At 55.5% G+C, this 141,409-nt stretch overlaps 1 protein-coding gene across 1 annotated transcript; it reads right to left on the bottom strand.

The window, feature by feature from the left end:
• Positions 1-39,775: 39,775 nt before the first annotated feature.
• Positions 39,776-89,567, bottom strand: TMEM132E (transmembrane protein 132E; the record flags this gene model as incomplete). The annotated part of the gene is made up of 9 exons (XM_081108859.1): positions 39,776-41,847; positions 42,772-42,963; positions 43,844-44,132; positions 45,857-46,062; positions 48,462-48,605; positions 49,490-49,682; positions 49,944-50,090; positions 51,546-52,476; positions 89,501-89,567. The coding sequence occupies 9 exons, from the start codon at positions 89,565-89,567 to the stop codon at positions 40,810-40,812; spliced, it is 3,207 nt and encodes a 1,068-aa protein (XP_080964985.1). The 3' UTR covers positions 39,776-40,809.
• Positions 89,568-141,409: the final 51,842 nt, after the last annotated feature.

Below are 141,409 nucleotides of genomic sequence, written 5' to 3' on the forward strand. Positions count from 1 at the left end.
CACACATCTCGCTCCAGACTCGTGGATCCAGTTGCCTGCTCAGCACCTCTTCTTAGACATCTAATAGGCAAATAAAACTTAACATGACCCCAAACAGACTTTTGATAGTCTCCCTTCCTGCCCCTCCCAGAGTCTCCCCATCTCTGTAAATGTCAACTCCATCAGTCCTTTGCTCAGGCTAAAATCCTGGGTGTCATTCTTCACTTTGCTTCTTTTCCCCACACGAATTCCATTTTGTCTGAAAACACTATTGACATTATTTACAAAATGTCTTCAGAGTCTGCCTACTTCGTACACCTCCACTGCCACACCCTGAGTCAGGCCACCATCACCTCTCACCTCCTGGTGTCAATAGCCTCCTAACTATTGATTTACACACTTCCTTCCTTATCTCCAAAATGGTTCTTTAAACACGTGAGCTGGGTCACACCTTGCCTCTTTAAAGCCTTCCAATGCTTTCCGTGTTGCTTAGAGGAAAAACCAAGGATCTACACAGTCTGCTCCCCTCCCCCAAGGTGGCTATGATTGTCATTCATTTGGATAATTATTTGCCTTCCTTTAATGGTCACCTTTTCTTATTACAGAATAATATAGTGTGTGTGTGTGTGTATGTGTGTGTGTGTGTGTGTGTCCTGGGGAGGGAGGTTGAGATGGGATAGGAAGGAATGACACTAAGAACATATGAGCTCACTTGGAAGTGAGATTCCCCACCAATTCTTCAATATTTCCTGTGGTGACAGATGTGAACCCCACGCCTTCTCTCAAGGACGGATGTCATCTCTCAATGTCTCTTCTCCACTCTGAAGGGTACCCTCTCCTTTATAACCCTATGGCTGCGGGTGTTAGCAGTTAGCCTGGGAGAATCATTGAAGGAGCTTGCTTAAAAGGCAGATTCCATTCCCAGAGATCCTGATTGTCAGGAATACAGCAGTGTATTCAACAAGTGGCCAAGGGGAGTCTGATGTAGATGGTCATAGCATGTATATAATATCATAAATTATAATGAACATGAGATTTATTAATTGTTTTTAAAGTGTTTTAAGAGGTTAAAATTTTGTTCATCTTCAAAAGGGAAGATTTGGAAGCAAAATACGCATATATCAATAAAAGTTCAATGCAAAAGTGGTTAGTATACAGGGTCAGGATACACACTTAGATTATTATTAAACATGTGCCAGGTCAGGAATTATGAGATTTTTGAAGGGGACTTCATCATAATCTAATGCACAAACTTGAACAAGCTGTTCATTATGAGCTCACTCACAGAGAAACGGGTTCAGAGTTAATCTCTTAAACTGATGTTTTCCTCAACTTTCAAAGTTTCATTATGGACCTAAAAGTATTGTTGATGTTCTCTTCTGATGGTCTAAAGGATAGTTCTATATACTATTGTTGTCCAGTCCTTTCGTTCAATCTTTTGTTTTAATCTTTTAATCCTCACCTTGGACATTAAAGTAGTTAGTATTCCCCAAAGACAATGTTTTTATTTACTTACATATTCACCAATTTCTTTGCTAAACAATTCCACTATGCACCAGATTTTCCTTCTGGAATCATTTTCCTTTTTCCTGAAGTAGATCTTTGAGAAGTTAAGTTCATGTAGTCAAGTTCTGCCATTGGTAAATTCTCTTAGATTTCAATTTTCTGCAAATATCGTTATTTTGCTCTTGCTCTTGAAAGACAGTTTTGCAGGGTTCACATTTCTAGATTGATGATTATTTTTCTTAGCACTCTGTTCTGGTGTCTGTTTTTATTTATGAAAAGTCTACTGTCAGTCTAACTCTACCTCTCCTGTATATAATCTGCCCCTTTTCTCTCAGTCTCTTTTAAGATCTACTTAGTTTGGGTATCCTGTAAGTTGGTGTCTATAAATGTAAATAGAAAGTCCAGCATGCTATCTATTTTTGCTTCTTGTATATTTGGATGCAATTCTTTACCACTTATGGAAACATTTTAGTCATTGTTATTCATATATTTCTTTAATTTGGTTCTCTATATTCTCTCCATCTGGATCTCTGATTAAAAGCATGTAAGATCTTTTGATTTGGTCTTCCATATCTCTTAACCTCTCATTATTTTCTAATATCTTCTGTCTGAATAATTTCTTCAGATTGATCTTTCAGTCTACTAAATTCTCTCTTTAAAAGTGTTTAATTTTCTGTATCCACTTCGTTTCTAGTTCTACTTGATTCTTTTGAAAAATATTTTTGATAATTTTATGATCTAATATTGCTTGCTCGTTTTTGTGATTTTTAAGTTTCTTTAAGCATTTATACATGTTTATTTATTTTTAAAATATAATAATTTGATTATAAAACATTTACTTAGTGCTTTATTGTTGTTCCAGTTGCTGTTATGGGAGTTGGGGATTCATCAGTAAACAAAACATATAAAAGTCTCTGCCTTCATGGAGCTTACACACTCCAGAGGGTAATTCCAGTATCTGAGAGTCTAAGGTTGTCGTTGGTTGCTTTTGCTGACTTTCACTCATAATGGTTTATTACCCTGTATGTTTTTAACCTTTAATTATGAGTTCATGTTTGGTTGCACATAATCTCTGGGGACTCAAGGGGCCTAGATGAGAGGTACTTTCCTCTTAAGAAGACTTGTATTTGCTCCTTTCAGGAACCAGAGAATGTCACTGTTCTAGAAGCAGTGAATCCAGATTAAAGTAGACAGCTTTAATTTCTCCAATTACCACTGTTCCAAGGTTTAACATTCCACCCAGAGAAGCACTAATATCAGCACCTGCCTTAAATGTTTTTTTGTGCATGTGGCAAAATACAGTGATTGTAGTAAAAAACAAATGCCATTTTAACTACTTTAATTACATTGACAATATTGTATTTTTACAATGTACATTTACAATGTATATTTACAAGTTACATTTATTAAATTACACTTATAATTTTGTTTCCAACATTTTTTCATGACCACAAACAGAAACTCTGTAACCACGAAGCAATAACTCACCATTCTCTCCTTTCTCCAGCCCTTGTTCAGTTCTCATCAATGTTCTATCCCTTTGATTTTGCCTTTCTGGATATTTCGTTTGAGTGGAATTATATAATATTTGTCCTTTTGTGTCTGGCTTGTTTCACTTAACATAACATTTTCAAAGTTCATACGTGTTGTAGCATGTATCAGAACTTCATTTCTTTTTATGGCTGAATAGTATCCCATTGTACATATACACCACCACATTTTGCTTATCTATTCATCTATTGATGGACATTTTGGGCTGTTTTCACATTTTGGCTATTGTGAATGTTACTGTAATTAACAATGGCATACAAGTATATGTTTGAATCCTTGTTTTCAATTCTTTTGGAGCACACTTTGGCTCTCTCCCTTTCTTCTTCCTGGGACTTCGGCACCATCCTCATTCTTTGGGTCTCTGGGAAGACCCCACCCTCAGTTCCCGTGGGCCCAGGTGTGTGAGGCAGCTGTGCCCAGTGAGCTGTTGAGCAAGGTGACCTCCTGCCAACGCCTGGGGGTAATGTTGCCCAGCTACAGTTGCTGGGGAAACCTCAAGTTAGAATTTCTTCACTTCAGGGCGTGTAAAGTCGCCATCACCGCAGTGAATTAATGTTGCTTTTCCTTGGCTAAATGTGAAGCCCATATACGTGCGTGTCAGCCTCTGGGATGATGGAAGTTGGAGAGTTCCTATTTGGAGACTGTCAATCACGGCTCCCTCACTCTCTGCCTCCCTGCTCAGCTTGCGCAGCTCAAGTGGGAGTCGTGGGGAAACGCCGAGCAGCTATTGGCCGCCTCTGAGAAGCCCCTGTCAGAGGCGGGCACACCCAGAGAGGCCTCTGGCCGATGGTGTCAGTCCCTATCCTGAGAGAGCTTCCACGCTGACCGAAGAGACGTAACCTCCAGCTTAAGGGGAATCCTGGTGTGCCGGGCAAGACCTAGGGCAGTGATGGCGAACCTATGACACGCGTGTCAGAGGTGACACGCGAACTCATTTTTTTGGTTGATTTTTCTTTGTTAAATGGCATTTAAATATATAAAATAAATATCAAAAATATAAGTCTTTGTTTTACTATGGTTGCAAATATCAAAAAATGTCTATATGTGACACGGCACCAGAGTTAAGTTAGGGTTTTTCAAAATGCTGACACGCCGAGCTCAAGAGGTTCGCATCACTGCCCTAGGTGCTGCTGAAAGCAAGCCCGCAGTCTGACGGGGAGACCGTGTCCCTGCCCTGGGGATCCTCTGGTCCGACGCGAAGACACTCCCCTGGGAGATGGAAAATGGAACGTGGCCATCCTGTCCCCCAGATGTCCTATCGGATGGGGGGGATCTGGCTGTCTGGGGGCAACTAATGACAAGAGAACCTCTGGGACACATGCGAACTGGCGTTTTTTTTAAATCTTTATTGATTTCATAGAGAAAGCGAGAGGAGAGAGAGAGAGATAGAAACATCAATGATGAGAATCATTGACCGGCTGCCTCCTGCACGCCCCTGCAGGGGATCGAGCCCGCGACCCAGGCATGTGGCCCGACCAGGAATCCAACCGTGACGTCATGGTTCACAGGTTGATGCTCAGCCACGGAGCCACGCCAGCCGGGCCCTGACGGGCTTTTTACATCCAGGGCTATAGAACCCTACTGACCCCTTCATCTCCCTTGGGAATCCTGACCGCTCCCTCCCGCCCTCACCTCAAGGCTAGTCTGAGTTTCTTCCCATTTGTGACCTGCCCAGATACAGGTACCAGATACCAGATGAAATTTTGAGCATACAGAGAATTGGAAAGAACTTTGAGTACTCAGTCTTGTCCTCAGCATTTAGGCTCTACAATTGTCAACACGCTGCTGCATCTCCATTAAATACTTGCCCATATAGCTATCCTTTAATACATCTTATTTGGGGGATATTTCAAAGTGAGATACAGGCCATCAGCATACTTCACCCCACACACTTTAGCATGCCTATCATTGAGTAGAATTCAATATTTGCTTGTGGTTCTCTCTCTCTCTCTTTGTTAAATTTATGTCAGTGAAATGGTGAAATGCACCCATTGTGAGTGTATTCTTCAAGGAGATTTGACAAATGCTTACACCTGTGTAAACCAAATCCCTATCAAGATATGGAACGACTATCACTCAGGAAGTCTGTCCAGACCCGGTCCCAGTCAATCACTGCTCATCTTTGCAGAAGCAATCCGTTTTCATTTGTGAGAAAACCTTTCTAGAATTTCACATAAATGGAATCAGATAGTATGTACTCATCATGTTTTTGAGATTCATCTATTTTGTTGCATGTGTCAGTACTTCACGCCCCCTCCCCCCCATCACCAAGTCGTGGTTGTAATTTGTGTATCCGTTCTTCTGTTCATGAACAGTTTATTTGGGGTTGTTTCCAGTTAGGGGCATCTGTGAATAAAGCTGCTCTGACTATTCTTGTACAAGTCTTTTTTTATAGGTATGTTTCCTTTTCTTTGGGGTAAACACCTAGAAGTGATCCTGCTGGCTCACAGGTGAGGCATGCATTCAGCACACCTGCCTCATTGCAAAATGTCCGTTCAAATCCTTTGCCCTCTCTTCACGGGCTTGCTTGTGTTTTTATTATTGTGTTGGAGTTCTTTATACCTGCTTGATACAAGACAGGAAGTAGGACTTTTTGGTGGGCGTGAGCAAGGCCGGGACAGTGATGAGCCCCTTAGGAGAGCTTGCTCAGCATTTGTCCAGGGCCACGATTAGGGATGTACTTGACCCCATAGCCATCCGCGATGAGCCACTTTTCAGCTGCCATATCTTCAGATGTATCCCCATGAAGCTGGATAAAACTCTGCTTCTTGGAGATGTGTATCTCCTGACAGCCAGGGAACTTGAACTTGGCCCCGGGTAGGGCCTACAGCACACGCTCCTTGTTCTGCGGCTTAGTGTGGATGGATGTGATGAATCAGCCGACCTGGGCTCTGGCCACTGGGCCCTGAGGCTTTCCAAAGGCACCCTGAGGAGAGCAGGCCCTTGGATAATGTTTTCCTTTCATCCTCTCCCCCCAAATCCTATGGAGCGGTATTATACCTCACGTTTCACGGGTGAAAAAATAGACTTTCGGAGAAGGTTAACTTGCTCAAGGTCACACAGCAAGAGAGATGCAGGGCTGGGACCTGCACGGGTCTGGCCGATGCCAAAGCGCGAGCTCAGAGCCACCACGTTCTGCTGCTCCTGCTCCCACAGGGCCTCAGAGCTGGCGGAGCCACCTTAGGAGCCACCAGGTTCAACCTTCTACCTGATGGGGAGTCACCCGAGAATCTCCGCCAGAGGATCTTCCCAGCGCAGTTCCAATGCTCCCAGGGGGGGCTCTCACTGCCTCCTGGGGCAGGCCCTCGGTGGTGGCACAGTACTCATTGCCACAGAACTCTTTTATCTATTTTAATCCTCCCCTGAGGATAAGTTTTCATTGATTTTTAGAGAGCGTGGAAGGGAGGGGGAGAGACAGAAACATCAATTGGTTGCCTCCCACACTCACCCAGACCAGGGCCAGGGATCAAGCCTGCAACCTAGGTATATGCCCTTGACCAGAATCAAACCCAAGACCCTTCAGTCCGTGGGCTGATGCTCTATCCACTGAGCAGAACTGGCTAGGGTGAGAACTCTTTTTCTAATGAGCCCAAGAGGTCAGCCTCCCTCAGTGCCCAGCAAGTCCCCCCAGAACTGCCTGTATCCACTCCTTCAGGACAGACCGTGTGCTCCTCCAGCTTTGCCTGAGGGAGGGTTGAGTCAAATCCCAGGGGTCAGGGAGGGGGCTGGCCTGCCCCAGGCTGTGCAGTGGGCGTGGGGAGTTGAAGACTTGCAGGCATCCCTGGGAAGAGATGTACACATGCTCTGGGTCGTTCATCCTAAGTAGTTTCTGATCTGCCCCGCTGAGTGGTTGCCTAGAGCCACCCTGTGTAACATTCATGCAGACCCCGGGCTGGGCTATTGCAGGAGGAAATCACCCGTGCCCGCGTTTGCCTCCCCCACCCACTGCCCAGCCTCCCATGGCAACAGGGCCGTTGTTTCACACGGCATCCCAGGCCAAGAGGAGTCCATGCTGTCCCCCCAACTCTGCTCAGTTATGGGTCGTGTGGGATGCAGCAGGAGGGAGGTGAGGGGGAGGGGGGTGGGCCTCTGTAGTATCTTCTGGTCCCAGTTAGAGCGAGGCAGCCTGTCGCAGCTGGAGGAGCCCTCAGAGGTCCCCTAGCCTAACACCCTCGTTCTATGGATGGGAAGCTGGCTTCGGCGCGGAGAAGTGGGAGTCGCACAGCCCGTTAGCCACAGAGCTGGGTCTGGCGGGCGACCGATAAACATCTGTTAAATGAGTGAATCCTTGAGCCATAAAGAGTTAGCGGCAGTCAGTGATTATGCCAAAGTTCCCGTCCAGCGCATGGCAGTGTCCAGAAACGTTTAAACTCTACAACAGATGGTCCTCGAAACAGGGCTTGAGAGCTTGCGCTGTGCCGGTCACTCTCTGAACCACTTTCACTGCTGGGCGCTTTGAATGTAGGAGTTAGTCTCTGAGTGGCCTCCTTTGCCCGCCTCCTTCCAGCCCTTCCGCCCTGAAAGGCAAGAAAGCAGTTCCCCTGCCCAACATCAGGCCCAGACCTTAAGGGTGGACGGATATGGCACCAGATCTCATCTCCCCAACCCACCTATTGCTCCCCACTTCCTCCATCCCTGCTAGAACAGCCCCCGTGATCCTAAATGTTGGGCAGGCTGGGGAAATGAGGTAGGGCCAGGGTAGCTCTCATATAGACTCTGCTCTATAATGTGTGAGGCGCTACCAAGCTCCAAACATTTCTTCCTCCCCAAGGCCCCATAGTGCCTGTATTTCCTGGAAGAAGCCTCAAAGGGGCGGGGGGGGGGGGGGGTGAGGGTGGGCACAGTGCCAAAAGGGTGGTCGCCTTGGGGGGCAGAACCAGAGGGGATAAGAAGTGGTTGGGCAGGAGGTAGAATTAGGGCTGGGCCAGGGGCAGCAGAAGGTGACCTTTGGGAGACCGTCCTGCTGTCTTCCTTCCCGCCCATCTTAATTCTGCCCTCACTCCTGTTCTTCCAACGAGGTGGTGAAGCCCAGAACAGTAACAGACCGTTCTTCCTAGTCCTCAAAATGAGCCACTGCCATCGGATGAATGGTTACCTGGATTCCCTGCCTTAACTGGGAATTTGCTTTCTACCACAGGGGGCAGTGGTTTAGCCCATCAGCGCAGGTATGCAAATTAGAGAATTCCGGGTAGCCTGTTCCCTGGCCAGTCATCAGCAGAGTTATAACCTCGGCTCTCTGATTGGTCTATCGAAATTTTTCATCATGTTGGACTTCAAAGAATATAACAAGTAGTTGGCTTTTGCTAGTCAGATGGCATGGGGCATGGGAGATTGAGACAGGCATGAGAAGGGCAGTCAGGGACAAACATGGGGTGGATATGGTAGCCACCACCCCTCCACCCCAAGCCCCCCCTCCAGTTACACTTTTTCACGTTTTATCTCATCTCCTTTTGGGTTGGTGTCAGACCCCTCTTCCTTGCTCCCTCCCTCGGATGGGTTCGCTGAGGCCTCACCAACATTTAGCACTAAAGGCCTCTGGGTTCTGTGTGCACAGATCAGACATAAAGATGGATTGTTCCCTGCAATAAATATCGACTGATTCATAAATCTGGTTGCCAGATTCGATCAAAGTTGCTGCCTGCATAATCCAGGAGCGGGAAGACACTGGCTAACTCTGTGCTGGGCCGGCTGCTTCCCAGCGGAAGATGTGTAAACGTCAGTGTCTCTTAGCTTCCCTCAGGGGCCCTGGGAGGGGGTTGGGGAGACCAAACCCTCTCAACCGAGGGGGCAGGTCTGTGAATGGAGGTGAAGACAAGGGTGAGCCAAGGGACAGAAGGTTCCACGGGGCAGGATTGCCTCCCTTTCTTCCTCACCATCTCTGGCCTCCGCTTGACCCTGTCTCTACAGCAACCATAGTCAGGCTGGACATAGGGACTGCTGAACATCTGGATAAAAAGCTGACTCAGCCCGCTCCTCACCCAGATGTTTCTAAAGAACTAGAGTTTTGTGTGGAGGAAAACAACCCAAACCACGGACAATGGCGAGCTTTCACTTTTCATCCAGACGGTGGCTGTCAGGGAAGCACAGCGTCGGCGGCCTTTGATTGTTCTTTCCTGGACCCCCTCTTATTGACTGGGGTCCCATAGGCCCCGTGAGGAACTGAATAGAAGGGAGGAGGCAGTTGTTCTTGCTGGCACGTTCCCTTTGGGTGCGCTGGGGAGGTGTCTTCTTACACTGTGGTCAGCTGCATGGCTGGTGCAATTGGCACTTGATGGAGGGGGTGGACAGAGGGTACCTGACCCTCACTCCACCCCATCTCACCTCCTAATCCCCTTGCACTTGGACTCAATCCCCCATTCACCTTGGCTCTCACTCAGTCATCCTTTCATTTTCCTAACAAATACTTGTGGAGGCTCTGGCTCGTGCAAGCCTTGTGCCTGGATTAACCATCCAAACTCCCCCTCTGCCCAGGGGACCCCACTCTGGATGGGGAGTGGGGTCCCCTGTGCCTCCTGACCGAGGAGAGACAGGGTTGGGAGGGCACAGGAGCTGAGCTTGGTCAGGCCAGGGGCGTGGGACGGGCTGTAGCAGATGCAGCAGCTAAGAATGCGTCGTCTATTGTGGACCATCCGGGCTCCAATCCCAGCTTTGCTACCAGCGGTGTGGCCTCGGGCAGGTCTCTGAGCCTCGGAATCCTCATCTGTAAATAAGGGTCGTAATACTCCCTGACTCACGGGGCTGTCGTGGGATGAAATCAGTTACTGCACACAGAGCTAGAACATGCCTGGAGGGAGCATGCGCCTCAAGGCTGGGTTTTTGGTGGCCCATCTACCAAGTGTTTAGGGCAACTCATGTGTGTAGGTCACGGGCTGGCATATGAAGACGGCAAAGGTCAGTCAGAGATGGCCCCTGACATGCCCCTCCATGATGTCCACAACAAATACAGACCAGGGGCAGCGGGTGGGGCGGGCCACATGTTCCACCTGTCTGACGAGGCAGGGAAGGTCGAATGGGGAGGGGGTGTGGTCCGAGACCGGGTCACTGGAGGATGGGTAGTCATTACTGGGACAGGGAGGGCATTTAAAGATGGGGCGCTAGCATGAGCAAAGCGTGGAGGTAGGACAGCACGGGGCCTGGAGAAGAGACGACAGAAAGAGAGCTGAAGCTGGGAAGGGAGGTTGGTGCCATATTGTGAAGGGCCTTGAATGCTGTGTGAGAGACTGTGCCTACTCCTGTCGGCAATGGGGAGCCCCTGAGGCAGCGGTTCTCAACCTGTGGGCCGCGACCCCTTTGGCGGTCGAACGACCCTTTCACAGGGGTCGCCTAAGACCATCCTGCATATCAGATATTTACATGACGATTCATAATAGTAGCAACATTACAGTTATGAAGTAGCAATGAAAATAATTTTGTGGTTGGGTCACAACATGAGGAACTGTAGTTAAAGCGCCAGAAGGTTGAGAACCACTGCGCTGAGGGCTCCGTGGGAGGAGGAATCAGAGCTGAGGTTTTCTGTGATGGCCCTGGCAGTGGTGTGACAATGGGATTGAAGAGGGACGAGACTGCAGAAGAGGCCCGGGGTGGTCCTGGGCCTGGGCGAAGCTATGCCAATGAACGATGAGCCCACAGGAGGCCAAGAGAGCTGGTGTACGCCACCAGGAAAAAGAGAGGCCGGCAATAAGGCCAGACACACTGTGTCTCTTCTGGGGGTGGGGGTGGGGGGGTGGGGTGGGTGGGGTCCCTTTTGTTTCCCTTTTCATAAGAGACGTAGCTGCCTCTGCTCGGAAGTAGACAGAGGCATTTGGAATAAAACCCTCATAAATCCACAGAATGTTAGAGGTGGAGGCACTCGGAGAGGTGATGCAGGGCAACCCTTCATTTCCTGAAGCCAACGTGAGGTCTAGAGGCCGCAAGAAATGTGCCCTCACCTTGCAGGTGAGGGCAGAGCTGGGCCGAGCTCACCCGTGCTCCCTGGGAGCTCCCAGCACACCTCCCGGGCCGAGTCAATTCATCAACGATGGACTGGGCGGGCGCCTACGCACGCCAGGCAGCAGGGAGGCACACGGGAGGCCCAAGGGGGTGTGATGCCGCTGCCCGCAAAGAGGAGGAGGAAAGACAGACAAACGCACCCAAACCACACGCGGTGTGATACGTGCATCAAAAATGCCAACAGCATGAGGTTCGTGTTCAAGCGGCTGCAAGATATTCCGGCAGCTCTGGCTCTGCCCCTCTCCCCTTTCCTTCTCTGTCGGTCTGGCTGGCTATCTGTTGACTCTGAATATCGTTTTCTAAAATCTCTCTCTCTCTCTCTCTCTCTCTCTCTCTCTCTCTCTCTCTCACACACACACACACACACACCCCTCAGTGTTAGTCTAGACTAGAACCTCTTGATAGAAGGAAGCATATGCTGTGATAGGGAGACAGTGTGTCTGTAATTATAATGATGGGACCCCCCAGTGGAAAGTCCTCCTTGGCCTGGCCTGGCCCCGCTGCCCTCACTCACACACGCGTGCACAGCTGGGGGGGGAGGGGGTACAGGTGTCTGGATGTGACATCTTCTTGCCGCTTCCAAACACCAACCGGACTGTGGCCCAGGTGGTGCGGGCTCCTGCCTCCAGGAAGCTGAAGGCCTCGCTCACGGATGACGCACACGCGCGCCAGGCGCTGCTAGGAGCTCCGGGCAGAGCAGCACAGACAGAACCGCTGCCCTCACAGGCCTCCTGTGGGACAGACAGACACACACATGCACACACGCATCAGGACAAAATGCATTGCTCGGCCCCGCGTAAGGACTGCCCCTCACTGCGCCCGTCGGCGATGGAGCTGGTTTGCCTGCTGCTTCTCGCAGGTGATGCTTGTGGGTCCAGGTGCCTCCTGTTTTCCTCGTCAAGGGCAGGGTTTCCATCATAAACATGACCATCCAGCCTGTGCCGTGTCACCATGGGCGGGCCACCTCTCCTCTAAGCAGTCATTTCTGTAAAAGCTCGAGCTCAGTCTAGATCAGTGGTTCTCAACCTTGGCTGCACATGAGAATCACCTGGGAATCTTTTTTTAAAATCCTGATTTCTGGGCCTCATCCTCCGGAAATTCTGTTTCTTTGTGATGGGGTGGGGCCACAACATCAGTAACAAAGAAACAGACTTTCCGGAGGATGAGGCCCAGAAATCAGGATTTTAAAGATTCCCAGGTGATTCTAATGTGCAGCCCAGGTTGAGAACCACTGGCTTAGAGGCTCAGGGTGGCGGGTGGGCTCTGGCTTGGAAAAGTCTAATTTGAGGATCAAAAAAATAAACCCAAGTTCTGGTGCCAAAGTTGAAAGGCTCTCATCTGTGCAGAGAGGGTTGAAATGAGCCCGTGTTTAACAGAAGAGAGAGGGGAGGGTAATGGGGCTGCGAATGGAGAGCCCAGGTAAGCGCCGAGTTCTGCAGGCAAAGCGGGTGCAGATGGTGGGTTATTAGCTCTGGCGTCTGAGTCTCAGATTTAAAAGGCTTTGCAGGTGTGGGGAGGGGAAACCCCGCCCCAAGAGTTTCAGGTTAGGTGTTAGCCAGGGAAGGAGGTAGGTCCCAGAGTGGGAAACAGGGGAGAAGGGGGACTGCTCAGGAAACATGGCCAAATAGGTCTGTTCTGAAGGTGGGGTTACCTGGGAGGCTGGGCTGGGGGGAGAAATTTTCTCCACCCGGAGAAGGAGTCAGTTTTGCTGCGGAAAAGACGGTCAAATGGCCTTTCCCACTGAGGTCGCCACCCCGGCCTGGTGAGTCTTCAGAATTTGTATTTGCTTTTCCCATTCAGTGTGTTTGAACATCAGTCCTGGGGACTGGGGTGAAGGTGGGGAGACAGAGTCCTAGAGGCTGGGCTCACCCACGGGAAAGGGGAAGGGTCTGCCTTTTGCACCTGACAGACCTAGCTTCCTGCCCCGCCCTCAACTGGCTCTGTGGCCCCAGGCAAGTTCCCCGGGAGCCACTGTGGCCTCCGATGGGGTGTTAACCGGCTGCTGAGAGTGAGGGACCGAGCGTGTTCAAGGCCTGGCCCAGCCACTCAGGAGACAGGCCGCACAGACAAGGGGCTGAGCTGGATCCGCAGCTCCAGACCCCGGCTGCACACACAGAGGGTGGGCCTGCCCTCCCCTCACACCCGGCCAGGGGCTTAGATCTGCGGCAACCTCCTACCTCTGCCCCCTGTGGGGTGACAGGTGGGAAGGGACCCTGAAGGTGCAGGCAGGAGAGGAAGCTTGCCCCAGAGGAGACCAGACAGCCTTGTGCAGCCAGCCTGGCCCGTCTCCAGCATCTGCCCCTCTTCTGGGAAGGAAAAGAACAAAACTAAAACTTGCTGTCATCAAGCAATTAAGTGGAAATCAAATAATCCCAAGGACAGAAAAACCAATTAATAAAGGAGCAACGAAAACTAACAGAACGGCGGGGGCTGCGAGGAAGTGCTAAGCAAACAAACAGGGCAGCAAGGATGCTGGAGGCTGTGTGGAGAGAGCTGGGCTCTGGCTGCAGCGTCTGAGCACGGAGGAGGGCCCTGCAGGCCCGGGGGCCCTGGTCTGGAGATGCTCTGCCATCGGGGACCCTAGTCTGATGAGGAGACACAGCCCAGCCCTAGGGAGCCCCCAGGCTCACCGAGGAGACGTGGTCTCTGCCCAGGAGGTTCGGGATTTCAGTTTATCGAGCTGCTGTTCTATGTCAGACCCTGCACCAAGTGTTTTCACATGACATTAATTTCTGAAAAGTGATTGCTCTTAACTTGACCATCTTGTTTGGGATAAAACCCCAGTGTGCTCACCAGGCCCCATCGCCTCTCCAAAGTCCTTGCCTACAACTTGCTTCCTTCCACCACCCTGGTCTCCCTGCTGCTCCTCAGATACTTCCGGCATACTCCTGCCCCAGGACCTTTGCACAGACTGCTCCTGCCTGCCTTTAAATATATATTTATTGATGTCAGAGAGAAAGAGAGAGGGAGAGCATGTTAGAATCATCAATGATGAGAGAGAATTATTGATTGGCTACCTCATCCACACCCCTTACTGGGGATCCAGCCCACAAACCCAGTCATGTGCCCTGGCCGGGAATCGAACTTTGACTTCCTAGTTCATAGGTCGACGCCCCACCACCGAGCTACACTGTAGACCTTTGACTCTGGCTGAGTGAGGCCTGTGGTGTGAACATTGTCCAAGGAAAGATCCCAGGCTGGAAAGAGAGGCCGACCAGGAAGGGAAGTGGGGGGCACCGGGAAAACCCCTGTGTCCCTGCAGAAGTCGCTGCCAGCCTGGGACTTAATGCCTCACTCATAGACGCTGGATCTTCCCCGTGTGCCCCTCAGGGGAAGGGAGAGCCGGCATGAAGGCACCGGGTAGGGGGCGACAGGCAGAGCCATGCACTGATGCCTCGAAGGCAAGGCGGTCGAGTCGGGGCTCAGGCCCTGGGCGCAGACTGATGTCAGCCCCACCCCGGGCCCGGACCCCACTCACTGAGCGTCTGGGGGCAGGCCAGCTGAGCCCCCCGCTCCCGTTGCTGCAGCCCTAAGCTGGGGACAGTAACTCAGGACGCGCTTCTTACCTGCCATGCAGGACGCCAACGATCCCTGAAATCAAACTACTTTTCAGATGCGTTTGGTGACACGACTTGACCTGACACGAGGCTGCAGACAGACCTGACTCACTGCCTGTGTGAATAGCCACAGGGTTCACTGAGGACACACTGGTGTGTGTGTGTGTGTGTGTGTGTGTGTGGTTACCAACACGCCCCGGGGGGCTTGAGGAAATGAGCATTTCACGCGCTGAGTGACTTCTCAAAAGCCTGGTTCCAAGAGGTTTGGGAAATGGATTGGGACCAAGAGCGTCTACCCTATGGGGCTGAAGTGGAGCCATCCTCCCGGGGCTCCTTGACCGTGGTGGGCGCTCGATAAATGCCCGGGCAGCCTCTGTAGGAGGAGGCGTGTTTTCACTTTATGCCTCTGGAAACAGAGGCTCAGAAAGGCTAAGCAGCTCCCCCAGGTCACCCAGCAGGGAAGTGGCAGAGGTGCATTCAAAGGCGACATTCACCTCGGAGTCACTCACAAGTCCCCACAATCGGCTGTCCACGGTCAGGGGGTTTGTCCTCGCCAGTCAGTCCGAGATGAATTCCATGCAGTGACTTGCGACGCGGGCATCCCCCGCTGGCCCTCACCCTGGGACCCGGGGCGCAGGGAAAGGCTGGCTGGCGGGCTGGGCTCCTCCTCCTCTCGGCGTGGATGCGGGTGGAGTTGGGGAAGCCACCACGTCCCTGGACCACCCGGGCCTTGTGCCAAGAGCTGGGGATACCGACACCACGAAGCCGATCTGTCGTTCCTTACCCTCCTCCCCTCAGTTGTTCTTGCCCAGGCTTCTGGGCGGGGGGGGGGGGGGGGGGCAGACTCTGGCTCAGTCACAGCTGGAGTGGGGGGGCCCTCTTTGCTATCTGGAGCCAGTGCGGGTTCTAAATTCATAGAGTCAGGAAACTGCGGTTCTTGGGGGTCAGGGAGGGCTGGCTGGTGGTGCCTCAGCACCACTGGCCCACTCTCGGCCACGCGGGGGCATGTCCCGTGAAGCCAGCGTCTTCAGGGGGGCTCTTTGGCATGGCGAGGTGACTGCATGCAGCATGAACGGCAGTGGGCAGTGCAGGGGGCCGAGCATCCCACACATGGATCAACGCTGAAAGGTGAAGGGAGACACCACCCGGACTGTGCCCAGCTCCCAGAGGTGGGGTAGAGGCCAAAGGGATTGTGGGTGATAGAATCGGTATCTCAGGATGTCGGTTGGTTGGAGTGAAGACCAGAATCTGACTGGAAGCTTAACAAGGACAGAGGAGACACCTGCTTTGGGGGTCCCATGAGCCAAGGCCGGGCCCAGCAGGAGTGACGACAACTTGGGGGCTTTAGCCAGTGGTCAGACAGCCGACACCAGGCAGCAGGGAGGCTCCGTGGGGAGGCCTGGATACCCCAGCCGCCAATGCGCTCCGGCTGTTAGCACCAGAACAGCAGCCAAAATAAGGGGCGAGGTGGTTCCTTTCTGGGCACGCCCAGTTCCCAGTGTAAGATTTAGGAAGGATATTGACAGAGTGGGATACCAAGCCCTGGCTGGGTGGGCGGCTCAGTTGGTTGGAACGTCATCCGTACACCACAAGGCTGCTGGTTCAATTCCCAGTCGTCGAGTATGTGAAGCAACCAGTCAATGTTGCGCTCTCTCTCTCTCTCTCCCTCCCTCCCTCCCTCTCCTCTCTCTCTTTCTCTCTCTCTCTCTCCCTTCCTCTCTGTCTAAAAATCAATAAAAAAATAAATCCTCAGGTGAAGACTAAAAACAAAACAGTGGGATGCCAATATCCAGGGCTGGTCCAGAGAAGCCCTGAGAACTTTGGAAGGAGGGCCCGTGGCCCACACACCACACTGGGGTTTAGAGTCGGGGATAGAAGTTCTCTCTCTGAGAGGCCACCCCGTCTGTTTTCAGCTGTGATGGAGAAAACCCCAGCTCTAAAGGCCGGAGGGCATGGAGAAGCATGAGGGACCCGGGCTACAGACAAGAAGGACTTCCAGAGCCCTTAGGAATACCTGTGCTTCCCGTAGGCTTCTGTGGAGAATAAGATGCCTCCGTGTGTGGGCGCTGACTCAGGGCGGGGCAGTCTCAAGTGCCCACAGGGTGTCCCTCCCAGCCCCAGGGTGTGGCTGCAAGCGCTGAGCCAGGGAGAGAGGACACAGTGGGGAGTGGGGGGAAGAGCTGGGGACCCGCACCCCACCGTTGAGCTGGATGGGCAGTGTGAGCTGGCTCCCGGCCGGGAGGGAGGCAGGCAGGCAGGGGGCTGGTCAGCACACGCTCCTTTTAATTACCCCCTCGGCCTAATTGGTCTGCCCGCCTCCCCTCCCACTGTGAGGACAGGCCTTTGTTCGCTGCCTGCCTGTTTACCAAGCCGATGGTTTTTAAAAGCTTTCACAGACACAGAGCCCATTTAGGAGGCTCGGTGGACAAAATTATTTATAGAGATTAATGGTTACTGTTCTCGTGCCTTTAGAAATCAAGAGCCGTATGTGGAGGGTGGGGGCGGCGGGCTGGGGGGCCCACCTCGGCTGCTCCCTGCTGGCCCACCTTCTCCCTCCCTCTCTCTCTTCCAGACAGTCCTCTGGCTTCTGTCTTTCCTGTCTCTTCGTCTCTCCTGTTTTCCTTTTGGAATTTCCCTTTAGCTTCCCTGTCTCTCCCCTCTCCCTTCCTCCCCTTCCTCCTCTCCTTCTATATCTGTTTCCCCGCGTTCTTGCTGCCTGTCTTCCTCAAGGTCTATATTTGGATTTGTAGGTGCATCTCGGTCTCTCCCTGAGTTCTGTCTCAGTGAATCTCAGCCTCTCTCTCTCTCTCTCTCTCCCCCCCCATCTTCACAAGCCTCCATCTGTCTCTCTCTCTCTCCCCCATGTTGCTCTGTCCCTCTGTCAGTGATCTCTCCCCATCGCTGGGTCTCTGACCCTCTCTGCCTCCTCCGCTCTCCCTCCCTCTCTCCTGCTCTGCGCCGTGTGCTCCGTGCGCTTTGTCTCATCACCTTCGGGCACAGGTAGCCCCTCTCCGCAGGGCCCTTCACACATTCTCCAATCCAGGGCGAGGCCACACGAGGGCCACTGGGTGGGCTCTGCGTGTCCTGGGCCCGGCTGCCTCCAATGAGGCGGGTGCTCTGACGGCTGATGTGTGTGGGGCCTGGAGGGTGCGGCCCTCTGCTTCCCCTGCAGGAAGAGGGCCGGAGTGGAAGGAGCCACCCAGGCCACCAGGAAGGAGCAGGGGAGTCGGGACACGAGAGCCTGGGAGCCCGGGCAGCCGCAAGCTCCTGCTTGTCCTCAGGCCGAGACTCTCAGGGTCGGAGGGCAGGTCCTAAGGGGGGTGTGGGGGCCTCCCAAAGGTCAAGGAGCCCAGCCCTGGCCGGTTTTTCTCAGGTTAGAGCATCGGCCCCAGGACTGGAGAGTCCCAGGTTTAATGCTCCATCAAGGGCCTGTACCTTTGTTGCAGGCTCGATCCCCGGCCTCCTGTGGGGGCACACGTCGGGGCCAACTAATCGATGTGTCTCTCTCCGTGTCTCTTCCCCTCCCTTCCACTCTCTCTAAAAATCAATGGAAAAATATCCTGGGGTGAGAACTAACAGCAAAACGGTCAAGGAGTCCAAGGGAACCTCTTGGGAACTGGGTAGAACATTGACGTTTCTCTGAAACCTGGCCCCCTCAGACCCTCCCCCACAGGCCCCCTCCCATCCAGTAAGCCCACACCTACAGCCCCTCTCTCACCTCCTCTCTGGTGCAGACCTTCAGGGACTGGAAACTCCGCACTGTGATGCCAGGCAGTCTGTCTGTAGAGCCTGGGCCTAAGGAAACTTCATCTCCACACAGCTACTCCAGCTGGGGACCCAGTGAAGGGGGGCTGGAGGTGGCGGGGTGTCAAGCCCCTGATCCGGCAGTGCCGGTTGGATGGGGAGGAGGTGGCCACATGGGCGGGAGTGTGGGGTCTCCTGGAGAACCGGAGACTGGTAGGCTGGCCTCGAGTCCGGATAGACGTGTCACTCACCCTGTACCCTGGGCTAGTCCCTTTGCCCCTGGAGCCGGTTCCTTCCTCTGGAAAATGGGATCAGTGATGATGCACCGACATCTCAGGGCTGATGGCCATGGGATGGACGTGGTGATCAGGAGTCCAGACGTGGAGTAGGGAGTGGCTAAAACCCAGGCTTTCTAACTCATATTCCCCTACTCCTTCACCGGATGGCCTTATGCAAGTTTCTCAGTAAGATGGTGATAAAAACGATCCCTTTTACCGTCGAGTTGTTGTGAGAACAATCCAGTGAGGTCTTGCTTAGCTTGGACAAGTTACTTAACAGCTCGGTGCCTCAGTTTCCTCATCTGTGAAATGGGGATAATAACAGTGCTCACCTTTGGTCGTGGTTGTGAGGACGAAACGAAGTAGCACAGGCAGCGCATCTGACCCCCTCCCCTACACCCACCCTCTGGAAGTTCTTCACCTGGGTCACTGCCATGTCCACGGTGACTGAAAGGAGAGAGAGAGTGTGGGCAGGGGGAGGTGGGGCTGTGGTCTCCGGGAAGAGCTCTCCCGCCTCCTGTTCGTCCATCCCTCCACCTGTGGGCTCGCCGTGGGAGCCTCCAGACGCTCTTCAGTGAGCCTCCATGGGGCCTGCAGGATCACCCGCTTCCCAGGAGCCTGCCTGCTGCCCCCCACAGGGTGGTGTGGTCCAGAGGGGGTGGGGGTGGGGGTGGAGCATCCTGAGTGGGAGCCCCAGGTGGAGGGGTGTCTGGGGCTCCAAGCTGCAGAGCCAGGAGCAGTGTGCTACCTACATGGCCCCCGAACTACACCAGGTGGACCCAGCAAACGGCACAGACGCCTGGGATGTGGTGGCCAGGCCTTGCAGCCATTCTCATCTTTCTGTCCTATCTGCTCACGACATAGTCCGTCCTTTTTCCTTCCCAGGGCATTGATGAGGGGAATTTAAATCAGGGCTGGGGGTTCCCGGTTCTTGTTTCTGGGCTTTGTACTTGAACTTACATTTTGAATCTCCTTATCCTCTGGACCTCAATTTGCCAGTTTATTGGATGGCATTAGCAACCCTGACCCCACTTAGCCTTTCATGGGAGAGATTAATAATTAATAACCACGGAATACCAGCAGCATTTATTCAGAGTTTAGCGTGTGGGGCACGGCGGCAAGACCTCTTAGCATGGCCCTGTTCAGTGCTCACAACCTCATGAGGTGGGGCTGTTGTGGTCCCCATTGTCCATGTGGGAGAACAGACCGGTGAGGCCCCGGCACAAGGACACACAGCAAGTCATTAGCGGAAGGGCCAGGACCCCACCTTCACTCTGACTGACGCTCTGCCCTGTGTTCTCAGCGCTGGATTATCGGGGGGCGGGGGGGGGGGGCGTCTAGAGACCCAGGAGCTCAGGTGAAGACAGGGCCTGCTTCCTCCCTGGGGAAGGAGGTCCCAGGGCAGCAGAGGGAGTGACCATCAGGGCTGGTCAACTGCCCTGGGGTCTGGAGAGTCCTGCTCCCATAGGGGGATCTTAGGGCCAAGCTTGCTGGGTGGGGCAGGGTTGGGAGCACAGGGCTTCTCTGATTCCGTAGGCTCCACCTGAAGCCTGGGCCAGTTGGGACGAGAGTAACAGCAGGGCTGAGGCCTGAGGAAGGTGAGAGAGACCAGAAGAGGGAGCCGTGGTTGGCTGTCCTCTCAGAGCACTTGGCACATAGTAAGTGCTCAGTTAATGACAGTCTGGCTGAGGAGTCAGCAAACGATCCAGAGCCCTCTGCTGTGAGACCATGGACTGGGTGTGACTGGGGAGAGGAAGACCCCTCTCTGCTCAGAATGGGGGGCTGGGTCCTTGCTTCAGAAGGGAACGCTGAAGTCCTCCCCGGCTCTGTTCGCAAAAAGGTAGGACAGCCCCATCCCCTTGGCCACAGCCCCTGGTAAGGGAACACGGAGCCAGGAGCAGGAACAAGTAGCCAGGCCAGTCTGACATCTGGAGTGCACACTCCTGCCCCTGGGGTGCCCTACCCTGAACCGCACCCCAACCTAGTTTTCAGATGAGAAACTGGTAGTCATTTGAGCGTATTAAAGGTCAATTTATGTTGAAAAAGGCCCAGCATGACTCTCATCCTGAAATAAAATGAACATGAGTCAAAGATTGTATTGAGCTCAGTAATTAGCGAGAGACCTCATGAGATGTTATACCCTTTTAAAGGAGAATTTAGATTCAGAGTATATAGTCAAATAAGGTATGCTGACATGAATTGACAAATACAGGGTGTCCCAAAAAAGGTATACACACTTTGAATAATTATTCATTCCAGTGGGTTAACTCTGAAAAGAAAGAAACAGCAATTGAGCTATCAGCTGTTAAGCGTGTATACATTTTTGGGGGACACCCAGTAAAAGCCCAAACTGGCAAATTGAGTCCATAGCCACAGACCAGCAATCAGTTGCATTTCTCTGGCTATGATTTTTTGCATGATTGCCTTGGGATGTGAATGACAGCAGGACCAGGGTCTAGGGAAGAGATCAGAAGGCCCCGCCTCTTCATGTTTGCACTGGGCTGGCTACTCCCAGTGCGGGGGCTTCTCCTGCTGGTGCTGTGCCCGGCCCACCTGTGCCCGGCCCACCTGCACGCAGCCTGGAAGCGGGCTGAGTCCCGCTGCCGCTCTGAGACCCGCATTCTGCCTGTTGGGAAGCAGTTTGAGGCCTGAGCCAGCTCTCTGCACGGAACAGTAGAAGGATTCCCACGACCTCACGCCGGGCAGTTGAAGGGGCCCTCTGCCTTGAAGGTGCCCTCTGCCTTGGGTACAAAGCACACTGGAGGTGATGATCCGGAGAAGGGGGCGGGGGGGGGGGGAGCCCTGTGGTGGCAGGGGGCCTGGGAGAGGTTTGCAGGGAGTGAGGGGGAGATAAAGGGAGGAAAGATAAACAAAACGAAAGGGTGGTTGGATATGGAAGCAGAAGTCCAGGGTGGAAATGTGGGGCTGGAACTCCACGCTCAGGTCCGGCTGCCTGGCTGTGTGTGTGTGTGTGTGTGTGTGTGTGTGTGTGTCGGGGGCGGGGGCGGGGCGGGGGCGGCTGGAAGTGTGGAGCCCTTCTGGGGCCTCAGCCTCTTATTGGTTAGAAGGGGGGTTACCCGCGTGGTCCCATGAATTCTGTGGGTCTGGTCGTACTTAAGAGCTTGGAGTTCCTAAACCTGTCGTGCACCCCAGGCCTCTGCACCTTTGCCCGCGCTGTTCCCTTTCCTTCCTCGTCTGCCTGGTAGAGTCTTATCTCATCCATCAGGCCCACCTCGTAGCAAAGTCACCTCCCTTCAGAGAGCTCAGCTCCTCTCACTCAGCTGCGGCTGTGCTCCGTGTCGGAGGTGCCGAGCGAGGGACTGAGAGCCGGATGGACTGCGCCTAAGCTCCGGCTCTGTACTTCCGAGGCAGGCCGCCTGGAGCGTGCACAGCCCTCTGAGCCAGTGGCCATCTCTCTAAAAGGGGCCCGTTTCATCTTGCCAGGGCCCCCCCCGCACAGCGCTGGGAGGTTTGCAGGAGGCAGTGCTCATCAGCCCTCGGCCCCGTTCCTGGAGCCTGGCGCGCACTCACCACACGGAGCCGTTACCAGACGCCCGCAGAGACAGCACTGGGCTCGGAGCGCTCGGCTCGGTTCTGTCCATAGGCTCCACGGAGCAGGGCTGTGTCTCATGTACTTGGGTGCCCCAGGCCTAGTCCAGGGCCAGGACTTCTGCACTCCCAGGGTGAACCCCTATTGGCTGTGATGATTTGGGGGCGGCCGGGGGGGAGGGAGGACAGACGTGGAGGGACATGGAAGGACTGATAGGAAAAGGAGAGACCTGCTGGGTTAGGTGTGGGTACTGAGCTTCTAAGCAGAGCTGCCAGGGACGGCGATAATGGGCGCGGAGGGAGCAAGGGGCCGGCAGCTCAGGCTGGCGGCCGGTAGCAGAGCTGGCATCTGGTTGTGGACTTATCTCCCAGGACACTAGCCCTGTGGACTTTGTCCAGGACACACGCACTCCCCCTGGTCATCTCTGAGGATGGGTGGCAATATGGGGGAGGGGGAGGAGGGAGAAGCAAGCCATGGCTTTCTGGAAGGGACACCTGACATTCACCCCAGGCAGCTCCCGCTACGAGATGCTCTCCCCTCCTTTCCGGGGGGAGGCAGCACTATGTCAGCTCCTGCCCTCGTGCTGCCTCATATGAATGGAGGCACAGAGATGGGCAGCACTCGGTTAAGGTCACACAGCAAGTGGACCCACATGTAAAGTGCATTCCCAGGCACGGTCTCACTGTATGACCACCGAGTTGTGGGAGGCAGGGAGGCAGGGAGGACAGCTTATTCTCCCATCTTATAGATAAGAAAATGGACACTCGGAGAAGAAAAGGACGAGCCCAGGTCAAAGACGGAGCCAGCAATGGAGCAGTGAGTTCGAGATCCGGGCTCAGCCTTCTCTGCGGGGAGTGGGCTGGGCCTGGTCCTGGTCCTGGTCCTGGGCCTGGATGGGGGCCGGGGACTTTGTTCCAGGACCATTGGCACCAAGTTTCGGAGCCCAGAGCTTGGAGGTGGGGTGGACATGGGTTTTATGCTTGGGGCTCAGGCAGGGCACCTCAGCTCGACGGTGGCTGGCTTGGCAAAGGCCCTGGCTCCCAGGCTGCTCTGGAAAGGGAGGTGCCAGGGGCTGCCAGGCTTGTTGGTGGCGTGGCAGCCTCACTGTGGGAATGGGGAGAAGATGGGGTTTGGGAAGTGGCGTTGGGCAGTGCGTCAGCATCCTCTGCCTGCTCCTGGCCGTGCCCACCTGGATCCCAGCTGCTCTGGGACTGTCCTGCCACCCCTCAGGGCCTGCCCTGGCAGCTGACCAAGGCCTGGATGCTGCCTGGAGAAGCATCTCTCCCATACCCGCAGCCACATTCCCGGGAGCCAATCCGCCCAGGCACACTACTGGACAGGGGACTCAGGAGCCCCGAGCCTGCAGTCCGGTTCTGTCAGTCTCACGCACCATTGCAGCTGCCTATCTGCTCTGCCAGGCCTGGATGCGGGGGGCAGGTGACAGTAGTCAACTCCCCTTTTGGGGGTCCCAGGCCTCCCAAACAAAGGTATGTGGAATGGGCGTGTGTGAGAAGACTAACGTTTACTCCATGCCTTACTGTAGACATAATTAATTCTCACGCAAAAAGATACAAAGTAACTATCATTGTTCCCATTATACAGACAAGAACAGTGAGACTCAGAGACACTAGTTCATCAGGGCAACGTCATGGAACGGCTACGCGGTGGAACCAGGACTCAAATGCAGGCCTCAGCACATCACTTCTTCCACCCCCACCCCCACCAGAGAGCTCTGCCCGGAGGGAGGAACAGATGCAGTGACGAATGCCCCCAGCACACAGGATGCACGCGGTGACAGAAGTGAGAGGAAGGTGCCCTGGGCTCTCAGGGGAAGGGGCCGAAAATTCAGATGGAAGACGCCAGGGGAGGTTTCTCAGAGGGGAGCCATTTGGTGTCAGGTAATAAAGACCTGCCAAAGGAGGCAGATGCAAAGTGTAGATAACCATGCTTCTGTGCATGGGAGGCGGGTTCAGCGCCAAAGGAACTCGAGGGGCCTGTCTGGGTGATGGGGTTGTCATGTGTCCAGGTTGGGGTGTAGGTAGAAAGGGTGTATATTACTGACCCAAATGCATCCAGCTGTATTCTTAAAATGACATTTTACCACAGGCACATCCCCCCTCAAATACAACAATAGCAGTAAAGTAATAACATCAGACTCATGAGACATTCAGAACAAACCAGTGTTAAAAATCACACAAACGACACATTTGTAATACCTTAACTAATAATAAAAAACAAAACAAAACAAAAAAAAATCACACAAACGTAGATGGGTATAATACTTAGTCACAAATTAGCTCCATGAAGAGCACCAATTTCGTTCTTATAAACAGGATTTTCACATCCTGTGTGTTCTATTTCATAAGTGTGTGTTCACAGTAACGAGGGAAAGCAGCCCTGTCACAGGGAGCCACGGATGCGAGTTACAGGTACAATTTTCTAGGAGCCACATTGTAAGAAGTGAAAATAAACAGGTGAAGTTCATTTTAATCATATATTTTATTCAGTCCAAGATGTCCAAATGTTATTTCAACAGCTAGTGAATATAAAAAATGGCTGATGACCTAGTCTGCGGTCCTTTCGTCATGCCAGGTCTCGGAATTCGCTGTGTTTCACACGGACAGCACATCTCACTCAAACCGGCCACATTCCCAGTGGCAATTGTCATTCGTAGAGAGCGGCTCCTTGATTAACAGCTCATCCAAGAGATAAAAAAATAAAATAAAATGCAACTGTACTCAAAGTCCAACATTTGAGTATATTTTCAAGAGCATTTAAGTTCAAGTGCTAGTAAAACACTTAAAAGTTACCTTTTTTATGTATGTTTTCAAAAAAGCATTCAAAATGGCCTATTAAAATCAAAAGGTATGATTCACAGGAGAATGACTGACTATCAAACATTTCAATCAAAATTATTTAAATAAAGCTGAGCCTTCAAGATTTTAAAATGCTATTGACGTAGCATTTAATATTTTCATTTAAAAAAATACAACAGCTCACAACTCCAGCGTGAACTGTCCAATGTGTTTATTAATGGCATGGCCCAGCCTCCCGCTTTTTACACCCAGACCTACGCATGCACCGTACGATTGCGAAGAGCTCTTTAATGAAGTCAAACGTTCCTTGGCTGCCGGCGTCGGCTGCAGCACGTGCTGCCACTGATAACCTGGTGATGGTGAGTGCCTCCAGACGCACTCATTGGAACAGCAAGGCTGCTAGAAAATGGGCACTTGACATTACTTGCAAATGACGCTTTGCTCTTCAAGAATCTATCCCTGCTATCTAAGAGCAAAGATTTGCAAAGCTAATTAATTCATCTTCTTTCTCACCTAAGGGCTCCTGCTGCCTGGATGCTCTCCATGGTCTCGCCTGACGTCAGCAGCAGATTCCAGAAACCTTCCCGACGTTCTGACTCTGCTGTCTGTTATTTTGCAAACCTAGAGCATAAGACGAGGAGACGCATACCCCTGGGGCCCAAACAGTGTTAATCAGGAGAGCAGATGTTTAGGATTATGCCATGCCAGTGCTGAGCGTAATAATCCTGAGTGGCAAGAGGTGCCCACGTGTTCTTCAGGGTGTGCGTGTGCGTGTGTGCGTGTGTGTGATATCGGAGTTCAGCGGGCGGCTGCCTGGTTGTGTAAATAGAGCTGTACTGCAGCATTTACTCAGACATTGTCTATGGCAGCTTTGGAGCTATACGAGCAGAACAGTTCTAACGGAGCCTGGACCGCGGCCCCTGCAAGCCTGAAATGTTTGCTATCTGGAGCTTTAAGAAAAGTCACTGACCAAGGGCAGGGCCCCCTCTTGCCTCAGCCTGAGTGCTTTTGGGGCCCCTTGAGTTGAGACCTCATATGCAACGGCAATTTGGTCTAGACTTCTGCTCCAGTTGCAAGCCCCTTAAAGAAGGAGCGATAGGGGGGCTAGGAAAGTCCCCCAAAGCAGGTTCTCCAAGTTCAATTCTGAGGGCTTCCAGTTGTTTTCTGCAAAGAGTTTTCTGCTCCCATGGCATTTGGGATAATATTCTCTCACCAGTGAGGCCAAAGTCAGAAAGCGGTTGGGGCAGATCAAGAGAATGGTCTTCCTTCCTTCCTCCATTTGGCCAGCTCCTGACCATCCTTTACAAGAGTAGCCATCAGGGAATTTCCCATAATCCTCTTCTCTCCTCTCAAGGAGCAGAGCTGGCACTCAGCTGTCCTGGCCCCACTGTCTTGGGAATGATCAAGGGATCTTGGCCAACTGGGCATCTTGTCAACCTGGGAGACACCGATTCAGCTCCAGAAGGTGTGCAGTGTGGCCAGAGATGGGGGGTAAGTGGATGAAGGGTGTAGGGCTGCAGTGGGGCCCGCTCACGCCTACTGCTCACTGGTCACGGCGCATTCTGTTACATTCGGCACCTGCCTCCTCTACGAGATGCCTGGTTCTTGGTCGGACCCAGGGTATCTACATAGTGCTGGGCACGTGGTGGGCCCACAGTCAGTAGAAGCAGCCAGCCCTTGTGGATGTGCCCTGTACCAGCACAGGTAGGGCTTACAAAGATGGACCCGAAGGGTCCTGCCCTCAGGTAGCTCCCCTCCCCAGCAGGAGGGATGGAGGGCTGGCAGCTGGAGCCCTTACCCTGAGGACAGGAGCCTCCAGGAGGCCCTGACTCTGAGGACGGGACACCATCATCCAGCTTGAAGGGTCAGGAAGGCTTCAGCAAAAAGGTGACCAATGAACCACCTGTTGAACACAGCTTGAACAAATGGGAGGTGAGGGTATAAGCCCTGGACTGTGGATTTTAAAATTGTGGGAAGGGATTGCTTCGGAAGTTTTAAATGGAATCCGTTCAAGATGTTCCTTGGTGGAAAGTGGGACAGGAGGGGTCTGGAGGGGGTGGGGAGGGTCCGAGCGGGGAAGGGGCTGGGAAAGCAGGAGGACCCAGGCCACGGACAGGCGCTTTCGGGCCTCCCGCCCAGGTTCCCTGGGCAATCCCCGCCTGGAGCGCAGCCGCGGGCCCAGGGAACGTGTTGCTGCTGGTGTGAGAGAGATGGACTGTCGCAGCTTGAGGACAAATCTCTTTTAATTTTGTTCTTTGGAGGAGGGGTGGGGCTGGGCCAGCGCTAGAGTGAGAGATTGGCTCAGTGAGTAATGGCCGTGCCGGTTCCACTAACACCCCAGGTGAGGGATGAGGGGAGAAACGTTCCCCCCTCCCCTTCCAGGGCCGGCTGCCAGGGACAGCCGGGGCTGCTCTCTCTCAGCCGGCTTCTTCCTGGGCACGCAGACGGCGGAGAGCGCTAATGCTGAGAGGTCCTTAGGGACCATGTTACAGGGCCTTCTGAAGTGGCCTCCAGAGATTTAAGGGGGGACCCCTGGGAAGTCCTCAGGGGGCCACCCCCACTGAGTGTGAAATGTTGTACAAGGAGGACGTTTTTTGGAAAGGTGGTGGTGGGAGGGCTCATGGTTTCCATCAGCCTCTCTAAAGGGTCCATACTCCCCCACCCCAAGTTAAGATCTGGATTCTGCCCTCTTGATTGGCAGATGGGGAGGCGAGGGGGCTCGTCCAGTGTCACGGGGCAGGCATGTGGGTCCTGGTGGTGACTGTCCTCACCTCCCCCGTGGTCTCTGCAGTCCAATGTCTGGCTAAAGAGGGGCACAGGATGAGAGAACCCAGGTCTCCTGACCCTCCCCCCATCCTCTTTCTCCTCGTGAGCCACGGGGTGGAAGGCCTGGGGGGTGAGACAAGGGGGTTCAAAGTCTGGTGTGTGTAGCCGTGTGGATGAGTGGGACCACCTGCTTCCCCAGAGGGTTCTGGGGGGGGCGGGGGGGGGGCTCTGGTACTCAAGGAGGCAGAATGAAAGCACCTGCAAGGACCCTCACCTGGGCAGCATGCACCTGATCTCTGCCCTTCCCAGAGGACACCTGCAGGGGACCAGGGGCGCAGGGCAGCCTCGGGAGGGGTGAATGAGGTGATAGAGATTAGAAAGGTGATTCTGAGGCCACGGGGTGCAGTGGGGACGGCTGGGCAGGGGGGGGGGGCAGGTAGGAGGGGCTGTGGTGTCCTGGTGAGAAGGAGGGGATGGGAGGACAGAGACGGAGCACTGGGGTGAGCCCTGTCGCTGCTGGTGACCAAGGAGCAAGAAGGGCCTCACGCTGGCGCTGGGAACTTAAACAAATGTGGAGGGAGATTGCTTCTGAGGGGTCAGGATGAACCTGGCCCCAGCCCCTGCTTTGACTTCGCGTCTCGCAGGACAAGACGTGTCTCTGTGTTGGTCCCGTATTCCTGCTCTGTTAGATGGGACAGAATCATAGTAGCAACCCTTGGTTAGCACATGAGGCCGGAAGACAGGGGAGCGGGCATGGAGGAGCTTTGATGCCTGTAGAGAACAGACGTAGGGATTGTCCACAGGAGCTGAGGAAAATTGTGTACGAGGAAATGATGGAGGGGCGGAGGGAGGAGTCGGGAGAAGCGTCAAACCTCACCCAAGGCGTGCAGTTGTTCTCCAAGCACAATGTGCATGCCAAGAGCAGTTGACAGAGCCCGCCAGGAGGTGGCCTCTGACCTGGGCGGGAAGAGGCGAACATGGTTTTCTGCACGTGTTTGAGCCCAGGCCTTGATTGCCCTGCAACGCGTGCAACTCACTCGAGGGGCAGCTGAGAGGAATGAGGTTCAGAAATGTTCTGACTTTGGGGGACGGAGGTGGGATAAAACGCATTCAACTACCTACAGCCAAATGCGATGATAAGATACCTACTGAGAGCATTGGGAGATCAAGCTGGGAGGATCTCGGAAGGCTCCTTGGAGGAGGTGACTTGTGTGCTGACTATGGGTGGGATCGGGAGAGTGACAGGGAGAGAGAAGCAGCTCAATGCGGGGGGTGGCATGAAAGGCACAACTTCAGGGCCCTGGGGGGCGGTGTGTGTGGGGGGGCAGCCATTCTTCTCTTGGATTCATCCTGAGGTGAGAATGGTGCTGAAGTCCAACCATGGTCCATCTCACTTCCTAACTTTTGGTTCTTGAAGGTGTGTGTCTTTCCACTGAGGGTCTCACCCGATGGGTCCCCATCCAGGAGTGGTCCAGCCATGGGCACCCATGGAAACAGATCCCAGGGCTGCCCCCCGCCCTAGTCCCCCAGCCCCTGCGGGGAGTCTGATGAGCCGGGCTCCGCTCCAGGCTGCTCCGCTCCAGGCTGTGCCCCGGCTGCTCGCCTGTTTACCACGTCGCTGCAGAGCAGATGGATGGCGTGGAGGCCACATTTTTCTCCCCGAGCAGCCGTGGGAGAATGAATCTCACCAAGTGTTGCCGACACCATCCTACCAGGTTCCACATCCATCGCGGACGGCCCGCTGACAGAGCACCGCGCATCCCTCAGCCCGGCGCTGGGCCCGGGGGGGAGAGAGAGGAGACAAGATGAACATTTTGCATCTTTTGCTTCCTCGGCTCTTTCTCTCTCCCGAGATCCATCTGCTCCACTGGGTGGCCCGTCCTGCGCCTCGCGGCCAGGGCCTTGATGAAGGAGATGCTCCAAGACAAGAGAGAAGGTGCGGCTGAGACCAGGGAGAGGTGAAGAGAATATATTGATTCGAGTCAGCCGGGGTGGCTCAGTGGTTCAGCTTCAACCAGGAGGTCAGGGTTCGATTTCAGTCAAGGGCACATGCCCGGGTTGTGGGCTTGATCCCCAGTCGGGGATGTGCAGGAGGCACCCGATCAATGATTCTCTCTCATCATTGATGTTTATCTCTCCTCTCCCTTCCTCTCTGAAATCATTAAAAGTATATTTTAAAGAATATATATTGATTCGCATTTGGTAACCTTACTCCGTCTTAGAACTGACACGAAGGGCAGGCAGTTCACTGAATGCCCCAAGGCCACGCTGGCCTGGCGTGAGGCAGCTGGGAAGGTGCCTGGAGACCTGGATCTGAATACCAGCTTCTTTATCAGTGAAACGCCAGGAGTTGGACAAACCATTTCACTGCTTTTGGTCTTGTGTTCTTCCAAAATGGGAATGGATTCCTTCCAGTGCTGGTGATTGGTGATGTGCCAGGAATTTCAAGACGTGATGCCAATGTCCCACCATTTTTTTTTTAAATATATTTTATTGACTTTTTACAGAGAGGAAGAGAGAGAGATAGAGAGTCAGAAACATCGATGAGAGAGAAACATCGACCAGCCGCCTCCTGCACATCCCCCACCGGGGATGTGCCCGCAACCCAGGTATATGCCCTTGACCAGAATCGAACCTGGGACCTTTCAGTCCGCAGGCCGACGCTCTATCCACTGAGCCAAACCGGTTTCGGCTAATGTCCCACCATTTATTGAGCACTTACCACGTGACTGAGACCCGATGCAAAAGAACATCTGTCCTCACAAGAACCTTGGGAAGAGGCCACCTTCAGCCCCATTGGGCATACTGGGTCACGGAGTCAGGCAGTCACTGGCAGAACCAAGAGTCCAATCCAGCCCTGTCCCTCCAACATCCTCTCTGGTCGCTAGGCGGCCTGAGTCCCAGGGCACAGAGCCTCTCGGGCCTGGACTTAGAGACTCTTCCAGAGGAGTAAACGATCGAAGGGAGGGGGGTGGGACCTTTGAGAGGCATTTGGGAAGGCATGCCCATTCCTGGACTCAGGGACGCCCGTAGCTCCCTTTCTCACCAGTCCCAGTCCTGCCTTGGCCCTCTGCCTTGTAGCCATCTTTCTGAGACCTAATCTCGGGCCCCTCTGTGTCTCCACTGGTGCTCTCTGGCCTTGGGGTCCACGCCAAGCTCCCGCTGCTGCCTCCTGTGCCTTCCTAGCTTGCTCACGGAGCTGGGAGTGTCCAACACCCAGTCCCTCTCTCTCAGCTCTGAGTCTTTGCCAGCATGAGGTCTCCTTATCGTGTTTCCAGAAGAAACTTTTGACTTTCCTACTGCCCTTTCTATCTATTTAGCCATTAGGGTTCCTTCCCTGACCCTCACCCCTGCGAAAGCTGTCAGGTGAGGAGGCTGAGATGTGGGGGATACAGTGTTGCGTACAAGGTCCCTCATGGAGACTTCCCTCCAGTTGGGGGACAGACAGAACCCTAACTGCACGCGGGGCCAGTGGTAGCAGTGCTGGGAAGGACTCTGAGCCAGCAGCAGGGGTAGGGAGAGCCTGGGCATTGCTATTTTGGGTAGAGGGGTCAGAGAAGGCCCCTTTGAGGAGGGGACAGCTGAGCAGAGGTCGATCCCTGCTAAGGTCGTGGAGCAATTCTTTGAGGTGAGTTTTCACAAAGCTGACTTCAGGGGCAATGGTGTCGTCTGGCTTGGGGAGGGGAGCGGCAGAAGACAGCTTTCTGGTGGCCTGGCCCAGTCTGAGCATCTCCTGGAACATATGGGACGCCGTCAAGACCACAGCCCAGCCAGGAGGCTCCTACCAAGGAAAGAGCATTTGTGGGTGAGGCAGGTCCTGCTGGGCCATCTCCTGCCCTGGAAGGGGTGCTTCTGACCTCGGAGACACGGGAGGATCCTGGAGGGTCCCAGCTCTCACCGTGGGCACCTCGCTCCTCTCTCACCCTGGTGGCCCCGACTGTTGAAAGTCATCCGTCCAGAGGGGCCCAGGCTGGTGTGCCTGGAGCACCCCTATCCTGGTGCACAGCCCAGTCAGGGGACTGAGGCGAAGATCTTGGAAGAGGCGAGGAATGGGAGGATGGAGCAGGAGCTGGGGGCAGTTGGCCAGCCAGCTCTGACCTCACCAGCCTGAGAAAGGAGCCCAGAGAAAGGCCAGTGGGAGATCTGCTGTGAAGCTGGCCTTTATCTGCCCCCTGCAGAGATGCATATGGATGCTGATGGCCCACAGCAAGCCTTTGAGCTCTGTGCCAGGTTGAGGAGGGGCACGGTGTTCCCTGTGGCCTGCAGACTGCTCCCTGGCCTGCCTTGGCCCAGGGCCTGCTTTTGGGAGCTGAGTGCCCCTGGCCTTCTAGGAGCTGCCCTCAAAGCATGCCTATCCGCTATGAGGTCACCTGAACCAAGAATATTGATTTCCTGCACCTCTCCTCACCCAGCACACACGAGATTCTGTGGAGGCCTTCCAAGTTTGGGGAAATGCCAAAGACTATCAGTAAAGGGCCTGTCTTGGAGAATGCCTTAAAGGCAGGTGTCATGCTACCAGCGTGGGGTCAGATCTTCATGGGGTTGTCACATAGGCTGCTTGGACCGCTCCTGCTCCAAATGAGGAAAACATCGAAATCTTTCTTTTGGGGACTGCCAGCCTCCCCTCAAAATTGTTGAAGGACTCCAGAGAGGTGACTCCATCTAAGGGGAAGGCTGCATCGAAACATCAAGCTGAAAAAAAGAAAAAGATTCGGAGAATCAAATGGAGAAGCAGACCAGCTCTCCATGTCATATCACTTTAGAAAACTCATCCTTCCTTGGAGAACAATAAAATAATAGCTAGCATTTACTAGGGTGAGTCTTGGGCCAGACATTTTCAGTTATTCACAGGCAAGAACTCATTAAGTCCTCAGAAGAGCCCTGTGTGGTAGGTGTTATTTATCCCCATTTCGTAGGCAGGGAACTGAGTTTAGGGAGAAATCAGTTCTGCTGCCTGCCGTGGCGCCCTCTCCTTCCAATCAGCCTCAGCCGGCTCCTCTTCCGGGAGAGAGGTGTTAATCTCTCCAGGATCTCTGTCCCTTTCCTCCCAGAAGTCTTCTTGGTTTCCATGCAAAGACTATCAGCCCAAGCGGCCAGCAGGGCTCAGTGGTTGAGCGTTGACCTATGAACCAGGAGGTCACGGTTCCATTCCCGGTCAGGGCACATGCCCAGGTTATGGGCTTATTCCCCAGTAGGGGGGTGCAGGAGACAGCTGGTCAATGATTCTCATCATTGATGTTTCTATCGTTCACTCCCTCTTCCTTCCTCTCTGAAATCAATAAAAATATATGTTTTGTTTTGTTTTTTAAGAATGTCAACTCAAGAACCAGGGCCCACCTCTGGGCTGAGGACTTCCGGCCCCAGGTTCTGCCTCACCAGGCACAGGGCCCAAAATAAATCATTTCATTAGAGTTAATGACATAGCCCTTTTCACTGCAGAGTGTTTCCAAACAGAGGATCCTCTAGTCAGCTCTAATGAGCAGATAGGAATCTTTGTAATTAACTTGGCCATGGCTTGCATGTAAATGGGTAGGTATTCTTCTGAGTGACTGTTTATCTATTGTTTGAAGTAGGGACTAACTGTGCCCCTGACCACCCCTCTCTCCAGCAAGCTCCCACCCAGTCAGCCACTCTGCAGGTGACTCACGCAGATGGGCAGCCGGTGCCCTCTGCAGAGCCCCTGGGTACACCAGAGCCAGAGTGCCACCTGCCTTTCCTCCAGCCCCTCTCCGGTAGGCCCACCCGTCCTTCACTCACAGCTCTGGACCCGCCTGCTCATCCCCTGTGACCTCCGCCTTCCCTCCTGGTGGGTGGAGGGGCTGAGGGCTCTGCCCCACACTGTGGTCAGGCAGTAGCTGCCTCAGGTATTACTGCATTGGAGGAGGAGGGCTCCAACTGCTGGTGTGCATGTGTGTGTGTGCCCCTGTGTGTACATGTGTGCCTGTAGGGAGTGTATGTGTGTGTGCATGGTGTGCATGCATGCACATGCATATGTGTGTAGGGGGGCCGTCTGTAGCTGCCTGCAGTGTGAATGAGAGGGGTGCTCAGAGAGCGGGCATTGAGGATGCGTGCTCTGTGTGTGTCGGGAATGTGTGCAGGTGCGCTCTGCTTGCCCTGCTGCCCACAGAGCCCTGTCCCTCATCAAAGGCGGCACTTTCATCACCGGGCGCTTTGGGTGCCTTGTTGCGTGTGCTCCTGGAGGAGGGTTTGCTGGGGTGGAGGTGACCCTGTGGCCGTGGCATCTCCGGAGAGTTCCTGGAAATGCTGCAGCAGCTGGCGTTCCCTGCTTCCCCTCCTCCTCTCTCCCCTCCCCGGGGGCTGCGGTCCCTGCCCAGTGGGTAACCACAGACCAGCCGTCCCCTGGGCCTGCCCCTTCCTGGATCTAGCCATCCCACGGGGGGTCTGGAGTCTGGAACGGAGCCTGGAGAGGGAGGGGAACAGGCTGCGGAAGGAGGTCCCCTGGGCAGGAGTGTGGGAGGAAGGAGTCCCTGAACGGAATCCCAGCTCCTGTCGGCGCTGATGAACCGCATCCCACCAGGGAAGGTGGGCTCTGCTCGCTGCCTCGTGGAGGGCGGGGTGTATGGGTCTGTGGAGGCAGAGAGTAAGTAAGAGGCCCGGGCAGAGAGAAGGGAGGCAAGGGGGACCCTCCACCTACCACTTCCCACCATCTGCAACCCTCTAGCCACCCTCTTCTTTTGATAGGTCAGGAGGGGTCTGCAGGCGGAGTCCACTTTCAGCGCAAGGCGGGGGCTGCAGAACTTGCTACAGGCCCTGCCCGCTCTCCCTGTGGGACAAGCTACAGGGACCAGCCCCAGCGCCCCTGCCTGCGAGTCTCAGGATGGCCTATGGGAACTTCCATCACGGGAGAGGGAGGCAGGGCAGGGGAGGGTGGTGCCCCCTGAAGGAAGGCCGGGGCGGTCTGAGCTCACACTGGCAGGCAGCGGCAGAATGGGCTCAAGGCGGTGGGGCTCGCTCCTCGGGGGTCCTGCAGCTGCAGGTGCACAGGGCTGGGAGCGCCACGAGGGGCTGAGGCCCACTCTGCGTCCCAGCCCCGCTCAGGAAAGGGGTTGCCAGGCAGCAGGACGCCTTTGCTTGGATCCGCATGCGGGAGGTCACCACTGGGCTGCCGGCCAGGACACAAGCCAGTCTGGGTGTGCACTAGGGCCAAATCCTCCAGACCCCTGGTCTCGCAGAGGAGGGCTAGAGACTCATGCCAGGCCACAATGTGAGTGGCAGTGCCCAGGGGACTGGAAGCCAAGCCCCTGTGCCCAGTCCAGGATGCCCTGCTGTGCACCAGGCTCCTCTATATTCCTGAGAAGTGAAAAGGGTTGGGACCCCTCTCGGGCCCCTCCCAAACCTGGACAATAGCAGCGGTCTCCCCAGCAGCCCAGGGCTTCTCTAGGGTCACCTGAGGGAGGGTCGCCTCCTCCCCTCCCCCCACCCTCCCTCCTCTCAGCCAGGCCCCCACAGGGCTCCCTCCCCTCAGCCAGGATCCGTCCATCCCACCTCCTAATCCTCAAGTAGTTATTTCTGACTTCCCAGCCGTCTGCAGACCCCTCGCTGCCTCCCACAACCTTCCTCCAGGCTGCCTTCCTGGATTAACTGCCCGGCTTCCACGTCTCCTTTATTTCCGCTGCTCTGTGGGCTAAGTGCGTACGTAGGTCACTGTGCCCTCCTGGGCACCTGTTTGCACGTGTCTCTGACGGATGATTCGTTCCTTCAGGGTGTGATCAGCTCCCTCATCAAACCGAGTGGTGGTTTCCCCCTCGGACTGGGAGCTGCTGTAGGGCAGGGCCGGTTCCTCTTCCATCAGACGGGGTCTCCCCATGGGCAGGGCGCTGGCAACTTGAACCTTAAGCTCCGTCTTAGCCCTGAGACTCACGGCCGCTCTGGCACACCTGGGGAGTTATCATTCCCAGCCCCCCTTCACACCTTCACTGTGCTCCCCCCACCCCCCAACTCCTGGGAACGGCTGCCCAGGGTGGCATGAAGTAGAGGATGGCAGAGCTGGCAAAGCTTGGAGGACTCTGACCCGCGCCTCTCACCCCACAGCGCCGATCTCTCTAGGAGGTGGAGGGTGGAGGGCAGGAGGTGTGAACTGGCAGGGCTGGGTGGTGCCCAGGGCTTCACACCTTGAGACCTGAGAACCATCACGTCTGAAGGCACTAAAGGGACCATCTGGCCCCTGGAATCTAGTGGAGGGTCTTGACTTGTTCCAGACATAGGCCTCATGGCCGGGTGACCAGGCAAGGACAGAGTGAGACCTCCCACCAAGCCCCTGGACTCCGGCTTGGTACTCCTGTCATGGCATCAGAATAATTCTCTGAACTCCAGATCCCCAGCAGGAAGGCAGTGTGAAGATGAGGAAATTGGAGCCAAGGTAACCTGGGTTCGAACCCTGGCTCTGCTATTTAAATGTGCTGTGTGGCATGAGATAATTCATATAACTGCTCTGAGCCCCAGTTTTGCCATCTGTGAAATGGGTATAATAATAGCACCCACCTTACTTGGTTACCCTGAAGAATCGATGACGTGATGGATCTAAAGTGATTATTAGAGTGTCATGGGCTCTCAGAAAAGGTTAGTGATTGTTATTTCATACCCCTACTTCCTTGGTCAGATTAATGGCAAGGATCTGATCGACACTGGGCAGGCTACTGTGGCAGGAGTGTGTGCATAGGGATGGCCTCCGCTTCCCAGTGTCTCTTGCGACTGAAGGGGCAACCAGTGTCCCAAAGGAGAGCACAGGTGCTGGTTCATACCCACCCCCCCTTCAGTGGGCATCTCTGCTTGTGCTACCAGCTCTCCTTACAAGCCTAGCTCAGCGCCTTGTTCAGGAAAGCCCTGTGGTCCTCTGCTTGAAGGTGTGACTAAGAGAGGGTTGGGTGACTGGCTTTGGAGTCACTTAGCTGGGGATGGAGCTCCCAGGAGGGGAGGGAACACAGTCCATCTAACAATGGCAGAGAGCCTTAGGGCGTGTGGTATTCCACCTGCCCCCAAACACTGACCATGAATTAAATCTTAAGTGGGGGTCCCCATCACTGAGGGCATCAAGTCTTTAGAGACCCCCTCCCATCTCCGAATCTCTCCAACCTCATCCCCTTTCAATCAATCGTCAATGGGGCTTCAGGATGCAGCAGAGAGAGAGTAGGCTGGTAGCTGCCTCCCAGGTCACGGCTAAGCTGGAGACCACGGGCACGCTACTTGCCCTTTCTGTGCTCCCAACTTCTCATCTGTAAGATGGGAGTAGTGATGCCTCTCTCTCTCTCTCTCTTTCTCTCTCTCTCTCTCTCTCTCTCTCTCTCTCTCTCTCTGCGCTCATTAGCGATACAGGTGCTGAAACAGCGGGGCCTCTCCGTTGTCCCAGTGGACACACCTCGTCCTGGTGACTTGCATGTTTGTAAGAAGCGGCAACGAGTGTCCAGAGCTGGGGATGCACTGGCGGAAGGTCCGCAGCAAAGGCACAGTCAGATCCCGGGAGCCCCTGCTCCCAGCTTAGGAACTGTCGTCACTGCCCATGAGTTTCCTTCTCTGGCCCATTCAGTGTATTTTCTCCACTCGGCTCCCTGAGCAGAAGCCTTCTCTCCAGGGGGCACATCGGAAGTTCTTGTCCATTATCTGTTGAAGACGGGCATGGGGTTGCGTCTGGGGCTGGCGTGGGGAGGCTGGTGCAGGGGGCTGGTGCAGGCTCACGGCCGATTGTCCGCATCTCTGGCTCTGCCTTCGCTGGCCCTGGCTGTCTGAGGAGGCTCGTTTTACCAGCAAGCTGATTCATGGGCCTGGTTCCCGGTGCTCCCAGAGCAGCTCTCTGTCAATAACTATTCTTTATAAGGTCCCTCGATTCGTTTTCGGGGTTGAAGACAAATTTTTAAAGAGAAGTTCAGTGCCAGGGCCATTCCAGAGGGGCTGTTAACCTAATGTCCCGCCACGTGCCTCCACACCGGCTCCCTCCTGAACTGCGTGGGGGTCAGGCCTTGCCGTTTCCAGCAATTGCCTCTGAGCCCTGGCATCTGGGCAGGGAGTGAGGAATGATGAGAAGGGGACACAAATCACAGGCCGGGCAGCAGGCCCCGTCGCTAGGTTGGCTGTGGAACTTCCGGCCAGTGGTACCCTCTCTGGGTCCTCACGTCCCTGTGTGTGAACGCCTGCATGCGGACAGATACCATCATGACGGCGTCCACTGTCTCCCCTGGAGGGGCCAGGTCCCCCAGGTTCATTGGGAAGGTCTCTGCCAGGCAGCAGCTCAAGTCTCCTCTCCGTCATCCCCCTGGGGAATCAGCAGTTGGCAAAGTCTGCAGCTGAAAACCAGCCACGCACCAGGTCTCCATTCCCGCGCTCTGGCCCTCCTCCTTCCTGCTGCAGCGTCTTCCTCACGGCGCCCCTCGCCCTTTCCATCCTTCCTTCCTTCCCCCAGGGAGAGGATAATCTGAACCTCGGGTCTGAGCCTGACTCCCAAATCTTTGCTAACCACCCCCTCCTCCCCTGCACACATACACTCCCTCTGGCCTCCATGCCTTTGCACGGATGTGCTCATATTTCCCTATCCCCAGGGTCTCCTGCTCCAGGCAGGGGGCAAGCACATGCGGAGACAGGGAAGCGAGAGAAAGCACGCCCTCTGGGCCTCCTCCCTTCCTGGAATGTCCTTGGCCCCGTCCTCAGCAAATCCGGTTCGAAAATGTTTCCTCCTCTCCGCTGTCCCCCACCAACCCAGGGCAATGCCACCACGGAGAGCATTCCTCGTCCCAGTTGGCGATGGTCGGCTGACTTGCCCATCTTCCCTGCAGAGCTGGGGCTCCTTCCATACTCCCCCGCAGGGCCTAGCACATAGTGGGAGCTTTCTGTGTTGCATAAACAAATGGAACCGTGTTCCAACTTTAGCACCAGCACCCCCTCCCATGCGCACACACCCTGGCTAGAATATTCCCTCTTCCTTGACTCACACCTATGCCCCATCTCTCTCTGTAATTGTGACCTTCCGCACTGATCACGTGGTGAGATGGCAGGGTATAGAAAATCCCCAAGTGCAGAACAGTGAGGAGGCCATCTATGGTTTTTGTTTGGACTTTAGTCGGCAAACATTTGTTGAACACTTGCCGATTCTAGGCACCGAGGGTTAAGGGGGCCCCTTTAGGAGGTCACTGTCGGGGTTATTTGAGTAGCAGGTGTCTGGCGCTCTGGGAACCCGAGGACAGTACTTCTGCCCCGGGTTCTGCCCTGGCCATGGCTTCCCTGGAGCTTCCTCATGCCACTGAGCTATACCCATTCCCTGTTGCCAGTCCATCTTGGGCAGAGCTGACCTTCCCTGAAAAGTCAGCCTGAAGGTGGCAACTCCATGTGCTGTCTGTGCCAGGAGCTTTGCTGCCGCTGGGCGCCGTGCAGGGAGCTTAGGTACCCATTCCTCACAGTGCCCCCAGGGCTGCCCCTGCCGAGGAGCAGAGGCCTGTGGGAGGCAGGTGTGTTTCCCAGGGGTTGGACCAGGTGCCAGTGCAGCCTGTCCTGCCCCTGGTCCGTTCTGCCAGATGCTGGTTGCTGTGCCTCCTCCCCTCTCCAAGGTGGTTGCTGAGCCACCTCTCCAGGCTGTTGGAGGCTGGCCAGGCTCCCCCTCAGGTCAGGCGCCCCTGTGCCCCCAGGGGCTGCTGCCTGTGCCCGAGAGCGGTCTCCCAGGGCCAGCCAAGGGCCCTGTGGGAAGGGCATACCCTGAACAGCCTTGGCTCTCTCCGGCCTGGCTCCTGCCGTGGAGACCACCAAGCTTTCCCCATCAACCCATGGAGAAGGGAGGCCTCCCTGAGAGGCGGGGATGGGGGTGGGGATGGGAGCGCCTCCTCGGAAGGGAGGGCTGAAGGCTGTGGAAGAAACCGGCCAGCACTGAGATCCATGAGCCCTGGATGCGGGAGGGGGAAGAGCAGGAGAGCAGCAGGGCTCAGCCGTGTTTCTCTCTCACGTCATTTACTGGGCCCACGTGTGCATGTGTGTACACAGGTGTGTGGGGTGAGTGTGCATGCGTGCACATAAAGCAGAGACACGGAGCCAGCCACCATGCACTGTCTGTTCTCTGGGAGCTGCTGCCCCCACCTCCAATCTGGTCGCCTCCATTTATTTAAGAAAAAACCCGACACAGTGGTGGTAGAACCCGAGAGAAAAGTGGCTGTGAGATGGGGTAGGGAGACGCCCGCTCCCTCGGCCTTGCCCATCCCCAGGTCCTTCACAGCTTCCTCGGTGGGTGCCCCCCTCCATTCCCACCGGATTCCATTTCCTGGGGGGATGGGTGGTGGCCCCTGCAGAGCAGGGAGGAGAGGCCAGCCGAGCTGGAGGGGCTAAGGCGGAGTGCTGGCCTTGCTATGGGGCAGGCCTCCCTGGGCCCACCCAGACCATGGTGCTCTGGGCTGTGGCTTGGCCAGGGGTGGGCTGAAGACTCCTCCCCCTTTCGGCCACTTCTATAGCCCTTGGGGGCAGAGGAGGGAGCCCTGGGCTCTTAGGAAGGTGCCTGGCTTGGCCACAGACCCCTCTGGGGTCTGCTCCCAGGTCCTAGGAAGGGGCTGGGAGGTCCCAGAAAGCCAGAAGATGCTACACGTGTCCCCCAACCTCCCCAAAAGTTTTGTCCACAGCAAGATCCTTGGCAGGGCAGGCAGCTGCTGCCTCCCCACCCTGCAGGACAGAAATCCCTGAATAGTGGTTTGAGAAAAGTCTTTGTGCAGCTTGTGACACAAGACCCCACAGATCCCCCCAGCACAGGGGGGACCCCGGGGACGTGGGAGGCAGGGGCGGCTCACAGAGCGGGCCCACCTCGCCTCGCTCCTGGGGCAGGCTGTCTTGGATGGGAGGAGGTTTGGAAAAGGTAGGAGGGCGGGGCTTGCCTCCTCCTAGCGAGCTCCCAAAGGGGCCCCCCACCTGCGGCAGCAGAGAGGGAACCGTGTGAGGCAGCTGGGGTGGGGGGCGGTGAGGGAGGCGGCGCCTGCAGAGAGCAAAGCTGCAGGGGCAGGGCCTTCAACATCCACATCCGCCGCCAGCAGCCCGGGCGAGCAGGGGTCCTGGCCCTGTCCCACACGGAGCCCACCCCCCGGGGGACGGCGCCTCTACGCCATCTCTTTGTTTCTGCGCATGTAGTTTGGGGGTGCAGCAGGCCGCGTGGTGCTCGCCACATCCGGGCAGCCCCAACCCAGGTCCTCTTCGTCGTCCTCCTCCTCTTCGCCGGCGGGCACCGAGTCATAGGCCAGCTCCTCCGTGGGCAGCGTGGTGAAGGTGGTGAACTTGACCCGCTTGCGCTTGGACGTGGGCGAGCTGGCGGGGTCCTCGGCCTGGTCCCGGGCCGAGCCGCCCGAGGAGCCGTCGCCCCGCCCGTGCACCTGACTCTGGACACTGGTCTGCGAGCTGCCGCTGCTGTGGTGGTCGCCGTGGCAGCAGGCGGGCACGGTCTCCAGCGGGTTGCCGGCCGGTGGCGACAGCTCCCCCTGCGCCCGCAGCGGCTGCCCGTTGCCCAGGAACACCCAGTGGTGGGAGTGGTCCGTGCTGGTCTGGCCCTCGGGCGGGATGCGCTTGTGCCGGTAGCGCAGCACGAAGACCACGCAGTTAATGAGGAAGACGAGGATGGCGAGGCAGAAGACGCCCAGCAGCGCGTACATGCCGATCTCCAGGTCCGTCAGCCCCCGCTGGGGGCCCGTGGGCAGCGGCAGGAAATCTTCTGTGGGTGGTACTGCTGGGCTGGCGGTGACCGGCCCCGGAGCCTCGGGTGGGGACATCCCCGTGCCCGGAGGGCCGGCTCCCCGGGCTTCGTCCTCGCCCCCACCCGGCCCCGGTTGGCTGGGGCCTGGGTAGTCATAGGTGGGGTCCTCCTCCTCCCGCCCAAAGTGCACCCGCAGGCCCACGGGGGTCGTAGCCAGGACGCTCTTGCGCTTGGTCTTCTGGCAGCTCTCAGCGATGGTGAGCTCCGCGCGGAGTAGCTGCCCCGCCCCCTCCGCCTCAGCCACCACCAGCGGGAAGGCCCGGTCCTGGGTCACCGTAGCCACCCGCTCGTCCAGGCTGCTCACCAGCAGCCCGTAGTCCCTGGGGCTGTAGAGGGAGAGTGGAGCTGTGGTGCCGTCACTGTAGGAGAGCCAGAGGCTCAGGAGGGCTTCCTGGAGGAGGAGGAGAAGGGGAGAGGAGTCAGAGGCTGGTCCGGGCTGGCTTCCCTGTTGGATGAGCTTTGTGAGGGCAGGGACCCAGGTGTCTGGCTCCCGGCAGGACTCCCAGGGCTGGATGTGCCTGGCAGGTGGCAGGCGCTCAGAAATGACTGCCTGGGAGGTGGTGAAGAGGGTCCAGGGCACATGGTGGCCTCCTGCTGCCTTGAGAATTCCTCTGCCCACCTCACCTTTCTCCCCTGGATGCGCTAAAGGTAAGTTCTGCCTTGGGTCTCACTCAAGTCCCTTTTGCTGCAGCAGTTTCTCCACTTCTCCATGCCTGCCCCTGGGATCACCCCCATCCGACACTTGGAGATTGAGGACACACGCCAAACCCATTTCCCTGTTGGTTACACTGGCCTCCCTGCAGGTGAGAAAGTAGGGCCCAGAGAGAAGGGATTGGCCTGGGGTCAGGGAGCGAGTGGCGGCAGCTGGCTTCTGGCTCCTGACTCCTGGCTTGGTGCTCAACACCCGCCTTCTCATTCCCTGGGCTTCTGCCTGTCACCTTTCCTCCTTTGCCTGCAGCCAGTGTCCTGGCATTTCAGGGGGTGAGGTGAGCTGTAGCTGAGGCTCCAGAAATAGGTTAAGTGTAATTCCTGGGGTACAGGCAGAGCTGATGGGCCCGCTGAGAATCTGGGAGGGGGAACCCTTAGCAGGAAGATCTCAGGGTGGCAGGTGTAGAAAGCGAGACCTTGGCCAGACTCCCCGTGCAGACCGCAGTGGGGTGGGGTGGAGCAGGCACACAGGGCATGGAGGGTAGAGAGATCTTCCATTGCCTAACGCCCTAATTTTGGGGTGCTCGTGGCACACGGGCAAGCCAGAGCCTGCAAGCCCTCCTTCTACACTCCAAGCCCCAGGCTGGTAGGCGGGGCACCCAGTTACCTGCTTGAGGAAGCTGAGGGTTTGCTGGGCGGCGGCGGTGGCCAGGATGGTGTGGCTGCTCCCGGGGCTTGGCCGTAGGGAGAGGGTGAGGCTGGCCACCACCTGGGCCTGCAGCTGTGTAATGCTGACCTTCTCCTCTGTCACGGTCAGCAGTGTCTCCCCGAGCACAGACTCCGTCAGTGGGGACACCACCTGAGGCAGAGAGGGGCAGGGTGGGCGAAGGCCAGGAAAGCAGGACCCCAGGATCACCCATCGGGGGGAGTCCCGGTGACACCAGAAGAGAGGTCTAGGGGGTGGGGCAGGCTGGGAGGCTTTGCCTTAGGTTTGCACCTGGGAACCAGGGTCCAGGGGTCTCTTGTGGGGGAGGGGGGGGAGGCCGGGGGCATGCGGGGCTTGCAGGAGCACAGATGAGAAAGATGGGCAGATGTAAAGGAAAACAGTAGGCCCGCACAGTGAGAAATAGCAACTGATATTCCAACCTCAATGTGAGGGAGACGAAAGGGAGTGGTGGGGACTGTGGCCAGCGGGAGAACTCATGCTCATGGGAAGGGGGCACCAGTATTGACTAGCAGCGTATTCCCAGGTGTGAAGGCAGGCCCGGTGTCGCCAGATTTATATTTTGTAAAACCAGAAATCTGGTTTTCTAAACAATGAGAAGCTTTCTAATTTTCAAATGGAGGATCGATGGTTTGTACAAGCAGATTCCAGCCCACGGGTCACTGTTCACCATCTCCCAGGTGGAGGATTTCCACTCGGGCAAATGTCAAGGAGGTCAGAGTTGAGTTCCTAGCTCCTGAGCTCCCTCTCCAGGCCTCTAGCTGCCTGAGCCCGCACCTGCTCTCAGGGACCACGCGGTGATGCAAAGCTGATAGTACTGGTCAGGCGTGGAGGGAGACCCTTCACCACGGTGAAGCTAAAGGGCCTTGGCCTCTGATGGTGGAACATCAGGCAGAGGCGCAGGCAGGGAAGAAAGTGTGTTTTGGGGGCCGAGACCCTAGAGTTCCTTTCCTAAGAACGTCTGCATCCTCTGCCCACAGGTGAACAGGGCTCCTGGCACTGCCCTTGTGCCTACCTTGAAGGGGGTGGTGCCCGGCTCCAGGCCTGCCAGCGTGCTGCTGTCTACCAGGCGTGCCACGCGGGGGTCACCCACCCGCATGAAGTCGCTGACCAGGTCGGTGACCTCCACCAGCCAGTCCGGGCCCAGCATGGTGACCACCTGGTCGGTGCCCTCGGACGAGGTCGTGTGGAACTGGGTGAAGACCTGCAGCGTGGCGTGCTGGTACTGCAGGGTGCAGCCGCGGCTGCTGCTCTGCCGCCGCTCCTCCTCCTCCTCATCCTCGTCCTCGCTCTCCCGGGCTGACCTGGGTGGGGGCACCGGATCAGTGACCTGCACCAGCCCCCCCGCCCCTGGCCCTGCTAGCCGCTCCCGGGCTCCCGTGGCTGGCCGTGTGCAAACAGCGAGCCTTGTCCCTGGCTCACTCCTGTTCCTGACCAGTGTGGAGCTGGGAGGCCCAGGCTCTTCCCTCCTAGAAAGGCACCTTCTTGGCCCTCCCTGGTCTCTCTGCCTCCACTTGGCTTCCCCCACGCCTGCGAAAAGCTGGCATCAAACCCTAAGGAGTGCGACCTCTTTTCAGCGCTGAGCGTGAGCCTGGCCCTGCTCTCAGCTCTGCGCTGGAGCAAAGGCGATCCCTTTACGGAGTGCCAGGAGCTGGCTGGCTCGTCCTACGCTGTGTGGCAAACAGAACTTGTAAGTGATCAACCTGGATGTTCAGCCGAGATTCACAAGCCAAGTGTTGAAGGGGCGGCTTGGGTTTCTCTTGCTGCTCATAGTGAAATGCAAAAAGGAGAGAGAAAAACTGAGGGAAGAGCTGGTGAGCAAAAGGGACCCAGGACGTGATGGTCTGGGGAATGCTCAGCCTACTCAAAATTACCCACAATGCAAAAAGCAAGAGTCACCGTGTGGCTACTGCTTTGCTAGTGCTTAGAAGAACCAAGCACTAGAATATTCATCCACACAGAGGGTGCTTTTACCTGTTAACAAATCCAATCCTCACCACAGTCCTGTGAGGTAAGTGTTAATGTGCCCATTTTACAGATGAGGAAACGGAGGCATGGAGAGGTTATGTGCATAGCCCGCGGTTGCCCAGCTGGTAAAGAGCAGAGGTCAGTTCTCAAACTGGTTGTCTGGCTTCAGAGTTTACTGCGTCCTCACTACTCAAAGCGGCATCAGCATCACCCAGGAGCTGGTCCGAAATACATGTGCAACGGACAGGATCTGCAGGTGAGCCGTGTGCTCGTTCAAGTTCAAGAGGCTCTGGTCCACCCGGCCTTGCTTTCCCAAATCCTGCAGAACTGACCTGAGCCCAAGTCTCACTCGGCCGCCTGCTCCTCTCCCTAGCCCCGCCCCTCCTCCTTTTTCCTGCTGGCTTTTCTCTCTAGCAACCATGGTGGGTGAGTGGGGTGCGCTGAGTACAGATGGCCATGCCCCGCAGTTGGGTACTCAGGTGTGTGAGCCTGCCCCCCAGAGAGCGGACCCAATGTGAGTTAGTGTGTGCCCAGCTGATGTGCCTATAAATGTGCCTCCCGTGCCCAGGCTGCGGCACGTGTGTGTAGCCGTGTGTGCGCCTGTGTTTCTGTGTCTGCTCCATTTTGTCTGCTGTTGGACTGGTCTCTCACTCTGTTCCCCAGACAACTCCTTTCCACTCATCCTTTTAGACTTAGCTCAAGAGTCACCTCTTCCAGGAAGCCTGCCTTGACTTTTCCCAGAGAGAGAGGTGGTTCTCTCCTTTGTGCCACTCAATTCCCTGCTTCCTGCATCCGCCGTGCTCTGTGGCATATACATGATGGCTTCCCTGGTGGACCCAGAACTTGGCTGAGTAAGGCACTGGCCACATTCGTCTCGCATCTCAAGCACCCGCCAGTGCCTGGCACATAGGAGGTGCTCAGTGAAAGTTTGTTGAGCGCATAACCAGCCCGCAGACCGTGTACATCGCGGCCCTTAGGCACACATGCAGGTCAGACCGTGTGCCAGGGCTGTGTCACCCGCGAGTGTCCCGAGTATCTGCCGTGTGTGGAGGGGCTGTACCTCCGGTCGGGGAGGATGGGTACCCTCCAGCCCTTCACTTGGCTGAGGCGGGCGTCCGAGAGCTCGATGTGCAGGGGCAGCTTGGGGACCCAGACTGTCATTTCCAGGGGGGCACTGAGGACGTCGTAGCGGAAGGTGACCCTGGCATTCATGGACCCGCGAGACTCCTTTCCGCTAACAAACACGTAGTCACAGCTGCTGGATACCTGGGGAGGGGAGGGAGGTTGGTTGGCATGTCTTGCCCTACAGGGCATCCTGCGGGACAGTGCAAGGAACTGCAGTCTGACAAGCAGGGCCAGAGGCTGTTGGAGAGAGAAAGTACCAGTCACGTGAGGCTGAAGGGGAGGGGGCAGGGGGGAGAAGGCACCTCCTCATTTAATTCCTCGGGGAGGTGTCCGCTTCTGTGTCCCTGCCTCCATCCTGTGTTTCCAGAGATCAGCTCTCAGGGGCTACTGCGGGAGGTGGATGCAAATGCCTTCACAAGGGGCAGCCTCTGGGGCCACGGATCACACCTCAGAGGAGGCTTCAGGCTGAGCGTCCTCGGGACTGGCTCGCCTCCCCCCATGACTACCTGGGCAGGTGCCGGCAGGTAGAGCCCTTCACTGCACCGAAGCGCAGCCTGTCCTGAGCAGGACACAGGTGCTGCACTGAGCCAGGCGGAGGTCAAGTGGGGGGGGGGGGTGAAGGGCAGGACTTGGCTTCTCCTGGGCCCCTCTGGAGCAGCAGTCCCAGGAAACCGGCTCTGGTTAATTTCAGGCAAGGGGGCTGCTCCAGCCTGGGGAGGGAGTGAGGGAAGGAGAGAGGGAAAATCAGGACCAGAGGACCTCAAGCCCAGACCGGCGGATGACTGCCACCACGGGCTGCAGCTTTTGCAAGTGCATGCCCCTCTGGATACCAACTTGCATCTTAGAGCTTCCCCGGATGGGCATAGGCCTGCTGAACACCTCTGGGGAGCGGAGACCTGTGCCCACTCACAAAGGTGTCGCCGCCAGTCCTTCAGGACAGATGCAGATGGGTGTACGTGTTACATGCGCCCACACACACCTGGACGGAACACTGTGCAGTGTATTTAGGTGCTCCAGCTGGTGCACGCCCGTGGGTGCACATGCTCACGTTTGGATGCAGCCTGTGGGCTGATCACACCCTGAAGGCCCTGGGCGGGGGAGTGGGGGGAGGGGGCGCGGGCTGGGAGGTGCTGGGCTGGAGCTCATTTGTGGAGATGAGCCCAGGGCGTCCCAAACTCCTGCTCGCTCTCTTAACCGTTTCGGAGGGGCGGGAGGGGGGAGTGAGACCGCAGCCCTGCCAGCGATGCTCATTTCCCACTTCGGGAGGCAGAGCATCCCATCTGAAGGCTGGCAAATTCCACTTAGAATGTTGGCAGACTCCAACCCGAGTGTATTTCATTGAGAACGGAAACAAGTTCCATTTAGCATCTTCGCTAATTCCCTTTGGTATCTCAGCCATCACGACTTTGTTCTGGTCCCTCTGGGGCTGGGGTGGGGGTGTCTGGGCAGCAGAGAAAGGTGCAGGGCTCTTGGGAGCAGGCCCATTCTTCCTGCGCCAGCTGCCAGCCATGGAGGGCCCGTGGGCCTGGCCAAGGCTTCTACTCCCAGGAGGTGATGGGGGTGGGGGACCACGCCATCTGCTCTAGCGCACTTGGAAGGACTTCTTCTTGGATGGGGGATAGCCAAGGTGAGCTCCAGCCTCCCAGACCTGGAAGGACCCAGGGCAGAGTTTGGAGAGAGAGCGTGCACGCTAGGTTAGCCCCAGGGAGCCAGAGGGAGCCCACCCCCATCCCTCTCCTCCCGCTCTCCTTCAAGCTGGAAGATTGACGAGAACAGGGAACAGATTCCGGAGTCGAACTGCTGGCTGGACACCCTCCTGCATTACTGCCCGCTCTACTGCCTCTGACCACTGTCCAAGGCCAGGGGAAGGGGCAAATCTGGAGGCCCTCCTGGGGAGGTGGCAACTGGGCCATTTGAGTCAGATCAATACCCTTTTTGCTAGGCCATGGAGGACCCAGGGCTGGGGGGGTGGGGGGGGGGAGGGAGTCTCTGGGGAGGAGCTCAGGGAGGGGCCTTTGGGAGTTGGAGGAGGTTGGGGCGTGTGCCCAGAGGGGTCCTTCCTTGTACAACCCTCACTCCTGGCCTAACTCACATGCTTCTGGAAGCTCCCTCCCTGTGCTGGGTCTTTTCCATTCGGAGCCAGCATCCAGGTTCAGAGCATGTCTCTGAGGCCCCCCCCCCTCCCCCTCGTTGCCTTGCCCAGTGTCTGCCACACACCAGGGGCTCCAGAACCTCTTGCCAGATTGGACTGATTTCAAGTTGTCAATGTTGCCTTCTCCCCATGGTCTGCAGGCAGTCTCTTCCCCATTCCTACAGGCAGCCCTCCAGGGCTGGCAGGGCAGTGCCCAGGGCTTTCCCTCACCCCACTCAGGCTGAACGAGGGATGCCCACAGCTCTTTCCCACTCCTGCTCCCAATCCCAAGTCTTCTTTCCTGCTGAGGGAACCTACACGGGACGTGAACGCCCCTCTGGCTTGGGGCTCCCCTCCCCTCGAAGGTCTAAGGCCTTCTTCCCAGGGGCCCCACCTCCAGGAAGCTCACCTTGATGATGTCCTCATTGTCAGACTCACATTCCACCAGGGCAGAGACATCTAGGACGAGGCCAGTCACTTCGATGGCAATGACCTTGACAGGGATGGCCACCGTCCGGCCAGTCAGAATGGCCGTGTTGATGATCTCTGTGTCCTGTGGGGAGGAGAGGGGGTGGGGCTCTGCTGAGCCAGGTGCTTGCAGATCCCTCCTCTACCAGGACACGCCAGCCAAGGCTCCGGCTCCTGACTGCCCCCACTTGTCAGGTGTGCACCCTTCCATGGGGACACGTGCGCACATGTGCAAGGAGAGGCGTCCACCCAGCCTCGCACCTTCTCAGATGCTCAGCTCACTTGGTCTTCTGCAGTAGCGCCCGTGGTCTACCTCCCTCTGCTGCCAAAAAACAACCATTCCCAGGGCCCTCCCATCTTCTCTCCACGCCTTCCATGCTCCCCAGGACTCGCCGAGGAAAGTCCAACGCATTTGCCTGGCCATTCACGGTGCTCCTGGCTGGCCCCAGCCCATCATCCCAGCCTTATCACCCCAATGCCCTCTACCTAAACCCATTGCTCCCTTGGACCAACCACTCACATTCCCATCACTGCACCTGTCTGCATGGTCCCCTGACTAAAGCACCCTCCTCATCTTCTCTGATTGTATGAGCCCTTCCCCAACACGGCCTTCAAGGTTCAACTGCATGGCCACCTCCTCCAGGAAACATCCCCCGAGTGGTCCCTCCATGGGTGACTTCTCCCTGCTCAGTCCCCCTCAGCATCTGCTGTCCTGCTCCAGCACCAGGTGGAGTGCTGCCTGCCTCCCGTGAGTGCGTGCGTACATACACACACACACACACACACACACACACACGTTTACATGGTCCAGGAGACAATCATACACGCAGACACTGGCTCACAGGCACATGTGCACTGACCTATACGCACACTGAGCCGTGCACATTCCCATCACACACGCATCCACGATGGACACACGCATCCACGATGGACACACGCACCCACTGGCCCGGCCCCCGCCCTGCTCACCATGGCCAGGGGCAGGATGGCTTGCACATCCCGTTGGATGACCGTCAGCTCGGTGACCGCCCGCTCCAGGTCGGGCAGAGCGCCGTGGCCGCGGTAGTCGATGTGCCACATGATCCTCCGCTTGACCGACTGGCTGGTGAAGTTCTCCATCTCAAAGTCCAGCTGCAGGATCTCCAGGGGCCCCTGGCCCTCCCTGCCAGGGCAGGAAGGAAGGAGAGCCGGAGAGGAAGGGCTGGGAGCGGCTCCGGAGCTCTGGAACCCCAGCCCCTCTCGGCAGCCTGGCCCTGGAGCCCTCCGAACCTCTTCCAGGCACCCGAGGAGCCCCGCCTGGACTCAGAGCCCCCACAGACTAAGCCCAGCCCTCCCACAAGCCTGGCCTCCGCCACCAAGGACTCCCCCACCCCCCAGGGGCCTGTCCTGCAGAAAGGTGGGCAGAGGCGCCACCTCGGCTCACCACGGGGGCAGGGGTGAGCCCTGGGCCCAGGCCACATCCACGGTGGCCGTTGAGTGCTTTGCCCCAGTCAGCAGCTCCGAGGTCACGTGCCACTGGCCGCTCCGTGACTTGGTGCCTAAAAGGGTCACGCCCTTCTTGGCCTTCACCCTGGGACAAAGAGGGAGGAAGGAGGAGGAGAGAGTCAGCCTGGGGCCCAACAGCTGCCCGCCTGGTCACGGCCCCTAGGCTGGGGCTGGTCGCAGGGGGAGCAGGTGAGTCAGTCACCCTGGGCCCCAGCCTCAAAGCCGAGACTAATCTGGGGAGTATGGTATCACGTAGCTACAACCCCTGACCCTCAGTGGAAGCTGCAGTCAGCTCCGCCCTGTCTCTGCTAAGCCTTGCCCTACCGCTCCTTACACGCCTCGCTGCTTCCGCACACCCCCATTCCATTTTCAGGGAGCCCCTAAAGACTGGAACCCCTTCCCTATGTTTAGCGGGAATATGACAACTATGGGTTCTGCCGGGGCAAAAGAGAACATCTCTGCTCTTGGTTGTAGCCGCTCTTCAGAAAGCTGGGAAGGTGAGCAGGTTTCTGAGCTCTCTTTTCTCTGGGCCTGACATCTCTAGTTCTCTACTCGCTGCTTTTCCCAAAGTTTCAAGTCACTTGTATCCCAGCCACCCCCTCGAGACACTGAACATATATGGTGTAGGGTCCTATACTACGTACAATACTTCAGCTGTGCCCTAATGAATGCCGACTGAAGCAGAATGGTCATCACCTCCCTAATTCTACATGCGTTATTCCTATTAATGCAGCCCAAGATCTCTGGTGACTGACTTAACTCCTATTCACATTCAGTTATCAATCGCTGAGTCAGGTATGATCCTTTCCTGAAATATTTGAGCTTTAAGTTCACTCAGAAGAGGGGGCGAGACTTAAAGAAGTCAGAAGCTAACGGTCATGTTTCAGGTCCTCTTGCTTGGGGTAGCAGGGGGCGTTTTGGTGGGGCCTTTCCTATGAATCCTCCAACGTGGCTCAAATCATGGATGCCTACTGTGAGCCATCTTCATGTTTTGTGGGGGCGTGATTCTATTTAAGGCATTTCTGAATGGTGAGCCGTATCCTCCTCAGGCTAAGAGCTGGATCTCCTGAAGCTTTCTCCCGACTCTAGGACTGGACAAATGTCCCAACACACACACACACACACACACACACACACACACACACACACACACACTCCTGCTCATCCTTTGGCTCCCAGCAAGGAGCTGCTCTCTGATCTCCATTTCTCCGCTTTGGCCTCAGTCTCCTCATCTGTGAAATGGGAGTTTTGCACCAGCTAACGTCTAAGGGCCCTTCCAGCCCCGGTTCTCTCCTTTTGGACATCCGTGCTGGGGAAAACGGACATTTCTCCTTTACCGGGATGTCATTTCTGTGAGATACGGAGGCAGGGCGGGGATTTCTGTCGCCACTAGACAGATGAGACCACTGGGGCTCAAATAAGTGACATGTCTTCCTGAGGTCGATCGAGTGATAGTGGAAGAGCTGGGATTAGGAGGCTGGACAGGCAGGCTGGGGAGGCCCTACAGAGGGAAGCCAGACCCTGACCCATGAGCGCCTACCTGAGTGTGAAATGCTCCACGCTGGGGCGGGAGGGGGAGGAGGAGTTGGGGGCCAGGTAGAGGAGGATGCTGAGCACTTCCCCCGGCTTGAGAGGCCGGTCGGGCAGGCGGATCATCAGGTTGCTGTCCAGCCTGTGCTCCTGCAGGGTCCTCCTGGGGGGCGGGCGGAACAGGCTGATGCTCCCTATGCGCAGCAGCGGGTGCTGGGTAGGGCTCTCCGCCCGGGCCCCCACTCCGGCCCCAGCCCCCCGCCAGGTGCCCCCACAGCCCCCCGAGGCATCTGGCGCGTGGAGAGTGTAGTACAGCTCAGCCTGCTGGCTCTCCCCTGCCGACTCGGGCTCCAGCCCCTCCGGAGACTTGCGTCGGGCGGTGGGCGGTGCGGCCGGGGCAGGGGGCCCGAACCAGGCCAGGGGCAGCTCAGCCCGCACAAGACAGGCGGCCAGGGCCCCGCTGAGGCGGCAGGAGCTCTTGACCTCCCGGGCGTCTCGGAAGGCATGCAGGCGGACACAGGGCAGCCGCTCGGTGACGCCGAAGTCGTCCCAGTCCCGGCCGGCTACGTAGAACAGCACCTGGGCCACGGGCTGCGAGGCGGGCACACGGGCGCGGACGATGAAGGCTCGCACCTTCCAGTTGACCGTGAGGCGCTCGGGGATGTCCAGGGTGCTGGACGGCTGCAGGAGCTCGCGGGCCACCACCTGGCTGGTGCTGAAGGGCCCCAGGGAGACGTTGAGGACGGGCAGCTCCTTGGTCTGGAACACCACGAAGGGCTCGGAGCGCTGCAGGGAGCCGTTGGCCAGCGCGGGCGGCAGGGGCCGCGCCTCCCGCAGGAAGAAGGCCAGCCGCGTGTGGGACAGCCGGTAGCTGATCGGCAGCACCGGGCCGGCCGGGGGCCCCGGCGGGCTGGGGCTGGCTGGGTGGGAGCGGCCGGAGGCTGGGGACAGACAGAAGAAAGACCCCACGGTGGTCAGGAGAGGCTGTGCTCGGACCCCAGGACACCCCCGTTGGCCACTCTCACGCGGGGCCATCCATTCCACAGGGGGGCAGCGCCCAGCCTGGCTCTAGGTTCTGGGGGGGCCAGGGCCAGGTTGCCCAGGCGCTGAACCTGGCCCCACCTTTCCAGGTATGTTCACGCCCTCACTGAGCTGCCCCCCTGGCCTGGTGCGGCCTTCATTTCTTTATCTGCCATGTGGGGGTAAAGTTAATTCCGGCGCAAAGCGTCTCGGAGCTTTAAAGAGGTTTCATCCCCCTGCATCCTCATCTGTGAAAGGCGGATAACAGTTTCTTGGTTTTCTTGCCTCGAGGTGCCACTAGGAGGTCTTACTAAGTCGTGTGCACGAGGGCGGAGTGTGGGGCTGAGGAAGTGGGAGCTCGCACCATTATCGCCTCGCCCAGGGCTCAACAGCGTTAGCTTATTTCATCCTCAGATCAATCCTCTGAGCAAATCTGATTACAATCTCCATTGACTGAACCCGTTTTCCATCAATAACTTCTCTTTTTCGAAAGCCTATTTTCACATCTCACAGATAAAGGTGCAAGATGCTTAAGTAACTTGTCCCCAAGCCTGGGGCCACCTGACCCTCCAACCCAAGCCCCTTACTGGCCCAGCTGCCTCAGATGGTGCGGGTTCCCAGGGACCTCATACACCTCCACACCCTAGAGATACAGGGAATTCGAGCCTCAGTCTCCAAACCCAAATGTTGGCCTCAGGTTTGACCTCTCAGTCCCCTCCCCTCATCCTCGCAGGAGCCGCCAGGTTCCAGCAATTCCACCTCTTAACTCGCTGGTATGTCCCAGGCTGCCCCCTGTCTTCCATGCCCAGGCCCCAGTCTGGTTTCATTCCTGTTGTTATGACAACATGACACCGCCTGAGTCTCCCCTTTCTCCAGCTCACCCCCTCCCTGGCACCCCTTCCCTGGCACCCCCTCCCGTACACAGCAGCCAGAGTGATCGGTTCCCCTCAACCACAGATCGGACCCTGTCGGTGCCTCACTCCCAGCTCACCCGCTGGACACGGTCACGGAGCAGGAAGGACCACGATGGGGAGGTTCGAGGTTTGAGAACCAGTTCTGGGTCTTCCCAAGGGCCCCTGAGTCACATTCCTCCCCTGTGAAACCGGGTAATAATAGCAATGCTGTCTCACAGGGTGTTGTGTTGTCATTTGTTTGCATTTTTGAGAATCAAATAAGAAAGTGCTCTATAAATTTGTACAACACAATGCAACTGCGTGTACGTATCATTAAATGGTCTCTCCTTCTGCTTCCCAAATAAAATCCAGACTGTGATGGTGGCAATCAGGACCCTCTAGAACGGGGTTCCAGGGTCCCCTTCCCCCAGGAATCCTCCACCCAAGCCCCACTACCAACATAACTAGACAACTCCTGGCGTTAGCATTGCTGATGCTGCCTTCTCTCCCCTCCTTTGCTCATGCTGTGCCCTCTGGGTCGATTTCTTTCCTTTCCTATCTGCACACATCCACATCTGAATCTTCCTCCAAAGTCACCTCCTCCACAAAGCCCTCCAAGATGCATGCTCAATTTCTGCAAAAGCCCAGGACAGTTGTTCTAAGAGGAGCAGCGCCTGGTCTCAGCGTGCCTTCTGAGCAGCGCCCTTAGGACCAGCTGGGGGGCACTGCTGGGCTCTGGGCAGCCCATGCTTTTACACCAGATTGCTCCCTCCATTCCCAGAACTCTGTTCCCAGGCCACCCTTCCCTCTTCTGCAGCCTGCAGGATATGCCACTGCTGATGGTGGGATGGAGGTGGGCAGCTGAGTCCCAGATGAGGACAGGAAGATGTTTGGCAAGGCAGGTCCCTGGAATCTTGTCCCGCAGTTACCCCTAGAGGCTCTGAGACGGTACCCCAGCCACCTGGGACGAGGCTGGCCCCAAGGCGCGAGGGTGGGAGTCCAGGATGATGGTCTGAGCCAGGGAACAGCAGCCAACCAGATGCTTTGGAAGCAGCAGGAAGCAGACAAGCAGACAGAGGCCTGGGGAGGACGCAAGTTCAAGGCTCCTCCTTGCCACACTCGGTGAGCAAGTTGCTTCCATTTGGAGCCTCGGTTTCCACCTCTAAAACTGAGGTGGTGACATCAGCCCGCTCACAGGGACGTTGAGAGTAGCCACAGGAAACCAAGGAGGGAGGAGGGACACTGTTCGATGCGGAGGGATGTGCAGGCAGAGATGGGGCGATGCCGCCGTGCTTGTCCTGCTGCAGGTGGAGAAGGGCAGCTGTGGTCAGGGAGCTGCAGCTGCCCATTCTCAGGCCAGGTGGACGGGGGTGGGGGGATGCGGAAGTCAGACCACTGGCCCTGCCTCACTTAGCATCCTCCGGAGACCCCAGGGCCTGCTAAGTAGCACTTAGTCCCCTTTGACCCTCTTATCGTCCCAACCTACGGCTGGCCATCTGGACCCCTTGGCGACACAGCGGGGGCAGGGGCCACCAGCTGGGCAGCAGACGCAGAGGGGCATGGAGGGAGGGATTGGAGAAACGTGTCTGCAAGCACACCTTGGCCTGAGTAGATTTTGGTTGCATCGATGGAATTCTCTGGATGAGCTGCCCAGCACTGACTAGGAGGCTGTGGGCTAGCGAGTCCCTCCTCCCTGAGGCACCCAAGAGGAGCCTGGATGGCCACCGAGGGGAAGAGTTGCTGACACGGGGCTCTAGACCCCTCCCAGCAACCTTGAACATAAGGAGACTGAGATTCTGGAAGGGGCAGCAACGTGCATTAAGAAAACAGCTAGCTTTCAGAAAGGGGAGCGGACAAGATGGTATTGGGGTACAACAGTTTTAGTGCTTATGTAGTGGGGTGTGGGGTCCCTTCCTTTTCCATGACCTGCCCAGGCATCACCTCCTCCCTGAAGCCTTCCCTGATGCCTCTTACTGCCACCACCTGGGTGGTGTATTGCTGCTGCTGTGCTCTGTCCAGCTCTGGTTCTGACTGACCAGGAGCTACGTCCTGGTATGAGTGCGAGGTGCAGATGATCTCATTAGTTACTTCTGTGAGTGCTCCCTGGGGCAGGGTGCTGGCCTATGTGCCCCTTTGCCAGTGTAGATAGAAGTCTCTCCAGCCACTTCCAATACCAGAAGGCATGTAGGTTCATGCGTTTGCCTTTCCAGCTGGATTGGAGTAGGGGCAGACACTGGGTCTAGACCAGCCTTGCATAGTACGCGGGGTGACACACAGTAGATAACTTAGCAAATGTCAATTCTACCCTCTTGCAGGGCCAGTGGCTGGACAGAGGCCCTCCCTGTTCATCTCAGGCTGGCCCCAGGTCTCTGGGAGCACAGCATGGTCTCTGGCCACCCCCGACAACCTTCGCACCCTCTGCCCAGGCACACACGCCAGTGTCGCCCCAACATTGAATATATAAATTCATCTGCGTGGAGGCGAGGGCCAGGGCCAGGCGGGCGAGAGGTGGGGTGCCTCTGGCCATCTCCCTGGTTCTAATCAAGATCAGATGCCTCCTACTTCTACCTCTAATTGTCCCCAAATTAAAACTAATCGCTTGCAAATCAGAGGGGAAAAAAAAGATTGTCATTAGCTTTGATGAATTTGAGGCTAAGGGCACAGCAGGGCAGCCAGCAGGGCCGGAGGGGGCAGAGCTGTGCGTGTGTGTGTGTGTGTGTGTGTGTGTGTGTGTGTGTGAGCGCGCACTACACCAGATGTCAGTGCTTGGGGATCCTTCCCCACTGGCTCCTGAACTTGCCTGAATGTAAGAATCAGAAGGAACAAACAAAACAACAATAGCAAATGGATTCTAGGGCCAGAACCAGGCTTACAGTCACTTTGCAGATGGAAGACCTGGTGATTTGTATGCTTATCAAGCATCCCAGGCCTGTGATCATCACAGAAGTTTGGAAAACACAGGGCTAAGCAGGAAGGGTTGGGAGATACTGAAGGGGCTGTGACTCGCGTGGCCGACAGCGAAGGATCAATTGCCCGGAGCCTAGACCAGTGCCCTTGCCAAATCTATAAACGAATGGAAGAGAGGGAGCAAAAACCATGGCTGTGCAGGTGGAGAGGATCTTAGGGGCCACGTGGTCCCTGATCAAGAGGCCAGGGATGGGCTATGCCCAGTGACCCCTCCCAACCCAGACCTCCAGGCCTGCAGGAGGGGTGTGACCTGGTGGGCAGACCAGCCCTGGCCCAGGAGATCTGCAGTGCGGGGAGCGCTCCATGAGGGTTCAGGAAAGAGGCTCTAAGAGGCAGGATGCCTGTGTTCTGGGCCTGCCTTTCCTTGGCTAATCCGTGCATCTGACCTAGGCCAAGTATGTCTACGTCTGCTCTCTGGGGCCCTGTCCTCCCATCAGCAAAATGGGGAATTATCAACCAATATACCAGTTTCTGCAGAGCAGGGTGTTGAAGTGGGGAAACCTATGGCTTGAGAGAGGTTCTTGTTTTGTGGGGTTTTTTTCATTGGTAATACCCAGTGTTAGCAACAGTTTTAAGAAATGGTGTGTTCATGCTTCCTACTTCCTCGTTGGAGGGTGAGCTGGGCACGCTTTCTAGAGCACACTTTCAAAATATGTTTTAAAGGCCTTGAAACTGTTTCTCCCCCCCCCCAAAAAAAAACCTCCCCTTTGGGAATCTAATAAGCAGAAATCAGCCCAAAGATTTACCCAGGAAGATATTCACCGCAATGATATGTTTATTAGTAAAAAATTAGAAACGAATGTCCAGAAGCAGAGAATGGCCCAATAAAAGCAAACACCTACAAATGGGTGTATGTAGCCATTACAGACTGAGGTTAGTTTTTTTAGAAAAAAACAATTTACTCGGAACAGCAAATAAATAGTTTGAACTAAAAGCAGGGTGCAGAACTGGCAATACTGCATGCTACCCATTTTATATAAAAAAATGCAGACTCTGGGGGAAATACATCAAAATGCTAATGGGCTTGTCCCTGGGGGGTGAGGATTATGGGTGATTGTTATTTTTTTACTTTACGTTTTTATGTATTTTCCAGTCGTCTGCAGTGAACATGGATTGCTTATAAAATTAGAAGGAAAACAATAAATGTCATTAAAAATGAAGGGAAATGTTTGAAGTTGTTCCAAGAAATAGAAAAACACACACAAGAGAATAAATTTTTTAAAAAAGAGAGAGAGAGAAGAAGAAGAGAAGCAAGAACCTGTGTGGTTTGGGAGCAAAAAAAAACATTCAAATGCCACTTTCTTGCTGTGTAACCTTGGGCAAGTTACTTAACCACTCTGAGCCTGGACAGAGCCCGTCACACAGAGTGGTCCTGACTCCACAGGCAAATTGCTGGGTGTCGTTGCTGGCACAGAGTCGGCCCTGGTGCTCATTCATTCATTCACTTCACTCTCCCTGGTCATTTCGTTCTGAGAGGAGAAACGCTGGGCCGTTTTTCTCCAGCACTTGCCTGTGGAGCTTCCAGCAGGTCCGCTGTCCATGTCGGTTAAGCTAAATGGGACAAAGGCAGGGATGGCAGGCACACGGAGCAGACTCTCCCCAAGGACCGCGACAGTGGCACCAAAGCTGGAAAGAGTGCTCGTTGTGGGGGCCCCTGGAATCCAGCCCAGGAAGCCACTGCCCTGCTGTGTGGCCTCGGGCAGTTTCCTCCCCTCTCTGGGCCCCTCTTTCCTCATCTGGGAGACATAAGTAGTCCCTTTCCCTGCCTGCTACATGGGCAACCGAGGGGTGAGCAGGGCCCGCGTGTGCAGGGAGTCCTGGTGAGTCCTGGACCACGCAGGGGTCAGCAGGATAAAGGGGAGGGCGTGTGACAGCTGGGCTTGGCGTTCCCCAAACACTGCCCTCCCCCGCCCTGCAGGACAGGGCCTGCCCAGTGCCCCAGGCACTGTAGTATCATCACAGAACCACTGAGCATTTGGGTCTTGCACTAAGATGCTGGCCAGGGAGCCAGCAGGGACTGAAACCCAGCCCCAGCTCTGTGCACCAAGCCTGGCGCCTCACACCTAGCATGGACCGCTTCTGTCTTTTTCTACGTTGACAAATTGGCCATGTACATTGGGTGTCCCCACCCAAGGCTAGAGCCTTGCTAAGCCACCTCTTGGAGGAGGAGCCCAGCAGAAGAATGGGTGCCTCCCTGAGGTCTGGGGCCGGAAAGGGACGCCCACACCCACCTGAGCCCCTCTATACTCCCTTCTCCACCTCGCTACGCCCTTTCCAGAGCTGGGCAGTGTCTCTTCCACCACCCCGGCGGCTCCCTTTTCCTCTGTGTCCCAACACTGCGTGCCTGCAGCCTGGGCTGGGCAGGAGCTCCCAGGCGGGACTTGCAGCCAGTGTGCTATGTAATAACTATTCCTGCAGTGGGCATTGGGGGTTGGAGGCGGGGGGGGGGGGGGGGCGGGCTGTGGAGGGGGAGAGGGCAACTGAAGCCTCCGGCAACCCATAACCCCTCCTCCCCCCAGAGACTATAAATCCTGGAGAAGCAGCTTCCCATACTGTAGCCCCCTCCCCCCTCCTGTGCAGGAACACAATGTTGGAATAAGTAAGCTGCGGGGAGGGGCCTGCAGAAGAGGCACCCTCCCCCACTTTGCCCTAAATCCCCTCCCAAGAGACCCCCTGCCTGCTTCCTCCCAGGAGCACTGGTGACTGGCCAGGTCATCTCCTGCCACCCGCCTGGGAACTAACTCCCTGCGATCAGGTCCCTTCCCCACATTTTATAGATGAAGACACTGAGGGTCAGGAAGGCTCCCAGCAGATGGGCTCTGCCATTTACTAGCTGCATCATCTTGGGCAAATACCTTGGCAGCCCTCACCTCGGCTTCCTAAACTGTAAACTGGGTGACAGCAGTTCCTCTCTCACTGGGTTTCTGTGAGAATGAGACGTGCGTGCTATGAGACGTGCGTGCTATAAGATCACCTGCAAAGAGCTTCAACCATGCCTGGCCCACAGTGAGCCCTCTTTAGATGTGAGCTATTGTTTGCATGCTATTAGCCTCATTAAGTAAATTAAATTAAATTGTTATCATCACAGGGCCCAGAGATCCTCCGAGACCCAGTGAATGGCTCCCCGCCCCTACGCGTATGAACCCCAACCCTGATTCTCTTGCGGTCGATTTGCCTGCTGTAAGGGCGGGGAACCTGTAGCTTTCTGGATCCCTGGCATCCAGCACAGAACCCCATGAGTGAGTGATTGTGATGACCCTGGGAGGTTGTGTCCACTAACACACACACACACACACACACACACACACACACACTCTGTGCTGGTCTTCCTCTTGCAGACACCCCTGCCCTCCCCTCTCCTGGAACATCTACCCTAATCTGACCACTCCTTTTGCTCCCTCTGCCTAAAATCCTTCTCCCCACCTGCTGCCGGCCGCTGAGCTGCAACCTCTCACCTGTGGGGAAAAGGGAGGAACTCAGAGAGATGCAGGAGGAGGCCGGGAGGAGGGGAGGCTCAGCTAACCTGGGGCTAGGAAGGCCTCCTGGAGCCCAATGGAGGACTGGGCATCAGAGGGTCAGGTGGCCATGGAACCCCAAGAGGCTGCTGCTACGACTGCCCTGCCCCTGCTCCTGGGCCGCTCAAAGCCCAGGGAGGGACGCCCTGCCGGGTGCACAGCAAGGCAGACCTGAGACCCACAGGAACCAAGTTTCTAGCTTCCTGGCTCCCTGCTAGTCCCAGGGGCACTTCCTTGCTGGCCCTGTCACCTCGACACCTGAGGGAAGCAATCCCAAGGGGAGATGAGTAAAGGTTTCCTGATCCCCAGAGACTGGCCAGGCAAAGGCCATCCCTTCCCCCACAGCTTCCGTTCTTGGGGGAACCTGTACGCTCACCTGGCACTGGGGTTCAGAGCTTCGTGGACCATGACAGAGAGGGAGGCTGAGAAGGGGAAGGAACCCCGGGAGGAAGTGATGAAGGCCGTGGGGGCAACGACCTCAGATGTGCAATTCCAGATGGAACGGTGTCTCTGGGCCCAGGGGTTGCTGGGCCGGGGGAGCCTGGGCACAGAGGCGGGGGAGGGGAAGAAGTCCCGGAGCGGAGCCCTGCCCCCTCCCCTCCAAGGGCGCAGTGAGCCTGGCCCCTGACGCCGCTGTGCCCTGAGCCTGCCCTTGTGAGTTGTGAGCGTGTGTCTGTCTGTGGGTCTGTCTGCATCTGTGATCTCAGGATCAGAACCAGAAGCTCCGACAGGCTCGTGGAGACAAGGAGGCCTTGTATCGCCAGGCGAGCATCCCTCACCCCTGGGAACAGCTCTTGCATTTATTTCTGAAAATCGGAAAGGGGCCCCATCCTCACCCCTGCCTCCCCCCAACAACCCCTTGGCCCCAGACCGCAGTCTGCCCAGCTGTAATGGGCCTGATGTGAGGTCCCTTTTGTGATGGGAAGGGTTGGGTGGGGTGGAGGCGCAGGGGTGGAGGAAGAGGGGTCAGGCGCTTCGTTTGTGGACAGGTCTGGAGTCTGCCAGTGGCTAGGGGGCTGGGGACAAAAGGATGCTGTTGGAACAGCCCTTGTTCTGTGGACTGAGAACAACCTCCACCCTGCCTGGTCCAGCTCAGGCCAGGTGAGGCCGAGGGCCGGCTGCTCCCACCAGCCCTCTGGGAGCCCCCACCGTGACCCCCCAAACACACTAGCTTCCTGTGGGGCCAGGGTTGGGGGAAGACTATAAGGGAATGGGGGATGGGGCAATGGGGCCACACCGATGTGCTCAGGGGAAGGGCCATTTGATGACAAAGGCCTGCCTTTGCCAGTCCAGTCCTCTGGGAACAAATGCTGGGCTCAGGGCAGGGCAGAGGGGAGGTCAGCAGGCAGGAGGGCACCCTCCAGGGTGCAGGCCTGAGGGGGAGGCCTGGACAGTACCACCTGGTCACATCACACCCCTGGGGCCTGGAAACCCAGACCATCCCTACCCTTAACCTACCTAACCAGACCTCTGCTGCAGGCCACCCAGGAGGGTTTGGGGGGGAGGGGAGGTTAGAGAGAGGGGGGGTAAATAAGGCAAGGATGAGAAAGCTGGGGTGGGGGTGCTGAGAAAAGGAAAGAAACCTCAAGTCAGGAAAAGAGGGGCGGGGTAGAGAAAGAGGAGACCAGGAGAAGGGAAACAGGAGGCGAGATTTGGGGGGCGAGGGGGGAGGGAGGGGGATGGCCATTAGGATGGAAGAGGGAGGTGAAGAAGGTGTGCATAGGGCAGGGGGTGGGGAGAGGGAGGCTGGGGGCAGTGGCCTGAGCCCAGGCCTCCTGAGCAAACCTGTATGGCCAGGCCTAGGAGCTGAGTGAGCTGCAGCAGTAGCAGCGGGGGAGGGGAGCGTGGGGGAGGGGGCTGCTCTCGGAGTTACACTAAATGACTAATGTGCATTATCCTAATTATAGCGGAGCAAGCTGAGCCTTCCCACTGGCGCAGCCGCCCGCATCTCCTAATAAACAATTAGCCGCAAACAAAGAAAAAAGTGTGTGTGAGAGAGAGCAGCGTGTGCGCTGGAGTGTGTGCCCATGGTGGGTAGGGGTGGGCTGGGAGCTGGGCCTCGAAAGGGTGGGGCCTGGGGAGAGCAAGGGAATCACATCACCCCCCCAGCCCCGCTGCCCCAGTCCAGGGTCAGGGCTGCAGGGAGCCGCAGGGCCCCCGAGATGCGGGGTAGGCCAACAGGGCCCAGCTCGCGTGTAGAGGCTGCGTATGGAGTGCTGGGCCGGGCTGCACGGGTCACACATCCTCACCATAACCCAGCATCCCTGCGTTCGCCAATGAAGGACCGGAAGCAGACGCTGAGGCCTGGCCAAGGACACACAGCTGGGTTAAGCCTCATTGGCCCTCCTGAGTTCCCTGGCTCGGGGCTCATTTCCTGGGCGCACTGGAGCCTGGACGTGGGGGACCAGGTGTACGGTCCACGGAACTGCGTTTCCCAACCTGCGCCCGGGTGGGCATGGTCACGACGGTAGGACCTCCTCGCCAGCCCCGGTGCATTTCCCTGACCACCTCTGCTGTCTTCACTGCAATCCCGGGGGACGAGCCTTCGCCCCAGCCCCATCTTCAGGGAGGCCTGGGGTGGGAAGATGTTTGTTGGAGGTCCCGCAGCTTCAGTGGCAGAATGGGGTTTGGAACTCAGACTCCTGATCCCTGAGGTGGGGATGGGGGTCTGCAGAGCTGGGTCACAGGAGCCAAGGCCCAGTTCAGGGAGCTTCCCGTGGGGGAGGAGCGAGCAACAACCCAGGAAAGGAGGAGCAGGGCATTTCCAAGCTGTCATGTCAGCGCTGGAGGAGGAGCCCCCACTGGCCGTTGTGGTGCTTTGAGCCCCGGGAGGTTTCCCTGACTCAGTTACCAGCTCTCCAGTGTCTTCCCCAGGGAGCCTGGTGCAGGCGCGGCTCTGGCCCGGCCAGGGGAAGCCTGGAGAATTGGGTGGCTGGGAAGGGAGGCCCCCTCCTGAGCTGACCCCCAGGACAGAAAGTGTGCGTGCATTGAGAGTGGAGCCAGCCCAGCCCAGGGAGTCAGGCCTTGCCACCTGCAAGGAGTGAGTGGGCCTCAGCTCATGGCCAGCAGGAGGGGGTGGGGGATGGGAGCCCGGAAGATGAGAGCCACCTGCCAGCTGGGGAGAGGCTCAGAGGATCAAAACCTCAGCCTGGGATTCAGGCACTTAATCTTTAAGCCTCAACATCCTCATCTGCAGAATGGGGCTGACAGAATCCGCCTACATGTGGGTGTTGTGAGGATAAATAGAGGACCTGGCCCACAGCCCCGCCCCCTCACCACCTCCTCCCTGAGGCCCTCCATGATCAGCTTTGCCCTGCCTGGTTTTTTCTCGGCACCACATTGATTGACTGGCAGTCGTCCAGCTGCTGCTCCATTGGCATTTCTAACTCAGTGCTGGACAGGGGTCTTCAAGACTCTCTGGTGCAAGCCACCCCCTTTACAGATGGGAAGATAGGTTCCGAGAGGAGGAAACCCCTGCCTAGGGTCCCACAGGCGCCTCCTGCCCCCGGCCCCACTCTAACTGCAGCCCAGGAGGCCACTGGAAGCTTCCTGCTTTCCAGTCCCACGTTCCCATGAGTGTTTCCCTTTCCCCTCAGGGCTCTGAGTTAGATGCCCTCTCCCACTCCCCGGCGGACACACCTGAGCCTGCGCAGCTCCAGCCATGCTCTCTTTGCCTTTGCACATGCTGTTCCATCTGCCTGATGTGCTGTTCCCCACACCTCCCCCTGACTTCTTGTCCTCTGACTTCTCCCAGGTGTCACCTCCTCCAGGAAGCCCTCCCTGGACCACCCCTTGCCTGGGTGAGGCACTGGCTTCTGAGCTGCTCCCAGTCATCATTCTGCACTTTGTTTTCTGTCTGTACTGCAAATGTGGGCTTGTAGCTTTGCTTCCTGTTAGACGGAGCCTTGCTGAGGGCAGGGACTGGGCCTCTCACCATGCAGCCCGAGGGCCTGGTACAATGCTAGGGCTTGCCGCGAACACAATAAAGATATTCCACAAATAAATATTTATCCAGCCCCTTCTCTGCTCAAGAACCTTCTGGGAACTGCCAGGGAGACAGAGATAAAGAAGATAGTTTCTGCCCTTAAGGAATTTGCCGGCTAACAGGGAGCCCAGACAAGTCCATAAATAACCACGCTAAAAGGTAGGAAGTGCTTCGGGCCTTTGAAGAAGTGCAGCGCTCCTGGTGTTCTGAGAAGAGCCAGATGCCGACACAGAACCGCTGGAAGGAGGAGTGATCTGAGTGGTTGAGTAGTCGGGTGGAAATTCAACAACTGACTGGGTGAGATGGGGCCTAGTGGGGGGTGGCGGGGGGGAGGGTCAGGGACCTTTTAGGTGGAGAAAACAGGGTGGCGACTGTGATTAAAGGCAACTTTCGACTGAGTGGCATGGAACAGGGAGACCTGAGACTGGGTGGGCAGGGTGGCACCAGAGGGCAAAGGGCTTCGAATGCCAGGCAGAGGAGTGTGTGGATTTTGTCGCAGGGGTTTTCAAACTGTGTTCCTTGGAGCCCTGGGGCTCTATGGAAGGGTCCCAGGTGCTGCAAGGGATCTGGAACACCTTCTGATGTCACTGATTTTCATAGACTTTTACATGGAGAATAGCGCCTATGCCTTTAAATGTTCGCCCATCATGCCACGGCGATGGGAGCCACTCCATGGGGAGTGAGGCCATGAGGTGGCGCCTGGCCTTGTCTCCCTGCTCCCCTCCCAGACACACACACACACACACACACACACACTATCGGACAGGAGGGCAAAAGCAGCGAAGATGGATGAAGCCACCGCTCTGAGGGGCTGATACGGAGCACGAGAAGCAAGTGCTATAATTAATTCCTGAGCTGATGTTATCTCAGCACCCTGGCGGGTGGCTGGCCCAGCCGGGAAGGAACGGGCGCCCTGCACACCCGCTCAGCTCCCAGCACCCTGCAGTGAAGGGGCAGAGACCACCGGCAGGTGCCTCCTGATGGCTCTTGCTGCTTGCCGTGGCCTTCCTCTTCCTGTTTCCCATCGCCATTCCCGTCCCTCCAATCCTTCTCGCTCTCTTTCTCACGTTCCCTCCCCGGGCACCTCCGAAGAGGGTGCTGACAGGGGAGCCGGTCAGGAGACTTCTCCTCCAGCCCCGTGCAGAACTGTGCACAGGCCCCTCCCAGACACCCCCGCACTCCACACCTACAACAGGCCTTCCCCACTTCTGCTCCCTGTGATCCGCCCACCATTTAAGGATCCTGAAAGCCCGCCTCCTCCAGGAAGCCTGCCTGGGCTGCTGTAAGGTATGGTCTAGAGATTCTTCTCTCTCCGCTAAGGAGTCTGAGAGGGGAATGACTCTGACTCAGTCCTCACGTGAGGGAAGGAGAGCCGTAACTGCGGAGTCATGTCAGCTGTGAGTGTGGGGGGGAACCAGTGGCACCCATGTCACCACAGTCCCGACCCTTCAGACTCCAAGCATCAGATGGGGTCTTCAATCAGACATTTTTGAGGTCCCCTGCAGCCCTCAGATCCTGGAAGAGGCTGCCCAAGAGCACATGACACCCTCTTCAGTGCTAAGGCCACCCGCTCCCCCGTCTCCGCTGGAAAGATCTGCCCTAACCCTCCCGCAGGCTGAACGCCCACTGCTGGGTCTCGCTGCTGACCGAGTGCCCTGGTCCTCACTTCCGAGAGGAAGCCACAAGAAGGCTGATCACAGAGTCACATTCCCAACAGTTCTTGGCTCACTCCAACTCGGGGACAAACAGAGGCGTTTCGGAAGGTCGGAGGTTTAACTTTGTGAGCGCAGATGTGCTTAATGCTACATCCATCGTGGGGCGAACAATTTACAACAATAACAACGACAACACCTTTCCTTGAGCTCGTCCAGGTGCCAAGTGTTTTATGCCTCTAGCCTCCCTTCTCCCAGGAGAGCATGTGTCCATTATCCTAATTTTATACAGAAGGATGCTGCAGCCTGGCCACGTCCAAGGTCACAGCGAACCGATGATGGATCTGGAATTCAAATCCAGGTCTGACTAGCACCAAAGCATTTGCAAGGCATCCTGGGGAAGAGATCTCTGCTGCCCCACGAAGGTTAGGCGTCCTCCCCGGATAACCACGGTCCCCGCACCTAGGCACCTGTCGCCTCGCACACTTGTCTGTCTCCCTTGTTGTCTGTGGCCCCTGGAACATGTGCACAGTGACTCTCAGCTCTATATCCCCAGGCCCCAGTAGACATAGAGTAAGTTCTCCTTAAATATTGAACTAAGATCAGTGAATGAAATTTTGGGGGAGGCAGACTTGGAACTAAAAATGAGATGATGATTTCTTGGGGTCAGAGCAGCCTAGCAATAGAAGAGCTGCCTCACGGAGGTAGTGAGCTCCCCATCCCTAGAAGGATCCCAGCCACCGGAGGCTGATGATTTCTATTGGGGATGCTGCACAGGGGCTTCTACACAGGCCGAGGTTTGGCCTGAGTGACCTTCCAACCGTGATTCTGTGAGTCAGCCACACCCCTGCCATGGCCTTGTGGTGGGTGGGGTGTACTTTCCCACATCCTGATTTGGGGCCTGCCCATGGGACTTGCTTTAGCTAATTTAGTAGATGGGACACACATAGAGGCTTGAAATGTGCTTGCACAATTGGGACTTTTTAAAAAATACATGTTTTTTATTGATTTTAGAGAAAGGAATGGAGAGGGAGAGAGAGATAGAAACATCAATGATGAGAGAGAATCATTGATAGGCTGCCTCCTGTATGCCCCCTACTGGGGATGGAGCCCACAACCCGGGCATGTGCCCTGACCGGGAATCAAACTGTGACCTCCTGCTGCATAGGTCGATGCTCAACCACGGAGTCACACTGGCTGGGCTCAGTTCGCCTTTTTACCACGAGAAGAATAAGCTTTAAGAGGCATCTGGTCCAAAGAGGAGGCAAGAAACATGGACAGACCCGGACCCACCCAGCAGCTTGGAGTCCAGCCAACCAAGCCCAGTTTAGAACAGCCAAACCCAGGCACCCAGCAGACCCACAAGAAGTCAAGCGTGCATTGTTTTTACACCACGGAATCTGGGGGCAGTTGTTATGCGGCGTTATCACGGCGATAACTGGCTAATCAACTTTCCCCAGATGCGTGGAACCCTGGTGCTCATGAGGGGTGGTGGAGGGCCGTCCAGCCCTCCTGCTATACACAAGGCCACAGCTTGTCGGAGGCCCAGGGCAGTTCCCTGTCCGAGGGCCAAGTGGGACAGCAGGACAGGGTCAGGCTGTTCTGATGCGAGGGGTGTGGGGGTGGAGGGGCTGGCTCCATGGGGCCTGCTCTGGATGTCCAGGGAAGGACCCCCAGAGGAACTGGCCTAGAAGGCCAACCCCTCCTCCTGCTCAACCCCACCACTGAGGTGCTGAGTACACCTGACCCCCTTATTCCAAAAGGGGACACCTTTGCTGGGCCCAGCTTTGAAGAGCCATGTGGTTCTGGAGCTGGACTGAGCCTCACTCATCATTTGGCTCCTGCTCCGAGGGCCCCAATTGCCCGTGTGGCAGTCAGGGAAGAGGGACCTGAGTCTGCTCTCTTAGGACTTCACGGCTGACCGCAGTAGGAAATGCAAGCAGCTGTTTAGGCAGCGGAGGACAGGCACACCCCTCTGGGTGCTGCCTACACGTCCGCTGGCCCCCGCAGGCTCCCCTGATACCCTGGGCAGCTCTGGGCAGCTGGGTGGCAGCTGTAGAGGTCTGCAGCTTAGGTTCTGGGCTCGGGTACACCTGGCTTTGAATCTCAGCCCTGCTCCTGTGAGCTGTGTGACCTTGAGCAAGCTGCTCACCCTCTCTGAGCCTCAGCTGCCTCTCCTGTAAAGTGCTAACAACAGTAACAGGCACCTGATGGGGTTGCCACGAGGCTAAAAGGCGAGTGTTACACATGGTGCCTGGCACAGAAGTGCTGAGTAATAAATGGTATTAATAACAAATCATTCTCGTTAGACTTAGGACTTTATCTTCCTCAAAATGCACTCATTCCTTTATTTGGGCCTTCAAAGGCTTTCCATGTGCCGGGTGGGCACAGGGAGGTCACAGTTGGTCTCTGAGGGGGACAGTTGGTCTCTGAGGGGACAGACACACAGGCCGCTAACTAAGATGCTGAGGGCACATGGATTGGGGAGCATGGATTAGGAAGTTCAGGAGACCCCTCCGCTGGGAGCGCGAGTCAGAGTTTGCCAGGAAGAGCAAGGGGTGGGGCGGGTCAGCGTGACAATCTGGGGACCTTCTGTGCTCAGTGAGTCCAGGCACCGATGGTCATCTGGGTGGTGAGTGCACTGAATGTGTGTTTGGGGAGAGAGAGGGCAGGAGAGGAGGTCCCCTGGATGCCTGTGCAGGGGCAGGCATGGCACACATCCCCAATCCCCACGGGACCGGGCACGGCATGGAGGTGTATTAAATACGACCAGGACAGCAACGCTCGGCTGAGCCTCCGTGGGGCACATCTGCACAGTGTGCTGGTGGGGAGCCATCTCCTTCCTGTGGGACCTCGCTGGGCCTCAGTCTCCCCACCGGGCCCTCCCTGGGTCGCTCCCAACCCTGCCAGCCTCTGCCCCAGGACTCCAGGTGGTCTGGGAGCCTGTCACCCTCTAGCTTCCTGCACCCGCCCACAGGCTGGGGAATCTGAGGTCACACCCTGAGATGCAACATGGCTCATCCTCGAAGGAAAGGCCCCAGGAGAAGATGACTGGGAGGTCAGGCTCTCCTCCATCTGTCACTGCCCTGCACCCTGACCCTCGCCCAGCCCACTTCCTGTCAGCCGAGATGCAGCCACAAGGATGACAGTGCAAGAGCCTAACCCCCGGAAACGGACGCAGGCCATTGGGGGTCACCCCGGCAGGCACAGCCCACGGGGAAGCCTCGCTGGAGCCACGCTGGGGTTTTGCACCAGCACTTCTGGGAAGGTCTCCTAAGAGGTGACTCACATCTCTGCGACAGGCCCTGCTTCCATCGGCTCAGACCTGCCTCCCCGCCGTCTGCCCTTGGGGTAAATGACTCTGGTCACAAGGATGGGTGAAGGAAGCCGTCGGTGGGGTCTGAAAGGGGAGCCGGACCAATTCCATGGTGGACGCCACCTCTGCCAGTGCACGGCTCCCCCATTCTCTTCTCCCCGTGACCTGCCCCAGAAACCACTGCCCCGCCATGCCCTCCCTCTGCTCTGAGCGTTAGGCCCAGGTGGGCTCATGGGGACAAAATCTGAGCAGCCACCTCCTTCAGTGGACGCTGGGAGCTCTGGGTCTTCCTTGTCCCTGCCCGTCTCCCATGTGGCCAAGCGGCCCACCTGCTCTCACTGTTCAGCACAGAGACAGAGACAGAAGGGAGAGCCCCTCCCCCTGCACCCCCGCCACCTCAGGGCAATCCATCACATGGGAGACCTGTAGGGTCCTGGCCCAACTTCCTCTGCAGACCCTGCAGTGCTAGCGATGGGGAACCCGAGGCCCAGAGGAATCAAGGGGCCTCTCTGAGCTCACACAACTCAGGGTTCAGTCTGGGGATTGGCCTCTGACTCCATCCTCACTTTTGTGGATAAGGCAGGCCCCGCCTCCCTACCCTGCTCTAGAGACAGACAGGCCCCTGAGTCACACTGACTGGGAGCCATCCCCTCCCCGGAGGGCCCCTGATTGCTAATCTGTGGACGGGGATTAACCCTGCCCGACCTACCTTACAGGTCAGCCGTGGGGCTGACAGCTGTGGGGGCCCCCGGGCAGTGCAGTGGGAGGGGTCACAAGGTTAAGAATGTCCCTGCGCAGGGGCAGAGGCAGCCCGGTAGCCAGGGACCGCCTTCCTCGGAGGCCCCGAGGGGCCAGAGCCATTACAGGAAAAGGACTTCAAGTGGGACAAAGACAAATTGGCTTAATTGACCCAAATTAGCAGCAGGGAGGGCCCCATGGCCCAGCTGCCCGTCCATTTAATCACTGTCACCCTGTGTGGTCAGGGACGGCGCCTCCCCCAAGGCCAGCGGGGTCATCTCCCCTGTGAATGGCTGCCTCTCTGGAGTCCTCCCTCAGCAGGAAGTAGGGCTGGGCTTTTGGGGACAAGGACAGCCTCCGGGCAGAGGGCAGAGCTCCCTGCAGAGCTGAGCCTGGCTTCAGCAGGCAGCCTGGTCTGGTGAGGGCAGCCCGGGAGCCGGGGCCTCCCAAGCACCTCATTCTGAGCTCAATGGCCGCCCCTCGGAGGCTGACCATCAAAACCCCTCCCAGGTGCTGCCCAACTCCTGCCCTTTCCTGGGCTCACGGAAGGGGGTGCCTCGCTGCCCAGGCATCAGGACCACTTCTGCTTCTCTCAGCTCTCCACGGTGTTCCCTGAGGACTGTGATGGTCCAACGGGGGTCTCCTGAAACCTTTAGAACAGCGGTTCTCAACCTGTGGGTCGCGACCCCTTTGGGGTCGCCTAAGACCATCGGAAAACACATATATCATTACATATTGTTTTTGTGATTAATCACTATGCTTTAATTATGTTCAATTTGTAACAATGAAATTGGGGGTCACCACAACATGAGGAACTCTATTAAAGGGTCGCGGCATGAGGAAGGTTGAGAACCACTGCTCTAGAAGGTGCAAGCCAGAGTTGTCCTTGGTCTCCGACGGCTCCGGCCCAAATCCCACACTGTGAGGAGGCAGGAGGAACACTCTTCCCCACCCCAGACCCCTCTTGGTTTCTGCCTGCTCCCCGGTGGGGCCCGTCCCTGCCCCTTCCCACAGCAGACACTGACAGAGCGCCCCCTGTGGGCTGGGCTGGGCCCAGGAGCTCCGGCTCAGGCGGTCCCGTGGCCTCATGGCCTCCCCGTCACAGCGCCCAGTCTCCAGGGGCATCTGTCCTTTTCCCACCTGGAATCTCAGCTCTGCCCGAGCTGAGGCCCTGGGAGAAGTGCCCTGACCCGCTGTGTGGCTCACAGCTCCAGCCAGGGCCCCCAGCTCTGCCCGGCCACACTCTGCCGGCCCTCGGACCCAGGGCTCCACCTGCCCTAGACGCTGAACACACCAGGCTTTCTCTGCCTTTCCCCTGCTGCTTCTCCTCTCAACGCCACCACCACGCTCCTCCCTGCATCTGCATAAATGCTCCTTGAGGTTCGACCTGGGGTTGATGTTACACCTCTGTGCAGACCTGCGAGGCTGGAGTCCACGCCGGGTCACAGAGGGCAGAACCTCCTCGTTCCCTCCCTCTCCCCCTCCCCTCCCTCTCCCCCTCTCTCTCCCTCTCCCTCTCCCTCTCCTTCTCCCTGACTTATAGACGGGCTGCTTATCAAACGCTCAGTGGAAACGGACTATCAAAGCTTGGAAACGCATTTCAACACCTTCCTCTATAGAGACAATATTATCAGTAGTAGTTACATCCCCATCTAGCCCCCCGACCAGACTCGCCCTGTCATTCGTTCACTCAATATTTCCCGAGTGCCTGTTCTGTGTATAATGAGACTAGGCCAGGGGTGGGCAAACTTTTTGACTCGAGGGCCACAATGGGTTCTTAAACTGGACCAGAGGGCCGGAACAAAAGCATGGATGGAGTGTTTGTGTGAACTAATATAAATTCAAAGTAAACATCATTACGTAGAAGGGTACGGTCTTTTTTTTTTTTAGTTTTATTCCTTTCAAACGGGCCGGATCCGGCCCGCGGGCTGTAGTTTGCCCACGACTGGACTAGGCAGTGGTTCTAAGAGCGTTGCTTTGAGTTCTGGATCCCGAAACGAGGTCTAAGTGAGAGCGAGGACGATGAGGAGATAGAACACGAAAAATAGTTTCTCTTCGAATCATGTGAAAATAGGCCAGGCCCATCACCAACACCATGTCTACCCTCCTCCTCCTTCCCAGGCGCCTTCCCTCTGACCCCCAGTGCCTCCAGGTCTCCCCTTCGCAGCGGGGCCCCAGCAGTGGGATCCCCTCTAGGCCTGTCCCAGCTCGAGGAAGCTTTTGAAAATGTAGGCTTTCCAGGCCCGCCCAGCCTTCCTAATTCAGCCCGTCTGGGGGGGCGGGGGGTCTGAGAAGGTAGTTCTTGCCCTCCCCCTTACCCCTTCCCACTATGTTTAAATCTTGCTCTAGTTGTGTCTCTGCCACAGTTTCCCTTTAGAATCACCTGGGAGCCTAGGCCATACCCCGGACTAGTGAACTCAGAATCTCTAGGGCTGGGGCCCAAAGCATCGGCATGTGAAAAAGAACTCTCGCGTGTGCAGCCGAGAGCGAGAACCACTGCCTGAAGTTGTTCTAGTCTCACCTTTTGTGAGAAAGGGAATTGACAGGTTCCCCAAACTCATACCTGTTCTCTCCCTGCTCTCCCTTCCCCTCCGCATTGCACAGTGAAAGCGGCAGCCTCAGCCATTCCTTCTGTTTTGCTTTGTAATCCTCACCTGAGGATATTTTTCCATTGATTTTTAGAAAGAGTGGAAGGCAGAGACAGAGACAGAGAAACATGGATGTGAGAGAGAGACATCGATTGGTTGCCTCCTGCACGTGCCGCAACCAGGGCCGGGGATCGAGCCTGCAACCGAGGTGCATGCCCTTGACCGGAATCAAACCTGAGACCCTTCAGTCCCAAAGCCAACACTCTTTCCGCTGAGCCAAACCGGCTAGGGCAGCCTCAGCCATTCTCTGAGGATGTCAATAAAAACATATTTTTAAAAAATAAAGAAAGAGACCCACCCTGGGCAGCCCAGGGAAACCCACTCCCCCATTCCTTGAAAGGTTTTGCTTAACGCTTGCAATTTCCTTTTCTGTTTTTTTAAAATAATTTTTATTATTGCTTTCAGAGAGGAAGGGAGAGGGAGAGAGAGATAGAAGCATCAGTGAAGAGACAGAATCATTGACCGGCTGCCTCCTGCATGCCCCCCACTGGGGAGCGAGCCTGCAACTCAGGCATGTGACCTGACCAGGAATCGAACCGTGACCTCCTGGTTCATAGATTGACACCCAACCACTGAGCCACGCCAGTGGGACAAGGCTTGCAGTTTTCCACTGGGCTCCCTCCCTCCCTTTTTCTCTTTGGGACCCTTGTCCATGCCTCAACAGTGACACTTACTTCCCTGCACTGGGACCTGGACAGAGCAAGTGCCTGAGGTCTGGAACGGTGGGTCATCTTGGATCAATGCAGTTGGCTGGCTGTGACCACTGAGACTCAGGCTCCAGCAACAGGGGCTGCACTAGCCCCCTGCATCTCTTCTAGCTGCAGGGTCAGCAGTTCTGCGGGTCCCCACTCACTTCCCTGCCCTGGGAAAGTCCCGACCTGCTGGGCCAGGCGGGGGCCAGCCTGCATCCTACAGGCTCAGGCTGATTCCCGCAGGCTCACATCTCCAACTTGGTGGAAGGTGGCTTCACATTTGTAACAATTATTCACCTAATTGGGTTCCAATTAAATCAGAGAGCAAGCGGAGGGCTGTGTCTGTGTTTGCTCTCTTCCTTCCTCCTCCGGCACATCAAAGGGAGTGCAGGCAGGATGCACGCGGGCGTCTGGAACAATCCACCCTCCGCCCTCCGTCAGGGGTGGGCAGGGCTGACCTGAGATGGCCCACCTGCGGTCTCCTGAGCATGTCTCAGGCTTGCATTCTGTCAGGGCCTGGACTCATTCAAGGCTCCTCGGGGGAGCTGGGTGCCCAGGCAAGAGCCAGTTCTTCTCATGGGCTTCACCTTCACTGGAAAACTCAGTGGGGACCCAGGGAAGCGGGAACAGAGAGGTGAAGGGATGGCCCCCATCGGGGGCAGCATTACCCAGACTCCCCGTTTGCACACTGGAAGGGGCCTCAGGGATGGATTAAGTGGACCAAGGGTTTGCCAGCTGGGCTCATTAGGGGTGTCTCCAGGGCTGCTAGGGGGTGACAGGAGAAGGTGAGACAGATGGGGCCTCAGGAAAATACCTCCACTCCATTCAACCAGCAACTCTGCTTTGATCTGCATCTTATATAATCTGTATTATATGTAATTTTTGTATTATACACAACTTATGTATTAACCCTTATATATTATAATATATACTAGAGGCCCGGTGCATGAAAATTCATGCAGTGGGGGGGAGGGGTCCCTCAGCCTGGCCTGCCCCCTCTCACAGTCCGGGAGCCCTCAGGGGATGTCTTAGTGATGGCTTAGGCCTGCTCCCCTGCTCCCCTGCCGGGAATGGGCCTAAGCCACAGTCTGGCCTCCCTCTGCAGGAGGTGACCTGGCTGATCAGGAGAAGGCACCATCCCCATCACCCCGTTGTTGCTGCTGCCACTGCCAGCCATGGGGGCTGCAAGGCCTGAGCCCCAGGCCTCGCAGCTGCCGGGGCTCACGGCTGCCTGAGCCCCAGACCTTGCAGCTGCCTGAGCCCACATCTGCATGAGCCCATGGCTGCCATGAGCCACGGGCCTTGCAGTCTCTGTGGCTTTGTCTGGATGGACATCTGGAAGATGTCCACCCTAATTAGCATATTACCCTTTTATTAGTATAGATATAGTGTATTTTCCTGCCCCCCCCCCCCGAAAAAAAGCAAACACAAAACAAAATGTGCATTGAATCCAATTCTGTCATATCTCAAAAAAGGAAACAGAGGCCCCGAAAGGGAAGAGGCTTGCTCACTGAGGGGTTAGGTTGCCAGGACCAAGGTCTCCTGGCCATGACATGTGAGCGCCACGGCTGGCAGTGAGGAGGAGGCTATGGGTAGAGACTATGGATGGAAGGATGAGCCAGGCCAGGGTCTCACAGAGGCACCTGCCTGGAGTTGGTGGGGTCCTCCCTCCTCTGGCCTCTGCTCCCTTGGAAGGGCCCTTCTCTGGCCCACACTGGAGAGAGCCCAAGAGGTCATGAAGATGGTCAGGTCAGGGGCTGAGGCTGGGTTCATGTCCCTGGGGTCCCAGCTGGCCCTTTGGCTGGATGCCGTACCCCAAGGAGAACCAGATCCACGTCTGGGGGGCCCGGTCACAGGATTGCCTCAAAAGAGCCTAAATATGAAGAAGGACACATATCCAGTCAGGGTCTGGCACACAGTAGGTATTTGGAAAGCTTTAGTGGGGAACCTTTTTTTCTGCCAAGGGCCAGCCATTTGGATATTTATAAGTCATTCATGGGCCATAGAAAACTATGAACTTAAAAATTAGCCTGCTGTATTTGCTCAAACACTTGATTAACTCATCCCTAATGCTTTGGCAGGGCAGACCAAATGATTTCGCGGGCCTTATATGGCCCATGGGCTGGACGTGCCCCACCCCTGCTTTAGTAGATGAATGAATGAATGAACGATTGTTTGATTGAATCGGTGAAACAGCTCAGTCTAGGAATTAGGATCCAGATTTCTAATCTGAGGTGAAAGAAATGAGGCTCTGGGGGTGGAAGGGTGGGGGACTGGTTGCAGAACAAGGAAAGTGAGAATCAGAGGGGCTTCTGAGAGAACCCCCTGTCTGAGGAGGCAGGCACGGTTTCTCCTGGGGAAGCCCCTCGTCTGATGAGAGAGGCACAGTCGCACACTCTCCCTGGGAAAGTCCCCAGGCTGGTAGGGGAGGGAAGAGGAAAGGGAAAATGTTGCTGCCCGAGGAGCTCCCTGTCTGATGAGGAGGCACCCGGCTTGGGCAGCCTCCTGCCTGATCACTCAGTGAGAGCTCCCCGGTCCTGGGTTGGGAGCAGAGGGGTCACGTGTCTGAGTGCGCGGTGGGGAGGAGCTGGAGCTCAGCTAGGCAGGAGAGCCATTGACATTCCGGTCAGGCAGCCAGTCACTGAGTTATTATTATTTCTTTCTTTCTTTCTTTTTTTTTTTTGAGCTACTTAGAGCAATTTACAGAAATCATTTAGGGGCCGTTTAGGGAGAAGAGAAAAGATGAAGACTTTTAAAGGCAAGGCCCGGGGATGGTTTTATGCAGATGGGTTTTGCAGGGTCATGGAGAAGGAGAACCTGGTTTCTGAGGGTGTGGGAGGGGCCGGAGGCCTGCAGAGCTCTGGTCTGACCAATCTGGTGGGGGAGACTGAGAGATAGCAGCCAGGGGCCGAGGAAAAGGGATATGTGGGGAGTGTATGTTGGGCACAGGGCTGAGACAAGGGAGGAGGACAGCTGGTCATTCTGTGCCTCGGTTTCCCCCTTTGTAATGGGGGCACCTGCATGGGTGAGCTGATGACACAAGGATCAAGCTGAGTGGGTGTGATGCTCCCCCTGTGCCACTGGGGGCTGGAGGATGGATGGGCCTTGGGACCTAGAGCCACACGGTCAGGAGGTTAGGGCCCAGGAGGAGTGGAAGTCACGGTGTCCGGAGCCAGAGTCCCACTCTGCCTTTTCCCATCTGTGACCTGAGCCAGTGGGGTAGCCCTAGGGAGGTAGCAACAGCATCTTCTATCTATTGAGCATCCGTGGTTCATAGAGATGTTGGCAGTGGTTGCTGCAAAATGACAGGAAGCCGCACCTGCCCCTCGCCAAAGCCCGGGTGAGGCCAGTCACTTGCGTCCTAGCCCACATCAGTGTCTGTGACATCATTAACCACGTCCTTCAGTGTTTGTCACAGTGCTCGGCGTGGAGGAGGCCTTCAAAAACACGCGCTCAATGAAACTATAGCTGCCTTTTAGGGAGCACTTACTGCAAGCCGGGCGCTGCTCCAAGCACATGGCACGCATTGGTTTGTTAATGCACGACAACCAACCCTATGAGGAAGATACACTTATTATCCCATTTTATAGATGTGGAAACTGAGCCACAAGGCAGTCAAGTCATTTTCCCAAGCCCACGAGGCGAGGATATGGCAGGTGAGTGTGAGAACGAATTCATGAATAAATGAATGTGTCCCTGTCACTCCTTTAGCTCTCAGATCTCTTTTCCCAGCGGCTCCCTGAGTGAAACGGTGAGAGGAGGGGAAGGAGCAACCCTTTTATTCATTCCCTGCAGCCCAGGTGTGGGGCATAGGGCAGTGAACGACACAGATGTGGCCCCTGCTCTCAGGGGCTTCCTTCCCAGTGGGGTGGTGGTGTCAATCCACGGGCGAGAAGACACAAAACAGACAACATGTCAGGTGAAGGAACATGAAGCAGGTGAGGGGGCAGGGCTCTTTAGGATTGGGCCACTCTGGTAAGATGCTTTTCAGTGGTGACCTGAAGGCAATAGGGGGGTAAGTCATGCTTATTTGGGGGGAAATGCCAGGCAGAGATGCAGCAAGGTCCAGGTTCCCAAGGCTCGGTGCCTGGCCTGGGTGAGGACAGCCACGAGGACAGTGTGGCCTCAGTGGAGCAGGCAAGAGGGGAGATGCGCTCAGAGAGGCACTGCCGGGAAAAGGGACAGATCACGCGGCCTTGTCAGCCACTGTGGCGTGAGGCCTGGACTTTCACTCTCCGAGAGGTGGAGGGTTCTGACCAGGAGGCTGACTTTATCTGACCCGCGGTTTACAGGATCTGCGGGCAGAGGGGGAGGGACAGCGGCATGAATGGGAGTCGCCATGCCCAACGTGAATCATGCCAGGGCTGGGGAGAAGCCGAGCAGGGAATCTCCCAGGAGAGTGGCCCTGCTCGCAGGCCTCGGAGCACTGGCTCCAGGCCCCTGGACACCTCGCCCTGCGTGTCCAGGATGGTGGCCACTTGTCACACGTGGCCGCCTGGCCACTGACACGGGGCCAGTTGGAATAGCGATGTGCTGTAACACAACTATAAAGTGCACAAGGGATTTTGAAGATTTAATGCAACATTTTTTTAAAAAATATAAAATATCTCATTAATGCTGATTCCATGTTGAAATAATCTTTTGGATATGTTGGTTCAAATATGTTATTAAAATTTCACTTCACCTGTTTCTTTTTTACTTTTTCTCAAGAGATAACTAGAAAAACTTAAATTACATACGTGGCTCATGGTATATTTCTGTTGGACAGGACTGACCCAGCTCAGTAAACCCATCTTGCAAAGACAGGGACAGTCACTCCAGCGGGAGGACAGGATTGGTCTGAGGGCACACAGTTGGCTGAGAGAACGAACAGCCGGGAGCAGAGGATTCCCGAGGCAGAGGAGGAAGGTGGTGGGAGGCTGGGGAGCCCAGGGCCCTCGGGGTGGATCGGCTAGTTAGAGGTGACTCCTCGAGGTCACGGTGAATAGATGGTTACAGCGACCATGCACAGAGTTCTGATGGAGCCGCAGGTGCAGAACTCAGTTACCTGGCCCCCAACAGCCCTACAGGCAGGCGTACTCTCCTCCTATTGTTTGCAGATCAGGACTCTCAGATTGTGGAGGGAGAGGAGTCAGCCTCACCAGCCTGTACAATTCAGGCACTGCATGGCCATGGGGCCAGCTGCTGGACCCAGGAATGCCTCCTCCACCAGGGGCTGGAGGGACACTGGGCATGGGGGCCATGCCGGTGGCTGCCTACCTGGGAAGGGAAAGAGCGGGGAAGAGAGGGAGGGAGGGAGGGAGGGTCAAGGGCCGGCAGCTGGCCACTGCTGTTCTTAAAACAAGCAGCATGTTGCTAGGAGGCATTGAGGGTGAGAAAAATCAGACCCTACACAAAACAGAACAACCCAAGCTGCAGAACACAGCTCTCCGGGAAGTCGTTGGCACTGTCTTATATGTGCTTCCAGGCAGCGCGGCCTGGCTCCCGGCAGGAAGGAAGGAAACGAGAAACTACCGCGTTTACTGAGCCCCCAGCAGGCACTTGCACACACACTGTGGTATCTTGTGCCTGCAGCAGCCCAGCCTGGGAGAGATGGTGCCCGGGTGCCCATTCAGCCGATGGGAAGCTGAGGCGCAGGGAGACCCGGCAGGCCAGGGCTCCAGGGTCCCCCAGAGACACTGCAGCGGGGCTGGGAGTCCAACCTACGTTTGTGCAACTTGAAACCCCACCATCACCCCCTGACAGGAGTGCTTCTGAGGCTCCCGAGGAGCTCAAACGCTGACAGCGACCTCTAAGCAGGTCGGACCCCTCAGCCTCTGGCTGCCAGTGGGGGTGAGGCATGAGGAGGAGGCTGGGCCTCTCGTAGTGAGGGAGAGCTTGTCTCTCTGTTCTGGTCCTCGGCCACTTTCCGCAGGACTCCTGCCTGCAGGTTAAAGTACCCCGAGGGGGGTCAGAACTGGCCGTGTGCTGCAGACAAGGCCCCTCTGCTCCCTGAGCCTTCGCTGCTAAAATAACAAAGTCAGCTCCAAAGACTGAGCCTTCGGCTGCAGGCTCTGCACCTCACATTGGCCATCCAATCTTCCAGAGGCGGAAGCCAAGGAGCAGAAAGGAGAAATCGGGGCCCTGGTAAGTGGCAGAGCCAACACTCAGGTCCGTCTCCCTGGTGGAGTCTCTGTGACTTCTAGTGCTCAGCCCCCCTCCCTAGAGCCCTCACTCCCAGACCAGCTGCTGCACCGGCTTCCTTCAACATTGCCCCAGTCTGCAAATTGCCCCCAACCAAGTCATCACTGAACCCTGCCTTGATTTTGCCACTCCCTCACTCCCTAACACTCAGCAGCTCCCCAGTACTCCATGGAAAGGTAGAGTCAAAGTTCTGAGACGTGTTAAGAAATTACCCAGGTAATGAATTACCAACCACGCACCCTGCATTTAGCCCCCTGCTACGCCTTCATAGGCGGCCTTGCTTTCTCCTGCTGGACTTAGAGCTGGTAGGCTAGAGACCATTTTGCCTTGCATTTCTGTCTTCCCCAGGGGATCAGACACATAATAGATGCTGACTTACTTGTCTTCAGAGACAGAATTCTCTAACCTGGTTAAGGCCTCCCACAGTGGCGCCTCCTCCATGAAGCCTCCCCAAATCTCTTGAGCAATTAGGAGATTTTTCTTGCTCCCCACACTCTGTGTCCTTTCCAACATGCCTGTGGCTGCGTTTTATCACCATACGAGCAGACATGGCTCATTTTCCCCAGGACACCACCTTAGAAGCTCCTCATGAGACAAGTACCGGGTACTAAAAATGAAGAACACACCGTCTGTACTAAGCGCCTGGCATGTACTAATAATGTAAATAACAATGATACAATTTTTGGACGCTTAATAGGGCCAGATACTATTCTAAATATCTGACATGAAATTAGGACTCATTGGATCATCACAGCACCTTATAAGTTGGGTTTGCTGATAACCATTTGCAGATGAGGAAACTGAGGCACAGAATGGTTAAGTAACTTGAGCAAAATCACACAGGAAGCGATGAAGCCCAGCAGCTTGGCGTGAGAGCCGAGTGCAGGGAAAGGGTGCGGAGGAGAGCTGTGAGCATCAGGACCACGCTGAACCGGAACAGTCTACTGCTGGCTCCCAGGGAATGACTTCTGGCGCCCAGCAGAGGGCGTGGCACATAGTAGGTGCTTAGTTAATAGAAGTAACTATTACGATAACTACGTTGTTCAACAGCTGCTCCAACATAGGTGTGTGGTCAGCGGCTGCAGGCTCTGGGGTGGGTAGGGGTTTCCCCAGGGAGAAGGCTGCAGTGCCCGAGTGGGGAGCCCAGTCCTCTGCACCACACCAGTCCCCTCTGCTTCTCTCCCCACCCCCTCCCTCAGCTCCAGCCTCCTTTCCCCAGCATTTCAGACCTCTCATGCACAGGGTTGGCGGCTGGCCGTTTTTCTCCTGCTGAAAACAGCCCCAGAAAATTGAAATCATTTCTCTGCTGTGTTGGCAGCTGAGAAAATGGCAATTTTTCCTATTTCCAATCCAAGAGTTCCTTCCTATTGGACAAGGGCCCTATACACCTGCTTTCCCCACAGGAGAGTGTGGGTTGTCGGGGGCAGGTCACCTCCTTGGTTAAGAGGCACGGGCTGCAGTGGTCCTACGGTGGCAGGTGGCTGGTAGTGGGAGGAGGGGGCCGCCATCTGAGCACCTGCAGACATAAGACAGGGACCGGCAGAGAGGTCACAGCAACAGGTAAGCCAGGTCGCTGCTAGGTGCTCAGGGATCCAGGGAAATTGGACTTTGCATTCCCTGAGCACAAGAGCCTGCAGACATCCTGGCTGTTGTACGCCCCAAGTTAGAGTGGTGTAAGATCCCTGCCCAAGCAAGTGCATGGGCCCCCCACCCCCTCACCCCCATAGTGGGCTTCCTGTAAAGGTAGATGCTTAGTTAAAGAATCGGAATCACCCAGCCTGTGTGGCTCAGTGGTTGAGTGTTGACCTATGAACCAGGAGGTCATGGGTTGGTTTCCCAGTCAGAGCACATGCCTGGGTTGCAGGCTCGATCCCCAGTAGGAGGCATGCAGGAGGCAGCTGATCAATGATTCTCTCTTATCAGTGCTGTTTCTACCTCTCTCTCCCGCTCCCTTCCTCTCTGAAATCAATAAAAATATATTTTAAACAAAACAAAACAAGAAAAACCCCACAGAATCTGCCAAGGAAACTGAGACTGAGGATGGCTTGGTGTCCCGGACGCCCCAGCTGAGATGAGGACACGCATCTGGCCCCTGTCGCAGAAGCCGGGGGGGGGGGGGGGGTGTTGAGCAAGGAGTGCCTGTGGGAGCACCTGGTGCTGCAGCCCCATTTCACAGACAGGAGGCCCCGCCCACGGAAGACACCTGGGCGGCCGCCCAGCGAGTTCAGCAGGGCAGGTCTGGAACCAACCTTGCCAGTCCTTGGGTGGCCTCTGCTGCAGTCTGCTTCCTGTGCACCCCAACCCTGCCTGCAATGGGTGGCCATGGGGTGGCGGGAAAGGCAGCCACAGCCAGGACTGTGAAGAGCAAGGAGCTAAAGAGGGCAGACAGAGGTCCCTCCCTGTGGCACTGGGGGCCAGTCCCATCCCTGTGGGCTCTGCAGCTCTGCAAGCCTACAGTTCCGGCCAACTCAGGTCCCTCCTACTCCAAACCCTGCTATGGCTCCCCATTGCATCAGCCCACAAGTCAATGTCTTACCAGGGCCTCCCTCCTCCACCCAGTCTCCCCCGATCCTCCCCGCCCACCCTGTGCTCCAGCCCCTCTGGCCTCCTTGCTGCACCTTGAAAGGTTAAGCTCACTCCTGCCCCAGGGCTGGTCCCTCCCTAATATTCGAGTATTCGCTTAGCTTGTTCCCTCCCCTCCTTCGAGTCTGCTTAATGACACTTTTTAACTGAACATTCATTTTAATACTGCATAGCCCCACCCATCTCTCTCTCTCTCTCTCTCTCTCTCTCTCTCTCTCTCTCTCTCTCTCCTCACTTTTCTTTTTCTTATTTTCCTTAGTACTTTTGGCCTTCTTACATATTATATCATTGACTTATGGAATATATTTATTATTTACTGTCTGCTCTCCCCCACCCCACAGGAACACAGGCTCATGAGAGCAGGGCTTTTGTGGTTCTCACGAATCAGGACCAGGGCCTGGCCCATAGTAAGCGCCAACTGAACACTTGCTGAGTGACAGGGAAGGTGTACAGCACGTGCGCATGCGCGCATTTACCAGCCCATCTGACACAGAATTAAGTGCCCACTGTATTCCAGACGTCCCAGTGGCCGGGCAGAGTCTCACACCCCCCAGGTCCACGTGAGCCGACCGCCAGCAGAGAGGTCAGGCAGCGCAGGTACAAACAGGGCAAATCACCAATGAGCTGCAAGGGGTAGTTGGTTCATCTGCGAATCAGGGTGGGCTTCCAGGAGGAAGTGTGGATGCCTCCGGCCTGAAGGCTGTGTAGGCCACGGGGGTGGAAGAGTGTTACGGTCAGAGGGAACATCATGTGCAGAGGCTCTGACATGGAAAAGAGCATGACGCGTTCAAGGCACTGGAAGAAGCTAGAGAGCAAGGGGGGGAGGGGCTCAAGACGAGACTGGATAGATCATGGGGTCAGATGGGGGGCTTCGCTTAGGTGTATGGGTCTGTGTGTCTGTCTGTCCAAGTCTGCGCTATTCCTTGTGTGTGCGAGGCAGAGAGGAAGGACAAGATGACCTCCATAGGTAGGGTCAGAAAACCTGACTTCAAGAGCTGGTGCAGCCAGAACTGTGCTGTGCCTCAGCTTTGCCTTCTGTAAAATGGGATCACAATCGCTGCCTTCACCTAGTGCAGTGATGGCGAACCTATGACACGCGTGTCAGAGATGACACGCGAACTCATTTTTTTGGTTGATTTTTCTTTGTTAAATGGCACTTAAATATATAAAATAAATATCAAAAATATAAGTCTTTGTTTTACTATGGTTGCAAATATCAAAAAATGTCTATATGTGACACGGCACCAGAGTTAAGTTAGGGTTTTTCAAAATGCTGACACGCCGAGCTCTAAAGGTTCGCCATCACTGACCTAGTGGCTGCTGTGAGAAACAAATGTGGATCTGAACCCCAAAGAACCGTCAGAACTCTCAAGCAAGTCATATCAGCGTGTGCCCACACTGTGTGGGTGTGCCTGTGAGCGTGCGCCTGCGCCCTTAGCTCCCACCGACACCGTCTCCTGCCGGGACAAGTCTGCAGCATTATCTGTACCAAGCCATCGAAAATACACTCGCTTCTGGCCAAAGCCAGGCTCTCCAACAGCCCTGGGGGCTGGAGGAAGCAGGAGTCGGGGGAGGCCTGCAAGGTGGGGTCCTATACCTTCTGGACAAAGGTGGTCAGCTTTGGTGAGAGCTGGGGCTGTGCCTCCTTAGTTAGATTTGGGGCCTCTCTGAAGATGACATTCTGTGTCTCTGCATTCTGGGCACTCCCTGGGGGCAGAAACCATATTACCCCTTCTCCCTCAGAAAAGCAGAGAATGTCACTCAGTGTAACTGTGGCTGAATCTGTTTAAGGGCCGGCCACCTCTGGGGTGTGTTTCCGGGAGGAGTTCAGGGTTGAGGGTGTCCTGGCTGCCTGTTCTCTCTCAGGGCCAGGGGTCTGCTCTGTGTGGTCTGATGCTGTGCAGACCTGGATTCTTGGATGGAGATGTCTCTGAGAACCGGGGCCATTGTGAGTGTCAGCGCATTTATCCAGGTGACCCTGGCCTATTGCTCTCCCAGCTCTGAGGGTCCTGAGAGACGGGCCGAGGAAACAGAGATAAGCTGAGAGATCCCGCCGGAAAGCACGCAACCTGCTACCGTCTCTGTTTTGAACTGAACGGGAAAAACCATTCAAGAGAAGGGAGTGATCAGTTGGCCATCCTCACAGGTCAAAAAGGCGTGAGTGACAATGCGGCAGGAAGAATTCAAGTTTGATAAAAAGCAGAACTTTTCAAAGACAGATAATTATCTAGATAATAATTCAGGCAAAAGGGATTTTCTTCAATTACGTATTCTACCCTTTTTTCATTTTTGCACTGAATTAGTCATTCTTGCATTCATTCATTCATGCAACAAACATTGAATAATCCAGGTAATTGCTCCCATTTTCCACTTCATCCTGCTGGGCTGTCTGTCAGCCAGCAGGCCTCGGGCGAAGGTGTGCATGTGCTTGTGTGCGTGTGCGTGTGTGTGTGTGTGTGTGTGTGTGTTGGGGAGTGATGCAAGAGGAAGAGGAGCTGAAAGGGGCAAACAGGGAAGGAGACATGACTTCTGGCCTCTCAGCCTGTGTCCCTAGAGGAGCTTGTCCCCTCTGTTACTGCCCGGGCCTCACCTGTCTCAGTACCCACCCCCCCCCCACCCCCGTCTATTTGTCCTCCAGAAGCGGGTGCCCCAGCTAGCAGAGTGGTACTCCCTGACACACTGCCTCATCCCTGGGGACCGCCGGAGTATGGCACAGCCAGCCGAATTGATGATAAGGAGGCCTACTTTTCATTTACAAACAGAAAGAAGAAAAATAGAAAAAGAAATTTATTTTCTTTAAGAAAGCACACACAACTGATTCATTAATCTCTTACCAACAGTCTGTACTGAGCACTGGCAGAGAAGAAGTAAGGAAGACCCTGGGGAGGGAATGGGGAGGAAGAATCATCTCCGCTTGTTAGCGTCTGCTGTGCGCATCAGTGGAGGGGGCATGGGCGTAGGGCAGATGAACAAAGGAGGTGATGAGAGGCTTCACCTTAAAGCTGAGGACACGATCACCGAACAAGAGAGTTGGTAGGGGGCCCGGTGGGCATCATCCTCTCACTGGCAGAGGAGGGAAAGACTCGGAGAGGGAGGCGACTCTCCTGGGGCTGCACAGCAAGTTGACAAGGTCGGGATTTGAACCCCTGTTTCTTGTATCCTGGGGACTCCCGATTTCAAACTGCCTTGAATTTCAGAATCGAGGACCTTTTCTCATCTCCTCAACTGGACTTCAAGCTCACATAAGGGAGCTGAAGATCTGTTCCCGAACCCCTCCACGTGCCCGCTTGGCAAGTGCCTGGCAAGGCTTATTAAAGCTACTGGTGACTGATGATCTTCCTTGCCTGGACCTGAGATGAGATTGAGGCCGGAGCACATCTTGGCATGAAGTTTCAGAGAGAGGGAATAACAGAGGTGGTGGAATCTCCATTGAGGGGCCCAGAGCGGACCCTCAGTCCATCAGGAACCCCCTTTGGGCTCTGGTACTGGTCCTAATTCCAGAACCAAGTGGCAGGATGACGTCGGCCAGTTTCCGCCCCCCTCCCCGCCCCCCCCCCCACACACACACACTCAAATGCCCATTTCCTCATCTACACGAGGGTGGACCTCATTCCGTTGCAGCCTTGTGGACGGACATCATTATACATAGGACAACAAAGCAAGATCCTCCCCCCAGCACACATACCCTGTCCTCGGTGGGTGGGCAGACCCTGCTGGTTGGAGCTGGTGCCTCTCGGCGTCTCAGCTTCTGCAGCATCACGAGCACTCGTTACCAATCTCAGGCCTGGGGTCTATCGGTTCCAGACAGGCCCCCAGTGAGGGCTGAGAAGATGCCCGCCCTGCTATTCCAGAGTGGCCGTACCTCCTCCAGGCAAGCACCAAGTTTATAGCACATCCCCACCTACTGGTCTGAAACATTACAAAGCTGTGTTGTGGCGAAGGGCTGTGTGTGGCCAGAAGGAAGATGGGTGTGTGTGTGCTGGGAGTGGGGGTGGGGGTGGGGGCACGCATCATTCCTCACTCCAGCTGTGAGAGAGCTGTCCACGACCCGGTGCTGACCCATTCCTCCTGCTGTGTGTCCCTCCTGCATCTCCAAGGAGCCCAGCGCTTAGGGAATCAGGGGGACAGGCAACGCATAGACACAACGTGGAGGAGAAACTCGAGCCTGCCAGGCCGGTGAGCACAAAGGTGAGGACGTTTGCGATCATGTATTCAGAGCCCCGTGGGACACTACCTTCATAGCCTACGGAGCTGTGTGATAACATGTCACCCTGGAGACATGGATCCTGTATGGGCCACTCAAGGGGCGTGGCATGGCCCTGCCCCATCCCATCCCATTGCTCTCTTCCTGGTGTCTCTGCCTGCCTCCGCCCTCTCCCCTCTTCTGCTGCACACCCCAGAGCGCCCTTTTCAATGGACACTAGGAGGGCCCCCCAATATATAGAGTTGTCTTCCCACCCCTTTCATTTCTTCTCAGCATCTACTATGTGCCAAACCCTGGAGAGTGAGGCAAAAACCAAGAGGACATGACTCCTGCCCTAAATGCAAGTTTGTGAGGATCCTGTAGAAATATGCCCACACACCCTTCACACACAGGCACTGCAGCCCGTGAGGAGTGCTGCAAAGGCAGCATGAAGGGCCAAGGCAGCACTGGAAAGAGGTCAATTACTTCTGTTAGAGGGATGGGGCCTGCTGGTGAGAAGCTGAGGAGTAATCCAGGCAGACTCCCTGGAGGAGATGATGTTCGAGTTGGGCTTTGAAGGCTAGGTAAGACTTTCTGGAGGCAGGGTATTCCAGATGGAGGGTCTGGTGATGCAAAAGCAGAAAGACAGGAAGGCGAGAAGAGTGCTCTCCTATAAGATGCATGGAGGACAAAGGGAGGGCAGTACCGCGGAAGTGACGAGGTAGCTGGATACAAAATCATAAAGGCCTTGGATGCTGGGGGGACGGGGGCAAGGAGTGTATCTGTCTCCTATAGGCAGTGGGGAGCCAGTGAAGGTGACTGAAGAGGGGGCTGACATAATCAGCTCTCCAACAGGTTTAACCACCACCCCACCCCCCTAAACTCCTATTCAAACTGGATATGGAGCAGAGAGTATCCTCAAAGACCAGACACAGGAAAGAGGCTTTCTCAGATGTCATCTGGTGGAAGCCTGGAGACTGGGAGCAGGTTAGGGGCTGTCACCCCACAGGCTGAGCTGGGCCCTGAAAGGGAGTGGGGTTCTGGATCTGCCCGGCAGGACTGGCAGAAAGTGAGAAGGCAAGGGATGGGCCAGGGGCCACATTGCTGGTGGAAGACAGGGAACATGAGGGAGGCAGCCCAAGGTCACCCCGCCCGGTGGCGCCAGAGTTAGACAGAAACCCAGGCTATTTGGCTCCCAGTCTGGCTGTGTGGTCAGAACCCTTCCGCCTGACAGACACACACAAAAAACTGCATCTGCTCCCACTCCCCAGCATCTTCGAAGAGCCTGGAACTCCCAACCAAGAGTTAGCCCGAATTGAGAATAAATCCAGTACCCCTTTCCTGGACAGAGGGACGGTTTGGGTGGGTGTGTGGGTGTTAGGCAGCCCTGAAAGAGGAAGGCCCAGGGGAAATGGGGTTTGGGGAGGAGGGATTTCAGTGATTCTGGCCATATCCATCTGGGGAGGGTCCCCAAACTTTCAGAATCTTCTGGTACTCTTCCTTGAGGAAGGGGAGACTAAGGCATGGGCTAGGGACTCAGGGAAGGAGTTTGGAAAGGATGCCAGATAGATAATCAGGAGGGGAAAAAAAATGCCTGCTCAGTGGGGGCCGCCACCCCACCTCCTCAAATAGCTTTTTGCTGATCATCAGCCAACCCTGGGCCATGCGGGTACCAGGCACTGGCTGCGTGAAAGGACAGAAGAGGATCAGCCCACGGTTCTGCCACCACCAGTCCAGGCCTCACAGGGCACAGAGAAGACACTGGCTTCTAAGGAGGAAAGGAGGCAGATTGCCCACACTCCAAAAGAAGCAGCGCCCGGACAGCAAGGTAGGGTTCTGGCAGGTGAGGGCGGAGGAAGGATATTTAGTAACAGGACGAGGACTCAGGAAGGTTGGCGGTGGGAACTAGGAAGAGCATTTGAACTACCTGGGGGGGGGGGGGGGCGGGGGGCATGGTCAGCTTTCAGAAGGGAACTCTGGTAGCCAGATGCAGAAGTGGGGCAGAACCACACCTAGACCCAGGCCGGAGCTCAGTGTCCCCCTGCCAGGTGCCCAAATCCCCTGCTTGCCAAGCTCCAGGGCACAGACATGCAGAACCCTCCTCCCCAACCAGCCCTTCCCCACCCTCAGCCTTGGAAATTTCAGGTTCCCAGCTGCACACACACACACACACACACACACACACACACAACCACCCCTCTCCCCCATGCTGTCCTGCCCCACTCTTCTGATAGAGGAACTAAGGGGTTGGCTGGGTCTGGTGACATGAACGCAGACCAGCTCCCAGGACCTGCAGAGGAAAGCCAGCGGGTCCCCCATCCCTCCAAGCTCCAGGACCCTAGATACCCAGAGCCATACCTTTCTGGCCGCTCTCAACCTTGAGAGCAGCGCCTGGGTCCGGGTAAGAGCCCTTGGTTAGAGACCTTGGGTGCCCTCACCCTGAGCCGAGGCAGGCTCTTAGGGACAGGGCAGGTGTGGGCTGCAGCGGAGTAGGACACATCAGTGTCCCCCAACGCGGAGAGCCCACTGCCCGCTCCATCCAAGCCCCTCTCCAGCCTGTCTAGGTGCACCCCTCAGCGAGGGGCATCGACCACCCCCCCCACACACACACACACACACTCACACTCACACTCCCTGCTGGTTGGGGAAACGTGTCCCAGGCCTGTTGGTTTCTTGTTGGGAGGAAGAAGCGGGTTTCTCTTCCCCATCCTCCTCCTCCTCTACCAGCTCTCTCTCTCTCCCTTCGGTCTGAGCCCCTCACCTCCTGGAGCGCCTCCAGCTTGCAGAAGGCCCGTCGGATCTGAGTCGGGGGGCTGTGCAGAGACCCTCTGTCCCTCACCCGTCCCCCTGCCGTCCCCCTGCCCAAACGCGCCAACCCGGCCCCTCCCGCTCCCACACCTTTCACGACGGAGCCCGGGGCGAGCCTGGGGAGCAGACGCAACAGATTGCAGAACGCGAGAGCGCGGATGCCGCTCGCTCCACCCGCCGCCGGCCGCCCGCCGCCCTGGCTGCGCCGGCTGCCTAGACCCCCTCCCTCCGGGCTCGGCTAAGCCGGCCATTTAGATGCAGCTCACAAGACGGCGGGTGGGCGAGCCGCCGCGGCTCCCGAGCCCCAGCAGTCCGCTTCCTTTCTCCGGGCCGCGCAGGGAGCGAGGCGGCGGGCGGCGCGGCCCCGCACCAGCCTGCGAGCCAGGGGCGAGGGGAGGCACGGTCCCGCGGCCCCCAGCGGCCCCCCGCCCCGCCGGCTGCGGGGGAGGGAGTGACGGGAGGGGCGCCTCAGACCCGGTTTAGTGGATCCCTCGGATCCCCATAGATTTCCGTGGGCGGACACGCCCCCGGACACTCGGGTTTGCACCCTTCTTACTCATCGGGAAAGGACCGGAGTGACTCCCCAACCCCCGGATTCCTGGGCCGGGCTCGGTCCCCAGGGCGGGGCGGGACTCCTCCGCTCCCGCCAAAGCGCTCGGGGGCTGGAGGTAACTCGAGCTGCGAGTCTGGGGATGGGGGTGTCGCTTTTCTCCGGTCTCCTCTGCGCCCCTCCGGAGGCGACCACCGCATCCTCACCCGCGAGTCCGCGCCGCGACACTTACCGAGGGCGAGCAGCACCGAGAGGCAGAGCAGGGCGGCGCCGCCGCGGCGCAACATCCTCGGGGCCATGGCCACGGCGGGAGCGGGGGGCGGCCGAGGGGCAGCCGCCGACGACGACCCGGCCCCCGGTCTGGTCTGGGTCACATCCAACTCGGGACTGCCGTGGCGCCCCGCTGTCTCCGCGAAGGCTCTGGGGCCAGGGAGTGCAATTCAGGGGCAGTTTGAGGGAAGGGGGCGTCCCAGGCGCCGCCGGCGACACCCTCGAGCCGGTGGGGGCGGGCGCAGCTCCCGGCGGGAGGAGCCTTCGCCTCCCGGCTGGTGCCCCCTGCAGGCTCTGCGCGGCCAGGGGGGAGCCGCACGTGCGGGCCGGGCCCCGCGGCCGCCGGCGTCTCGGGACTGCCCAGAGCCGAGTGCTGGGTCCCCGAGCCGCGCGGTCCAGCTCGAACCCGAACTCGCGCGAGGGTGCAGATCTCCAGCACCAGCCCCAGTGTTTGCGGGTTGGGTGGGATGCTCACACGGGTAGCGCGGCTTCCTTCCTCCGAGCGCCCTGCAGCAGCTCCAGCGTACAAATCCCAGGTTAGGTGCAAACGGGAGATTTCTTTCGCAAAGAAAGAGACAATCTGGGCAACTTTAATCCAGCTGGAGAAGGAAAAGTTTGCACGTAGCGCCGAGCCCGGCGATGCGGTCTCCACCAGCCTCCGCGACGCCGCCGGGTCTGAATGCCCGAGGCGGGCGGCCAGCGGCCGGTCCCCTCGCAGAGCTCGAGGCAGGGTTCCAGCGCGCTCTCCCGTCTCGCCCGGGGCCCGGGCTGCACACCGGCCGGCTCAGCGCCGCCTGCCCGGGGCGCGGCTCCGCCGCTGGAGCGAGGGTGGCGCGGCCGGAACAGGCTGCCCCATGGAGATGGGGCTTGGAGACGCGAGGGAGAAGGAAAGCCTGAGCCGAGCCCTGCCCGCCTGGGGCGCCGACTCCAGCCTCCTGGTCGTAAACGCGGTAGGAGGGACAGGGGCTCGGCCAGCCGCTGCGGCTCCCGGCTGCCCCCCTCTCCTCCCAGGTCTCGCTGGCTCAGCAAATGGGCGCACTGCTCCTCCTTGCTCCTCGCCTTCCCCGGGGAGACCTGCACAAACCTTGAACTTTTCCGGGCTTCAGAGTGTACGACGTCTCCTTCGGCCCGCCGTCCCCGCCCTGCCCCCGGACGCCCGGTCGCCCGCCGTCTCGGTGCAGCCGGGCATCGGCGCGCTCTCCCGGAGTCAGTTGGGGCGAGCGTAGCGCAGCGCCAGCCCGGGCTGCGGGCGGCGAGACCTGGGCGCCACGCCAGGGGCTGGGGCACCCGGCGCCCGCGCAGCCCGCGGCCAGGGAGGCGGCAGCTGGTATCTACGGGGCCGAGCGGAGAGGAGGTGCTGGCAGGGGGGCCGGCTCCCCATGGACGTGTGTGGGGGGAGAAGAATCAAGGAGCAAAAAGGAAGTGGAGGTGGGGGGAGCCACAGTAGTACCCAGCAGCCGCCGCCGCCTCGGCGCTCGCGCCGGCTGCTCCGCCGTAAATGACTCGAGAGACACACACGCGCGCGCTCGCCGCCCTCCTCCCGCGGCCGGGACTAGAGCCCACCCTGGCGGTAGCGGGCGCGGAGCCGGGCGCGCTCGTTCTCTCCCTCCCCCCGCCCCCCCCCCCCAGATTCCCCGTGGTCACGTGGCCCCGAGCGCGCGGCCCACGACTCGCGCAACGCGGAGACACCCCTCGTTTTAGTCCCCCCTCCCCTGGCCACGTGTCCATTCCGCATTCCAGGCCTGGGGGCGCGCGCGGCTCCTTAATGAGACTCCGGCAAGGGCCGACCTCGCGATCCGCTCGCCCCTGTTTTATGTTTATTTTTTTTTCTCCCCAGTGCAGGCCAGCGCTGGGGCCCGAGTGGGGCCGGCTGCGGTGGCTGCGTTTCCCTCGGGTAGAAGCCGCTGTAGCCACCGGTGTCCTTTGGAGAAGGATGCACGCTCCCAGCCGGGCGCCGTTGGTGTTTTACAGCCGCTCTGCCTGAGGCCGGGGAGGGGGCACCCTACCCCACCCCCAGAGGCTGCGTGGGGCTTTTGCGGGGCACTGGATAGGGATCAGCCGAACTGCGGCGCCCAGTCCCGCCCTGGCCACACAGCTTCCTTTGGGGATGGGTCCTGGGGTGCAGCTGGGGGGGGGGGGAATCCCCTGGGCTGCTGGGGAAGGGGGTGGGCGGAGAGGAGGGAAGTACCTGCCTACAGGTTGTTTTGCAGGCCCTTACCGGGCCATGGGGTGGGGCTGGGGGTATTGCCCCTCTTGCAGACTCACCCAGGCACCTGCTGACGAGGGGGAGGGGTGGTGGGTGGCGTTCTTTCCCACCATCAGGCCCATTCCATTAGAGCGCAACCCAGATCAGACCCGACAAGTCAACTGTCAAACGTCAGCCAGGCATCGAATCAATGGCAATGATTTTACAGCATCCTTGGGCATCATGGCTCAGCACCCCAGGGCCCCTTCTCAATCCCACACTGCTCTGGAGGGACAGGGTCTTCCATCCTATGGACATAAGTCTTGGGGGGTGGGGTGCCGCTCTTGTGGATTTACACTCCACCAGGCTGACGGGGAGCGAGGTAGTTCAGAGCAAGGCCCGCTGGGGGCTCAGTCTGTGTCCCCCATCTGCCTCTCTGGGAGGCAGACTTCTTGACCCTGTGAGTTTCCTGTTCATCCAGTGAAGCGGCATTTTCTTTTTGGAAAATGGGCCTGGGCGGTTCCTGGAAGCCTCCCTCCTCCCTGGCTTCGTGCTGTTGCTGCCTCTGCTTGTGTGTACTGGGGCCTGCGGAGAGCCCAGAGCAGAGAGCGGCTTTCTCCCCTCCCCCCTGCCACATCTGTCTGGAGCTGGGAGGTGCAGCATGGAGAGGGCTGGCGGGCTCTTGGACGCCCTGGGGATGGAAGGTGCTGGAGTCGTCAAGGAAGATGATTCTCATTAGACTCCTAATGCCTGATGGCAATTAATGTCACCCTTGGGCTTATTAACCACCCCAGTGAGAGGGAAGCTAGCAGTCAGGCTGTGGGTGGGAGAAGCCACCTCCGGAGACAGGAGGGCTCCTGGACGAGGAGGAAAGAAGCAGGGAGGTCTCCCACCCCTGTCCCCTGCCCCCAAATGGAAGGGGCACAGGGCCTGTCAACAAGAAGTCCAGAAAGGAAAGACACAAGTCTGCTTTTCTGCGCTGAGGACCCACTGCCCAGGTGAGGGGGACCAAGCTCCCCTCCTCCCCAGATATTGGCAGCTGAGCGGTCAGCAGTTCAGCCCACTCTCACCGGTCTTTTCTGGAAACTGAGCACAATGTTCTCGCTCTTGTCTCTACCTGCCACCTCCCCCTAGCTCTTAGGTGATTAAAAAAAATGAGTCTCCCTGTACCCTCAGTTTCCCCTCTCTCCCTCCCCACCTCCCTCTCTGCCTCCCTCCCTTCTTCCCTTCCTCCTTCCCTCTCTCCATCCCTTCCTCCCTCTCTTACTCCCTCCCTCCCTCCTTCCCTTCCTCCTTCCCTCTCTCCATCCCTTCCTCCCTCTCTTACTCCCTCCCTCCCTCCTTCCCTTCCTCCTTCCCGCTCTCCATCCCTTTCACACCAATATGGCAAATATCTCCAACATCATAGGCACTGCTCACAACAATGGGCAAGACAGACCTAGCCTGTCCTCCTGGAGCTTACATTCCAGGGGAAAGACACACGCTGAGCTTATAATTGATTACAGCTGTGGTAAGTTCTGTGGCCTTCTGCGTGTTGTTTTTTTTATCTTATGGAGGAGACTGAGGCTCCGGTCAGGAGGGTTTGTGGGTGGGGGCAGCCTGCTGTCTTTAGAGAACGTGATTTCGGCCACTGGTTCTTCGGGGGCCGGCTGTGTGGACCCAGAGGCTTCTGCCAGGTCAGTGTGTCTGACCTTGGTAGACCTCCTTTCCTGTGCCAGGGAAGTGAAGGTTCTGCTGACCCGCTACCCACCCCTCACCTCCAACAACTCCAGAGCCCCATGGGCCTGTTCTCTTGGCAGTGCCAGTTCTAGGGCTCAGGGAGAAAGAAGTTGGCATGAGAAAGACACAGCCAGCCCTAGCCTAGTGGATCGAGGCTCGACCTGTGGACCAAAGGGTCCCAGATTCGATTCCAGTCAAGAACTTAAGTTGCAGGCACCTCTCCAGCCCAGGCCCTGGTCAGGGCTTGTGTAGGAGGCAATCAATCGATGTGTTTCTCTCACATCGATATTTCTCTTTATCTTTCCCTCTCTCTTCCACTCTCTCTAAAATTCAATGGGAAACTATCCATTGAGGATTTAAAAAAAGACAAAAGAAAGATACAGCCAGCTGCCCCAACTATTCCAATCTTACATGTCTTTGACTTAGAAAGGGATTCATACCTTATCTCGGGCCTTTCCTACCACACCCTCAGACTGCCCTGTCTGTGCTTAGGAGGCCTGTTCATGGACCCCAACCGGCACTGGCTGCTGGAACCTGGGTAGGGGGCCAGAAGAGCTACCGCAGGGGAACCCAGGCTAGAGAGAGGACCTGGCAGGTGTGTACTCTTCTGCCCCCCAATGAACACGTTATTGGGTAATGTGCTCGCCCCTCCTTTCTGCTGCTTCCATTTTGTTCAGGGCCAAGAGTCTTTCTAGCTAGAGAACTGGCCATGATTGGGGGTTTCCTTGATCCTCAGCTCCAGGGTGGTGCCTGGAATAGCCCCAGGCCCCTGCCAGACAGACAGACGGTAAGGTGGGCTCTATGAGGCCCTGTCCCCTTATTCACATTACCACTTCGGACTATTCAGGTGGCCCCGCCCCTCTGTTCACATGCCCACTTCCGGCTAATCACGTGGCCCCATCCCCTCAATCAGAAGCCCAATTCCAGGGGAACTCATGGCCCCGCCCCCTTGATCAGATGCTCACAGCTGGCCAAGCGAGTGGCCCTGTCCCCTTGTACAATGCCCTCTTACCCCTGACCTCGTGGCCCCACCCCTTGAGACCTCAGTTGGTCTGTTTCTGGGGTGCCACCTCCCTGGTTGGCTGTCTGGCCCTGCTCTCCCACCTGTCAACAGTCCCTTTGCCAACGTCCTTCCAGAAAATGGTGTGTGCGCGCCCTCTCTTTCCTGCTGGGTCTGGGGCAGCTGGGACTGAGAAGGAGACAGGACAGCAAAGTTCTGTCGGAGTCCACGCAAGAGGTCCAGGTGGGCCTGTGCAGCCCCTGGAAGGCTGGGGGAGGGGAGGGGAGGGAGGCAGGGGGGTTGATGAGGAAGCGGAATGCCCTCAGGGCAAGTGGTACACACAATCACCCCAGGCTCCTGGGAGGAACAGCTGTGGCCCATTGTATTCAGGTGAGGCTCCTGAAGCACAGAGAGGGCAAGCGATTCCTTGAGGGCACAGAGCAGTTAAAGGGCAGAGCTAAAAACAGAACCCTGGGCTGCCCACAGACTGTGCCTCCTTCACCTGTGACCTCTGGGTAGACGGCCCTTCACTTTAGGGCCATTTGCTCTGATGGGCTTGCCCCTTCCACCCCCACCCCTTCTTCAGCCCCAGAGGACAGGGGTCCTGGCACTGCCCCAGTGGTAACCTTGCACCCCAGGAATAAATCCCACTTGGTCATGGTGTATGATCTTTTTAATATATTGCTGAATTCATCTTGCTAATATTTTGTTGAGGACTTCGCACCTGTATTCATCAGGGATAGTGGCCTATAATTTTCTTTCTTTGTAGTGTCTTTTTCTGGTTTTGGAATTTGGATAATGCTGGCCTCGTAAGAAGAGTTTGGGAGTCGTCCTCCTCTTGAACTATTTGGAGTAGTTTGGGAAGGACAGGTGTTAGTTCTTCTTTGAATGTTTGGCTTCTCCTGTGAAGCCATCTGACCCAGGACATTTGTTGGAGTTTTTTAAATTACTGCTTCAATTTCACTAGTTGTAATCTGTCTGTTCAGATTCTTTGGTTCTTCTTGATTCAGTTTTAGAAGATTGCATGTTTCTAGGAACTTATCCATTTGGTCCAGATGATCCAATTTGTTGGCATATAGTTGTTTGTAATATTTTCTTACACTCCCCTGTATTTCTATGGAGCCAGTCATTACTTCTCTTTCATATCAGGTTTTATTTATTGGGTCCTCTCTCTTTCTTTCTTGATGAGTCTTGTTAAAGGTTTGTCGGTCTTACTTACCTTTTCAAAGAACCAGCTCTTGGTTTCATTGATCTTTTGTAGTTTTTTTAGATTCTATTTCCTTTATTTCTACTCTGGTCTTTCTTATTTCCTTTCTTCCGCTTTCTTTGACCTTTGTTAGTTGTTCTTTTACTACTTTGATTTTTTAAAAAATCAAACTCTATGTGTGAAGCATTGTGCTCGGTAACAGAATACAGGAAACCCCGCACTTTTCAGAAGTTCACTATATGCCCGTTCACTTTTAGAACACAGATTCGTACCTGTTTCGCTAACTGGAAAACATCCAAAGGGGATTTTTGCTTTTTCATTTTTGCTGTTTGTTTTGCAGTGAGCCAGTTATAGAGGCACCGTGCACCCTGAGTAGCGAGAGTGGCTCCCCAAGGTCTTTCCCCGGGAATAACACTCAGCATCTCAGCCTCCAGCCACCATACCTTTGAACTGCGTCTGCGAGCATCTGTGCTTCATCTCTATTTATTTTGTGCATCTGTTAGCAAGACATGTCCTACGGTAATTACTTCTTTGCGTTACACCATTTCTCTTATAAAAGATTTCATAGGAACGCTTTATTGTAGGATAGTAGGGGTGGGGGAGAGAGACCTGAACATAGATTGAGTAAGACAGACAAGACTCCACTGTGGAAGTTCCAGAACTTCGCTCCACACATCCACGTTGAGCGGCCAGTCATATGAATAGCTAACTGCGTGCTTTCTGCGTGCCAGGCACTGAGCTGGGCATTTCACATGCATTAGCTGTGTCCTCAATAAAACCCTGTGAAGTAGGCACTATTTTTTTTCTGTTTCCCAGTGAGGAAACTGAGGCTCAGAGAAGGTAGGTTTCTTTCCTAGAGTCACACAGCTAGAAAGTAGCAGAGCCATCCCTCAGGTATGTAACCCACTTAGCCACTTGGACCATGAGGTGTAAGTTCCCAGGATTAGGTAGACGACAGAGCCACTGCGATCATGGCCGGAGGAGGCACCAGGCACAAACAGGCCATTCAATGCAGGGAGGACGATGTGGCGGCCAGCAGGGGCTCTGGGGGCATTGGAGCCTCTGACCAGAGAGAAGTGTCCTCTCCACAGGACCATACGGAGTGTCTCAGCCTCTTCTCCCCCCCCCCCCCCCCGCCCCTTCAGCACACAAACTTATACCTGCCTGCTGTTAGATACACACCCAGTTTCATACACAGTCAAGCACACCTGCGGCTATTACAGGGCCCACACAGCCTCTACCCTGCAGCTGGACCGTTTTGCCTCCCCCTGCAGACTGATCTCCCAGTTCAGATGCTGGGGCCCATACTGATCCTCAGGCCAGGAGCAGGTCTGTAGGCTAAGGGCCGGTGCTCCGGGCCTCACCTCTCCAGGCCTCAGTTCCTCCATCTGTTCAATGTTGATCATCACACCACCCCCAGTCCCTTTTAAAATACATTAAAGTTAATGTACACTGATTGCTCAATAGTACTGGCCACAAACGTGTGCTCTGTACTATTGACTCTTACAATTCTTGAGCCCAAGTTGCTCGCTATGGTCTACGAGGTCCTAGATGATCTGACCCACAGCTGCTTTTCCAAAATCAGTTTTCGCCTGTCCTGTCTTATTACGCTGGAGCCACCAAGGCCTCCCTGCGGGGATGTGTCAAGCACATTCCTGCCCCAGGGCCTTGGTACTTGCTGTTTCTTCCATCTGGCATGCTTTCCCCTTGGACCTCGCGTCTTGCTCCTTCACTTCATTCAGGTCACTACTCACCTACCACCTCCTCTGACGCACCTGCCCTGACCACGGGATGTCAAACAACACAGCCATCACACTGCCCTTTGCTCTGTCCTCCTACCCTGCTTGGATTCGGAGCAGTTGACATTTCATCTTAGAACTTGTCTGTTGCTTCTGTCTCCTTTGATGAAATATAAACTCCCCAAGGCCAAGGTTCTTTTAGAGGAGCTGTTCAACAGCGCCTGGCGTATGTGCTCAACAAAATAGACTCATGGGGTTACTTACGCATACTCATTTATTTTGGTAATCGGGCCAGTGATTTTTACCCGGCCCTTCTACTCAGGTCTTAGGTCTGAGTTCACATAAGGGTCCTGCCTGGCACCTCACTCCCCTGACCTTCCAGAGCCTGGGAGGCCACTGCCAAGATCACCTTAGTCTCTGATGTGCCTCTTGGTTGTCTTGGCTCTAACTGTGCCTTATTCCAAGTTCTTCCACCTGCCATGCCAGCCTGACCCGGACTGCTGGATCCGAAAGCCTGCAGGCTGGAGCCATAGGCCTGTCCTACTATTTCCCCATGTGAGTCCTCTGCCCCAGCCAGGCCAGGTGTTGGCCACCACCATCACCAGGGATGTCTGTCTCTATGCCAGGCTCACTCCTCTCCCCACACCTTCACTCTCTAAATATATATATATATATATATATATATATATATATATATATATATATTGATTTTAGAGAAAGAGGAAGGGAGAGAGAGAGAGAAATATCTATGAGAGAGAAACATCAATAGGCTGCCTCCTGCACGCCCCCAACTGGGGATCAAACCAGCAACCTGGGAATGTGCCCTGACCAGGAATCAAGCTGATAACCTTTTGGTTCATGGGTCAATGCTCAACCACTGAGCCACACCGGCCAGGCCACACCTTCACTCTTGCCATACCCCATGCTTCACTAATGCTCTTCTCCACCAATTCAAATCTTAACGTTTATCTTAACGTTTCCGCCCAGGGATCTTCTCTCTGGAGTCTTCCCAGACTCCGTTACATGGCCTCATGGGGAAAAGGGACAAACAGAGGCTATGGAGTCAGTCAGGGTTCGAGTCCTGATGGCAGGGCTCTCTGCTCAATTCCCCTCCACATCTTGAGCACCCAGGCACCACGACACAGTAAATCCTCTCTGGGATTCTTAATTAGGTTATAGATCAGAATCCTCCCCCTTCCTATTTTATAGATAAGGGGGGGAGGTCCAGAGAGAGCAAGTGACTGGCCCAAGGTCACACAGCCAGTTCCGGACACAGCCAGGAGCATAACCCCGTGGAGGGACGGGCCTGGCTCCCTGCGTTGCAGGGTGCCCATCCCCAAAGTTCCACCTCCCGGCTCAGTCCCATCGCGTGGACTTGGGCACCGACCTGTTCTCTGCTGGAGGGACTGAGGCTCCCAGGGCATTATTTGGGGGGTTCACCCTGATTTGGTGTGGCTGCTGGTTCAGCTCTGACCTTGGACTCCGGTTTCGGTCATTGCATTTATGTATTCATTCACTCAGTCCGTCTCACTTTGGATGTTTCCTCCTCTCTGCAGCTTCCCCAACTCTGCTCATACCCGTCCCCACTCTGTGCACCTCTAAGGCCCGTTTCCTGCAGGTCAGCATGCAGAGGGCTGTGTGGGTAAGTCTGTCTCCTCCTATAGAGGGAGACCCAGGAAGGCAGGTGCTGTGTCTGTGTTGTCCCCACTGTATGCCCCTCTCCTGACATCTGTTGGATGTTCACTTAATGGTTATTGAATAAATGAATTATTAATCACCTACTCTGTGTCTGGAGCTATGCTTGCTGAATAAAGTGGTTTCTGTCCCCAAGGAGACACCACTGTGCGGGAGAAGTAAGGGGGCAGGCACACGGGATCACAGCAGAGGGTGGCCGTGAGTGATGCCCCATCGAGGGGCATCTAGCTCAGTCTACATCATGGATGTTGCAGGGAAAGGGAGGGCTTCCTGGAAGAGGTGAGCTTTTAGGAAAGACAAGTTGGTGTAGGCTGCGGGGGAGTAGGGAGAAGAGAGAGGAGAGGGAGCTGCTGCAGGAAGAGGGAGCAGTGTGTCTAAGGACCTGGAGCCAGAGGCATGCAGTGTGACCTGGAAATGGCAGGGGTGGAGCACTGAGCTGGGTGGGCTCGGAAGGGAGGCTGGAGAGGCAAGCAGACACCCCCTCCCCACCCTGCACACAAAGGTACGTACATGCTTGTATGACACACACTCCCAGGGCTATGCAGTTACACACAGCTTTACACATACATAGTCAAAGACACTGAGATGCTTCTAAAGCATCTTATAACTGTAAGCATGTGCACAGCCACACACACACACCACACACACACACACACACACACACACACACACACACTCTCTCTGCAAAATGAGCTGCCCCCTGTTTACAGTCTTTCTGCTCTCATTTCCCTAGAGCCCTCTAACCTTTAGCTCCTCCTCAGAAAGGACCCTCCCTCCAACCCCCACCCTCCGCCAAGCCCTGACTCTAGATGCCCCCTTTCCCTTCCTCCCGCCTGGCACATGCGGACAGCAAGCTAGGACCACCCCCGGGCACCTGGCCAAGGGAGGATTTGGACTCAGGCCATATGGGCTGGGCTGGGCTCCCCCGTCTTTCCCTCCCCACCCCCACACGGCTTCACTTAATTCCAGGGCAGAGCTCTGATCAAATGTGCAGCAGAGAATAGAGAGGCAGAGCCAGAGAGAGAGAGAGAGAGAGAGAGAGAGAGAGAGAGAGAGAGTGAGCGAGCATGCTTTCTCTGCCCCAGCCCAGCAGCTAGACGGCAGTAAACTCTCGATGTTCCTGCACCTTTCCCAACGTCTCTTTTATTAGCCAACTTGGCTGCAGGTGGAAGAGGAAGCGCCAGGGTCCCATCTTCTCTGCACACGCCCCCCCCATCCCCAAGTTTCCCAGATCTCTGCCTGTGACCTCACAGAGTTGTAGAGTCAGCTCTGCCTGGTTCCTGGGGGTGGCAGTGGCCAGGACGCCTGCTTTGGGTGGAGAATGCCAGGCTGGCTGTCGGGGAAGATGAGAGGGGAGGCCGGGGTGCTGGGGACGGGGAGGAAGCCCTTACACCATAAATTTGACCATCATAGGACTTCTGGGAAATCCGGCATTTCAGGTGGGGACATAAGACCCACAGCTGTGGGCAGTGTGCCTGGCTTCACACGGGGAGCGGGTCTCAGAGTTGGGATCAAACCCAGGTTCTCCTTCTGGATCCCTCAAGATGAGAATCATTGCTTTCATTTCCCATCCCACCTCCCAGAGCTGATTCTCAGCTTCCTTAGGTCTCATTCTTGCTATAAAACCATCTATGGCTCCCTACTGCCCACAGGATTAAATCATCCAAATTCCTCAGATTTTCATCTAGTCCTTTCTCCTACGAGCAGACCATATCTTCTCTGCCTCGGCGCCTTTTGCCTGCTGTTCCCTCTGCTTGGAAAATCCGTTCCTCCTTTCCCACCTCCTCAGGGAGCTTGTCTGCAAAGCCTTGTTCATCGCTCAAGATGGAATCAATCTCTGTCTGGCTCGTCAGTAGAATTCACCTGACCTCTCAGCTTCCGGATTCACTGATAAACTCCTTAAGGACAAAGATGCTATCTATTCATCTCTAAGTCTTCCACAAAATTGAACACAGCTCCATACCTGCGTTAAGTGTTCAATAAATGTTTATTAAGCAACGAACGAATGAATGAACGAATGAATGAATGAATGACAGGAGAGGCAATCATTTGGACACCAAAGTCCTGCAATGTCTCGGGTGCTTCCCATCCATTACTTTTCCAACCTTCACAATAATCCTGAGTGGCATGTAAACATTATCTCCATTTAGTGATGAGGACGCTGAGGCTCAGAGAGGCCAAGTAACTTGCTGAAAGTCCCTCAGCTCGAGAGTGGCAGAGCTGGGATTTGACTGCAAGTCTGTCTGCCCCTAAAGCCTGCGTTCCCTTCACCTGCTCAGAGCACATCTGATGCTAAATGCCCTCTAGGCTGGTCCCCCAGGACTCCCAGGCCCTCCTCAAGATCCATCAGCAGGGGACACCCAAAGAGAGCCTGGGGTGACAGCAGTGCTTTTCCCACTGGAAGGTCCCTGTCCCTTCCTCGGGCTAAGGGAAGGCACTCTCGTTGCCATCTCACCACCATCTCTCGGATCCTCACAGGCGGTTGCCAGGGGCTTGTCTAGTGGGTGGTTCAGGGCCTGATTCCCGGAACCAGACAGCTGGGTTCAAATCCAGGCAGGTCCCGTTTTCCAGGTAAAGAAAGAAGGTTCAAAGAGGCTGAGTCACTGGCTGAATGACACACCGGAAGGAAAGCTTAGTAGTAGTGTTGGAATTTGAACTCAGGTCAGGTGTGCTGTGTGAACTCGGGCAACTTACTTAACCTCTCTGTGCCCAGTTCCTCATCTGAAAAAAGAGGACATTGATAGGACCTTCCCTCAGTGCTGAAAGCTCTTTGAAGCAGGGACTGGCTCATGGCAAAGACTCTGTGCGTCTGCTGTCATTATTACCCATTGTTTTCCCCCTGGGATGCAAACGCCAAACGGTTTGCCCTTTCTCTTCTCTGTCTGGGAAGTGTGTTGTCCGACTGTTCTGTGTTCTTGACAGCACCCTCCTCCCCCTAAACTCTCCAGGCCTCCGCTGTGAGATAAGGAAGCAAAACTGGGCTTGGAGAAAAGCTCCGAGAAAAGCCAAATCAAAGTGACTTTTGTGGTGACAAATGCTTAATAATAACTTTACAAATCCAGTGGAATTACTATGAATAACAACTCTCTCTCTCTCTCTCTCTCTCTCTCTCTCTCTCTCTCTCTCCCGTTCCCGTTCCTGTCTCCCAGAGAACACACAGCTACAACCCTGAAATCTACCCAAAAGAATCATTAGTGGGAAAACAAGCTAAAAATAGCCCCGAAGGAAACGGTGCCAGCTCAGAAGCAGTTCTTTGGAGGTGGGGGCGTCCACGGAACCTCTTCTGTCGCTCCCGGGTAATAGATCCTAATGTTTAAAGTTGGAGTGGCTTTGGGAGGTGGGTCCTTTTCTCTAGCCCCCACAATCTGGGCTCCTGGGTCAGCATCAGTGTGCCCCTCCCCCGGGGCATCGGGCCTTGTGCCATCTCCTGGTGGCCCAAGGAGGGCTGTAACAGGCTGGGGTCCACTCCAGGTCCCACTGCTGGTTTGGTCACTCCCCGGTGGGACCTGGGCTCCCTTCCCCTGTCAGGGCCAGGACCCCTGAGCTGGCGGGCTGCCTCTCTGCCCCGTCCTGTGAGTTGGTCTGACCTGGGGCCCTGCCCTCCCCTGAGGGTCTCTAGGAGCCTGACACTCTGGCAGGTGCTTCACACACACACACACACAGCCTCACCACCTCCTCCTCAAGGCAGGCCCCATTTTCCAGGGAGAGAAAGGAGGCCCAGAGAGGCTGAGTCACTGGTGCAAGGACACACAGGAAGAAAAGTATCGTGTTGACATTTGAACTCAGGTCACGTTTGCCTGATGCCAAAGATCACAAACGTTTCTTTAGGAAACCCTGAATAGAGGGGGGCAGGGGGCTCTCCTCCCAGGGCCCACTGGTGGGGGTGCAGGGGGATATTCAACATGTAACGGAGACCGCGTTTGCCCTCGTGGTGTTTCCCAAGGCAGGTGCCTTGTCTGCGCTGCCAGGGAGGGCTGTGTGTCCCCTTTAAGCCTGGGCGGTGGCGGGGTAGGGGTTGGGGGGGTCCCCCAGGCAGGGACTGTGTCTCCCAGACAAGGCTTTCCGCAGGCAGGCTTACCTCTTCCCCATCAGAAAGGATGTTCCCCAGGGCAGGACTCAGTCTGAGATTTTCCCAAAAAACAGACTGTCAAAGAGGCCTCGAGCGCAGGGCCCTCTTCCCCTCTCAGACCAGAGGCTGCCTCTTGGAGGGGCTGAAGCTGTCCGTCAGGCAAGGCGCCCCCACCAGAGGCCTCACTCTCCTCCAACTGAGTCCCATCAGGTCCTGCCTGGTCTCCCTTGGCCCCCGCTTGCCATTTTCCTAGGATCCCAGAGTTCTGGCTGGCGAGTGGCAGCCCGGCCAATGGGAAGGGCAGAGGCATGAACACGGGGCTCCCCTTGGCGGGGACCAAGGCTGCTTCTCTCCCCTGCGGAGATGAATGCTTGTCCCTGGGAAGGCTGACGGCTTTTCTCCCGAGAGTGCCGCAGTTCCTCTTGATTGAAACGCGTCCCTGTGGTGAGGAGGCCCGCTCCGGGGATGGGGGGATGGAGGGGAGGGCGTCTGTCCCCTGGCCTGGCCTGGAGGCTTCGTCCGTCTGGGGAAGATAGATGACGTTATTCCAAGCCGAGATGATGCAACCAAGGCCAGAGTGAAGTGTTTAATTGGAATGTCAGGGCCCGGGGCCTCTGCTGGGATGATTGATCTCCGAGTGGTGCCTGTCAGAGGCGCAGCCACGCCAGGGGGAGGAGGCACGGGGGAATCTGTGAGTAACCGGGGAGGCCAGGGTGGTGGGAGGCTGCCAGCCCTGTCCGTTCCGCGGAGAGGGTACCCAATGGGCTTCTGCGTCTGGCAGTGGCTGTGCTTCCTGCAAAGGGGAAACTGAGGCACAAGGAGAAAGGGCGATGCGATGGGAGACGCTATTGGGATAGGACACCAGAGCTCCAAGCCTCGGCCTTCAGTTCTGGCTGACAGCTGTTTCCCGCCTGCTCTCAGTCCCTTCTGGTCCCCTGACCAGTCCTGACCCCTCCCTGTGCTGACAGGAGGGTGTGGATGTCCCATGACACAGTCAGGACATGACCGTCCCATAGCCTCCCCTCACCTCTGGCTCCAGCCTGCTGAGGACTGGCTGGGTGATGACACATTTTAGAAGCCACTGACCCTTATCTATAATAGACAGACACTCTTCTCATCACCTCCAGAGACTAACAGGTCACTCCCATGTGGGGGAAACTGAGGCAGAGAGCTGGGCTTCATGCCACCCCTTGAGCAACCCTCTTACATTCACAGGGGTCCTGCCCAGGAGATGAGTAAGAGCTGGGGTGGGCAGCAGGCAGGGCTCTGTCCATCCTGCCTCCCGTCTTAGAAATCTGGCTGCAGGCCGGTGCTGAATGGAATGAGGCCAAGACAGGGGAAATGTGAGGTGTTCCGGGTATAAATAGCCTCGGTGAGTGCTCACTCTCCTTGCCTGGGCATAGGAGTGAGGGAGGGAAGGAACCGGCTGGGGAGGTGGCGGGAAGGGGAGCTGAGGCTGCAGAGAGAGGGGTGGCACAGACTCGGACACCCCTCTCAGGGTGGTATCTACAGGGGAGGGGCTGAAGGTCTGGAGCCTGCATCTGCGGTTTGGGGTAACTTAAAGGAGAAGGTGGGATGGAAAGCCTGGGCTGGCAGGGGGTGAAGAGAAGTCCCTGGGTGAGGTGGAGGGGGGCTGCTGTCTCCAAAGCACACCCATTGCTTCACACCTCAGCCCCAGGAGGCTGGACCAGGGCATTATAACTAGTCACTGTGAACATGGTCACCATGATCACCATCACCACCATCCTCATCACCACCATCACCACCATTATCATCACCACCATCCTCATCACCGCCTGGGGCTGAGGTGTAAAGCAATGGTGTGAGCCGACTCTGGTTCCCATGTTTATGATGAGGTGGGAATGGGTGCACTGTGCTTCCTTCGAGTCTGGGGAGGAAGTGACCAGCTCCCATCAGTGCACCCTGGGCCCCAAACCCCTGCTTTCTGAGCAGAGGGGCCATGGCGCGTCCCTGCTGAGTGTCCCAGGCACTCCATGGGACCATCCTGGCCATCTTCCCATCGTTTGTATCGTTCAGATGCGGCAGCACCACTTCCCTCTTTAGAGCCCCTCTATGGCTTCCCATAGTCTTCAGCAGAGTCCAGCTGCTTCCTCCAGGGCCCCTGGGACAGCTGCAGTACAAGACCTGGAGGTGGCTGAACTGCTCACCACCACCACCACACGCCCCTCCCCGCCGCCCCCCCCCCCCACCGCCCGCCCGCCCCCGCCCGCCACTCCCCATCAGTCTTGTCTCTGCAAAGCCCCCACTGAAGGGGCATCTAGAGGCTCCACCTAGGTTTCAGCTGGGGTAGAGCTAACTCGAGGGCAGGCAATCCAAGGCTGCAGGGGACTCGCGGGCACGAAAGAGTCCAGGAAAATGAGGCAGGGCCAGGGCCTTAAGAGGTCACGGCCAGCACAAGCTAGGAGGAGGCTTGAGCTGGGAGGAAGGGAAGCCTTGCTGGACCTGGGGATCCCCAGAGATCTCTAGCTCCCAGGTGAGACGACCTGTCTCAGGTTTCTTCCCATCGGTGGAGGGAGGGACTCCACAAAGCAACCCTGAAACACACATCCCCTGATGGCTTTGCCCTCCCTCCCCGCCCTTCACCGCACTCTTCTTCAGTTCTGCACCTCAGGCTGCAGCGCAGAGGCCTGTGTTCTCTGAAGGCATCATGCTATCAGCTGCTTTGCACGCGCTGTGCCCTTAGCCTGGAATGCCCCTCCCAGCTGCCCCCAGGGCACGCATCTTTCCGTTGCTTCCTCTGGGAAGTCCTCCTGACCACCCCCTGCCTCTCCTGCAAAGACGATCACACCCTCCTCTGCCTCATAGGCCCCTGCGGTTGCCCCGCCTGTTCGGTTCCTGTCTGTCTTCCCCTTTAGACTGGGAACTCGCCAGGGGCTGAGACCTAGTCTTTCATCTCAGCGTCCCCAGCTCCTGGCCCAGTGCCTGGCATGCGGGCAGCACCGAAGTTGCATTGAACAAATGGACGACTTCAAAAGTGCCTGCACTGACATCGGGAATGTGGCGGAAGACCCATGCTGGACAGGCTACGGGAGATGGATTTGTAATGATATGTGAGCTTGTGGTCTGGTTGTGTGGAGTGTTTGTGAGAGAGAGGGCGGGGGGGAGGTAGCATGCAGGTGCTATCCGCATTTGTCTAGCTAGGAGTACATGGTGTGCACCTGGGGGTGCCGTGGGTGGGTTCACATGTGCGCCTGTGTGAGGACCAATCAGCCCTGAGTGTGTAATAATGTCCCCGTACGCAGGGTGCTGGATGTGAGCTTGCGCGCCCATGGGCTGAGTGCCCTGTGCGAGTCTGAGAGCCAGAAGGCCGGTGCAGCGTGGGTGGGAGAGCTGTGAGTTAGAGCGTTTAAACAGGCTTCTTGGCTGGCCTGGGGCCAGCTCTCCTCTCCCAGCCTCTGCACACACTGCCTCACAGACAGGATGAGTGTTTACACCATGGGAAACAGCCCGCTAAATATTTACCCACCAGCCGGGTAGAGCGGCCGGCTTCCCTTCCCTGCCTTCCCTCTGCAAGCAGGGCCCCAAGTGAGGGCCCAGTTCGCCTGCCACTCGCCCTCCCTAGACTTAGCCCTGAACCCCTGATGCCTCCCAGGAAGCAATGAGGAGGGAACAGGAAGCCTACCTGTCTTCCTGAGTTGCACCCATTTGCACATCTCTCCTACCTGCCTCACATCTACTCAAATGAACATGCATATCTTTTATACACTCATGGGTACTCGCATTACTGCTCGCCTCACTCTTATGCTCAGGTACACTTGAACTCATAGCCTCCCCTCTTTCCACGCACGCTCACCTCCTTTCATGCCTCTGCCCTCCACCCTCATTCTGCTCTCAGCCCCGCCCATTCTCATCGACTGGGGGCTCCTCGTCTTCCACCCTCTCCAGTCCCAGAGCTTCTTCTCATACTGCTCAGCCCCCTCTCACGGGGCTCACCCTGCTCCAGGCCTCTGTGGCCAGCACCCCCTTCCTCCTGGCCAGCAGGTTCTAGCTTGGCCAACGCAAAACTCTGTCCGTGGTGCTGAACCAGGATACTGTACCTCCAAGGCACTTGCCAGCCTCAGTCCTGGGACATCGGTGGGAACTCTTATCCAAAAGTTGTCAGGGACTGTAAACTGGCTGAAAAGAGTAAGTCGTGGGAGAAATAAGATTGCATATGCTTGCCCTAACCGGTTTGGCTCAGTGGATAGAGCGTCGGCCTGCGGACTGAAGGGTCCCGGGTTCGATTCCGGTCAAGGGCATGTACCTTGGTTGTGGGCACATCCCCAGTAGGGGGCGTGCAAGAGGCAGCTGATGGATGTTTCTCTCTCATCGATGTTTCTGACTCTCTATCCCTCTCCCTTCCTCTCTGTAAAAAATCAATAAAATATATATTTTTTAAAAAGATTGCATATGCTTACATGAGCACATACAACTCTCTGTGAGAGATAAATGAGAGACAGGGTTAACGGGAGACAAAGAGGGATAGAGACAAGAGAGGAGAGAGAGGGAGAGAGAGAGAGAGAGAGAGAGAGAGAGAGAGAGGAGAGGAGAGGAGAGGAGAGGAGAGGAGAGGAGAATCCACTGGAAAGTCAGAAATATTGAGATATTTCTAAAGAGAAAAAAAGGCTTCTGTTTTGACACCTCTTTCAAATAATCCTACTTACTAAGAAGGCATGTTATTTCCCTCTGGGAAGTTGGAGAAGTACATGCCCCCTGATTCTATCTGCTGGAATAACAACTAATTAAAGGCAGCCCTCCGATGTTGCAACTCCCTGCCGGGGCCGGGATTCATCTGAAAGGTGAGGCTGCTGTGATCTTGTGCCCAGACTTAGGATCCGTGAAGCAGTCCCCGGTGCCCTCCTCACTCCAGGGTTGGCATCGTGGCAGGTTGCTGTCTTCCCGTGCTATCCAGGTCTGCCACCCCTCGCCTCCCCACCTGCCCTGGATGCACAGGGTTTTTAAGGGCAGACATCATCTGGAGAAAACAGCTGGAAACAGGCGGCCCCTCTGCTTGCTGCCTGACCATGTCTGACACCAAGCTATGTCGCTTGGCTCATGTTCCTCCCTGCTCCCCACCAGGCTGCCTCCTTGCAGGTGGCTCCCATGAGTGACTCTCCTGCTGCCTCGATCCCCAAGCATTTTCCATGCGCTGGGCACTCTGCTAGGCTCAGTGATCACATTTAAGCCTCACAATCACCTTGGGAGGTGGTGGTGATTCGCCCTTTACAGGTGAGGCAGCTGAGGCACAGAGAAGCCAAGCAACTTCCTTAGGGTCCAACTGCTATGGCTGAGCCAGGAGTCTGGCAGCCTCTTTGAACAGGGTCTTGCTGGGGTTCTGGTGGGGTCCCACTGGGGCTGCCCCATCCTGGCAGCCCCTCTTGGGTTCTCGGCAGGGATACCCAGGAAGCCAGGGGAGGGAAGAGGCAGCAGCAGCCCAGTGTGGGCATGCCAAGTGGGTTCAGCCAACCTCGAAATGCCATGGCCTCTGGCTGCAGGCGCGGGTGCCCCGGCCCATCACAGCAGAGACGGCCTGGCAGGGCGGGAGCCGGCTAATGGCCATGTTTATGGCTCGAAGCATTATTAGCTCTTAGGAGTGCTCAGCCCTCGCTTGTTGTCAACAGCTGAGCCTATTGATTGAGTGACTTGATGTTTTGGTTATTAAGTGCCTGGAGTGTGGGCAGATTTGGGCCAGGCTTGGCTGGGGGAGGGATGTGGGAGGCGGGGAGGCCGTCTGTCTATGGACACTCCAGCCTTGCTTGTTTGTTCGGGCACATGCTTTGGGGTGATGGGTACATTGGGTGTTCCTGCTTGCGTTTCTGAGTGCAGTTTGGGGATAAGGAGCCTTGGTGTCTGCACCCACAGTTGCAGAGCAGCCCTGGGTGGGGGGCGAGGGGGGGGGTGTACTGGGATTTGGATTTTGGAGGCCTGGCTTTGCGCTTGGGTAAATCCCTCACTGTCTCTGAGCCTTGCTTCTTTATCGGGAAAATGGGGATTAAAGTAACACGAGCTCCGTCTACCTTTGAGACAGAGAGTTAATGAGGTACAGCGGTTGGTACACTGTAAAGTGCTGTGCACAAGCCAGGGAGTGTAGCTACTGTAGCTAGTGAGGGCTGAGCTGCGATGCTGTTTAGGAGACAGGCTGGTGGAGTGGAAAATGAGCAAGAAGAGGGACCCTCGGGAGCTGTTGGGGATCCCAGCTCTGCAGGACCAGCCTCTGCAGCTCATATTTTGGGAAACCATTGAAACCGGGAGACCTGGGTTCCAGGCCTGGCTCCCGCACCAAGGAGCTGTGCAGCCTCGGGAAAGTTGCTTTCCTTCTCTGGGCTTTTCCCTTTATCAAAAGAGGAGTCCTAAGCGCAGTGGTCTCCAGGCCCTTTTCCGCTCTGCCTTCCCTCAGGCAGGAGTCGCTGGGTCTTTTCCAGCCGTGTGTGAATATCCGTGGGACTCTCCACTCTCTGTATTCACTGTGTACGTTTCACTGGGCACGCCACAGGGTTCCGATGCCTCGGAGCCAATGCGCGTTGGCGAGGTAACAGCCCTCCCCCCCCGCTCCCCGAACGCCTGAACACATGTGCCAGCCCATTCGCTCCTTGTGAAGGCAGAGGGGGGGGGGCACAGCTGCCTCCCTGGTCGCCAGCAGCTAATGGGGAAAGCCCATTTTAATAGCTGATAACAAGATGGGTCCATTAGAAGAACAAATTAGCTGAAAACCCAAAGATTACTTCTGTTCTGCTGGTGAGGGGCTGGGGAATGGCAGCGTCATTTGTTCAAGGAGGGCTCCCGCCCCCTGCTGCCCCAGGCGTAGCTGCTGTCCGGACAGGCCTGACAGTATCCAGCCCCCCTTCCCAGTTCTCCTGGGAAAGTGCTCCCTGTGTCCAGCTACCTCCTCAATGAAGACCTTCGTGGTCCCTCTGTCCCCGGCTGGAGGCAGCCCAGGGCCGCTCCCTCCTTGCTCAGAGCTCCACGGAGCCTGGCTGCACGGAGGTGGGGGTGGGGGCTGGCCTTCCCTGACTCCCGTTTCAGCTCTGTGTCCCCCATTTTGATTCTGCTGTCTGCGAGGGTGGCACCGTTTTGTCAATCGCGTGGTTGTTCATCCTCTCAGCCACACATTTAACCAGTGTCTTTGGGAGGCCTACGGTGTGCCTGGTGGCGTGCTAGGCCCTGTCTCTGTGCTAGAAGAAGGGTTGAGCTGAGAGGGGAACCCCTCATGCTGTGCAGAGGGCCCCGCAGAATGCCTGGGAAGCAGGAAGGAGTGACAGGTCCTGCTTGGGGGGGTTACAGAAGAAGTGGTGCCTGAGCAGCATCTTGAAGCCTCTAGATCAGTGATGGCGAACCTATGACACACGTATCAGAGGTGACACACGAACTCATTTTTTTGGTTGATTTTTCTTTGTTAAATGGCATTTAAATATATAAAATAAATATCAAAAATATAAGTCTTTGTTTTACTATGGTTGCAAATATCAAAAAATTTCTATATGTGACAGCCACCAGAGTTAAGTTAGGGTTTTTCAAAACGCTGACACGCCGAGCTCAAAAGGTTCGCCATCACTGCTCTAGATCAGAGGGTCCTCAAACTACGGCCCGTGGGCCACATGCGGCCCGCCGAAAACATTTATCCGGCCCGCCGGGTGTTTCTGCCGCCGCTGTGTGCATAGGAATTTGTTCATAGTTTTTTTTTAAACTATAGTCCAGCCCTCCAACGGTCTGAGGGACAGTGAACTGGCCCCCTGTTTAAAAAGTTTGAGGGCCCCTGCTAGATGATGAAGGACTCTGTGCACAGGGACCCGCGTCAGCCTGACATGCGTAGGGCTTACTGGGAAGAGGACCTGGTGGCGGACCTTGAACACAGTCGGTGCTGAGTTAATGTTTATGGGGAAATGAAACATTCCTAAGTGTCTTTTATGGGCCAGGCATTTGCAGGTGCTGGAATGGTCACCTCGGTTTTCTCATCTGTAAAGTGGGTATAATAACAAATCTCGCAAGGAGCCTAGGTAATGAATGTGATGTGCTGGGCACAGTGACTGGCACATGGAATTACTAGGAGGGGGCTGGACCTCGACCCTCTCCCACCCGGGGAAGGCTAGTCCCGAGCAGGAGGGAAGTCAATCTGTGTGGGGCAGGAAGGCGGTCCTGGGTGGGCGGAGGTCCGGATTTTGCTGCCATCGCCCAGGCTTCCTAGGGCATGCCAGAGGGAACGCCGTGCCCCAGGGGCTCAGCCTTCGAAGGCCAAATGGAAGAGGTCTTAGTCACACATAACCAGGATAATTGAGAGGAGGGAGGAGCACATCCATTTGGGGCTCGGATTTAGGACTCACCCTGTCTTGCTTAAGCCACAAGAATGCTTTTGCATGTGGTTGGATATGGGGTGCACATGAGGCAGGAGAGTGAGGGAGAACTCCTCCATGGCTGCTATCTGCCTCCAGGACCCGTAGAGGAATATTTGAGGCCCTTTCTAAATGCCGCACCCCCCTCCCGCCCCGTCTCATCTTTCGATACTGCTCCTAACATCTCCCACCCCAGGCACACCAGCTGTGGGTCTGCTCCTACGATGGACCGGTGCCCTTGCCGCCCTCTGTGCCTTTGCACGTGCTGGTTCCCCCACCTGGGGTGTCCTTTCTGCAGAAAATGCTCACTCATCCTGAGAGCTCTGCCAAACATGCTTTGCCCGGGGATGTTTCCGCCCAGTCTCCTTGGGGAGGATGAGTCCCTGCCTCTCTGGGTTCTTGTGCATTTCCTCAGTTTTAAGATGCCATCGATTGTGAGCTACACCATCGATTGAATAATAGCTTCTGGGGAAAAAGAAACCCTGCTTTAAATGGACATTTCTGCAGTTCAGAGATGTGCACGTGGTTTTGAAAAGTCATTTTAGGAACAGGAACATGCAGTAGGTGCTTCTTTCATGGCTCAAGGGCCACACGAATGGACTTCATCCACCTATCTGTCCATCTGTCCACCCATCCACCCGTCCATCCATCCCCCTATCCATATTTATGGAGTCCTGTTCTAGGCACTGAGGTGGTGCAGTGAACAAAACCAGGTCTCTAACCTCGTATCTTATATTCCTCTGGGAGAAGCAAGAAGTAAACAAACAAAAGTCTAATCTACATAACGCAGGAGGAAGGTCACGGTAAGAGTTCTGACGCAATGCAAGGCAGGGTGGGAGCGTGACCGGGAATGGCTCCTTTATAGGGTGGCCAGGGCCCTGTCCGAGGAGAGGACATTTGTGCAGAGGCTTGAATGAGGGCAGCGAGAGAACCACGTGGGTGCCTGGGGAGGACCATTCCAGGCACAGGGAGTGGCAAGTGCCCAGGCCTGGCAGTGGCTCCGTTCTTGGCGTGTTCAAAGAGCAGGTGGGGTCCCGTGTGGCGGGCGTAGCATGAGTGAGGGGCAGAGCCGGCACATGCCGTCGGTGTGGTTGCCAGGGCCCTGAGGCCGGGGAGGGTTTGGGCTTTTGACCCTCAGTGTGATGTTACCACATGTTCTGTCCGCAGATGGGCCCCTTATGCTTCTCGGGCCCATCGATTGTAAGTTCCCTGCGGGTGGAGAGCCCAGCGCTTAGCACAGTGCCCTGCACATGAGAGAGGATGGTTGAGTGAATATTGGAAGGCCTGTGAGCCGTGCCCTTACTGGGATCACAGGTCTGGGTGGGATCTTGGGGTCCCGGAAGGGGTGTGGGTGTGGCTTGAGGTGGCCAGCCGGGGCCCTGGCAGGAAGGGCCCTCCTGATGAAATGACTGAGCCCCAGCTCCCCGTCCCTTCTGTTCTGGCTCATTGGAGCCCAGAGCCGGTGAGGAGGGCACAGTTCCCGCCGATGGCCCCTGTCTTTGTCGTCTCTGCCTCCCCCTGGCGTATAGCAGCACATCTGGAATGGAGCAGGCCTGGGCCAGTGCTGGGGAAAGGGGCAACAATGAAAGACAGGAAACTGTTATTCCTTCCCGTGTTGTTTCACAATCCAGAAAGCCTTTGTCATGCATGTTCTTATTTAATCTGTACCGCCAACCCATTTGATTCCCTTTTCACAGATGGGGAAACTGAGGCTCAGAGAGGGTCAGGAAGTTGCAGGGCCCGGAGAAGAGCCAGGACTCATAGGGATCTCCTGATGCCCCCGCCCCATCCTCTTTCCTTCCCACCCTGTCGTTCACTCTAGACTTCAGAATCCACAGGGTAATGAGCCCTCTGGGCTCTGCACTGCGGTGCGGCTACAAGGACAGTGTTCCTGATCCGTAAGTGGGGCGCAAGTCTGGCAGACCCGAGTGTACTCCTGGGCGTGGCTGGACGGGACGATGACCCAGGAAACCTGGACCGATCCTGTAAGACATCTCTGCCCCCAGTCAGGACACTGACTCTGTTCCCAGTTCCACCACGAACTCACTGGGTGACCTTGGGCAAGTCACCGCCCTCCTCAGGCCTCTGTTCCCGAGATTGTCCAGCAAGAGGCTGATCTCCACGTTTCTGGGCGGCCCATTCCTGCTCGGACACAGGAGGAGTCACACTTGGCCTTCTGGGAGAGGCCCCTGGGCAAGCTACTAGGCTGGACGTACGGCAGGCATGCTGGAGTGCGTCCTCCCGCGGACGCTGCACGCACTGTGGCAAGCGGCCCCCGTGGTCCTGGAATTTGCTTCTGCTTCATCCCCAAAGGCCAGGGGCACCCTTCCAGGGCCGTGGCTCCCCGTGGCAGGCACGCTTGGTCTGGGGGCTCGGATGTGTCCTGCCGTCTGCTCCTGAGAGAGGCCCAGGGGCCAGGGGCCGCTTCTCCCCCGAGAGGCAGTGTCTCCGCCAGGCTGCTGCGACATGTGCCCTCAGAGGCGCTGCCCTCTGCCCACCCACCCCAGACACCTGGGAGTCACCCCGCACCCAGTCACCAGGGCCCTTGCCTGCCCTGGGCCTTTTCCCAGGGAATGTGTGTGGGTCCCTCCACCTCCTGCTTCTGCCAGGCCCAGGCCATCACTCTTCCTGGCTGGGATCCCTGCAGCAGCCTCCTCATCGCTCAGCCAGGCCCCAGGCTCCCTTGCCTCTAATCCATCCTCCACACTGCAGCCGGAGCGAGCTTTCCAAACCGTCATTCTGGTCATGTCATCCCCCGGCTTAAAACCCTTCAATAGCTTGCCTTTGCCCTCAGGATAAAGTCCAAACTTCATAGCGTGCTCCCATGGCGCCTCACCATCTGGCCGACATTCACCTCATCCCTCCCTCACCCCCCTCCTCTCCAGTCCTGATTCTGTCCTCCCATCTCACCGAACATTCCTCAGTTCTCGGAACAGGCCGCATCCTTGCTCGCTTCCTGCCTTTGCACATGCTGTTCCCTTTGTCTGGAATACTCTGCTCAGGTCCGTAACACCCCCCCCCCCGGACCCCGACTTTCTCCCTGCCACCCCTCCCCAACACTGAATTGACCTCAGGACTCCTCTGCAAGACACCTCCTCCTGGAAGCCCTTGTGAATCCTGCCCTTCACCTGGCCTGGCCACCCCCTTTGGGTGCTCTCTCTCTCAGCATGCAGCCCACGGATGGAGTCGTCCATCTGCTTTCCCGCACCCTTGGCAGTGAGCTCCTAGATAGCGGAGATCTTGCTCATCTCTGTATCCCCAGGTACTGCAGGTGCTCAATAGGTATTTGAAGAGCGAATGTATAGATGGAGAGGAATATCTGCTGATCACCTGTTAGATGCCCAGGCCGGGGACGCAGGACTCAGTAAGCAAGGTCCCTGCCTGAGGGAGCTTCAGTGCTTGCAGGCAGGGGTGTGATGTTACCTCTTTTCAGCTCTGAGGTTTGGTACCTCAGATCTTTCCCCCGCCGGGACCACTGAAGAAATCCTTTTGGGGTAGGAAGGCAAGACGTGAGCCAGGGCTGGGGTGGATGCTGAGCCAGGCCCCGACCTGCCCGTGTTCCTGTGGCCACGCGGGCCCTCCTGAGGGCATCCTAGCCTGGAAGATAACCCCTCCCCACCCCCTCCTCCCAGCCCGCCCTTCCTCTCCTCCCCCTCCTGTTCCTCAGCCTTCCGTTCCCAACCCCGCAGCTTAACGCGGGCCTCCCGGTTGGGCTTTTAATTTGGATTTATTGCTGGCCGCGACTGTATGTTAAACAAACTCCAGGCGATTATTAAAAACGTGATTATCGTCATTTATTGTCTCACTAGGTCCTCGGTGGGTGTTCGGCGGCTGAGAGCTGGCCAAGCCTCTCTGAGACAGAGGGGTGAAGGCCCCCAGAGGCGTCCACCCTCTGGCCTGGTCACACCTCCTAGGAGAGGAAGGGGCAGTGGGGGCCGAGGGACACTCTGAAGGGGGACAGGCCTGGGGGGGGGCAATGTTGAGGTGGAAAGAGCACTAGCCCGGCACCCGGAGGCCTCGTGCCAGTTCGGCCACGACTTCTCTGGGCTTCGATTTCCTCTTCTGAACATGGGCGAGTTGGACCACATGACCTAGTGCTCTCAGGACGGGAATCCAAGTGTCCATTGGGGCTGGAGGGACTTCATTTTGTGCCACAGAACCACTCAAGCCGGGGGCACTTACAAGGCATACCGAGTCTAGAACGTTCCATCATGAAGGGCCACCACCCTAGTGATGTCCTGCTGTGGTCAGGCAAGCTGCCTGCGTGCTGCAAGCTCTCCTCTGGTCGGGGAGACCGGGATGCACCCAGACAACGGCCTTGGCGAGGCGGGGCCAGTGGAGACGAGGGGAGGCCCTGGCCTGGGAGCCAGCTCTGCCGCTGGGTGGGTGGGTGGGTGGCTGGGTGGCTGGGTGGGTGGCTGGGTGGCTGGGTGGCTGGGTGGGTGGCTGGGTGGCTGGGTGGCTGGGTGGCTGGGTGGCTGGGTGGGTGGCTGGGTGGCTGGGTGGCTGGGTGGGTGGGTGGGTGGCTGGGTGGGTGGGTGGGTGGGTGGCTGGCTGGGTGGCTGGGTGGCTGGGTGGGTGGGTGGGTGGCTGGGTGGGTGGCTGGGTGGCTGGGTGGGTGGGTGGGTGGGTGGCTGGCTGGGTGGCTGGGTGGCTGGGTGGGTGGGTGGGTGGCTGGGTGGCTGGGTGGCTGGGTGGGTGGCTGGGTGGCTGGGTGGCTGGGTGGCTGGCTGGAACGTCTTGGGCAAATCGCTTGTCTACTCACGGCCTCAGTTTCCTCTTCTGCAAAATCAAGGGGTATTCCGGTCAATGATTCACAGACTTTAAACAATGAATGGTACCCCCTTTTTTCTCTGCGGGATCTCTGGTAGAAGCCAAAGGGAGGGAGCAGGAGGGAGCAGAGCAGGACCCGCCCACCTCCCTAGCCCCTGCCTCTGCCTGTCTGTCACACAGCATCAGCCCAACAGCGCTCAGAGGCCTTCATTTAAAGTCGGTTGGGTCCTCCCCATAGAGAGTAGGGTCCCACCTATGGTCTCACTGATCCTCCCCCCATCCTGTGAAATGGGAGGGCAGACAGGCTGTACCCCATCGTGGGGAAGGTGAAGCCAGAATCCTGAACGGAGGCCTCCCAGAGCTGGGATGGAGCTTCCTCGGGCAGGGTGCCTCCTTGGTCTCCAGCCCCTCAGCCCTGATCGAGGGGGGCAGAGGCTGCAGGGTCCCCAGTGCAGCTCTGGATGCTCACGAGCCTGCCTAGCCTGCCGGCCTCCTGGTTCCCTCCCTCATTCCACCTCCACTTGGCTTCTCAGGCAACAGCTCGGGCCAATCCCAGGCCTGATGAATCTTTGATGAATTCTGAGTAAAGGCACTTTTAAAAATTCAGAAAGGTAGGGAGGTGTTGGGACCAAGGGAGGCGAGATGATTCCGCTCCCCATGTGGGTCAGCTAATGAGGCCTGAGCCCTGGCGTGCGGGGCTGGGGAAGAAGGACAGGGCACAGCTGAGCCACCCAGACCAAGAGAGGCCGCCACCCTGGAGGAGGCATGCTGCCAGCCTTTCTGATGGAAGCAGAGGAAAATTCCAGAAGCAGAGGATATGAGAGATGAAAATACCACCTACGTCAACCTCCCTGGGCTGTATGGAGGTAAGGAAACCGGGTCTCGGAGGGTGAAATACACCCCCTGCCCCCAAGTCAGGCCCAAAGTTTCCAAGGCAGGACGACACAGACCCTGTCTTCCAGCCCTGAGCTCACAGCTGCCTCTGGATCCAAGCGCCTGCCCCAGGCTCCCTGATCTACAGTCAGAGCGATGCACTGCAGTCCCCCAGTCCTCAGGGCTTAGAGGAACTGCCCCCTCACCCCCACCCACTGTTACCCCCAAACCCTCACTGTGGCCTTTTTGTGGCTTTTCTTTCCTCATTGCATCTGCCCCCGATGGCTGTTTCAGCCCAGTTTTGCAGAGAGAAACCCGTGCCCAGCCTGGCTCAGAGTCTTCCCAGCTCTGGATAGAGGGGGGCTGACGTGGAGTCACTGTTTTGGGCTCCAATGCTGGCTCTACTGTGTGACCATGGGCAAGTTACCCAACCTCTCTGGACATCTTTCCTTATCATTCAAATGGGAGATGCTGGGGAAGAAATGAGACAAAATGGGTGAAAAGTGGAGGCACACAGTCAGTTCTGTACATGGTGGCGGTATCCCTTTCACCTTCTAAGACCTGGTCTGCAAGTTCTGGGAAAGTTAGGACATTTCCTGTTTCTTTGTTCATCATTCCCCTTGAACCTCCACCACAATGTCCTTAGAAATCCGCCTACTGTGGAGGCAGAGAGGGCTGCCAACTGCACAATTGACGGGGATGCCATTCATATCATTGAACATTCAAACACCCCACCCCCAGCCCGGAATTGTCCACAGTCTTTATGGCTGTACGTGGTGGGACCCTTGGCAGCGAGGCAGGCATGGCAATCTGCAGCCTTTAGTTCTCCGACAGAGAGCTCCCTGGGTTTGTTTTTCTCCTGCTGAAATTCCTTTCCTTCTCTTGGCAGTGATACCTGTTATCTCGCCCGGTTCTTTGTGCATTTTGAACTTTACTCCCCAAACTGGGATTTCTTCTTGATTCCCATAATTTAGACTTCAGCTTTCAGAACAACTTCTCCCTTCACCATTGTGCTTTGATTTCCAAGCACGTAAGTTTCTAGAGACACATTTTTGGATCTGTTTCAATTGCACATTCATAGGACTTGTAAATATAAAGGAGTCCCATAAACTGAGTTGCTGGGTAATGGCCTCAAAAACAATACATTTTACACCGGCACCTGAAGACGAGGCCCTAAATCAGGCAGCTGGGTCTGCACCCTCCAAGCCTTCAAATTCAAGGTGAGATTCTGCAGGTGCCTCCAGGGGTATCTGGAGGACCACAGTGCCCAGTGTGAGACTCGTATTTCTATTTGGAACCCTACCACTTTCACCCCCGCTGTGTGACTTTGGACGCATCACACAACCTCTCTGAGTCTCAACTTCCTTGACAGCAAAAGGTTACCAATGCCCACCCACCTCCGAGGGCTGTGGGACAGTGAGTGACTGGAGAAGCTGCCTGCAACATGACTGCCATGATAAACACCCAGAGAGGTTAGTTTCTCCCCCCCACACTAAGGAAGAGAGTTTGGGAGCTCAGAGAGGCCAGGCTGTATTTGCCACAGATCACTCGATCCACTGGATTCACGTCCAGACCTGCCTGACTCAGACATTCATGGTTGTTCCCCTCGCCTGGCTTTGTTGTACGTGTGTGTGTGCCTTCTTTTTATTGTACTAAAATACGCATCACATAAAACTGACCATTTTAACTCCTTTATGTGTGCAGCTCAGCAGCATTAAGTCCGTTCACATTGTTGTGCGACCGCTACCACCATCCATCTCCAGAACTTTTTCATCTTCCCAAACTGAAACTCCACACCCATTAAACTCTCCCTCCACTCCCCCCTCCCTCCAGCTCCTGGCAACCACATTCTACTTCCTGTCTCTCTGAAATTGACTACTCACGTACATGAAATCATACAATAGTTGTCCTTTTGGGACCAGCTTGTTTCACTTAGCATAACGTCTTCAGAGTTCATGCATGCTATAGCATGTGTCGACATGCAGAATACTGTTAAGGCTGAATACTATTCCACTGTGTGTGTGCACCACAATTTTTTTTATATGAAGATGTGTTTTCATGCATGTAATGAACCTGGTAACAGGTAAGTACAAGCCCTGTGATATTATCATTGTGGTACTTATTATCACTCAGTTACTTGGCTGTTATAAACAGTGTAAAATACAATTCTTCAATAATTGAATGATACAGGGTGGGGCGAAAGTAGGTTTACAGTGGTTTGTATGGGGGGAAAAATGCAATAATTAATAAATAAGAATAAACTCTGTGTTGCAGGTGCTCACAACTGTAAACCTGCTTTGCCCTGCCCTGTAGTAATGACGATAATAAATACCCACAAAACAGAGAAGTGCTTTCTTTTATCTCATCACATGTCGCTGGTCCAGTGGGCTGGAACTCTGGTGTGCCTCAGAGCCACCAGGGGTGCTTGCTAACCATCCGTGTCTGTGTTGTCAACAGCCTCCTGAATTCTGATGTGCAGCAAAGTCTGAGCAGTATTATCCTGGCCTTTGACTCTTTCTCTGCCAGGGTCTGGGAAGATGCCACAAGGCCAAGGTCAGGAGGGGGTGAGGGCAGAGGAGCGGAAGCACTAGTGTTTCTGAGCAGTTTCTCTGAGACCACAGGCTCCGGCTTCGTGACTGACCCTGTACTGACTTTCCTGTGTTGGGCAAGCATTCTAGCCCTTTCCGGGCAAATGCCTGACAGAAGGAATGACCTATTTGGACCTGTGATGGGAATGTAGGCAGACAGCTGTGTCCCTCTCACCTCTGACCTCCCAGTGAGTCAGGACAGAATTTTTGGCTTGAGGCTGGCATAAAACTAAGAGCAGGAGTGAGCAGGCTGAATGGGGGTCTGTTTATAAGGCAATCCTATGAACTGAATGTGTGTGTGTCCCCCTCCCCATTCATAGGTTGAAGCCCTAATCCCCAGTGTGGTGGTGTTAGGAGGTGGGGTCTTTGAGAGATAATTAGGTCATGAGGGTGCGGCCCTTATGATGGGATTAGTGCCCTTAACAGAAGAGACCTGGAGACAGATGATCGCTCTCTGCATGTGAGGATCCCAGGTGAGGTTCAGGCAGGAAGTTCATACTGGCTGAGACAGGGAATGTGCACTAACATCTTCAGCATCCCCTGGGCCTAACTCAGTACAGCTAGAGACCCACAGCAGGATAGAGAGAGAGCGTTTGAAGGGCAAATAGAAGGTATCTGATGCACTGGCTTCTGCCTTTCCATCTGCCTGGAAATCCTTTTGCTCACTCTCTCTTGTCAGACTGGCAACCTCCTACTGATCCTTGAGGACTCAGCTCAAAGTCACCTCCTCTGGGAAGACTTCACTGGTCTCTGCAGGCGGAGCTGGCTACTTCTGGGAAGCTTACTGTTTGTCATTAGTTTGATTGAGACCTTTGCTCGTTCATCCCATTACCCAGGGACATTATTTTTGGGAGGGGGAGGGAAGGCTGGAAATCTCAAGTAGGTTTATTTATATTATAAAGATATAGCTAAACAGTCCATTATAGCATTGTAATAAAATGATTGCATTTTCATTCTAAGAATCATTTCCTGATTAAGAATCCTGTCATTTATTGTGAGGCACAGTTGCAGAAGTAGACTGTAGTTTGTTGAATTGGTCTAGATATTAACTGGAGATTCTGAATGTAACAAGATTTTGAGTGACTAAAATTAGGCAGTCAGTGTGTTACAAAATTAGGCATAATATCATTCCCGTGCTTTCCATAATTACCTCCCCATTGTCTTATTTTCCTTGTAGTCTTAAAGTCAGATGTCCTGGATAATGTTCTGTCCATGAGCAGTCGGATTCTTAACTGAAAAATAATTATTGGGTCACTTGAAAGTTAATAGTTTTGAAAAAGACAATAAAAGAGCCAGTTAAAGTCCACAGGCTTATTCCCATCGGTGTTGCTCCCAGATCTTGTCGTGTTCTGCTCCAAATTCTGGTCTGTGACTTTGTCACTGCCCAGGTACATGACATTGACAGGAACCAATAAACATAGACAAAAATGTCAAGTTGTTGACACCTGTCGGTTGGCATACCTTAAAATGCCCCTAAAACATCTTGGGGTGTCTGTTGGATACTCCCTCATTTCAGGGTCCACATCCTTTACATATTATAGACAAGCACTTCTAGCCTGAGAGGAAGGGAAAGTGAGAGAAACAAAGGGAAAGGGAGAGATAGAAACATTGATGTGAGAGAAACATCGATTGGCTACCTCCTGCAGGCCCCCTCCTAGCCTGAAACCTGGGCATATGTGCCTGAATGGGAATCGAACCGATGCATGGGACTGTGCTCAAGCCACTGAGCCTCAGGGGCGGGGCTCAGCCGGCATTTAGAGAACCTATGTGTCAGGTAATGTGTAGATGTGAGTGGCGCCCCCTGGAGTTACAAACAGAAATAGCACCAGCCCGTGTCTAGCCTGCAGTGTTCAAGTCCGTTGGGCTCCACCTGTGGACTTTAAAGTTTTTCTAAAAATAAACCTTTAACTTTGGAATACTTTAGATTTACAGAAAAGTTACAGATGTGGTATAGAGAGCTCCCCTATATGTCTCACTGAGCTTCAGGACCTCTTCTTGAGAACTGCCCAGAGAGGAAAATGGTCAGGTTCTGGCATCAGAAGGCTGTGCATTTCCAGAGTTCCTCCTGTGCCTTACATTAAGGAGCACTGTGAGCTGTACAACTTGGAGCGTTTCTCCTTTTACATTGACTGCTGGGAAGCTCAGAATCCAGTCTGTGGCTCAGTTCTTGGAAGAGTGTGGATATTTTGAGTATTAACTTTACCCTTGCTTTTGCCTTGTCCTCCCTACTTTATGTTACTCATTTACTTAATTTCCACTTTGTTTTTCTGTATTTAGCTTTGCTGGCCCCTTCAAACCATTTTTGGAACAAGGTAGAGGCATATATAAACAAATAGACTATTTCCTCTGTGCTCCCATATGCCAGGTGCAAGCTTCTATTCTAGCATTTATCACATCCTATATAATAAAAGCCTAATATGCTAAGTGTACAGTCGTCTGGTCGTCCAGTCAACTAATCAAAGTGTAATATGCTAATGATATGCTAAGGCTGCTCACTATGACATGCACTGACCACCAGGGGGCAGATGCTCTGACCGGTAGGTTAGCTTGCTGCAGGGATCCAGCCAATCGGGACTGAGTGAGCCAGGCCGGACATGCCCTGGAGTCCTCCCACAGTCCCTCCCTGGCTGGCCAACCTCCTGCGTCCCTCCCTGGCCCTGATTGTGCACCAGTGGGGTCCCTCGGCCTGGCCTGTGCCCTCTCACACTCCGGTACCCCTCAGGGGGATGTTGGAGAGCCAGTTTCGACTCGATCCTGCAGGCCAGGCCGAGGGACCACACTGGTGCACGAATTCGTGCACCAGACCTCTAGTTGTATAATAATTGCTTGTTTACGTGTTTGACTCCCCCACTGGCTGGGACTGCCACCTGGTTTCCCTTCACTGGACTCCTCTGCATGGCTGAGTACCCAAGGTGGGCTGTTGTCCAAATCCTATTTTTCAGACCCTGAGCCCACCACTGCCATCCCATCGCTGCCCTACAGGAACCCCTCACCCCCAGGCTCACAGGCTCAGAGGCAGCCTTAGCATTGCTCAGGACCCCTCCTGCCTTGGCGGATCTCCTCTATATGCCACTTGGAGGCATGGAGGGTCACAGCTGCTCGGTACCCAGAGGGAAAGAGAATCCAGAGCCAGCATGCACCCACAGCCTGAAGATCACCGTCACTTTCCTGAGAAGATGGAGAGGGAAAGTAAGGGTGTGGACTGTTTCCTCTTCTTGCTCAGCCCCTGGGTGGCACCTGTCCCCTCCCCTTCTCCTTGGCCATCCAGGTGATGGGGGTGGAGAGGCCATGTATGACCAATAGAATCACAGGATCACTAGATTGTTGGCTCTAAATTATTCATGTCGCCTGGCCAGTGTTGCTCAGTGGTTGAGTGTCAACCCAGTAACCCAGAAGTTGCCGGTTCAATTCTCGGTCAGGGTACAAGCTCAGGTTGTGGGCTCATCCCCAGTAGGGGCCAATCAATGATGTTCCTCTCTCATTGATGTTTCTATCTCTCTGTCTGTCTCCTTTCTTCTCACTCTAAAAATCAATGAAAAAATATTTTAAAAAATTATTGATGTCTTACCCAGGAACTCAACTTGACCTTCTTTTACCTAACTCCCTAACCCCCCCCGCCCCCCCCCCCCCCCCGCATTGTGTAGAAGGGGCAACTGAGGCCCAGAAAGGGTGCGTGGTTTCTTCGACATAACAGTGAATTCAAGGCAAGTTTGCTCTCAGTGGGGGAATGAGTTCTGAGCTCAGTGAGCATCAGGCTCAAGGTGAGCTGGTGGGGGTGTAGTTCAGGGGTGAGGGGGATTCCCTAGTGCCCTGGGAACTGCCACCCAGGGGGCTAGAGGGCTGGCCAATTATTCTGGAAAACGCTCCTCTCTGTTCCACCCCACACTGCACCATTACTCCTGGAATTGGGTAGATGTTGAAGATTTGCTTTGAAGGAAGAAAAAGAATGATAAAGAGCCCAGCTGGTGTGGCTCAGTGGTTGAGCATCGACCCATGAACCAGGAGGTCATGATTTGATTCCAGATCAGGGCACATGCCCGGGTTGTGGGCTCGATCCCCAGTTTGGGGTGTGCAGGAAACAGCTGATCCATGATTCTCTCTCATCATTGATGTTTCTCTCTCTCTCCCTCTCCCTTCCTCTCTGAAATCAATTTTTTAAAATATTAATTAAAAAAAGATAAAGAGACAGTTTGGGGGGAGGAGGGGAGGGAAAGGTGGGCCAGGAGGCGCTCAGGTGACTTCCTGTGTGAGGTGGGAGAGGTAGGCTGTTCAGAGCAGGCACCGCAAATTCTAATGCCTGCGGGATCCTGCTGCAGGACTGACAAGATGGGGTGCAGTGGGGGCCTTCCCGGGAAGCACAGGTCCTCAACCCTGGCGTGCGCTGCCTGCTCGGTGCCGCCGTCGCCATGGGGATGAGGCTGCCAAGTGGCAAATACTTCTTTTTTTTCCAAGAGAACTTGAAAACCTGATGCTTATGTGAAATCCAAATTTTCACATGTTGACAACCAATTCAAAAATTCAAAAGCTCTTTGCAAATACAATGTGTAGACCTTACTTGCATTTTGATTCAAATAAACCACCTGTAAAAAGACATTTTTTGAGGCAATTAGGAAAATTTAAATACGCACCAGGTACCAGATGCTAATGAGAAATTATCCTTCATTTTGTTAGGGTGATAATAATGTCTGTGTGGTTATGTGTTTTTTTAAAGTGCTTGTTTGCTAGAGAGGTGTGTTGATGTACTTAGGGGGGAAATAATGAGATGTCTGGGTTTGCGTTAAAATACTTCAGAAAAACGTGTGTGGGGGGAAGAGGTGATGTGGGATTGGCAAAGTGGGGGTGGTGGTGGAAGCTGAGAGATGGGTTCATTCAGGCTCATTATACTGGGTCTGTTTTCAGATGTGTTTAAACTGTATTAAAGGAGAAACGCTCTGTGTGGGTTGAACCAAACCTGTTGGTGGGCTGGCTGTGGCTGAGACCGCCGTTTCTCAACCTCTAGTCGGGGACTTTCTCTCACCCAGAAGCCACAGAATAAGTACCAGGGTGTAAAGAAACCCTAGAGATCACAAAGGCAGGGATTGGCACACTACAGCCTGGGGGCCAAATCTGGCTTGCCCCCTTGTTGTTGTTGCTGTTGTCAATAAAGTTTTATTGAAACACAGCCATGTCCATTTGTTTTCCTATTGACTGTGACTACTTTGGTGCTGTGATAGCAAAGCTGAATAAATGCGATAAAAACCATGTATCTTGGAGAGCCTAGAACAGTGGTTCTCAACCTTCTGGCCCTTTAAATGCAGTTCCTCATGTTGTGACCCAACCATAAAATTATTTTCGTTGCTACTTCATCACTGTAATGTTGCTACTGTTATGAATCGTCATGTAAATATGTCTTAGGCGACCCCTGTGAAAGGGTCATTCGACCGCCAAAGGGGTCGCGACCCACAGGTTGAGAACCGCTGGCCTAGAATATTCATTACATTATCCTTTCCAGGGGAAGTCTGCTGAGCCCTGATTCAGGTCAGCAGCCATCCAGCTTTGTACTGAGGATCTTGTGCCATAACTTCTGAACCCAGGGCTAACGAGGTTAGAGGGAAGGTGGGCTCTGCTGATGGGGGAGGCAGGGGTGGGGGAGGGCACGAGGGAGGAGGAAGGCAGGAGGAGACATGGGAATACAGGCCTCAGGGGTGGGATGAGGGCAGTCAAGCAACATGAGAGCTTTGAGTGCTTGCCCTAGAGCCAGCTGGCATCCCAGGGCAAACCAAGGGCCACGCTGACTAGGAGGCAGTTTGGGGCAGGCAGAGAACTTGGGCTCTGGAGCCAGGCGGGTCTCGTGGCCATTCCTGGTCCTGTCACTTTAGTGCCATGCCCAAGTCTGTCTTCGTTTCTTCTTTTGAAAAATGGGAATGAGGTGTGGTCGATTAGAGGCACCGATCTAAACATGTTGCAAATAGTAGGTGTTTAATAGATGATCAGTATTATTGTTATTATATCACCGTGATGCATTTATTGAGCTTTTGGACCATAAAGAGTCAATGTTACCCAATTATATTGTTAACCTCAGATCTATTCTCTTAATAAAAGGAAACAAATGCAGATGATAGAGAATTCATACATTTGTGGAAGGTAAAACAAGATGTTTATTGATCTTTTAAGGGCGAACAAAGGGTAAAATTGCATCTTTGCACATATAAAAATCATGTGCCTGTGCTCGTGAGACTCTGGATGTTAACATTAAATGCTAACTGTAAATAAGGTTTTACATGCAAGCATCAGTGTGAAATGACAGCCTTTATATAACCTGCTTTAGACGATAGTAGACAGATTCTGGAAAGCTTCAAGAAATATAATAGGGAGGCCATGGTTTGGCCTGGTAGCAGTAACCTACCACCTAGGGTTGTCTTGGAGATCAATGAGATACCTGTGCAAAGAATCCAGCATGGTGCCTGGCACATGCTAGATGATTGGCAAAAATATCTTCATTCCACCAATCCATTCATCCACCTGCGATCCTCTGTTAGTCTGTTTTCTGTTCTTCCCGGCCTCAGATGCCTGCATTTGGCCCCTCTGGTTCGTAGTTTACTTTGCTGATTAGGTCCTCTGTGCATTTTTTAAGATCATGTTTTTCAAACCTCAATAGGCGGACAGATGCTTATTCGGCAGGCCTGAGAAATAAGTGCCCATGTGTTGCAGGATCTGAGTCACACGTTCAATATCAAGGATGTAGCTATTGAGCAGGGTCTCAGAGCCTTGGCACTGTTGACATGCTGCACCAGATAACTCTTTGTTAGGGGCCTGTCCTATGCATCGTAGAATGCTCAGCAGCATCCCTGGCCTTTACGCACTAGTTGTGACAATCTCCCAGGTGTGACCACCAGACGTCTGTAGACTTTACTAAATGTTCCTTTGTGTGTGTGGGGGGGGGGGGGGGGGGCTGAGAAGAGTCATCCCCCGTTGAGAACCATTGGTGTAGAGAATAATTTATCCACAGGCTAGTGCAGGGATCACATCAGTAGTACTACCCATTGCTGTATGCAGTCAGGCATCTAGTACCAAGGTTTTGATGATGTTGATGATGATGATGATGATGACAGTGACAAAGATGTAGCTCCAACAAACCCTATGCCAGAGCCTGGTCATAGCTTTCCCACCTCCTTAAGGCCCCCAAGTCCTACTTACCTTCCCTGTTTCTACTCTCCTGGCATTGCTACTGGGGCATCTTTGTGAATGCAAACCAGCCGTTAGAGTGCCCAGGATAAGAGCGCGGGTGTTATTCCCTTTGCTCTGCAGATAAGAAACCTGCAGCTCTTCGGGGTAAAGTGAACGGTCCAGGGTCACAGGACATCTTGGAGCCAGAGCTGGGGTGCTAGCTAATATGTCACAGCTGCCCCTGGGGGTGAGCTAGGCCTAGTCATTCTCCCCTGGAGCCTAAGAGGTTGTCACCCCTCCTCTTCCTTCTTTGTCCCCTCGGTCACGGGACACTGGAATAGTAACGGCAGGCATTTGTGCAGCACTGTGTTATCCTACTATTCCCTGCGACAACACCTAGACGAGGGAACTGAGGCACAGAGAGAGCTAAGTAACTTCCCCAAGCTCATAGAGACCGTCAGCGGGAGAGTTAGGATTCAAACCCCAGCAGGCCCGCTCAGAACCCACGTGCTACATTGCCTGTTGAAACCTGGAAATAGAAACTGCAGTCTCTGACTCCCAGGCTGTCATTTCGTCAGCCTCGAGCCTGAGGAGATGGTTACCAGTTGCCACAGACACTCCGGATGGGACGCCTCTTGCGGGAGTGGGGGGGGGGGGGGGGCCCGCTGCTCCCAGACTCTGCCTAACCCGCCGCAGCCCCACCCCTCCTGTTCGGCAGGAGACAGCCCCTCCGCAGCCTTCAAAGCTGACTCCGGCGCTGTGACTGAGTGACAGACGCCAGAGCTTGTTAGCCTTGTCATGAGTGTCCCGGCCTCCTCGGGTGGGAGCCAGGCTGCCCAAGGATGATGGGGAACAGAGAGAGGCAGCGAGCCTGCTTCAGAAGCCTCCAGTCATTGTCAGGAAGCGGAGAGCAGACACCTGTGCAGACAGAGAGCAGGGATGCCAGCTGGCTGCGGGGTTTCCACGAAGGAGAAGGAACAAAGCAAAGAGCGTGCGATGTTGCTTTAGCGCTGGAATCTCGGCTCAGCCGCTATCTAGCCGTGTGACCTTGGGCAAGTGACTTGACCTCTTTGAGACTTGGGCTCTTTGTAAAATGGGGGTGCGAACACAGGAGGCTAGAGAAAGCCCAGGGGAGGTGCTCAGCGGGCCCGGGGCGTTCAGTAAGAGGACGGTGTCATTGTGAGAAGGCTGAGACTGACTGTCATGTGAGCCGGGCACTGGGAGGGCTGTGGGCTTCATGAGAAGGTGGAACAAGCGTGTAGGGGAGCCCTGTTGTGTTTGTTTACCCAACATTCCTCTCTTGAGGAACCAGCCTCCCTCTTTCCTTTGGAGAATGTCCCCTCTCCCTCTCCACGTGGTGGTGTTGGGACTGCCAACCCCACGATGGTGACCCTATTTGAGCCTCAGGATTGGCATATGTCTGTCTACAGAGAATGGCCAAGAGGTAGGCATAGCGCCGAAGGTAGGCCTAGTCGAGTCCCCCTCCTGGAATTGTATATACAAACAGTAGGGGAGCAAACTCCTTCCCTGCCCTCTGAGATAAATAAGCTGGATTTATTTAAGCCCAGAAATGTCTGAGGCATGGCATCTACCCCCACTTCTTCGTCTCTCCTACCCAGCCCGCAGAGAAGCCTGTCTCCAGCCGGAGAAGGCCCAGGACAGAGGCATACATATTCATACAAGAGGGAGAATGCTGACCTGGTGATCTCATCTAAGATGCACCTCTCTTTCCATTAAATGAGTCAATAAAGTCCCCTTTTAGCTGAAGCTATCCTGAATTCGGTCTTTATAACTTTCAACCATAAGAAACCCAATTACTACAAAGGAGGCATTCTGTGAGACTTGGGGTGAGCCGCGGTGGGCATCGAGCTAACGGTACCGGGGTCCAAAGTCAGGAAAGGCTGTCCCGAGATGAATTTCCCATTCCATTGTTCTCGTACTTGTACCAAGTTCTTGCATCTTGCATGTCCTTTTATCTTAGAGCATTTCACAGCCTGCTATTGTGTCTGAAGGCGCCTTAGGTAGTCAGGGCTGCGATTCTATATTTAGACAGACCTTGTTCAATGGGCCTTACCTATAGATACTGAATGGTAGGCAGGACACATGCCGTCCAAGATGCCAACCCAGGAAATCAGCAGATTCTTGATTTGGATGCAGCCTTCCAAGTGCTCCTGGCCAGGGCAGACCCACACAGTGCCAGGAATACGAACAATAGTCACCGTTAAGCCAAGAGCTGGTCCTCCCAATCACGCCAGGAAAATGAGCAAGTGGGGTGCTGTGTGGGGCTCCTAGAATGTCCCCGGGGTGCATGGGGTGGGTTGGGTTGGAGAAACCATCACTATATAAATGGGGAATAAATTGGAGAGGGAAACTGTAGGATTTAGGCTAAGTGTTAGGAAATGTTGGAGGTGGTCAGGACACTGATATGGTAAGAAGGAAAGGGGAACGGAGAACTGCTCTGTTTTTCCCAGTACTTGCCAGAAACCATCCTCAATACTTTATAAGCATTATCTCAGCTCAACCTTCTAGGGACAACCCCAAGCCTCATCCATGCTGGTGGGATTGTAAAAGCAATGCGGCTGCTTTGAAAACAGTCTGGCAGCTCCTCAAACGGTCAAACAGAGAGTTACCACGTGACCCAGCAATTCCGCTCCGATGTTTAGACTCAAGAGAATGAAAACATATGTCCATGTAAGTACTTGTATACAAATGTTCATCCTGCATTATTCATGATAGCCAAAATGTGGAAACAACCCAATGTTCACCAACCAGTGAAGGGATAAATAAAATGTAGTAAATGCATACAATAGGATATTATTAAGAAAAATAAAAAACACACACAATGAAGTACTGATATATGCTACAACATGGGGCGAATCTTGAGAACACTCTGTTACATGAAAGAAGCCAGTCACAAAAGACCATATATTGTATGATTGCTTTTATAGTTTTATGAAATGTCCAAAAGAGGCAAATCTATACAGACAGAAAATAGATTAGTGGTTGCCTAAGGCTGGGAATGGGGCAGCCCATTCCAGAGTTGATGGCTAAGTGATATGAGTTTTGGTTTTTTTTTGAGAAGTTAATAAAAACACTCTAAAATTAATGGTTGTGATGGATGTACAACTCTGTGACTATACTAAAAGCTATTGAATCGTACACTTTAAATGGGAAATTGTACAATATGTAGAATATATCTCAATAAAGCTGTTTAAAAAGTGGAAATTTTCCTTAGGGAAGTCAGAAATGGGAAGCAGAAATGAGGCAAAGGCTGCTATTTTCCCTATAAGTCTTGTGTAAAGATTTAATGCTTAAGATTTAATGTGAGCCTGTGTAACAGAATAAAACAAAAATTAAATTAAAATCACATCCTGATCCTAAAATAGGGAATAACCCTGTACGCTATTTTAGTATACGTGCTGCTGAAGTGAGGAAAGCTTGTAACGTATCATTGTTCCTATTTTACAGAGAAAGAAGCTGCGCTTCAGAGGCGGATAACTACTTCACTCAGGGTCCAATCCCTAATAAGCGGAGAGCCGGAATTAGAGCTCGGGTCAGTTTGATTCCTGCTGTTGGAGCCCTAGTCGGGGGCCGGCAGAGGACGATCAGCGCGCTGCTCCTGAAAACCATCCTCTCTGGGGGCTTCAGCATGGGCCATGCACGGAAGAGGTCGACCTCCTTCCCCACTCACCAGCCCGCGTGATGTAAGGAACGCCCCCTGCCTGGATGAAAGGCTCCAGACTTCAAAGGTGAGTGTAGGAAAGAGGGGGTAAAGGGAAGCAGGCCTGACTGGGGCTCCAGTTTCACCTCGTTGCAAAGGTTTTCTGATTCCTGCTGCTGCCATCTTGCCGGCTTCAGGGAGACTCTGAGACTTCAGTGGCACTGGACACAAGCCCTTCCCTTGACACCTCATAGCCCAGCCAAGGAGAGAGCGGATGACCTTTCATAAAGGCTTCAGAGGGCCTTGACTGTACGGCAGGGGTGGGGAACGTCCGGCCCATGGGCCATACAAGGCCCAAGAAGTCACTGGGTCTGGCCCTGCCACAGCATCAGGGGTGAGTTAGTTAAACGTTTGACCAAATATAGCAGGCTGGTTTTTAAGTTGATAATTCTGTATGGCCCGGGAATGATGTTATAAATATCCAAATGGCCCTTGGCAGAAGGAAGGTTCCCCACCCCTGACAGGTGGCAAGCAGGGCTGAAGAAGAGGTGGACTCAGCTGCTTGAACTTGAGCAGGTCATGCCACTGCTCCGAGCCTCAGTTGTACAAGAAGCGATGAAGTGCTCAGGGAAAGGGCCTGTGTGGCTGTGGGCACCTGATATCCTGTGTCCCTTTGCCCACAGAGCTGGGTCCTGGGGGATGAGAGATGGAGGTCAGGGCAATTCCACATTTTGGTCCCTGAGCTCATCCTTTTACATGTCTAACCTCATTCCTGTGTATCCTTTCCTAGAAATGATCTGGGTACCATCTTGCCTGGATCAAGTGAGAGCCCTTAGGAGCTGGCTCCTGTCTCCAAGTACTTGCAGCTGTTGCTTTAAGGTGGCTACCAGGCACGGCTTGCCTGGTTCCCACCTCGGACTGAGGCCCTTGGGTGCACGGCGGGCTTGCTGACCAGCCCGGCCCTCCTGGCCAGCATTGTGCCTACCTTGCAGAAGGGACTCAAGAAATAGATTCAAGGACGGGAAGTAGAATGTCAAAACTGAGAGAAACCTCAGAGGCCATCCAATCCATTAATCCACAGTTTATTTTTAACCTCAAAACCCTTCCTTCAAAGGGAAAGTTTATGCCGAGTTCCTGTCTATATATAGATAAAAGCTGAGCTGCTCTGACCACAGTGGGGCTGGGCCTGGGCCTCTCCCTTCTTCAGTCTCTTCTTTCCAGCCATCCCTGTGGAACCCTCACAACTGCAGGTAACAGTTTGAAACGCATGGATCACATTGCAACTGCCCATTTTACAGATGGGGAAACTGAGGCTCAGGCAGGGGGAGTGGCTGTGACTTGCTGAGAGTTACGGAGGGCACAGCGCTGGGTTTCCAAGAGGATCCTAGCTCTGGCCTGTCCTCTCTGCTACACAAATCTCCCAGCACCCCCAGGCCCTGCGTGTGGTTTGAGAGCTGTAGGTTCTCCAAATGCCTTTTCCCTCCAGCAGTGCTGGCTTCCCCGGACTCACAGAGAACAGCATTGCTATCATGATCACATTGATCATTAATGGGAGGGAGACATCGGGGTGGAGGAGAAAGGCAGAGGTTTGGGAACTTGCCAGAATAAGTCAGGCTTTATTACCATCACAAGCTGACACAACTCCTACCTCTTCAAAGGGTTGCTTCCTCCCAGGTGGAAGGATCCATTCCTCTTCCGTTCTCTTTAATCCCTTCCTCCTCCCCTGCCTGCCTTCTCCCTTTCTCCCTTTATTAGGCCATTCACCAATGCCAAATACAATGGGCCTTTGGTTATTTCGTTATTTCTTGATCTAAAAAGCAGCCATGGTGTCCCAGTCCCTCAGCACAGAGCCTCCACTGATAAAAGATACAGCTCCAGCCCTCCGGGAGAATTCAGCCTAGACACAGGGTGAGCCTGGTATGCCGTCGGTTCTACTGCCCTGTGCTGGGAGCTCCAAGCCACGGCAGCCAGGGCGGGTGATTATGTATGATCATTATGGCAACGACATTTTCCCAGCCCCAAATCAGGACACTTGGTCTGGCAAGAGCAAATGTACCTAAGGGGATAGCAGGATATGACATATTTGACATTGTGATGGTCCCCAAGAATCTGGGCTGTTTGGGTGCCTTCATTCTGGCATCGATCGCAGCATACTGACCTCAAAGCTTCACGTGAAGTGCATTTCCAGGGGCATGCTCAGATAGCTTGGACCCCATCGGCCTTTTCCTCGGACACCAGTCAGAATCTCTGTTTTTGCTTCCTTCCTTAATAAAAAATTGGGAGTTTTAACCCTTTTCTAAAGTGAATAGAGATGAGTTTTAGTCCTTACAGTCCCTACAGCCGGTCTCCTGCCCTGTGACTGTGGTTTGTGTGTTTCGCACCAGCTCCCGTTGCCCCTCTGGGGAGCGGGGCTCTGGCTTCCTCCTGCCAAGATAGGAAGTTCCTGGAGAGCAGGAGATGGGCTTATCTAGCTTTATTTTCCTATTTTTCCCATTGGGCAGTAGAGCCCTTAGAATGAGGTTCGTTTAAGCCAGGGCTCGGTGAACTGAATTATTGAGTAGACAGGCTTGTGATGGGAAATAAACAAAAGAACCAACCTCTGTGATTCAATGCTGTTCAACTTGTCACTTGCAGACTGAATCACGGCTCCCTGGAAGGACGGACGGGGAAGGGAGCGCACAGACCTGGGGGGAGAAGGACGGGCCAGGCGCTGTGCTGGGCACACAGGTCTGCCTCACCCCTCCTGCATCCCTGTGAGGGAAGTGCTCTTCCTGTCTGTCACCGATGAGGAGGCGGGCTCAGGAGGTCCCGGCTCAGCCTCGGGGAGATGGAGAGCCCGGGTGGAGCCCACGGCCTGTCTGTCCCCATTGCGTGCTTTTCCCACCAAACAGAGCAGTCTGCGTCCATGTTGCTGTGACCCTTCTCCTCCTCTGGCCCCGCAGGGTCCCTGGGAACAGGCTGACCTCTGACCTCTTGATCAGGTGAAAACAGTGGCTATGGAAACAACAAAGGCGGTGACCTCTGCAGCGGCTTTAGGGCACTACAGGTCCCCAGCTTCTGGAATGTAAGTACCTGCCCCAGAGCCTCCCAGCCATCAGGACCTCTTTCGATGCACAAACGCTTTTGGTGACAGGAGGGCGTTTCGGGTCTTGGCCTTTCTGTGTGCAGCATCGGGCCATAGTGTCTCAGTTCCTGCTGCTGAAAGGTGAAGGAAGGAGGCCGGGCTTGAATGGCTGAATTGTTCTGCTTAGACTGGTTCTCCGCTCTCCATTCTCCCCACAGTGGAGGCCCAGCCTGTGAAGGTCTGATTTCAAAGCTACCCTAAAAGGCAAGAGAGGAAGGAAGGGAGGGAAGGGAAGGGAGCAGCAAGGGAGGGAGAGAGAGAGAAGAGGGAGGGAGAGAAAGAGGGGAGAGAAAGAGGGAAAAGACCAGTACCCCCTCCTTCCTCCACCTTCCTCTCCACCATGTACATTTTCTAGGAATAAATGTTCACCCTGTGGGCTACTCTTTGCTACTCAAAATGTGGTCCGTAGACCAGCAACATCAGCATCACCTGGGAGCCTGTTAGACATGCAGAGTCTCAGGCCCCACTCCGCACCTACTGAAAACCAGCATCTGCCCTCAGCAAGATCTCCATGGGATTTGCGTGCACATTGAATGTTGACAAGCGCTGGGTTAGAGGGCAAGGCTGTTGAAACCTTTTCTGTTCCTTTAAGAGGGCGCTCGGGTTTCTTCCACATCATGGCATCGGAGCGGGTTTTAGTGCAAGAACTTCAGGGATGGAGAGAAGAGAAAGCAACATGGGAAGAGACTAAGAGGAATGATCATCATGATCATCGCTCAAGTGCATCAAGCATTCACTAAGCATTCATGACCTCATGTTATCCTCACATCAACCCTATGGCGGAGCTGCGGTCATTATTCCCATTTCAGAGGTGAGAAAACTCAGGCTGGGGCGATGGAGCAATGTGCTGAGATCACACACGTTGGAGATGGGAGTTCTGAAACCGACTCTGGCTTCCCTGTGACCTTGGCCAAAGGACTTTGATCTCCCGCCCAGGCTGCTCCCTGCTTCCGACCAGAGCGAACGACGCCCAGCGCCTCCTACAAAGCGGGCAGGGGGAGAAAGAACAAATACACAAGCCCACGGGGGCCTTTGGAGCCGAGATGTCCTATCTCGGACGCAACCGAATCCTTTAACTGATGAACAATGTCAAGATGGCAAGAAACTGCCTTGCGATGGAGCTGGGGCCTTTCTGTCGTGTTCAAAAGAAGCTAATTAAAGGAATTTTTCTTTAAAGTATATTTGACCCAGACATTTCCACATCAGCCTGGGAAGCCAATCCAGTTTGAAAACTTGGTGTGAAGTTTGAATTATTAACGCGCACATGAAAAATGGTATTGCCTACTCGCCTCAGAACGTTTCGGGCATGGGGGAGGATTAAATGCCTCTCTTGAAGATTTGACCAGGGATGGGGGCAGGGCCGGGGGAAAGCCGCGAAGGCTGTGAGTGTGCGTGAGAGTGTCTGTACGCTTGTAAAACACACATCAGAAAACCTGGCCCTGTATCGGAACTCTGGCGCTCAGATGACGGAGACAGATTTTTAAAGAGAATTTTTCACAGCTAATGCATAAAACATGATCCCCACAGTTTTCCTCTTTAAACAGCTTTGTTAAATAGTCAGTTGAATGGCATCTCCCTTGCTGCCTGAAGCCATTAGGGAATCATATTTATATAGGGAATTTCACCTGATCATCTCAAACAGCTTGGAAAACATCATCTGTTCAGCCTCATGGCACCCTTGCGGGAGCTGTGTGAACACTCCCGCTTCCTCGGCCTCCCTGGGTGCTGTGACAGTGGCTCCACGCAAAGTGGATCTGGCAGAACCCCTGTCCCAGCTAGCGCCTTCCAGGAGAGCTGGCACAGGCCCGCGCTGACTCCCGCCGGCCAGGTTGCTGGGATCCAAGAGCATGGGCGTGAGGATGGGGCTGCTGCAGTTCCCTCCATCACTCACGCTCACCACTCAAATATACACCGTGGACCCACCTGCCCCCCTCTCCCCCCCCCCAAAAAAAATATATATATACACACCGTGGAATCTCCAACAGGAAGAGAAGCCCATCTATAATAATAAAAGTATAATATGCTAATTAGACCAGACATCCTTCCAAAAGACCTTCCAGTAGACCTTCCAGATGAAGCCGGGACTGCCCAGGTCCCAGGTGCCAGAGGGAAGCCGGTGCTGGCAGCTAGGGAAAGGAAGGCCTACTCTTGCACGAATTTCATGCATCAGGCCTCTAGTGTCTGAATAATGATGGAAATAATCTGAGGAGCACCCTAGCTGGTTTGGCTCAGTGGATAGAGCATCAGCCTGTAGACGAAGAGTCCGGGGTTCAATTCTAGTCAAGGTCACATGCCAGCAGTGGCATGCATGAGGCAGCCAATTGATGATGTTTCTATCTCTCTATCCTTTTCCCTCCCTCTCTCTCTAAAAAGCAATAAAAACATTTTTTAAAAAGAATAAAAGCTTGTACTGTGGGGAAGTGGAGAAAACATAAGGCAAATTAAGACTGGTTTAGGTTAAGGAAATCAAAGAGGAATTTTTAAGCTGGGCCTTGTCTGCTAAGTAAAAATTCAAAAAATGGGAAGTAGGGAAGGGGAAAGACCAGGTGGCTCACTCTTACTCATCCTTTAAGACTAAACGCATCCCTCCCTCTCTGTTCAGTGATGCCTTCTGATGCCCCCTCTTTCCTACAGCACTGGCTTACTGTATCCTAACCTCTACCACACCTTTCTGAAACGGTTCAAATCTGTTGACTCCCATGGTGTCCCTGCTACACTGAGAGCTCCTCAAAAGCAGGAACTATGTCTTTCACTCTGGTATGCTGGGCCTAGCACAACTGTTGGCACATAGTAGGTCCCGTTGGCACATGGTAGGTGTTGGGTGAACCAAGTAACAAATGTGTGAATGAATGACGCTGGTGTAATAGGGATGATAATAGAGGCAGGGTGGCCAGTGTACAGCTCAGGGATGCCAGCGTCTCCAGAAGGGGCAGTAGTGCAGGGTGAACGGGGAGGGAAGGGAAGGGGTGGGGGAAGGGCTTCTGCTCATGATCCTGACACATAGCCCGGGGCCGGAGCCAGGTGACAAGGTCCCACCCTGTGCCTCGAGCCTCACTTGAAGGCTGATGGCTTTTTAACAGCATTTGTTTCCCCAGAGTCAGGATTCAGGACGTGCCTCTCTCCGCAGGGCAGAGAGGTGGCTGGGAGACAAAGAGCTTTTATCAGATTGAAAAATTAACATGTGAGGCAAAGGCAGTGCCGCCAGGCATGTGTGGGCATAGAGAGGCCAGAGACCCAGGGAGGCCGCTGATTGACAGGCAGACAAAGCAGGCGGCCCTCCAGGGCCACAGGCAGGGGCTTCCTGCTCGCTCAAGGGGCCTTTCCCCAAGCGCAGTGTGACCTTGTGCCTGGAGGTCAGAGCGGCTCTCCTCCCCTTCCTGTGGGAAGTCAGACCCGCAGGGCGATGCTTCCCCTGGGATCCCCATCAGCCTCATACCTAAACCCATCTCCCCACATCTGGGCAGGGTCTTACATAGGTGCTTGGAGAGGCAGTGTAGACGGTGGGCCGAGCAGGTGCTGGAGGTCGACATACCTTTGCTCCATTTGGGGCTCCAGCTGTGTGACCAGAGGCAAGTCACTCAACCTCTCTGAGTGCCTGCCAGGAAGGGATAACGAGTCCTCTTCATAGAGGTGCGTGGATTCAGTTGTGTGGATTGGACCTTCCAGCAATAAGTTACAGCTGTTACAAATGGCTAATTGCCTCTCTTCTACTCTCAGCCTAGCTCAGCTGCCCTGTCTGCTGCCTGCCATGCCCTCTGCACACACACCCCCCCCCCCTCCGCCCCCACCAGCCGGCTCCCACTCCAGCCTCCTCATCCTTCTGGGCCTAGTCAGAGAGCTGCCTACTCCAGGAGCCCTGAGAAGGGATCCCTACCGAGGTCTAAACACTCCAGGTTCTCCCTTCTGGCCCCAATCATTTCCTCTGGAGCCAGAGTAACGAACTCGAGGCTGAGAACATGGTGCCTCGGTTTCCTCATCTATACACGGGGATAGCTGCACGGAGGCCTTGGGTCCGCGCTCTAAGGCTGCAGAGGCGGAGAGCCACGTGGGTGCCGGCACGTTGCGAGCACCCACAGAGTGCCCTCCTGTCTCTGATACTCAGGGGGACTCAGGAACTGGGTGCCCCGGGGTCAACAAGAGGGCCAAGGCTGGGTCTGCCTCCCCCTAATCCCACTGGGATGTCCTCAAGGGGACAGGAACCAGTCAGAGATGCCCAATTTGCCAATTACCTCCTTGTCTTAGCTTCCCCTCCACTTTCATACGCCCCAAAGGCCTGTCCCTAAGAAGGACCCCGTGGAAGCACCAGGAGTAGCCCCAATTCCTCCCCGAACCCTCTGTCTTAGCAGCTGCCTTCTCCCTCCTATCCCTACAAACCCACTGGTCGCTCTCCCTCCTCCTTGGCCGGCATTATCACTCTCACCTGTTATCTCTCTCCCTGAAGGCTGGGTGCTTCTGTGCATCCTCTTCCCAGGCAGCACAGGTGGCTCCTTTCTGAGCACGTTAATCCAGCGCTCCTCTCCCAGGGCGCGGCGAGATGGGCTGCATCTCAGCCTCCTCGCTGAACCCCCTGGGGAGGAAAGGCGGCAGGAGGAGCGTCTTCCCATTCCGCAGGTGGGAAGACTGAGGCAAGAGACACTTGTGCTCTGCTCCTCTGCCAGCCCCCTGCCCTCCCGCGGGCTGCCTCCGCCTGCCAGGCCTCTTCCCCTCCCCACAGCTCAATCCTCCAGCCCAGGATCCTTAGCTCTTCCAACCGGGCTCTGCAACCTCTCCCAGCCTCCGCCCTGCCTTCAGGCAGACCTTGAAAAGTTCCCCTTCCTCTGCTTGCCCAGCCCCCACATGCCTGCAACCTTTCTTCTGGTGCCTTGCCATCCCTCCCACCACCTGATTGTAGAGCCCCTGGAATGGGGGTCTCCCACACATTGTCCAAGGGGCTGCTTAGTATTCTAGTACTTAGCGGGGGGAGGGCTGTGATTCTGGAAGCTTCTGAAATCTCAGGTCAGAGTGTCAGTGCATGTGTTTGTTTCCAAGGAGGGTCCACAGCTCTAACCCTCTCAAAGGGTCTGTAACTGCAAACCGGGGCGGAGCCATTGCACCCACCTGGAGGTGATGGAGGCCACGGGGCCAACGGCCCATGCGGACAGGGGTGTGTCTTGGTGGGGCCCTGTGGCCTCTGGGGAGGTGTTTTGTCGGGCTACTCTGTCTCTTAGACTCCAGCTCCGCCCGGAGCTGGTCCTCACCCCCGGCTCCAAGCAGCTGCCATCTGTGGGCTCCCAGGGACCAGATGCTGGCACACAGGCTGGCTTCTCCCTTTTGAAGTCCACTTTTCCTGAATCATTTCTGGGTCCTACGGAACCAGAGCAACTCAGCGTGTGGTCCCTAGACCCACCCGTTGAGCAGCACCGCCAGGGACTTAATCTGGACAGTTCCTTGTGTTTCCCCGACTGCTCCTTCCCCCTCCCTGTCCACATACTGGGATCCTGTCTACACTGCAGGGCCCCTGGAGGGAGCTGTCCTCTGGCTGCCCTCCTCCTGGCTTCCTCCCGGTTGACAGCACTCACCAGACTTGGGAGGTAGATGGGTGTCCTCTGCACCCAGCAGTGCTTGGGGCATAGGAGGCGCTCAGGAGATGCCCCCCGTGTGCTTGGTCCCTCTCGGTGAGGAAGAACTCATCTTACACACCAGTGTGCATCAGGAGTAGCCCCAATTCCTCCCCGAACCCTCTGTCTGGACCAGGCGTTGTGCTGGGGACAACACAGCAAAAGGAACAGAATTGTTGCCCTCCCAGAGGTCCGGGTCGAGTGAGGGGAACAGACAGGAGGACGGGCGCCGACCGTGGAGGGAGTGGTAACTGCCGTGTTGCAGGTGGAGGGGATAGTCTCCGAGGCACATCACCGGCTTCAGGAGGGACTGCCCGGAGGAAGTGGGACTCGGAGATGGAGTGGTCAGGGGGTGTGGAGGAGGGGTGAGCGCACTGGGCGAAAGGCAGGGGAGTGTGAAGCGAGGGAGCGTGCCCTGGTCCAGAAGCCACGGTGTTTCAGCCCAGCAGAAGCAAAGGCCGTGCGAGGAGAAGAGGGAAGACATGAGCCCAGACTACTGGCAGGGCAGGGCAAGGGGGCCTGCCAAGGCGTTTTCGGGAACTTGAGCTTCATAACAAGGGCAGACAATGGGGAGCTGTTCTAGTTACTCCGCCTGTGTAACAAATGTCACCAACACATAGGGGTGGAAAACAACCTTGATTATGCCACAGTGCCTGCGGGCCAGGAGCTGGGTCAGGGCACAGCAGGGGTGGCTTCTCACTGCTCCACGATGTCTGGGGCCTCCGTTGGAAAACTCAAAGGCGGGGGCTGGAATCTGGCCGTTGATGCTGGTGGTCACCCAGCCTGGGCCTCTCCAGGTAGGGAGGGGGACTTGAGTCCAGGCCTTGGTCCTTCTGCGTGGCCTTGGGGCTAACTATGTCTGGGGTCCCCCTATTGTGTGTTGTTGTCTGTCCTAACACCCTCTTTCCATAAGTGTTGGCCGATAGTCACCTCCCCCGGGAAGCCCTCCCTGATCTCTCTGGGTCAGACTGAGCACTGGCTGCCTGTGCCTAGAGTCACTGTCTCCTTGCTGGTGTCCCCCACAGGCCTGGGCCTCCTTGAGGGCAGGAATTGCATCTTCCTCGTGTCTGATTCCCGACTGCCTGGTATACGGATCAGGCTGAGGTGGCTTTGGCTCTTTTCTTATCTTGGCTGAGTTGCCCCTTTCAGAGCTTCCTTCTACCTGCCTTGTTTCTAAGCTCATTTGGATCAAATATTCACACATTTTATGGGGCCTCCTTCCTTACCAAGTGCTCCCTCTCCTGTCCCCTTCAACTCGCTCTCCGCAAAGCAGCTAGAGGGGCCTGGTTCAGGGTTACGGGTACCAGGGCATGGCCCTCCCAGCTCAGAACCTTCCTATACATGCTGTGGCTCCCATTACGAGCGAAATCCTTGCCTGCCTGCGTTCTACGTGGTCCCGTGGGATCTGTCCTCTGCCTCCCTTTCGGACCTCATTTCCTACCATCCCCCTTCCCTATTCCAGAGACACTGGCTCCCTTTCTGCCTGAACACGAAACGCTCTATCCCGCCTCGGGATTTTGCACTTGCTGTTCCCTCTGCAGGGAACACTTGTCCTTCGAGTCCTTACGTGGCTGCTCCTTATCACTGAGAGCTCAAATCCCACCTCCTCCGACTCCCCTCAACCCTCTGTGTAAGGAGTGTCCTCACCCCAGTTGCTCTTTCTCCCAGCACCCTCCCAGTGTTTCTCATAGACATTATGGCTCGAAATGATCTAGCCTTTCTGTGTGTTTACCTGACACTGCTGATCTCCCGCACCAGCATGCACGCTGGCTCAGGGCTTGTTCATGGCGACACAGAGCATTCAGAACGAAGCCTGACGAGTCAGTATTTGCTGTATGAATGAATGGAGACCCATTGCACAGATGGGACCATCCAGGTCCAAGCAGCCTGAGTCTGTGGCTTTGGGCCTCCATCCTGCTCGCCTCTCCCTGCTGGGTCTCCCCTCCTTCCCTTCCCACCCACCCACTCCCGAGGGATGTCGGGAGTACTCCTTGTCCTCAGGAGCCCAGGCTGGGAAGGGTTGACAAGCGGGAGAACGCAGGCATGCAGCCACACAGCTGTTCCAAGAAGCCAGAGAGATCCTGGTCCAGGGGGAGAACGAAGCTCCCAGCTCCCGGAGAGGTGAGAACAGGCAGTTGTCTCAGCCAGCGCGGAGCGGGCGGGAGGCG

The sequence above is a fragment of the Myotis nattereri genome, assembly GCF_964212035.1.
Source record: "Myotis nattereri genome assembly, chromosome: 16".
Taxonomy (NCBI): domain Eukaryota; kingdom Metazoa; phylum Chordata; class Mammalia; order Chiroptera; family Vespertilionidae; genus Myotis; species Myotis nattereri.